This window comes from Falco biarmicus, chromosome Z (assembly GCF_023638135.1).
Source record: "Falco biarmicus isolate bFalBia1 chromosome Z, bFalBia1.pri, whole genome shotgun sequence".
NCBI classification, from domain to species: Eukaryota; Metazoa; Chordata; class Aves; order Falconiformes; family Falconidae; genus Falco; species Falco biarmicus.
Genome location: NC_079311.1, coordinates 23145322 through 23289500, shown reverse-complemented (window position 1 = coordinate 23289500; position 144179 = coordinate 23145322). Strand labels below are relative to the sequence as shown.

Here is a 144179-nt window from a genome sequence, read left to right as displayed (position 1 = left end):
TCTCACTTTGGGCAATAACATCTTAAACCATTGCAGCAATTGCTTCAGTGACCATCAGTCTCTGGTTCCCATCCTGTTTTGATGGAAGTATATGAGGCAAGGCTGAAAGATGTTGTTTACAACCTGTTATTCTGATATTAATTTTGATATATTGGTAAATTATTTTCTAACAACCTTAATTTACTCTCTACATGCAGTAATAGCAAATGAACAAACAATAAAATTCGATTTATTTTGCTTGGAGTAGGAAGGTGTTAGCAGTTCTTAATAATTCCCATATTTTGACAATTTTCCCTCAGAAATTTTTGTAAGAACTTTCCCATTTGTGGGAAACATCAACATTTTGTGATCTGATTTGGGACAGATAGATTTAGAAATGTCAGTAAAGTAGGGTGATTTCCTGCTAGCTCTGCTGAATATGTAGGTTGTATGAAATATAACATGTATTAATTCATTCAAAACTAAAGTTTTGAACTGAAGTCTCAAAATGCTGTGATATAACATTTCTGACTTTTCTTAGTGGAAGTATGTTTAGGTTATTTTCATGAGTCTTATTCTAATAAACCAGAAAGATTTATCTCATGCTTTTAATGTAGCTATATATATAAGAATTAACACTTCCATTGTCCTGTTGGTAGAAAGAGGTATTTTGGGTTTGGTTTTTTTGGTTATGCTATTCTTTCCCCTTATGTTTCTTGCTCCACTCCTTAAACTTGTTTGAATTAGGTGCAGTTGTTTGTCAGGCCAGATTTCAAACAAAAATATGTATGATATGTAACTAGGTCCCTGTTCATAAGATTCAGATATTGATACTTGTGTTTGATGCAATAAGAGAACTTCCCTGTTTTAAGAACTATAAAAGGTAAAACCCCCAAATACAGACCCCCTAAGTAAATCCTTTTTCTATAGCCTCTGAGAATAAACCCTTCCCCTGGCTTTATTCTTTCTGCAATTTCTTCTCCTACCTGTGTCATTTATTCACTGCTGCTGCTCTCTTCATTTTGCATCATGCATGGACCCTGTTTCAAGTGGCTGTAATGCAAGATGCTTAGATTGCCTGGTGACTGTGACACCATATGATGTTCATGTTTTATATCAAATTGTAAAGTGATAGGGAAGTATCATCAGATTGTTTCCAACAATGAAGGTACATTGCTTGATAGGCTTTTGAATAGGAGACTAATGAGATAGATCTGCTCAGATCTTCTTCTTATAGGGAACTCTCAATGGAAGACCAAATAACTTTTAAGATCAGAAAACCACATTTTTAATTGAAAAAGCTAGAATGTAACTCTTGAAACAAAGAAAAGACAAAACAACAAATTAAGGCAGAACAGAAGTAGAAAGGGTCTGCATAAGACTTACTGTTCACTGCTCTCTTGCCAGCCAAATGATGTTGTTGCTGTAACATCTGCCCCCTGAGATGGCACTTAACCTCGAAGCAGAAGGGCAAAGTCCTCTCCTTTGCTGTGCCTCTAGGGTACTCCGCCTGCCTTAGTCTTCTTGAAAGATAATATCGATCCAAGGCAAGAGCACAATAGATACTCTCTGTCACAAGCAAAATGATCACATGGTTTTCTTGTGTGTTCCCTCTAATTTTGGGGCAGAGAAGGCCTGTGGATGGAGGTGGTTTTTCCACAACAGTAGTAAAAGATCAAGTACTAAGCTCTCATGCAGCAAAGCTGCAAGTGATAATTGGTTTTATACAGATTTCCTTTCATAAGATATGAAGATATACTAGCATTTTAATTCCTACTTTGGTTGCTGACAGATGCATGCAAATAATTAATTAAAATACTCGACTGACTGAAATGATAACTTGGTAAAAAACAAAACAAAAGAAAAAGAAAGAAAGAAAAGAAAAGAAAGAGGCATTATGATCCAAGAACAACAGTGCCTCCTGCTCATAACAAAGAGGAAGTATTTTCAAGGCAGCTGAAATGTCACTCAGGAGTGTTGAAAATAAATGAAGAAAAGTTTTGGCAGAGAGATTTCAATTCTTGCTTTAAACTGCTCAAGAGAGACATTAGTGTACAGGCACCCCAACTGTGAACAAAATTAATGCTCTGCAGCTATGCAAATTTTAAACATCCATAGAAGGATAATCATATGATAACTTAGATACCATGCATTGAGATACTGACAGTGACTGTTGGATCAAAGAAAATGTAAAAATTTGGTTATGTGTATCACGTTATGATAATGAATCTATTAATTAGCACATACTTTTGTGTGCCAACATGTTCATAGATTATGCAGCTCACAGGAGTGACACAAGAGGTCTGGAACACTGATGTATGTTCAGAATTTGGTTTTGAATTACTGAATGAGTGGTTATCCAGAGTGTTAATCTCTATTAAGAAAATTCTATAACATCTGTCACCTAAACAATATCCTAGCAAACTGGATTTGCAGGTCAAGAATGTCTGGTGGACTGAAAGGAGCTTTAGTCTTTATTCCATGCTTGTACAGAAGAATCTACCTGAGGGAGATTGCGTAGCATATGGCTTTTTCTTTCCCCTTCCATGGTTATGGTCAGGAGAACTTCTACAGGGAACATTCTGCAATGTGGAAGAGTGAAGTTGCCACTTGCAAGAATTCAATCCATGAGGGCCTCAAAGAGAAGCGTTATTCTCTCAGCTTCTCACTTGCTTCTCTTGTGGCCTTTGCCTTGCTTCAGAGGAGCACAGCAATTTTAGAGGACTCCTGGAGAGGGATGTACCTCTGGAGTAACCATGTCTTTGAAAATCTGCAGTGAAAACAAACTAGAGCCTCCCATAGACAAGCTGAGATAGACTTTGGCATGTCACATGATAACCAAACTATTTCTACATTTTTATTCATTCTTAGATGCATATGCTTTTCATATAAAATGTTTACCACAGTCCTGGATAGAGAAGATAGGTAGCAAGATCACTGCAGCCAGGTTCTCGTCTTTCAGGAGGGGCAGTTTCTAGTGAGCTGGAGATACAAAGGGGCAGTTGTGCCGTTAGTACCAACCCACCACCTTGATTTAGTGATCTGTTAAGTTTCACTCCACTTTGGTAAATCAAGAGGATTTGAGATGTGCATGTAAGATTGTATTCCAGTCAGGGTTTTTAGGTAATCTGTCTTCTGATATATATTACTCCAGGCTTGCCTGGTATCTGCAAGCTGAAGGCTGATTTCAGATGTCTGAATTTAGTTTTCATTACTTTTTGAATGCCTTGCTGAAGAAGTGAGGTTGAAGATTCAACAGTAACTGGAGAAATTTCTGTATCTAGTATTGCTGTGAAAATCAGAGGATGACAAGCCTGAGATTTGAAAGAAGTTTGCCAGCAGTGGACACTGTCATTCCCTAAGCCAAAGTATAGAACATTCTCGTAAATTAGGACCAGAACTTGTTCTCAGCAATATTATGCAATTTCCCATGGAGGGGGAAAAAGCCTGTGTTATTGCAGATAATTCTGCGATGACAGCAGGGAGAGGAGGAGGATTTAAGTGTTTTTTCATCAGACAGATTACCTACACCATATTTAAAGTATTTGCATCTTAAAGCTGTTTTTTTGCAGCAAAAACAGAGAAGAAAGGGTGAACACACAGCTTTGTTTTCTGTGGGTATCAGTCCAACTCTATTACCAGAACTATAGTTGAAATAAATAAAAATCATTTGTTACTCTAAATTAGAAACAAGGAAAAAAAAAAAAGAAATCTATTGTTCTGATACATTGATGCATTTAGCTCAAGGGGTTACTGCCATCAGCAGACAAAAGCTGACACATGGCATTGTGCTGCACTGCGCATTGTGCTCCAACAGGCATGTGAACACAGTGTTGCTCACATTTGCATCGTACAGCATTGGCATAATAGCAGAGTGCTGAAACGTTCAGTAAGGAGAACTATCTGTATTTGTGTGCCAATAAATGGAACATGAAATTGTGTCACCACCACAGAGCCACTGATTAAAAAAAAAACAACGAAAAAAAACCCCAAAAAACACAGCTGGAGCATTACTGGAAGTTTTTATTAAATAAATGTTGATCAAAAGCCAAACAGCTATGGGTTTGGAAAAAGAATCCACTCTCCAGTAATGTGTGAGAGAGACAAACACAAGGTAGGTCAGGAAATAAGGCTTTAGATGGTGGTCCTGGAGAGCTGAGTGAGAGAGAGCAGTATTGACTGTGGTAAGAATGGTATGCATTGTGTAGATGAGCTCCTCAGCAGGAAATTCATGACCTAAGCTGGTGAGCCATTATATACGTTGGGCCAAGAATATGTCATGATGTTTTCTAAAACTAGCTGAGAACAGCAGCTGGATGCTAAGCTCTTATAGATAGAACAAAGAATATGGCTAGAAGGGACTTTTAAGATTATCTAGTTCATTCCCAGCCTCAGGAACTCTGCCTGAAAGTTTCGTAACAAAAGATTTTTTTCTAGAAGATGCTATAATGTTTCCTAAATAATCCATGCTTTTAACCACCCACACAACCAAAGACATCTAATCTATGCAGTCCAGGATTATTGCTTCTCCTCCTACATCCAGAAGACACAGGGAAATATTTATTAATTTTCTCACTGCAGTGCAGGCTGTAATCTAAATAATCTAAATAAACTAAATATCCTTGTCATTCTGACCCCCTCACCCATGCCACCCCTTATGTTTCTAGTTGTCAAGTCTCCATTAGAAGCTTTCCACTAATACAGTAGTTTCTAAACTGTGTTACTTAGAGCAGAGTATCCTTGTTAGTAAAGGTTTTACTCATGGGTGTTCCTTAGTCGGTCTTGACTACTGATAGTCTTATTAATACCTCAGGTGATGCCATATTGCAAAAGTGAGTTGGTAAAGCCTCTCTGGTCTGTGAGTCATCACATCCCCAGCTCCCTTCCTGCAAAGTTGCTGCATAGATGTTCTCCAAGTTGAACTTCCGTAGCTGATTTTTGCCACAGAAACACAATACTGTGCACAGATTATTTCGTTGACTTGTCAAGATAATTTTAAATGCTCTATCTGCCAAAGTGAGTGCAATCTTTTCCACTTCATACACACATGAACTTATTAAGTACACTGTCTACTCAAGGATTTGGATCATTAATGTGAAAAGCCATTTGATATATTTTTACAGTTTGATGGTGCAACATTAAGAATTACTCTGATTTTTCTAATCAATTCTATGTTTGTTTCACAGTAGCTCCCACCTGGACTGTATTTCTGCAGCACACTTACTCTGTGTGTGTGTGAAAGATCATGATAGACACTCAACACCTCCCTAAAGTAGAAGATACTGCATCTACTGTCTTTTGTCTGTCTACAAAGCTTGCTAAGATTTTTTAGCCTTTGAGGAGATTGCCTTGGAGGGCAATGTATTTTTCCTTACTTGTGGGTTTTAGGTTAGACAAACTGGTGTCAGGAATGCCAGAAAGGAATTGCCTAAGGGAACTGACTGGATGACATCTTGAGGTCTATTTCATTCCAGCTTTCTGTGATGGAAAGGCAGTCCTAGCTAGATGTTTCTTTGGCACTCTGCTAGCTTTATATAAGCCTGATGAATACAGCCTACAGAGAGTTATCACATAAAACTCAATTATATGTGCTCCAGGAAAGAGCTGGAGCAAAGAGATATTCTAGGTTATTAGGAAAAAAATATTTCGGAAGATGGAAAGAGGTTATTCAGTAATATATCTAATCCTTAAGTAAGGATTGATCCCATAGTTAAATATTAGTGGAGCCTCTGCTTTCATATCTTCTTGATAGTTGTATATTTTATGCTCTACCAATATGAATAACTTCCAGTTTGCACTGGACTCCCCTAGCTCCCGTCTGCTCTGCTGTCATTTTCTACTGGCAAAGCCACCAAGTTTCAAGGGCTTTGACAATGAAGTTTTGAAACCAATACACTTTAAAGCAGCCTCCATGGAGTTACAGGACTTACTCGCACATCTTTGGCTCAAACCCAAGTTTGTGTCCACCTCTCTTTTTGCAGAGCTGAGGTGTGATATAATTCTGTGTGTTGTTTCAGAAAGAACAATCAGCTGAAAAGGAAGACCCGTGAGCCATGTTTTGAAGACAAGTGCTTTGAGATGCATTGAAAAGAGATATAATGACTGTTTCTGTTCATCGCTGTCAGGGTAAAGAAATGCTGGGAAAGGAGTATAAAGGGTATAAACAGGTTTTGTTTTCCATTTTACCTGCTTATGATAACCTTCTGTTGATGTCAGAGTTGTCTCCAGCCCCAGCCATGATTTGTATTCATCTAGCCCTATTGTGATTACTATGCTGCCAGTACAACAGCTTAGTACTACTTAATACATGCAGTTTAGAAGCTGGAATTTTCAAAAATTCAGTTTTCCATCAAGCAAGAATTACATAACAATGCTTTTAGTGTTTCTGTTTGTTTGATTGTTTGTTTGTCTGGCCCTGCTATAGCACAGGTAGTGATGGCTAACATCTTATTTCCCTGTTTCCCATTCCACAAACACATTAAACATGCATATAAAACCTACACGACAGTTATCTTAATATTTCCATGAAGCTCAGGCAGTAAGACTGGGTTGCACAGAAGGTGGGCAGAGGCAGAACTGTTGTTCTGGGTGTGCCATTTCTGAAAGCTGAGTATTTTTTTAACCATGTACTTGTCAAACCTGGTTTCTTCTTTCAGTGAATTTGAATGAATACATGATTTGTATCTCTCTTGTAGAAGGAAAATGGCAATTCTTATGTTTTAGTAAATGTGAATTGTAGAATTTGTTACACTATTTTGTAATCAACAAACAAACCAGCCATTTTGTTTTGACTTGGTGAATTTTCTGGCATAATCTTAAGAAGATGGCTTTTTTGGTTGTTTCTAATGTTTCTTTGTTGCCCAAATGGTCTCTTAAGTTTTTCTAACTTCCTCAAGAACTTTTGTCTTAAGAGAAAGGTATTCTGGATTCTGTCTGGAATATTAAAAATAGGCTGAGATTTGATTTGTAAACACTTTGTAAACTCTCATCCATTATTCTGCAGATACAAACAAATGTACTGAAAACATTTGGGCTACAGATGTGAGTGTTCAAACACTTGTAATTAACAACACAAGTACGGGCAAATAAGTAAACTCATTGTGGATAATCTTACACTGATTTTTTATAAAAAGCTGCATTTCTGCCCTTTTCTCCTTTTCCTTCTTTTTTCACCCACTCCTTCCAAATACAAAAAATGTGCAAATCCTTGCTGCATCTAAATGAAAAAGTTTCTTTAATGAGGTAAGGAATAACATGATTTTATTAATAATTTTTAAATAAATACATTAGGGTTTTCACCACTCTCATGTAGACAGTCACTTACCCTGGAGCTATGCAGCTGGCTTGTTTGACTTCTAGGAAGAAATCAGGTCAAGTGACCTCAAAACTGAGTGATGCCTTTCTTGCTACTATTCCCAGGTCTAGGCTGCTGTGCTTCTAGTCTGACCTCTGGCCACAAGGAAGCCAATTTGCAAGAAGAGCCTGAGATACTGTACTAATAAAAATACTTAGGGTTAGACCTTGGCCTGAATTTTTTTTCCACCTATGGCCTTATTCAAATCACAGTATAATAAGAACGCTTAAATACAGCTGACTGAAACTCCTGCTCACTGAAGTATTTCTGCTGTGTTCCGTTTTTGAGCTAGAGACACAGCCTGTTTTCCAGTCTGTTGTTCAATTTAAATAATATGGTGCATCTCTTGGAAGAGTACTAGGGAATGCCACACACCTTTTGTTCACTGAGTTACAGGGTTCTCCGGCAGCAAAAGCCCTTTGTGAAGGCTAGACTCTTCTGTGAGTTCCCAGCTCTGAAAAGACTGCACTATCTGCATGAAACAACACCTTTAACAATAAACAGAACCTGTCCCAGGCCTTTACTTGTTTTCTAAAATATTTGGCAGCCACATTGCAACATTCTTAAAACTGAATGATCATCTTTAGGAATCTTACATGAAGTGAGAACATTTTTCTGTTCTTAACTTGTGTGAAATGAGGTAATGTTATAGAACATGCAGAAATGCTTCTGAGTCAAAGCAACATGGTAGTCTCTTTAGCTTAAAGTTTCATGAATGCAAAATTGCTCAAGGACTACATTAGATCAACTCTAGAAAAAAATGCAAATCTAACAGTGTCAGAGCCAGCTTCAGGTGTCAAATCCCTCTCAAGTCTAGTGCCAATTGGAGTATCTTGTTTAAAAGCGCTGGGGGAGAAAGGTAAAGTGTGTGCAGGTGGAGACATGAATATTCAGAATGTTCAGTCTGGCCCAACATTAAATGCAAATCCTAATCCACTTCCTATAGTCATGTGGTGTGAGATGTGACTATCCCCAGAACCTTACAAGGGCAAGTATGTATTGGGTTTTCCTGTTTGGATGAGGGCTTCCAGTATGATGTATTATGACAAGCTTGACTTTGATGTATAACAGCTGTGTTTTGGGGCTTTTTTAAAAAATAAAAAATATTTTTTTAAGAAAAAGAATCAAGCATAGTACCTATACGTTGTATCAGACACTGTTTTAGTGTTCACCGACTTAAGAAATTTCTCAGAATATCATTAAAGGGCAGTGCCTGTGTAATGATTTGAATCTTCCTGCTAGGATGGCTACCATGCTTTCAATTATGCTAATAGTTCCATTCTATGTTAATATTATGTCACTTATCTATCAACAGGTAATATGAAGATTTCCGTAGCTTCATGTGTGCTTGCATTTAATGCTTTGTATGGTTGAATATGAAGTGACAGGGTGACTAATGTTACAGTAATAAATAATGAAAGCTGAGACCCATACCATTTAAATGCACAGATATCTGAGAAAACAGAATGATGCCTCTTAAAAATGAAATCTTTAATTGTAAAAAATGCACCCAGAAGCTCAGGGAAGTTCTGGAAGCTTGGCAGGATGTGACCTGCCTGCAGAAGGGAGCTTGCTATGTTTTGAATTTCAGCTTTGCTATGTGTTGCAAGTTTTGACTTTTTGCTTCTGATCAGGCACAGCCTCGTTATATTGAATGGCAAAGGAATGACAGTTGTAGAGCCCTGTGTTTGTCTATTTGGAAATATTTATTCTTTTCACTGTTATAAGATTAAATTCCAAACCATTTCCTTTTCACCTCAGAAGGGTACCAAAAACTAACTGAGGGGTAAGAGTGTTTCATTTTTATTACTTCACAGTGGTTTAGGGGAATGGTTGACAACAATTACAATTCACATCTTAAATATTTATCTGTCTTGGGGTCTACAACTTGGATGATACTGAGTTTAATCTATTTACAATTTAGTTTATTTTAAAAGGCAAATATTTAGGGTCAAACCCAGCCTTACTCATGGAAGTTACTGAACTCCATAGCTTAAATCAACGTGAACTATGAATACTGACTGTATCAAGACGTAATGAATTATTATTTCACGTGTTTAGTCCTTCTCAAGGTTTAGCTCATAATGTGATTAATGACATAGGTAGGACAGGCAGGATTTCAACCATAACATCCTCACTGATATCTAAGTATGTGCAAATAAGGATCTTTGCAGGCTGAAAAGTGGCTTCCTAACCTTCAGTAACTTCTATTCTAGTCAATTTACTGTAGATGGTAAAGAGGGAGTAGACCAGGGGTCCTCACACTGTTTAACCAGGGGCCGGCGCGGATGCAGTGGCAGGCAGCCATCTGCGGCTGCTTGGTTTCCCCCCCCCCAACCCCCGGCGGGGGGGGGGGGGGCGGGGGGTCTGTAAATACCGGGGGCCGGATTGAGGACCCTGGGGGGCCGTATCCAGCCCGTGGGCCGTAGTTTGAGGACCTCTGGAGTAGACTGTCTACATACTGGCGTAGCTGAACTCTGCTTTCTGATGTGCTAGGCCTGTATGTTGCTCTAGGAACAAGCCACCAAGTCTCGAGACATAAGCAATGTAATCGCACTGCTTTTGCAGCTTACAGATTGTAAACCATGATGTTACTTGGAGTGGGACGGGACTGGTTCACATATGGAAAGATGCCTGGCTGTGCTAATGTAGCTAAAGGAAAAATGGAAACTACAACGCTCTTAAGCACAATGTAAAAACATCCCCATTTTCACAAATCAAAGGGGAACATAGCTCAGAAGAAAGTATTCCTGTGTGAATAACAGGTGAAGGTCCACGGTTATGGCACATACAGCACACGTCTTGTTCTGGCTGTTTATCCAAGAGTTTATCTAAGAGACTTGGTACAGAGAGGAGTGCTGAGAAATCACAGAATAAGGAAGCACAGGAAAGCATAGTTCTTAATAAATTCATTCTTCCCTTTGAGCTTGTCTAGGGCATGCCAGAAAATGCAGAAAATATAAACAGAAAGATAACAAAGTTACCCTTGAGCAGTCAAAGGTGTATACAGAAGAAGAGAAATTTCACCTCATCAGTGTCTGTCTTAATGTCTAGCAAAATTTCTTTTGCTAAATCACTCCACTGAGATGCACATCTCTGCTGTGGCAACTGCTACACTACCATCCTCCGCACATTGTAAATGCCTGCATTTCTAGCCTTTGTTTTGCAGCTCTGTTAACCTGTATCACCAGTGCTTCTTGCAAAGAACTGCACAGATAAAATATCCAGCTGATGCTCCAATTTTTTACATACTTCTGTCAGTTCCTAAAGCTTTATTAAGTAAACATTTTCTTTGGCTTCCTCGTTATTTTTAATGACACATATCTGCCTGTGGTAGTGGCACCCCTGTGACTACACAGCAGAAGTCACGAAAACTATACAGAATAGGAAACAGGAAACACTTTGTCAGGTTGGTGATGATGATAAGGTTCAACTCTTTTAACAACAGGAAGTAAGTGATATCTACAGCTGATAATATATACTGCATGTAGTCAATTTCAGTAACTGCTAATATGTGTATTTGAGCTGGTATTCTTCATCTACTGAAAATTTTAAATGCATTTGCTGTAATTGCTTATATAACAAAGCTCAAGGAAATCTTAACTCATTCTGGTCCAGTGAATTTTGCTTTTCTTACAAACTGTGGCCTAACTTCAGGAGGAAGGCCTGAGGGTGACACCTGTCCCAAAGACCAGCGTGGAGCAGGGTGACCTGGCTTCTCCCTGAGAATTACCTTAAGCAGAGGAGGCATTGAATTCAAGTTCTGGAAAAAAATGTTCCAAGCTGCATTTTCATATCTATTCTTATCAGCTCTATTTGGTTTTGGGTGGTTTGGTTGTTTTGTTTTGTTTTGGTTTTGTTTTTTTTTTCTCCAAAAGAAGACAGGCAACTCCAAACCATGAATCACAAATGACTGGAGGATGATGCTTGATTAAGATAGGAGCCTTGGTGAGCAGTGAGACTTCAGGCATTTTTACACTAATGGTAGGCTTGCTTCCTTCTACAGCTCACCTTGTGACCGTAAGTCCAAGGAACAAAGCTGTGGGACATACCTGATTTGGTGGGACAAGAAGTTTGTGCTTCCTAGCTCAAGGTAATGTGCTCTCAATAGTTTTGCTTATTCAATTTGTATCTATTGCATTAACAGATCTACAACTTTCATGAGGAACAAACAAACAAACAAACAAAAAAAGCAGTTAGAAGGATGGATATAGTCAAATACACATAAACACTTCAAGTTCAACCCTGAGGGTATTACACCAGCAAAGACAGAATCATAGAATCATTTAGGTCAGAACAGACCTTTAAGATCATCAAGCCCAATCGTAAACCTAACACTGCCAAATCCACCACCATTAAACCAAATCCCTAGGTGCCACATCCATGCCTCTTTTCAAAACCTCCAGGAATGGTGACTCAACACTTCCCTAGACAGCCTGTTCCAATGCTTGACAAAGTTTCTGGTGAAGAACTTTTTCCCAATATTTAATGAAAACCTCCCCTGGCACAACTTCCTTTTGTCCTATCACTTGTTACTCAGGACAAGAGACCAACTCCCACCTCTCTACAGCCTCCTCTCAGGTAGTTGTAGTGTGTGATAAGGTCTCCTTTTCTCCGGGCTGAACAGCCCCAGTTCCCTCAGCTGCTTCTCATAAGGCTTGTGCTCCAAACCCTTCACCAGCTTCATTGACCTTCTCTAGACATGTTCCAGCACCTCAATGTCTTTCTTGAAGTGAGAGGCCCAAACCCGAACACATTATTTGAGGTGCGGCCTCACCAGTACCGAGTACAGGGGGCTGAATGATCACTTCCCTTGCCTTGCTGGCTTAGCCATCTTGCTTGAGTTCAACAAAGTTATTTTCACAAAATCCTAAAGCTTTTGCAAATGAATCACAAATAACAGACCTCAAATGAACCACGGATATTTTGTCTTTTCTTTCTTATTAGGGACCAGTCACATGGGAAATATAAGTAGACTCTGAATCACTGGAGCATTGCAGGCGTGCCGAGAAATGGTAACAAAAGAGAGCTCAAGACTGCAGCTGTGCTTTGATGCTGTGTTGATACATAGATACATAAGATGAGAGGCTTTTTTATACCCTCTCTTTGTCCACTTGAAAGCAACCAGCAAAATATGATAAGTATTCACAAAGACTACCTTTCATCTGGAAGGTCTCCAGGTGTCTGTTCAGTGGTAATCCACAGGACCTAATCCACAATCATTTTAGCTTCTTCTGCCTTTAAATATCTCCTATACCAAGAAGCATTGTCTTATCTTTGCTGAACACTTAACACATAATCTCACTTTGGCACAGAAATTAGATGTCACTACATCAGTCTTTCATACATCATCAGGCTTTCATACAGCACACATTGTGCAAAATCTAGAGGACTGTACTTTTCATGAAATACAACCACATGAAATATAACCACAGACGTTGCATTCTTTAAAACATAGCTAGAAAAGGAGGTGGAAGTCAAGCTTTGGACTGGTATAGGACAAGTATCAGCATCTTGAACATCAGGAATCCTGGTCTCACTGAATGATGGAGCCTGTAGGCTCCTTTTCTTTTTCTTCCTAAAATACTTTGTTCGATGCTTTGGCAGGAGAGAGATACAAACAGTAAAATATTAGTCTGGCAGAGTTTCCAGAAGGTAGGATATGAGTTTGCATTCCCGAAACTATGATGTAGGAGGGAAGATGCTGCTGGATTGCTTTTATACTGATGTGTGTTAGGAGATGTTTCAGGCTCTGAATTCAAAGGGGAGAAAGGTGCTCACGTCTAATGCTTACTGACCTGGGGAACAGGCCACATATAAAGTACATTTTTACACTTGTGTTTGCCTATTAGCTAGCTAGGTCTTGCGGATGCTGTTTGGAAACCCCTCTTCCCTCTGCACAGGGAGTCTAGGTACTTGAGGCTGGCTCCACTACCTGGAAGTTAGGTTTTTGCAATGCTCAGCACTTGACACCACAGCAGCTTCGCGATGTAGTGTGCTAAATGTGACAGATAAAGAGAGGGTAGAGTGGAGGATATTACTGTACATAGAGGTTTGATCCAGCATCTATTGAAATCAATATCTTTTCACTTACTCTCATAGGCATTTGATCCTACTTCCTACTAAATATTTGATTTTGAGGTGAGGAATTTGGCTTACATACTTGAGAAAACAGAGGACTAAAAAGTAGGCTCGAACACAATTCTCCTAGGGGTTTATACAGGGATTGATACTTCTCCTTGCATCAGCTGCAGTCACATAGGGCAGGTAGTAAGACCAAGACTTTCACAAGCCTGCAATGACATTGGAACCACTGCTTTCAGTGCCCAGCCTCATATATTTACAAGGCCTGATACTTGAGACTGACTCAGTAACTTCTGAAGCTCAGGCCTTTTTAAAGTGGCAATTATATCTATAAAGAATTAAGACAGCCAAATTTTAAAGCCATTTTGGGGGGTGGGTGGGGGCTGGGTGGGAAAGAGGTTTAAAAGATACAAAAAGATTATGTTCTTTAGCAAAGCACTTATCAGGAACCAGACCAATGAATTAAGCGAATGAATGTAAGGTATGGTTAGACGTATTACGGGATAACAACCCATACTGTGTCATACAGATCTCAACTCAATTTATTAAGAGATCTAGAAGGATTATCCAGTTCTCTGATGCCTCAGTAATTTTCAATTTCTTTCCCCCAAATTAAAATCAAAGCTTTTGTAACTCATCTACAAAGTATAAATATTATGCAAAGCAGTTTTGAAGTAGAAAGCTGTGTTTCTTGCAATACTGAGTACTGCAAAACCTGTAACTAAAATAGATCCTTTTTTTGCACTTGGCTTAGCCATGTGAGGGAGTACAATAAAACAAAAGGGGTACAAAAAAAGTCCTATATATTTATAGATTGGATATAAATAGTCCAGCTACCAATGTTGAAGCTCAATTTTTTAATTTCTCCTTTATTTTTCTTACATTTACAAGGTTACAAGCATGATTATTTCTGCATAGAATTGCTAATGCTATTCCAACTAGATGAAAGACAGAGAATTCAAAGAAGAAATTAATATACAAAGAGGATTTGGCTCATCCTTCATTAACCAAGTATCTCTACTACAGCAGGACTTCTGTTTTAGTAAGATCAGGATTTCTCAACACCGTTACTCTTTTCCTTTTTCTCTTTCAATAATTCTATATCTTCCCTTTTCATGTAATTGAAATCAATATTGTCAACTAAAACTGCTTCCAAAACCCAGTTTACTGAAGGAGATAGATAGATAGATAGATAGATAGATAGACAGATAGATAGATAGAGTGCAATGGAAAAAGAATAAGATCCTAAAACTTGAAACTTCTTTTTTCTCCCCATGACAAACAAATGTTAGGCATAAGATTCCCTTTAAGAAGGTGAAGAAAAATGTTGTATGAAAAGTACTGAGCAGCTGTCAGTTTAAAAGTGACTTAAGGACCCTACTTCCCACCCCACCCACCTTGTTTGTTTTGTTTTAATTAAATCAGTCTGCAATTTTATATAGTTATGTAAAAAAGTCAGTCTATGGCCAGTATAGGCACACAGGGTGGCAGTAAAAGGGAGAAAAAAACCACACAGTACAGAGGAGGAGGGGAAATCCTTCTGTACATCATCTTTGATGAAACTATCACTTTTGATAAAAGACAATTTATGTTTCACTTTAAAATCTAATTGTTCTGATCATCCAGCCAACTCAGTCATGTGAATAGTCTTCCTCTAAAATGAGAGCAAAAAAGCTTTTTCTGGATTTAGCTCCCTGAATGGCTTGCTGATGGAGTCTCTTTCTTTGCCCACTGACCAGTACCTAGCCAACTGAGCAGGGGTATTCCTGCCACATGGCTCACACCTTCACAAGAGGTAAAATAAAGGTATGCTGTATTTTAATGCAAAGTTTATTCATATTCAGCTGTCATTTTCCATTGTTTTATTTATTTTCAGTAGGGCCTTGGTGGAAGAGCAGTAAGATTGTCAGGGCTGCTATGCAATCCTCTTGGTACTTACAAATATAATCTTAAAGTGTGTATGCAGAAAGGAAAAAAACAACTCACTGTTAGAATTAATGGGTTTGAAATGTTTTGATGAAGTGCCTTGCTATTCTGCCTCAGTAAATGAAAAGACTTAGTAAATTTCAGTGGTGTGGCCTTGCCACATAACTGCCTATTTTAATATTTAACAAAGATTATACAAGGGGTGAGGGGTGGGGTGGGGTGGGAATCAATGATTATTTACTGCAAATACAACTTCATTTCAGGGTCCTACTAAACTGCCTTTTGAAAATCCAAGTGTATTAAATGGTTCTCCATTGTTAACACAACTATGTTGAGTTCTTCAAGGAAATACATCAAATTTTCAGATAGGGCCCTTCCTAAAGAGGAAGAAAAACAATCTGCTTCTTTCCCAAAATTGTATTGATTCATGTGTGTATTAGTTTTATCTTTTTTACAGTTCTTACTCAGTTTAGCACTCCTGACATCAGGTTTACTGGTTTGTAGTATCATGTATATTACCAGGAACCTTGGCACCATACTGGCCATTTGCCAGCTGTCTGCTCTTGATGTAGTCTTAAACAAGAGGTTATATATTCTGCAGTTAGTAATTGAACTATTCCGTGTTGAATCACCAAATTCCAGTACTCCCTTCTTTATTTGTTTGTCCCATATCCTCTTTTACTGAAAAATCAACATAGAATAGGTATTCAAATAATTCATCTGGATCTCTTCTTTGTGGGGGACTTGTTGAAAGATTTAAGATCAGGACTTGAGACTTTGAAGCCTTCATCACATCTGCCACTTAATTATACAGATATTTTCCCTTCTATTAGTCAAATTCTCAAGTTACTTAGTTTTATGGATGCCCAGGACTAAAATCTTGCATGTAATGATCAGCTAATCGCCCAGCCCACGTCTATGTCTGCCCAGAATCTCAAGTATTTCTTCTATATCTCTCACCACCACAGCCAGCTCCAGAAGGCTTTTTTGCAACTGGCTATATAGTTCCTTTCCTTCTCTCACCACCCTTTCCAAAACAGAGGTGCAGCCACCTGTTCCCACAAATTCACTTATCAAATTAGGGACTGTCCCCTAGCATGTGAGAGACCATGCTGTATATCCTGTGTAATAAACTCTTAAATCCCCCTGAGCTGGATTCTCCAATTGCCAGAATATAGGGTAGGGTTTTCTCAATTACTCTCACTGTTGAACAGAATAATTAAATAGCCATTGCAAAGCTCTACAGATTAATGGCTGAGGAAGTCATCTGGGACTTGGAAACCTGGATTCCAGTCCCTGTGCTAATGAGTGTTTAAAGTGTATTCTATTGAGAGTCTCATTTCAGAAAACCTTCTAGGTTAGTGGCTAAAGCATTGAGCTAAGAGATGTACATTAAAGCTCATCAAACAGAGGAAGATATTGACCCTATTTGTTCTCCATCTTGGGCATCTGCTGAGCAAGTGAAACATGGCACAGGCACCACTGCATCCTCTTATTCCTTATTCCATCTCTCCATTTTGCAGGGGGCGGTGACAAATACTGTGCCCCAAGAAACAGTTTGGATCTGGGAGTCTTATGTTGTGTACTGTATGGTAGCATCTTACTTCCACGAAGTGCCATCCTCCCTCAGATGGCAGTTGTCTACTGGCTAGATCAGGTTCATATGTTGCTTCCTAATTCCATAATTAGACGACTAACTCTTCCCATGAACTGTGTAAGGTTTCAAGCTGTAATTGCCAAGTAAATGTTCTGGATTATATTAGTGGCTAGATACCCAAGAACTGTTGCAGTGCTGAGAAATACAGCACTTATTACTACTGCTGATGTGGTGCAGAGCTTTTGAACCTCTAGTTCTTGTCACAGAGGTTAAGTGATGCTCTGTGAAGCTGAGTTGGTATTCAGTAGTGAGGAGTTTCACTGGCTAAATGCTTTAAAGTTATGTCATTTATGTTCTGGTGTAATAGAGTTCATCATTGTTGTAAAGATATGCTTGCCTGAGAGATAGTTAATATAAACAAACCATGATTAAGAAATCCATCTACTAGGAAATTTTCTGGAATGAAGAACTGAAAATATGCAAGTTACTGAGCAGCTCTTCAAAACAAGTGAATCTTGAAATGAGAGAGGTTGTTCTAGAATACATAATATTTATATACTTTAAATGATCACCTTTCCAAATTAATTTCTAAAATTAAGAAAATACAGTTTCAAAGATAAGGTTGTCAGCTACTGCCAGGATCTTAATCTGGATACTTTTCTAATAATTTCTTCTTTTGCCAATGGCCTTCTGTACTTCACTAACCCTGTATCATTTCCCAAGTACCAGGATTATGAAACATCTTCATCCCGGTTTGGTCATGTACTTAGTGCTCAACTGGATCACTGGAAAAAGCTGTGGCCAAACATTACCCGCTGAAAAGTTCACTCTTGAGATGCTCAGGGAATGCAGGTATTCAGAGAAAATTAAGACAATGCAAAAGGATTTTTTTAAGAGAAGTTACAAAAATGCTGATATTCCCCTTGCCAAAGGAGAAAAATTTTACTTAGTTTACTTAGGAAGAAGTGGATGTTTACATCCATGATGGACTAGAAATGGTGCAGAGTTGTGGTGAAAGAAATGCTAGTGAGCAATTCATGTTTATTCATTATTAGTAACTATTTGGAGTTAAATGCCTATTGTTGTTAAACATCTTAAAATGCATCAGCGACCTTATCCTTTCATTTTTCTTCAGTTAGCCAAAGTAAGAGGGATTCTCTTTAGTAAAATAGATGTAAAAGGATGACTGTTTGCATAGGAAACTTACAGAATTATACAAAATGCTTATCGAGTAATTCTATTTTTGGAGATTCTTAAGAGGCTGTATTATGCCAGGCAACTATATAAACGTAAATTAAGGCTTTGCTTTCTGGTAAAAAGTGGAGACAGTGATCTGCTTTGAATCTTCTTGCCTGTTTCATTCATTCATATATAGATGAATAACATATACAAGAATATGTTCATGAAATATTCATATAGTTCCCTCCTCCCTGAATTAGCATATTTCCAGTAATCTACTTTTACTATGATGTCTATATTTATTTAATACTCTATAGCTTCAAAAGAATGAATGCCTTGATGAAAAATAGCTGTCCTAAATCAAAACTACTGATTAGCCTAATATTTTCTTCTCAGATGGTTCACTAAGCTCATATTCAGTACCCATTTTCTCTATAACCTTATGAAAGACCCTGTATTGTTTATATTATTTTAGAAGAAGTCTTTACATCTAAGGAAATCACCTGTGTTTTCACTGTGCCACTGTTTTCTTTAGGCCTGGAATACTTGCACCCTTCTTGAACTGCCTAGTATTTAAAAGTAAACGCTTGTACTAGAATTAAGAATTAGTACTAAATCTGTTAGTATCATGGCAATTGGCTTAATTTTCAGAATTGGTAAGCACCTGATCTATTTGTCAGTTTTGCAAAATACATCAGCTAAGAAGTTCCAAAAGATCTGCTCAAGATTTTGATATAACTTGCTGGGTGCCTGAGCCACGCTCTTCACAGGTATAGCAGAGACAAATCTGTCCCCTTGTCTGCACTGCTCTGTTACATGAACATTTAGAAAAACTTGAACATTTATAAGTTACTGAACAGTAACCTGGGTTAATCTTTGCACACGTCTTAACAGGATAAAGGATGTTAGGGTGGGCTGGTCATTACTACTCGTGCGTTCTTTGCTTGGACTGTGTAGATAAGCTTTCCTTCAACAAATGAGAGCTGGGAACCTTAGGAAACTACTGCTTTAATGTCGCAATAAATGAACAATTTTTAGCCTTCTTTTACAAAGTCACCTGAGGTAGGAATATTACTTGTCACTGCAGGTAGCTCACTGAAAAGCTTCAGTATGCAGTCACAGCCACAGATGCATACACAAGTAATAGGATGCAGAATAACAAGAATAGCTTAATAACTTTGAAGGCAATGTGGTAGCTGCCTTCTCTAAAGTGCTGTACTGGACATTCCCTTTCAAGAAGGGCACCTCTGTGCTAGAGAAGGCTGAGAAAGTGACCATTGCATTGGCAACGCATAGAAAACACCTGTTGAAAAAACGTACTACATGCACTCCTCACTTCCTAGCTTTTTTGAGTGGTCTTCTAAACACCTGTGCTCCAAAAAGTAATAAGAACAGTGTTTTAAATAAAAGGGCCTAAAAGTAATATTCATATTACAGAAAAACAGAACAGGACCTGTGTCTTCGCTCTCTTATCAGAAAAGTTAGCAGCAAGTAAATGAACTACTAGAAACGGGAATATTCAAAATTTATAATAGGATTCTTTTTTCATAAAGTGTGAACCTTTGCAAATTACTGTTCTTGGTAAGAGCTCAGAGAGATTAGAAGGCAGCTGGGGTATCAATTTAGATTTATGTCTAGATTTTCAAATAAGAGTCCTTGGAAGACAGACCCAACCTGCTATCCCATAGCTATCACTGCCAAAACTGCTACAGGGCAAAGCTGAGACCAGACAGGCATGACCACCCTGACAGCCCGCTGAATGATGGAGATGCCCTGGAAAAGGTCTCCTACCAGCAGCAGAGCTATGCTTGTCCCTTCCTCCACATGGGCTGATCTTTCCACTCCAGTCACCAGGCTTCTGTCATCCACGTCATTTAAAGTCAACCTGAATGCGCCCCCGTTCTCCTGCCCTTGTAAACACTAGCAACAGGAATGGATTTTCACCATATCTACTTCAAAGTCCTCAGTTGTCTCTGCCTAACAAATCTCTGATGAGCTCCAATCAGGGACAGGATACTCACCTAAACTTGGAGCCTGGACACTGCCTTCTCCCCACAGATTAGAAAGAAGGGCAGTCCTGGTGCCTGTGGGCCTTATCTGCCCTCTACAGCTGAGCATGAAGGGAGGGACATGTCAGCCATCTCCTCCATCTGCTAAGGACCTAGATCAAGTTTGTAAAGATGACAAGAGCTTTTCACTGGTAGAAATGTTCTTAAAAGAGCACGTGTCTTACATCAGCAAGCCAACTTCCATTGTTCAGGACTTAGGTCAAAATGATATTTGTATTCTACATGCACGAAATGTGTTCCCAGAATTTATCACTGGCATTTAATTACTGACATTCTTGCATTTTAAGAAATTCAGTGCTGATGACACATCAAATTTAGACAATTTCTTTTATATGTATATTGTATTTCAGGCCAAAACATCACATCTCACTTTTGTAATTATACTTTCCAATCCCCATGTCTCAGATTATTTTTTTTAAACATCTGCTGTCACATCTATTTTGGAATTGCAGCTTTTTGTTACCCCTCATTATCCTTCTTTCCACCTCACATAGTTCATCTCTACAGTTCCAGTATTCCTTTATAGTGACTGCTGTCTTTTCATTTCTAGCTCTGCTGCCATGAGTTACTTTTATATGACAGATCAGAGACCAATAACCAATACTGATCCACTTGAATGGCTTTCATCCACTTACAAAGGAATTGCTTATGAGCATACCAGGGGGCATTTTCATGCAGGTTCATGCTTTGCCTCATAATAAGCAGAAGTACCACTCTTCCCTCCAGTGTGGGAACTGTGCATCCATTTCCAGTGCTTTAGCACCTAACTTCCCAGTCTGCTTGCAGCCCTGAAGTTGTACAGGTACATCTGTAGATGTAAATGTATTGACAGAGTTTGTGCCTACCATACAGTGGCGACATTTCTGCAGATGTAAGCCATTACATGTCATTAGAAAATGACACCTATAATTGTATGGCTTTTTATTAATGCTTCCTTTATCTCACTTACTGTAGATTTATCATCCTGACCTGGATTCCACAATTACATCTGCCACTATCTTCTAGGACAGTTTTCAAAAGCAAACATTCAGACTATGTCTACAAAATATACATTTACATCTGCAAAGGATACTTTTGTAGAAAGACATGAGCAAACATCCACTGGCACACACATTTGGTCTGTGTAAATACTTGCCTGTAGAAATGAAAGCACTACACTTGAAAAAGAGTACAAAGTTATAAGGAGTAAAACTGTGAGTAATTTATCGCTCAGCAGGGTTATTAGGAAGTTTAGATTCACATAAAATGAAATTTAGGGGTTCTTTTTCAACCCTGATGAAACCAGAAACTTTCAACATGTAGCAACATGTAATTAAAAAAAAAAAAGGGGTGGGTGGGTGGGTAGTTGTTGCAATAAAAAGAAAATACATGAACACATAATTTGTAATTTCACAGTAGGTGGCATTGGCATTATTTGGCATTATTATTTCCCTTATTCAGTAGTCCTATTGTCAGACTAAGCCACCCAGGACACTGCAGACTCCCAATCCTCTTCAGTGGCTTTGCCTGGAGGATCCAGCCTCACAGGACAGCACAAGGTGTTCTAATCAGAGACGTTCTTTTGTCACCCTTTTGGTACTTTTCTGTATTGGATAGATAGCTATTCATTGGTGCAGGAGCAGAAATGCTGGTGTTCACCTTCAAGTCTTAGCTGCCAGACTTCAAAGGCATGACGTCATTCTGTGACTTTTTTTGTTTAACATTAAATGTAACACCCTCAGAAGGAGAAATACAAAAACTTCTGTTCTAATCTCCTCATGCACAGAAGGGAACATGAAAAGGGTGTGAACAGGGATCATTGAGTAATAGCTGATTATTTAAAAAAGCAGAGGTAGGCTTTACAGATGTATTTTTACCAACAAAATTTCAGATTAGTTACTTCTGTCACGTAACAGCTTGGGAACAGGCACCCTTTTTTTGTAGAAAATGTTCTATCTGTCGGGGGGGTGTGTGTGTGTGTGTGTGGAATTACAAATGATCATCCAGCTCTGGGGGAACTTAAGTTTCAACCAGATATGTGAAATGGTGATTTCATTCTAACTTGCATTGCATACGTGTTTAGCAGTATGTCATTTTTATTCTTCACCATAACTACTTCTAGACTTTACGGAATTGTCACAGCACATAGTTTTGCAATCTTGCGTACTTTTCTTGATACTGCTTTTGTTTGCATGGTAGCACTGACTAATTTAATAGGCAAATACAACCGTACTTTCTGCAAAGTCATGCCATTTAATAGTAAATTAGATATTCTGTCTGTGTTCATGGCAGTCAAAAAATAAAACAAAGTAGAACCAAACTCCTATATTCTGTAAAACTGGCCACTAGGTATGGAAGACAGGAATACTTCAGAGGGACAGTTGTGGTGTTTCCTTTTAGCTACCACTGAATACTGATTTGGTAAGTTTTCTTCAGGAGTTTAAAAAGTAAATTTCTGGTAGATCAGAGTAAAAACAGTCTAGGCTATTTTTGTGAATAAACGTAGCCAAACCTTTCATTAATGTTACATTTCACATATTATAAATAAAATTGTGGTTATTTTATGTAAAAGATGAAGTATTTTTTTCTATTTTTTGTTATGCAAAACACGATTATAAAGCATAAATCATAAAAAACTTTGGTGAAGTTGAAAATTAAATTGCCAAAGCTGAGGTGGCTCTCCAGAGCTAGTAAAGAGCACATGCAGACACTTAAAATCACTTTAAACTAGCAGTCATGTAGCAGCTTCACCTCTTGGAATGACAATCCTGTCAGTTACGTACCATATGCATGGGAAGGGCAGCAGGACAAAAATCTACCCAAACTGACAAGTGTATGTTAACTAAGTGACATTACCTTGTCTTTTCCCTACATATTTAACAGGAGAGATGAAACACTGAATTTCACACTCAAGAACAGCAATGACTGCAGTTTGGGATATTGTAAAGTGTGATTCTTGAATGTCAGAATAAACACAGATTGTTAGAAATTCCTAGCACACGCCCCTAGAAGCCTCGAGACTTCAGGCTTATCCTGAAAGCAGCTTTAGGATCTGGGGTTCAAGGTGCTGCATGTTCCCCTGAGCATTCAACACTGTTACTGCACTGAAATGGATGTAGAAGCCTGATCATGAGAAAGTCTGGAGGTGGCCAGCCAGCTCCTGCGGCTTCTCCAAAGGGAACAGCGGTAGATGTTGTGGCAGCTTTGTGGGTATTTGTGTGCTGCTCTTGGAGACGAGTCTGCAAAAGGATGTCTTTTCATGTCTTAAGAGTGGTATTCCTGTTACTACTCCAAAGACAGTGACTGTTTTTTTGCTAGATCCATGTGTCTTGGGTACTCCCATTCTGTCTGACCCCAACGAATCATCTCACATTTCATGAGTACACAACTGTAAGGGGGGGGACTGGTTGTTCCCTCCTTCAGCTATAATACAGCTTGATTCTCAGGACCTGCTCTCTGAGATGGAGTATGTGTGTGAGTCCATTCAGACTGGCAGAAAGGAAACCAATTTTTTCTTCCCCACTGTGTTTTTTGTGGAGAAGAAACACCCAGACCCATCTAGCTTACATTTAACCAACATAAGCCATTTTGTTCTCCTCTTAAAAGACAATGCTTAGGCTCCTACCCCATCAGGAGAGCATTCTCCAGAACAGCAGAGTCATCGGTTAAGTGTTGGTCTTGAGGTTGAGTCCCTGTCCTCAGTTCATACTCCTGACTAGCTCAAGCTCTGCACACTGTGTTGCTAACCCCTCTAATCCATGTGCTTGAGCTCTGCAATGCAGATCAGGTGCCTAGAAATGAAGTGCATGGAGATGCAGGTGGATGGTGCACCTACACTCTTCCGAGAACATGGTTGGCTGAATATTATAGTACTCTGGCCTAAAAAAGAAATTGCATTATCTCTCAGCACTGCCTGACATCTGCATTGGTGTCTTCTGAGGCGGTGTGGGAAGATCTCTTACCTAGGTGCCTTGTTAGTTCTGCTGTAATGACTGCAAAGGGGAAATGGATTCCTACCATGCCCTATGGGTGGCTTTTTTCTCCAGAGGATAGGCTTCTGTGAGACAGAAAAACTAGTTTTATTCAGACCAGCTTGAACACTGATACATTTTTAATATTGGGAAAATTACTCTGAGAAAGAACTTCTAGGACATACTTCATAATAGTTACAGCAGAGATTTCATAAAGCTGTAAGATCTTTTCCATTTCACACTTGGTTTTGATCTTCTCAAAAGGTCAAGAACCTAAAACGCTGGTCAGGAGTGAAGAAACCTTACAGTCCATATATTTCCCATTTCTGCATCAGACTAATGTGAAATATATTTTGAATGTATGAAGTTGTAGACAGAATAATAATTAAAAAATATACTTTTCCTCTGAGAAATAGCCTGGTTATCCTAACTTTTTAAAGCAGTCTACAGTGTTATATGTATTTTTAAATTGTATTTGCTAATACAAGAGCTACTAACCTGATATATTGGGCTGCAGAGATGGCTTTTACCCAGCTGGAAGGAATTAATTTTAATTCTATAGAAATTCTATAGAAATGTTTTCTGAAAGGAATACAATTTTATGGGCTATGCGAAAAGGCTTAAGCCCTTTCTCCTTAAACTTAGTTTCAACAATTAAAACAGCCTAGTCCTTCCCTCAAAAACACAGTCAATTTTTGGTTGAGTAGTATGAAAACAAGAGGGATAAAGGAGAGAGGTGAGAGGAATTGTACTTCAGAGAATGAAAATTTTATAAAATTTCCCAACACTTTCTGGAATATTGTTTCAAATAGTTGCTCAGTTGCTGAGCTTATCAAGCCAGAGCCAGCTTGAACACAGATCACTTGAGAAACTCCCTGCTTTGAAAAAAGCTGAGCCACAGAACTCTTCCCTGTCTTCCACCACCTGACCCAGAGGTGCTTTCAGGTACCAGAAGAGTAAGTGTCCTGTCTCCTCTGCAGTAGGGAAGGTTGAGAAGGAGGGGTAATGTGAACAGGAGGCGAGTGGAGAAAAGAAGGTGCTGCTCACAGATCTATCTAGGAAGGAAGAAGTGAGATGCTCTTCTCTCAGTGACTGCCCCATTCCTCTGTCCCAAACTCCTTTCTCAAGTTAGCCATCTCATAAAGTAGAAAAACAAATTCACAAATACAGTTAAGTGTGTATCAAGTAGAAAGTGGGACTGCAGGTAACATAAAACGACATTGGCTTTCATCTTTTCCCTGCTTCAATTTGTTCTGCAAATGTATAAATTTTCAAGATTTGTTACAGATGATTTCTGCAAACAGGTCCACAACATACACTGACATTTGTGTGTGTTATGAATGTACCCAAAAGGCTTTAGGTATGATCATGACAGCAAGAAACAAACAGAATTCCATGACATGGGATTCGAATGTGCTGTGGAAGTTGTAGAGTCTTTCAGGGTATCAGGACTGCAGAAACAAATCAAAAAGCCCCAGTAAACTCAACCAACGAAGCAACCTCACAATTTATACATGTTTTGAGTTAGGCAGGCTACCGACTGGGAGAGCCTACAATGCATTTAACATTTGAAAGCCATCATACACACCTCGTATTTGTTACCTGATAAAAGCACAGCCCATCTTTCAAGTTTTACAGCCTAGTAAGGGACCATGTTATTAAGAAACTTAGAATGAATTGTTCAAATACAGAAATGCCAGTGAAAATCTATAGTAACTATGTTCGGATGGTAAAATGGAAGCGCTGATGGTAAAGTACCAGTGGAAAAAAGTACTTATTTTTCAAACACTGGCAAATGGAATTTTATTACTTAGAATCAATTGCTACATGAATCAGAAATGCCATATTTTATGGAGAGGAAAAGTGCTGCTAACATTTGTTTGTGCACTGCCAACTTTGCAGGTATGATCTTACATTTAGATGTAAACACTATCTCACTGGACTCAGCAGATCAAAATTCTTCACATACTACATTCTACAAAGTTAAAAGTAAGGTGTCACACTTGATAACCCCACACACACTCAAAGTCACTCTGTGCTTTTGCCTAAGCTGAAATAGAAATAAGGCATGATGTTATTGTTTCAGTAGCTGTACTGAGTTACAGTTCTTAACTAAACTGCACCAGTTTGTGAGAACAATTAAAAGCTAGTCTGACTGAACATGATGTAACAGTCACCTGCTGAGCACCCACATTGGCTGGGCAAAATAGTATTAATTCTAAAGCAATTAGCTAGCCAAGAAATTCCTTGTAGGTGGCAGTATCCTTTGATAATGATAAAAAAGTAGTGGCAAGAAAGGAAGTCATTAAGTTTCTGTGATCCCTGATTCATATAAAGATATACATCAAAGATGGAAAAGTGAATTAAAGGAAAAAATTTATTTCCCAGCTGTTTTGTGGACCCCATTCAATATTTTCAACATGCTTCATAGTAATAAAAATGGTCATTAGCAAAAAAATTGAAAAAAACTCCACCCCTTGAGAAGGCCCATCGACTGGAGGAAAAGCGTGCAGCAATTCTAGGTATTTCTTAAGATGCCACCCCATGTCTCATGACATTCCCAATTTTGAAATCTTTGGTTACTGTTTTAGAGCTGTCAGTCCAGTGTCCTTATCTTTTGTACCCTACATGTCCCAGATAATAGATGAAGTTTTTGAACCGGAGTGAATCTGCATTTTCATTGGTGATATGCTGGAGAAGTAGAAGAAAGTACAGATTAGTGGAACAGTATAAAATCAAACATAGAAACAGTTAAGTATGTCTCCTTTTAATATGTAGCTACACTATCTGCACAGAGTTGTTACCTGGTATTTATTCTTCTTCCCCCACTGCGGCGAATGAAGAGACGGGACGCAGCTTGATGCAAGCAAGTTGTCCCTTTATTAGTGACTTTCTTACAATTATATACGTTTCTATCTTCTGCATATTACACACTGATTGGCTAAATCTTAAGCGTAAAAAACACTGATTGGTTGACATTTAAGGCACACCGTTAAAACAATAGGAACTGATTAGTTTACCTTGTCATAGCAACAATTTCTATTCTAAGATTAGGGGGTTTCTTCCTACTTGACTTTCTTAATAAATAAAGTTCCTTATCGGCACTATCCGTTCCCTTATCTGGCTACTTGTTCCTCTTTGTCCGTCTGGTTGCCGTCTCAACTGCAACGGCTCAAGAGTCTGCAGTTAGCTTGCTCCTTTGTTCCCAGGGCTTGTGCCCTACAAGTTCTAACATGTCTCTATTCATCAGGCTAACAGTACTTGGACTCTTGTCCTTGAGGCCTTGTCCTGCATCTCCCCCTTCCCGTTGCACAAAAAGAACCCTTGAAATGGAACGAGTTGTTAATTTTCGTAAGCATTGTAAAAGACAAGGTATAAGTAATAGAACAAACAAAAAAGCAACTAAAGCATATATAATCATCTTCACTAAACTTCTTAACCATCCTGAAATAACCCAACCACTAAACGGTTTATCTAACCAATCCCAAGTATCACTTTGTTGAAGATGAGAAACTCCATCCTTCAATCTTTGGATGCTAGCATGAATTGATTCCGAATGATCTGAAAGGTTCAGGCAACACATCCCTTCAAACTCTTCACAACCATGACCTTGTGCCAGAAGCAAAAAATCTATTGCAGCTCTATTTTGTAATGTCGCGTGGCGAACACTATCAACATCTAATAAAAGACCAGACAGGGCACTGCTTGTGGCATTAGTTTGTTTGGCAAGCCAACAGCCAAGCTTATCTAATGTTGCCAGAGCATTTCCTGCAGCAGCTCCAGGCAACAAAAGAGATGCAGTAAAGCGTTGGCCAAAGGACCAAAATTGCATGTTATCATCACAATCGGAGGCAAATGCATGAGTGCCACGCTTTGTCCTTCGAGAGTAGCAATGTTGTAAAATCATAGATGTGTTAGGAGTCAGGACGGAAAGTCGCCCTAAACTACACGGACCTCCTTTTATATGAGAAGGAATGACAGGCCATGCTCGATCCCCACAAATAAAAAATACTCCACCAGGTAGTGAGAGCAGAGCATTGCTAGATTTAGACAAGTTGTTAGCAGTGTAATTACACCAGATACTTGCATTTCTAAAAACAGGATGAATAGGGGAAACATCCCATGCCCTAGATTGATTCTTTCCCGTGTAGTTAAATTTTACACAAAAATCCATTTTTACAGAACCAAGGAGTTCAATTTCCTGTGGTTCCAAAGTGGCCAGTGGGAGATGGGGTGTCCATACATCCCAATTGTCTGTCACATTTTTTGATACGTTTTTGGGTGGAAAAAGACTTTGAAGGTCCCTAGGTATAGGCCATTCATCTAATGGTAAGCCCACAAGACATGTGGAAAAAGGCTGATCCGGAGCGGCCGTAGCAAGACACAGAGTATCCTGTCCAGTCAAGCTCGCCAACGTAACCCAAACATTTACCTTTGGTAGAAAAGGGGGATAAGAGCTACCTCCAATAGGCCAAGGTCCAGATGTGAACATCATTATCCATATTAATGACAACGCTTGTTTCTTCTTTTCTTTTTCCATCGTCATTTTACAACCAGCCATTCTTCTGGTCATACTGTCCGTGACCGAGGCACTGCAATTGATTCTCCACACTCTAATCCTATAATAATGTTCTTGTTAATAATATAAATTCTGCTTGCTAATATAATATATTGAAACAATAACCATGCAATAGCCCGTACTTCTAGGCTTTCAATCAATGATAAAAAATTTACAAAAACTAAGTTTGGCAAAATCTCAGAACCTAACCCTATAACTCCCTCTATTTCCAAAAGAGGTTTTCCCATAAAACATTCAGCCCACTGTATCTGATTAAACCTTAATATTTGATTGTTACACCCAGAACACATCCAATGACCCCATCTGTCCCTTAGTCTTACAACTCGCCAGCGATCCTGATCACAGAGTTCACAATGAATCTTGATCCACAGTCGACAGAATGGTCCATGTTCATAGCAACATAACTGTAGAACTGAGACGCTGTCCAACCTGGTTTGTGACAGTATCGTTGAAAGTCGATGTAAGGGAAGATAATATCTGCTAGCGGTGCCGTCAGTGCGCTGGGGATCTGGTCTGGTCCAAACGTATTACCTTTGTTAAGTGGTTTGATCCAGGGTGATAGTGTTCGTTCTAGGCGCTGTAAAAAGAGAAATCTATATGTCCTGATTTTGGGTATCTGACGTTAATGCAAAACAGAAATCCTCACGCAGTTTTTATTTCATTCTGTAGGGTCGGTGTCGGTATCAGTTGTCTGCGGTAAAGGTTCACGGAAAGGTCTTACATTCTTCGCTGGGATCCATCTGGGTCCTTTTTCTGTGGAGACACAAGCATAACCTTTTCCCCATGTAACAAGAGCATATGGTCCCATAATTTTACCTGTTTCTGGATCTCGGACCAATACTGGGGCTTTAACCCGTGCCTCGAAGGAGGTATTTGCAGTAAAATGTCGAACTATCGGTGGGTTGTTATCTATTAAAGAGCAATTTAAAAAATTAAAAACATACAATGCTTTCTGTAATCGTTCCTCCGGAATAGCCATTCCCATTCCCCCTTTTTGTTGTTGTAATAGACGTTTTAGAGACTGATGAGACCGTTCAATGAGAGATTGACCGGTGGGGGAATGAGGAATGCCAGCAATATGAGTTATACCCCATAGGGCAAAAAAGGTTTTTATAGTTGTTGAAACATAAGCTGGACCATTATCTGTCTTCATCTTTGAGGGAATACCCAAAGTAGCAAAAGCACACATTAAATATCTACGAACATCTCGTGCCTTTTCTCCTGTGTGACAAGAGGCAAACAAGGCACCTGAAAAGGTATCAATAGAAGAGTGGATATATTTAAGGTTACCAAATTCAGAATAATGTGTAACATCTGTTTGCCATAACTGTAGGCTTTGTAATCCTCTAGGGTTAACTCCTGCAGCAATTGATGGGAAAGAATGTTTTTGACAATCAGGACAGACAGCAATAATATTTGACGCTTGTTGAGAAGTAAGGTCAAACTGTCGCTTAAGAGCTCCAGCATTTTGATGGAAAAAAGAGTGACTTAGTTTAGCTTGTGCGATACGGTCTGGCAGTACTTGAACTGGTAACATCAATAGATCAGCTCGTCAATTGCCTTCTGCAAGAAAACCAGGTAGTGAGGTGTGAGACCTAATATGCATAACAAAATAAGGCGCAGATCGAGAGTCCAAAAGGAAAATAAGTTCCTGTAACAGGGTAAAAAGTTGTGAATGTGAAACATTCCGCAGCACAGAAGCTTCGGCTCGTGTAACAATACCTGCAACATAAGCGGAATCAGTAACAAGGTTGAGTGGTACATTCCATTTTCGGAAAACGCAAACAACTGCATTCAGTTCTACTATTTGAGGTGAACCGAAGACTGTCTCTATGCCTGAGTCCCATCGTCTCCGTTGATCATCCCACCACAGAAGAACAGATTTATGTGATTTGCCTGATCCATCTGTAAACACAGTAAGTGCCTGTAAGGGTTGTTTGCTTCTTTTGGGTTTTAACATCAGACGAAAGTCAATGTTAAACAGTTTGTGTGAAGGTGGATGGGAAGTTATTTGACCTGTATAGTTGGCAAGTGCCATAACAAAGGTGTCTGATTGCTGATAAAGCCATTGTACGTATACTGTTGTTATTGGTAGACAAATACAGACAAAATCCTTCCCTGATAAGGTTAACAGGCGTGATCTAGCTTTAACAATCAGAGAGGCAAACATTTCATGTTGTGTCAAAATAGTTTTTGTAGACTGGTTAGGTAAAAAGATCCATTCAATAATTAACAAGGGGTCTGAGTTCTGAAGGTCCCATTGAAATATCAGGGCATGAGGCTGTCGTGCAGGGTTTAAAATAATCAAGTAAAAAGGTAGTTCAGGGGCCCACCGGTGGGCCTGTCGAGAAGCAATAGCTGAGGCAACCTTTTGTAAAGATGTATCTGCTTCAGAGTTAAGATTACGTGGAGAGCAAAGATTAGTGTCCCGTTTTAGTAGTTCAAACAGAGGACCCAAGTCTGTATTAGAAATTCCCAATAGTGGTCAAACCCAATTTATTGTTCCCAGTAATTTTTGTGCATCATGCAGGTTTCTTACATTGGTATTGATCTGCAATGGTTGAGGAACAATAGTTTGTGCTTTTATTCGCCAGCCCAGATATTTCCAAGGGGGAAACTTTTGGACCTTTTCTGGTGCTATACAGAGACCTGCCGAATTCACGGCATCTGTGACAAGGGCTACAGCTTTCTCCATGACTTCGTGATGTTGTGCTGCCACTAAAAGGTCATCCATATAATGATACAATAACACAGTAGGCATAGCATTTCGGACAGGACTGAGTATTTTCACAACATACCATTGACACATTGTAGGGCTATTTTTCATACCTTGTGGCAGTACAACCCACTGATATCTCTGCAACGGAGCTTGCATGTTGATGCTTGGAATTGAAAAAGCAAATTTTTGGGCATCATCTGGATGCAACGGGATACTGAAAAAACAATCTTTAAGATCTATGACAGTTAGATGCCAGTGTCGAGGGATCATAGTTGGGGATGGGAGCCCGGGTTGGAGGGCTCCCATATCTTCCACAGCATCATTAATTTTTCTGAGATCATGGTGCAAGCACCACTTGCCAGTTTGTTTTTAATAACAAAACCAGGTGAATTCCATGGGCTAGTAGAAGGTACAATGTGTCCTTTGGACAGTTGTTCTGAGACTAAGTTTTGAAGTGCGCGAAGTTTTTCCAAAGGAAGGGGCCATTGATCCACCCAAATAGGAACACCAGTTTTCCAGGTTATTTTTAGGGTGTCGTGCACTTCAATGGCCCCATCTAAAAATGTGTACGGATAGACATTCCCCATTGTGACAATACATCACGTAACCACAAGACCATAGGGACAGGTAGCACAAAAGGTTTAACAGAAGCCACATGTCCCTCTGGTCCTTGAATTCGAATTAGTTCCAAGCTCTGACGACTGTTACCGGTCCCCCCTATCCCAGCCACTGTCTGAGAGACATTAGTCAGTGGCCATTGCGGAGGCCATTTAGCTTGAGAAATTACTGTGACATCAGCTCCAGTGTCAATGACTCCATTTAGTGCTATTTGTTGGTCATTGTAAATAAGGGTACACTGATACATAGGTCGCTGTGGAGAAATGGATTGTACCCACAAAATATGAGGTAACCCTGTGGATCCAAAACCTCCTCTCCTCTGCGGAGGGTGATCGGTGGTAAGAGAGCTTACCCTTGCCGGAATCAGAATCAATTGCGCTATTCGACTACCCTGAGGTATCGTACAAGGTGGAAATGGAGTCCATGCCATAATTTTGATTTCGTCCACACTGTCAGAGTCAATAACACCTGGTAAAACAAATAGATCAGACAATGTTGTGGAAGATCTACCAACTAATAGAGCTTGTGTATCAGGGGGTAATGGTCCTTTGACATTTGTTGATAATAAATGAACCGAGGAATTGAGCAACGTTACTGTGTGTGAGGTTGCCAGGTCCAATCCGGCGCTGCCTGAGGTTGCTGGACAGGGACTTGAGGTGTCGGTACTTCTCTCCAAGCTTTTTGAAAAATGTCAGTTGTGGCACTTGTGTCTGCGCGCGTCACTGCCCCGCGCTCCGTGGTCGGGTTTCCCTGTATCGGTTGTCCCTGGAAGTCATACTTAGATTGACATTGATTAGCATAATGGCGTTCTTTCCGACTTTTCGGACAAACTCCAGGCCCAGGAGGTTGTTGTATATTCCCCGCAGCCCGCGCAAGACAATTTCTCTTTAGATGACCAGGCTTACCACAACCATAGCAATTTCCCACACCACGCATCAATGCAAAAGCAGCGGCCATAGCTTCAAACTTGTGGTCAACCATACCAATTCGGTTACAAGCTTCCACCATTTCCACCAGAGTTGGGTTTGGGTTGGGAAGAGACTTCAATAGCCTTTTACAATCAGCATTAGCATTTTCAACAGCTAGTTTTGTTAGCAATATATCCCGAGCTTCCGCATTATCTACTTGACGTTCCAAAGCCTGTTTTAGTCTATCAATAAACTGCATATAAGGTTCTCGAGACTCCTGAGTGATGTTAGTAAAAGCCTTTTGTGGCTTTTGTAAGTCAGGGACCTGGAAAAAAGCCTTTTTCGCCTCTTCTCTAATTGCCTCGAGAGCCGCACAGGGGCAGTTTTGAGCCTGCACTACAGGATCAGCGTGTGCACCGATGCCCGTAAGACGTTCTATTGTTAGTGCAGCTAATGCAGCATCATTATGATTAACATACATGAGTAGGAGTGCTTGCAGTCCTCCTCTCCAATGTGATTCCCATAACGTGTACTGAGTCGGGGTTAGTAACAATCGTGCTAAAGATTTCAAATCACGAGGAGTCATGATATAAGGGTCAAACACAGAAGATAACAGGGTTATAAAATAGGGAGAAGAAATACCATGTTCTGTAACTGTGCGGTGCGGTTCTTTAATGACCGAAAAAGAAAGAGCCTCCCATCGTGCTCCTCCTGCCCGACCCTGAGTATACAAGACCGGAGCAACTATAGTTTTAGCCATTTCCAAATCCCCCTCCATTAAGGCTTGTTTCTTTATTTTTGTCCAACATCACGTAGATCAGGAGGGTATACAGGAGGGTATAAATCAGGTACTTTTTCAGGGTCTATCAGTCCTGGGTCAAAGGGATCTTCTTCTGGCGGATACTCCACTGCATTGACACTCAGGGGTCTATAGCACTGTGACTTAGAGGCTGGTAAGGAAAGAGCTATAGGAGCTTGCGATTCCTCCTCCTCTCCTTCCTCTGGCTTTTCTTCCTGTGCTTTCTTAGTCTCAAAAATAACTCTCCATGAAGAGAGCAGACAGTGGGACTCAGTATTGCCTTTTGTCGCAGAATCCCACAATTTCACCCCTGTGTCATCCCAAAGTTCCCGCGTAAAAACTGTAGATGCAGTCACTGCGGGCATATTTACTTGCACACATTTGAGCATTGCTTTAAGGTCTTGCCCAGAAATACTTTTCTTATGTTTATTAAGAAGACCTTTCATAAGCTCATAGATGTCTCTTTCTGGGGACAAAGTCCGATTCCCCATGACGGATTTCCCACAGCTCACCTCTCAGCTCTGGAGGGATTTCAGGCCGGCCGGCTCCCGCTCCCTTTCAGCGCTCCATTCAAAGTTCTGTGGGACTCGCTGCAAGTCGCTCAGATAGGCGATTCGAGATCCCCTCCATGTCAACTCCTTCACCGGATCACGTCGGGGTCACCAATTTGCGGCGAATGAAAAGATGGGATGCAGCTTCATGCAAGCAAGTTGTCCCTTTATTAGTGATTTTCTTACAATTATATACGTTTCTATCTTCTGCATATTACACACTGATTGGCTAAATCTTAAGCGTAAAAAACACTGATTGGTTGACATTTAAGGCACACCGTTAAAACAATAGGAACTGATTAGTTTACCTTGTCATAGCAACAATTTCTATTCTAAGATTAGGGGGTTTCTTCCTACTTGACTTTCTTAATAAATAAAGTTCCTTATCGGCACTATCCGTTCCCTTATCTGGCTACTTGTTCCTCTTTGTCCGTCTGGTTGCCGTCTCAACTGCAACGGCTCAAGAGTCTGCAGTTAGCTTGCTCCTTTGTTCCCAGGGCTTGTGCCCTACAAGTTCTAACATGTCTCTATTCATCAGGCTAACAGTACTTGGACTCTTGTCCTTGAGGCCTTGTCCTGCACCCCACTACTGTGGAACATTATCAAAAGGTCTTTGAAAAAAGCACAGGTCCAGCAGAGGTGGGATTCCAGTTAGGGCATACAAATACTCGGCAACAGAAGCTGCTGGGGTGAACATCAGACATCTGGTGTGTAAAAGCCCTGCCAGATGGTATGTAAAAGGTGATTTGCACATGTGGCTCATATGGTTAGTTTCCATGCCATCGTCTTGGCAGCTGTACTGCCATCATTTGGTGTTGTCTCACAAAGTTTTATTGCTGCAAGGATATCCCTGAATGATCTCGTGACACCCTATTGCTGCTGGTGTTACCTCTGTTCTTATTAATGTGACTCTGCTTTCCCTGAATGGCATCCTTCTGTGTATACACTGAGCTGTGTACCTGGTTGCATTTTTTTATTTTTTTTTTAACTGAACAAGGCTGTTTCCTTTAGTGCTTTCTAGAAACTCCTAGGTCTTGTGCAGATTAAGCTTTGACTTCAAACTACGGTTACAGAATGGAATTTCCTAGGCTTCCCCCCCATTCCTTTTGTTTCCTTTTTGTTACTATCCTTCTGAATTTTTAGACATTTTTATGAACGCAGGGTTTCCAGCGATTTTAACAGGAGTCTGGCATGAGTAGAGGCAATAGGGTAACAGCCAACAGAGCTTTCTAGTAACTTTTATTGTAACCTGTAGGTTGCATCTCCATTGGAGGCTGTTATGTGATTTTTCCAAATGGCTAGCTATTAGCTGTCACTTCAAATATTTCTTAATGTTTTTTTCCTCTCAGAAATCTAATTTTTCCTGTGTCTGTTGAGCTTCCTGTCCTGCTCTTGGTACAGTTTTGCTCAACAGTATTTATCTTGTTCTTGCAATTCGTGGGTTTAGCAAAAGAAAAATCTGTTTTCCAAACATCTCCAGTAATCATAATTGTCAAATGAGACCTGCAGTAACCAACCGTCTCTCTCTGACTTTCTGCAAAGGTGTGCATGCAAAAGTGTGTACACACACACATGCACATACGTGTATGTGTGTGTCAAAACAGCCTCTTTGGCAAAGCAGCAGCAGGACTTCTGACAATTAGTAAGAGCAGTTCCATCCAGTATATAATGAAAGGGTAGGGGAAAAAAAAAGCTCCTGATCCTAAACAGATGTTTGTTTCATAGGGGTTCACTGTTACCAGTTTAGTATGATTTAGCAGTTCTGAGCTGCCGTTGCTAATTATTTGTGATATAAAAGAACATAACAATTCAATTCATGTAAAGAATATATTTTATTTCTGAAAACAAATACACTCATTTTTAAAAGTGAACTTCAAAATTATTATAAAAGGGAAGTCATTAGAATAAATAGCATCTTTTTATTTCAGCTTATTAATCAGTGTCATGGTGAGGAAGGTTGATCTCTTTAGCTGTGTAAATGCAAACTCTCAACATTCTTATTTTAGACCTTGAAACTGTGATGAGATATTCCAGGCTGCACAATGGAACTGAAATAAAACCCTAGCTGATTAGTTTTACAACTTGCTGTGTGATTAGTGTGACCTCTTGTGTTAAACACGGGAATATTCATTTGTTTATTTGCATAATGAAACAATCCAGCAAGTAAATGAAACATCCAAAACAGTAACAGCACTGTCCTTGCCATTTCTACAAATAAACAGGATAGCAGCAGTAAAGGTATTAAAATTGGGACATGTTAATTTTTATATATGAAACAGAAAAATTAACACAATCGTTTTCCCATATAGAATACAGCTATGATACATTTTAGTCTACCAAGACTCTAAAAAGATGAATTTTTTCTTCACAATTCTAACAGAACCTTGCCTGACCGAAGTAGATGAAATTACAGGACAGAGCCTTGGTGACTTCTAAATAAAACATGAAGATTTACAAATTTCTTAAAAAGCCTTTCATGGTAAAGTAGGAAATTTATCTTCTGTTAAGGAGAACACTTAAAAAGAAAGTATCTTTAAGCAAACATTAAGGATACAGCATGAGCCGAAAAAGAAAGATGAAACCTAGGCCTATCTAAATCTTTAACTAGTTCACAAAACATTCATTTGGACCGCATGCTTGTGCAGGACATTTATTTACATAGGGATAAAAGCCTGGGTTCCCTCAGGTTTTCATTTTCTAAGATCCATATGATTCACATCTGTTTGAAAACACAGGTAGAATAGGACCAGTGACAAAGAATTATGGTACTGTGCTTTTCAAACAAACAATGGAAGATCTGAAACTGTGTTAAACAGCCTGTTCATTCTTAAAAATAAAAGCAGCTTTTTTTTCTTGGTCTTTGGTGCTTAGGGGAATTGAGTTCAATGGGAAGCATCCAAATACACTTTAGCATAATTTAAAAACACAGAGTGATCTATTTGGAAAGTGCTTTATCTTGCTTCATGCAAGAATGTGTGTATGGATTTTTATTCAAAACTTGGTTGTTAAATTGTGAATTATCACAAGGCATGATGATATATATCACATATACTCCTATTTACGGGTGCTTTTTCCAAAATAACCTATGCTGTGTAGACGTACTCAGGAATTTTTAATTTTTGGTCACTGTCTAAATCTCTCTCTATTGGACAACTATGATGTTTACTGCATTAGTGAGGGTTGTTTGATTGTGCATACACAATCCCAGTTTGCTTTAAAAGGTACACCTCGGTTAGAAATGAAGGCATTGAAATTTCATAGCAGAGGATATTTAAAAACTTTGCTGATGACAGTGCCTCACTCATATATCTAAAATGCAAGCCACGCAAGGGTGTAGACTTTCAAAGGAAACTGAATGTCGTGAGACACAGAAATTATAAGGAGGTGGCTTTTGTCCTAGAAAGGCTTGGTGAATTTTCTCTTTTAACATTAGTGAGAAGCTGAAGATGTAAGGAAACCTCTCAAACACTCAGATTCAGCAGTTGATTTTTCAAGCGGCAAAGACGGTGCTGCCTGACTTGGGGTTGGGGGGGGGCATAAAAAAAAAATAAACCTCTCTTATAATCTCACCTAGGTGACAAGAACGGCACAGCTGTAACAAGGTAAAACACTTACCATTTTCACGATTATTCGCTATAAAGAATTTCCCCTTAAATATGCGGCAGAAAAGAGACTTTACCTGGAGCAGACGTTACTCTGCCAAAGGCAGCGGTGGGAATGAATTATTCAGCGAGAGTTTGGGAGGGAAAGGAAGGGGAAGAGGCCAAATGGTAGCAGGCGACCAGCTGAAGGACTGGGCTGGCGCTGTGTGCCAGGGAGCCGGCGCCGGAGGGGCGCGCAGCTGCTCGGCGACACGGATCCCCTCGCACGGTAACGCTCCCGCCGACCCCCCGGCGAGGGCCTCCAGCCCCGGAACCGCCGCCGCGGGGCGGCCTCCCACCGCGGCGGCCGGCTGACCGCGCTCCCGCCGAGGGAAGCAGCGGCCGACAGAAGCCGTCGTGTGTCCCCCCACCCCCGTTCGCGACAGGCCCGGGATGGGCCGGGGAGGGCCCCCCGCCAACCGGCCGCGGCCTCCGCCGCTCGCCCCCGGCGGCCCGCAGCGGGCAGGGCCCCAGGCGGCGGCGCGGGCCCGCCGGGGCGGCGGAGGGGAGCGGGCGCGACGCTGTGTTTTGCAGGGCGGCGACGGCGGGCGGGAGGCGCTGCTGGACAGCTCCGGAGCGCGGCGCGGCGCCCATGTTCCGGAGACGGCGCAGATGTGAGCGGCGGCGGGGAGCCGGGGGGCGGGGGAGCCGGGGATTCCCGCCGCGGAGGCCCCTTCCCGGCGGGGGCGATCCCGGCAGCGGGGGCGATCCCGGCAGCGGGCGCGCTCCCCGTCCCCGGGAAGCCCCGGGTTTCCGCGGCGCGGGGCTCCCCGCGGCGGGCGGGGCGGGCGCGGGGGCGCAGGGCGAGGGCAGCCCTTACCTGCGGGCGCGGCGCGGCACGGGCGGGAGGCGGGATCCCCGGGCGGGGCCGGGGCGGGGCGGGGCGGCGGGGGGACCCTGCGCCTCACGCCGCGGCCGGTCCGCCCCCCTCAGGTGACGTGATGCCCGTTGTTTTGGTCCGCCCGACCAATCGGACGCGGCGGCTGGATTCTACGGGAGCCGGGATGGGCCCTTCGTGGCGGCAGCAGGACTCTCCCCTGCCGACCATAACGCATTGCGCAGGGTGCACCACCGCCCGGTCCTCCTGCGGCTTTAACGGCCCCGGCATGGACGCGCCGCGGCAGTTCCCGGCGGGCTTCGGCCCCGAGCAGCAGCAACAGCAGCAGCGGCCGCCGCCGCACTGCCAGCAGCAGCAGCACGGCCAAGACAAGCAGAGCCTCCAGCAGCAGCAGCAGCAGCAGCAGAGCCCATGCCTCCAGTGCAACAACTGCGCCTACTACGGGGCTGCTGCGGCAGCCGCGGGGGATAACCTGCCCCTGCTGCTCCGCGCCTCCTCGCCCCTCTCGGGCGCCTTCCGGACTCACTCCTCCCCACTTTCCTCCGCCGCCTCCTCCCGGCAGGGCAGCCAGCTGAACGTCAGCGAGCTCACCCCCTCCAGCCATGCCGGCGCGTCCAGGCAGCCTCACCAGTACCCTCAGTACCACCAGTGCCACAGCCTGCAGCAGCAGCAGGCAGCGAGCCCCAGCAGCAGTGTCAGCAGCGGCAGCACCCACCACCACCACCACCACCATCACCACCACCACCATCACCAGCAGCAGCAGCAGCGCCGGGAGAGCAACCCCTTCACCGAAATAGCCATGAGCAGCTGCAGGTACAACGGCGGCGTCATGCGGCCGCTCAGCAACCTGAGCTCGTCCCGCAGGAACCTGCACGAGCTGGAGCCCGAGTCGCAGCCGCTCCAGCCGCCGCTCGCCAGCCCCGCCGCCGCCGGCACCCCCGCCGCCCCGGAGATCGTGGTCTCCAAGCCCGAGCACAACAACTCCAACAACCTGGCGCTCTATGGCCCCGCCGGCACCGGCACCGGCCCCGGCCCGGGCAGCGCCAACAACGGCGGGGGCAAGTCCACCAAGAAGAAGAACCAGAACATCGGCTACAAGCTGGGGCACCGCCGGGCGCTCTTCGAGAAGCGCAAGCGCCTCAGCGACTACGCGCTCATCTTCGGCATGTTCGGCATCGTCGTCATGGTCATCGAGACCGAGCTCTCCTGGGGCGCCTACACCAAGGTACCCGCCGCCTCTCGCCTGGCCCGGCCCGGCAGCCGGTCTGATCGTCCCGCGGCCCCGCGGAGCGGCAGTCCCGGCCCCTCGGAGAGCCCAGCGCGGCGGGGCTGCTTGTCCGTCCCGTCGCGTCCCGTCGCGCCCGCGTCCCGAGGAGCGCGTTCCCGCCACGACCTGCGGCGGGGTGCCGCCGGCCCCGAGATGCCGCCGGCCCGTGCCCGGACGGGGCCCTGCCCGGGGCCGGGGCGGTGGGGCGGGAGCGGCCCCTGCGCGCCGGTCCCTGAGCGGCGCCGGTGTCTTTCTCTTGCAGGAGTCGCTGTATTCCCTCGCTCTGAAATGCCTTATTAGCCTCTCCACTATCATCCTGCTCGGGCTCATCATCGTGTACCATGCAAGGGAGATCCAGGTAACGCTTCCTGCTGCGGGTCGGTGAGGGTTGCAGGCACAGCTGGGGGGCGAGGTGCGGGGCGGTCTGCCCCGGGGCGCGGCGGCGGTGAGTGCTTGGCGCTTCCCCTGGTCGGGAAGCAGAAGCGCTGCCTGCATGCCTGCTGAAGTTGGTGAACGGACCGCAGCCCCGGAGAGAAACACGGTGCGCATCGACGTGCCGGGAAGCGCTGCCTGCTAGGGAGTGTTGCCTGCGGTTATTACGCTATAGGATGGCTTAGCCCTGAGGTTGGAACGTGCGTTCCTGGTGACATGCCTGCTGTCTTCTGTAGCAGATGTCCTGCAACTGTCTTTTATTTCCCAATGACTAAATTTCATGCTGTGCACTTTTTCTTAATGGCAAGGTTAATTGTCTTCACTGTGCCAGTGTCTCAGATATGAGTGTACTCTGGGAGAATGCTTAAGAGGAGGGGTAAGACTCATCTTCTGCTGACTTGTTTTATTTAATGCTGCACAGCCATTGGTAATATAACAGAGGAAAACTGTCAAGAAAGGTAGGGCTAAAGGTAGGAGGACTGTAGTGATCAAAGCTGTAGAGTAAGTCTCACAAATACTGTCACAGGTTCTGTTCGAGGGACTTAGTTCTAATTTCAGTTGTATTTTTTTTGACCAAGAAATTAAAATTTCAGCTCAGCTGAAATCTACAAAAGGTAGAATTCAAAGTTTTGAAAAGAAAAATACGTTACTCTTAGGTACGTTGGTGCTTTTGCTTTTTCAAATTAATTAGAGATACCTTGAGCTAAAAGCTGAAAAGTCTGCTTTCAAGGGCAAAGAAGGCTTTTCCAGTCTTCCAGAAGAGTAGTACCAACCATTAAAAAAAATAAATGTAAGAATCGTGTAGTACCCTGCTTCTGTGCCAATGAGTGCTGTAGTTCCAATGTGAAATGGTACCATAGTCTCCTACTTAGAGTAATGTTAGAGAAGTATTATGTTACTGAAGACTCTTTGCCAAATTGGATCCTGTTGTGCAAGTCCCTGCACATGCAAAACTCCTATTCCTGGCTCAGAACCCAGTTTCTCTGCATTAATATCAAAGATATTGAAAGCTATTTAGTGATATTGTACTCAATAAACAAGTGTTCTGGTGAAAGAGCATCTCTGTAAGCTACTGGAGTACTGATGAAGAGGTTTCTTGATCTGTACAAAAATAGATAAGTGGCACTGCAGCAATGTGGGAGCCTTCTTCGCTGGTGTATCTTCCCACAAGTTGTGCTTTGGGCATGAAGAGGAAAGCTGGAAAAAAAATCTCTGTAGAAATTGGAAATTACTCTGTGCATTTTCTAGAAACTTTAAATGGAAAATTTTATTCAAGGTAACCAAATAATTGTATGTCCCTGTATGCATCAGCTTATACTTAGTAGTTACTCCAAGATTCGGCTGGGTTTTTTTCATGCAAAGAGTTACAAATTTTCATTCCTATAGAAGTGTGTTATAAGAAAAAAAATCTTAAAAACCTACAGGTTTAAGTCATTTTGGTTGGGTTTTTATTGATTGTTTTAAACAACTTCCTCATGCATGCAACTACATATGCATACTAATAGGAAGGGTTATGCAATCATGTGACTTAATCAAGGTTAATGTAGTTTTCAGTGCTGCTTGACAGTACAGACAGACACAGGTATACCTGCCTGTAAAACAGCAATACCCTATGCTATAGTCTGGGAGATGCTGAAAACTGCAGTAGTCATGGCAGGGCCTGGAGTGAGCTGCAGCTTCAAGGGGCTCTGTCATTCATCTTGCAAATTAAAAGGAAGTTCTCTTTTTCAAGGAGCTTGTTAGAAGGAAAGGGGCATAGTACCACCCTTAGCTATTAGATATCTGATAGCTTTTTAATTTAGGCATAGTCTGTTTCTGTACAGACACTTGACTTTTAAAAAAATAAGAACACGCAGAGCAAAAATGGTGTCCATCTATGATCATAAATTTATGTTAGATGGCATCTGACAACAAGAAGTACCTTTAAAATACTTTGGTTTAGGAATGTACGGGATCTTCTCCCAGCAAAAGAAAATACTGCATAACCCTGTTAATGTAATGATTTTCCTATAGTCTTTAAAGCTGAGTGTTTTCTGGAGGCACATGCGCCTTTAATTCAAGCAAATAATCTGCTATGTGCAGTAGAATGAATCACATTCTGTAAAATCGTGCCCACAGATGGGTGGTTGTGTGCTGGAGGACTGTTTGCACCAGCTATTTGTCAGTCCTCTTCAAGTTTGAACGTTCCTTTCTGATTCTTATCTGAAGCATACTTAGATTTGAACAGTGGGTATAGTGTAGCAGGTTTCATTGAGAGAAGAAACGCTTTTCTATAGAACAGAACAAGGTTAATGTATTCTGCTTGTTGTGTGGTATCTTTCTTATTCTGGTGGAAGCAAAACAGCCTAAACCTCAACAGATTCTTCTACAAAGCATGAGAGAAAACATGTTGGGAAATACAAAAGCTGACAGTTTAGTAATTGTTGCTGATGCCAGACTTAATAGTTAGAAACTCCTGGTGACTTAGAATACTGGCAAATGGTAATCAGCTTCTTGGTTCTTTTCGGTAGCTGTGACCTTGGTTTATTGGTAGGAATTCCAAACAGCCGTGCTGCTAGCAAGTCTATGGGGCAGTGCCTAGCAGCATAGCAGGTGACTCTGGTCTTTCCATTAAAATGACCTTGCCCGTATGTTTTGCTTTGAGAACAGTCAGGCGGTCAGTAAAACCAAACTCTGTAGAGTTTCCCAACCCCAGACCTGCTGAACTTTGTCAGGGAGTTGGAAGGGAAGTTTTTAAAGACTTGTAGGGATTCTTCCCAAGAGCAGGGAGTCAATATGTCGACGTGAGACAAAGGAGTTTTCTTCTTTTGCCTTTTGGCCCGGGTCAGGCCGTGGCCGATGCGGGCTGGAGGAGGTGGCGCACGCTCGGGGCCGGGGGGGGCGGTGGCGCCTCCGCCGCGCCTGTTCAGCACCGCAGACAGCTCCGCACGTTGCGCCCTGCGGGGCGGCCCGGCGGCACGCGCACCCCGCTGGGCACGTGCTCAGCCGCGCGTTCAAAACCTGGTAGCAACTGTGAATTTGTGTGTGAATTCCCTGGAACTTGCCCAGAGCTCCCTGCATCTGACGGGCCAAAGTCTCCGGATGGGTGTAGCAGCAGTGTGTAGACAAGAATAACAGAATGGATCTGCGTAGTCTTGTGAAATGCTGGAAATGTTAAATAGGTTTTCGGTGATTGCACTGTCTTAATTATTCTGTATAACTCTTAAGCGTGAGCTGTTACTAAACTTAATAAATGTGAGTTAGTGTTAAGACTATAATAAAAGTCACGTGAAACCAGCTGGGTTTAGATGATAATTCATAGCTTACCATATCATTTCAAGAAAAAGAGGATAAAAATTACACCTAAGTTTCTTTCACATCCCTCCTCCTTCTAGGAAAAAAAAAATATGTTAATGAACAATGGTAACAATGTGGGAGTTGAGGATAGTGACAACCCCAAACCTGTGTGTTCTCTTTCTGTCCATTGTTGTGATGCCTATAATGCTGTTAAAATCATCACACTTGGGAGATAATGAAATATGTGTTGCTCTCATCCTGAGGCTGTGTGGTTGTTGATTCAGTTATTCAGAGCAATTGCCGTGTGTTTGGAAGATCGATGGGGAAAATATAATTCATTGTTACCCCAGCCCAGAACAGGTACTTCTCTGACTGTTACTTAGCTGAGCATTTGAAGAGGTGGCAGAGGGAAGAGCTAAGAACATAGCATGATCCAATTATGATAATTATTTTTGATATATAAATTATCCACTTAATGCATGAAGAGTTTGTTACTGTTACTGTTTGTTACACAGTCAAAATTGCAGTTCCTAGATAACTTATTGTTCCATTCCACATTTCTCTAGTGGAATTTGCTGTTAGTTCAATAAATAAAGTGGAATTTAAGAAAGTTTGGTGGCAGTTCACATGATAAAGCTGCAGTTTTTCTGCTTCTATTGAAAAATAGACCTCTCTATCTCTCTTTAGTACTGCTGGAGATAGAAATGCTTTTTAAGTATGCACTCCTGAAGTTCTACTGGAACTTCCTTCTATTACTCAGAGCAAAGGATTAAAATAAAAATTCTCTGAGGTTGCCAGTAGGAGGTCTTCAATGTTTCTTTTTGGGTGTTCCACCACAGCCTGGTATTTCTTGAGAGATGGTGGTCATTGGAGGAATATATTGACTAGGACACTCCTCCTTTGATGTTGGACTGCTTAGTGTATTCATTCTGTAAATAAACATGGTCCTTATATTGCTTGTCCCGAGTAATAGTAACCTGAGTAATACTAACCTGTGCTCTTGTGGACAGAATCTGAACCTCTTTTCCTTCTCCCCAATACAGATGATCTCACTCCTGCAGAAACATGAAAGGTATTTGATAGAAGTGAATAGAAATCTTTTTTTTTCTTGTTTGTGTTTTTTGTTGTGTTTTTTTTTTTCAATGTGAGTTGAGATTTCTAACCACTTCCAAACTGTATTGCTAGTTCATACTTAGGTTAAACACCTGTGGAAAGTCTTGCAAACTCCAAGGTTAAGGTTAAGCCATTACTTTCACAGCAAAGCCTCCCAGGGCTCCAGGGAGAAAGCACCTTCAATCCCTGGTGTTTCTGAAGTGGTGGGAAAACAATATGCTACTGATGGATTTGGAGTTAAACTCATTCCGTTTTCATTAACTTCATTGGAAGTTATCACAGTTGGGAGCCCCCATACCTTGCTGAAGATTCAAGAAACTTTTATTTTCCCTGTTCCTGAAAACTTGAAGAAATGGAACAGGCAGTTTCAGGAAACTGCTAAGAATGGCAATAAATACATATCTTGACCTGTTTATTGTGTAAAGAAATTCCATAATGCATGCTAGTAATAAACAGTATTCACAGAAGTTTCATTATCTTATTGGCATCAGTTGAAAGTTCCGCAGTAAAAATGTTGCACTAATAACAAATAGGAAGTTGAACTCCCTTACAGTTTTCTGTCCTAAGAAACAGGTAAAATAGGTATTCTGCAGGCCAAATTATTTATTTGTTTTTATCTATGTTACTGTTTTGCCTTCACTGGGGTGGTAGGTGTACATCTTACTGGGTGTCTTGGCAATCTGTGACTGTGTTGAGTCTAACTCGCCCTTGCTTAGGTATATTGAAATACCAGTGATTGCCCACACAGACTTAAAACTCCTGCAGAAAAAAAAAAAAAACTAGTTAGATTAAGAGCACAGAGAGCAAATCTGTTGAATAACAAGTGAAAATCTAGAAATAAATGTTGAGTGATAATTTTATTCTGATCTAAAGCCTGTTGAGAATTCATCATTTTTTTTCCTATTTATTTCAACAGGCCTTGGATCAGCCAACAGCAAACTCATTGTATAGCAGTTTTCATCAGGATAAAGTAACTCTCGTTTTTTTATCCTGATTATAAATTAATAATTTACTCCCTTCTACCAGTCAAGTTTAATACACATTCCATGTGTATTGAACAACAGAAAATCATGTAAGGATCCAAGGACACCATATCTATCAAATGAACACCCTATCTGTTGAAGTAACTCTTTAGAGTATTGTGAAATTATTTAGGTTTAATTCCATTCAGTACATTTTTCAATAGATTATATCAGTAGAACCTGTTGCCCTGGGAAAAGTTACAGGTGCCCAGAGTCTCTGAAATACAGTGCTGTTATACATAGGGCATGGAAGGCAGGTTAGAAAATCCTTTAATATTGTATAGCATCCAAAAGGATCTGAGGCCTTTTACATTGAAGTTACACATAGAAGATGCCTTTTTTCCAACAGGCTCCATTAGAACATAGGAGGAGGTTGTACCTGACGGTCAGGGCACTGATGGCTGGCGTGGCCATACCTAGGATTATCTATTCATATGCACCATTGTTCTGAAGCATTTTTTAATGAGGCTATTAGAAGTTTATCAAGACAGAGTAGTGAATAATGAAGTGTGAGAAGGTATGGTTTTGTCCCTGTTGGAGGAGAACATTTGTAACCAGGGTTAGATTCTGGGTTTCTGTAAGTTGTGTAGTTCAGCTGAAATCAACAGAGGTGCTGTTGTCTACGATCTTAGAGGCATTCTGTAGGCACGTCTTAATGTGAAATTATTTTACATGTCAGATCCTTCAGCTGTGGGGCCTTCAGAAAATTCTGTCAGGTACTTGACTACAGCTCTGGTTTGCCTGAGGTTAAGTGAAAGACTGACAAGTGTAGATTAACACTCTTGTGACTCTGGTTCTGGTTTGTATGTGATCTACTAAATGTAGTATTCTGCACTTAGAATTTGATTTGAGACATATTTGTGGTCCATTTTGAGTAAAGATCAGAACAGGAACAGCTGCTGCTTACAACTTGGGCGAACTTTAATTTATAATTAAATAAAAGCTTCATGGAAGCTTCTGTGCAACTTCAATCAGCTGTCTTCACCCTTGATTTTTATGATGGAAGATGTTGTCACACTCCCTTACTAGAGGTAGTATTACTGCTCTGAGCTGTGGAACTCCTTTTAAGACATAAATTACCCCTAAGAGAAGAGGCTGTAATTGATTTTGTAATTAGCTTTCCGGTAAGCTGGATATGTTGGTCATTGTACAGCTTCTTTTTTTTAACTGAAAATAAACTGTAAAGTATGCAGAAAACCAAGTAATTTCATGAGGAAGTTTCCGCAGCTCTATCCTCTGGAAGAGAGAAAAGTCACACATGATGACAACACACAAAAAAAATAGAATTTAAAATAATTTTTCATTCTTTTTATTCATTTTAATAATGTAAACTATATTACACTGGAAAATGTGAGTAGAAAAGCTTCCATTCAAGAATGTGATACGTGAAATACCTGTGTATCAGTGTATTTTTAATGAAGTTTTATAAATTGCTTTGTTCCATTATTATAATAAAAGATAAAATAATTAAATTCTTCTTATAGCTGTCAGAATATCAGAAGAGATTGTCATCAGAAGATGTTTTACAGCTTAGAAAAAGTTCTTAAGTAAAGGGAGTGGTAAAATATGAACATTTTTTGCTGTAAGCTAGTGTTTATGAACCCAGGCCTTTGCAACCAAAAATGTTTAGTTAATATCATACGTAAGTATTTTATATAATACTTTTTTAATGTAGTTGCTGGGTATCATACATTTGTGACTTACTGATTCATTCATCTTTTCCCTCTTGAACAGTCCTTGCAATTGCGCTTCTTCATCTATGTGAAAACAGTTCTTAATAAACATAGTCTTACACTGACATTTTAAACGCAAAAGGATATGAGTGTTAGATATTCCATGAAGGAGTGGAGAAGGATGAATTCTGAAGAGGGATATGTCTATCTTCTAAGGTACTTCCTTCGTTCATTCATTTTGGTGGAGACCAACAGACCTTTCTGAATTAAATTCCTTTTAAGGAAATACTAAAACTTTTCATTACAGGTAGAATACCCCTGTGAATTCCATATAAAGTAAAACCAAAGGGTTGACCTTAAATATCTTTGTGTTTTAGAATTGCTACTCTTAGTCTTTTTAAGAGTAATTTGCTCTGGGTTGGTTTTTTCTGTAAAGAGACATACTTATTAAAAGAAAAACTGCTCTGTCAAAGTGACACTTTCTGAACTTTTATGCATACGAATACTGTAGAGCTAGCCTGATGAATAGGGAAGAGCCGCGTTCTGTGTTTGGTGATTGACCAACAGAATCGTTTCTTGAATTCTAATTGAACACATATCACGGAATTACTGAAGACGGCAGGAGCCATGAGGGTCAAAAATAGAGCGTTAAAAGGCTGTACTGGTGTTAACTCTGAAGTATAGTTTGTCTTGCAAAACCACCACTGCTGGTAAGGATACATCTGTGGTAAGGGACCTAGCTTGATACTGGGTGTGGGTATTCAGAAGAAGATAGAGGAGGCAAAGGAAAAGTTTTTGCTTGTACAAAATATATTTTTGGAATATATTTTATTTGAAATAAAAAATAATTGAGAAATAAATATATGTGGGCTCATATCCACAGACTTTGTCACCTGGGTGAAGAGCTTTCTGGGCTTTCTTACCTGTAGTCTGCAGTAAATACTGCTGCGTCTAGTATTTTAGAGTGTAGCTGTGTCTTCCATAAACAGTTATACATCAGTTCTGTAGTTTGATGAATACGTGTAAGATAAGAAGGAAATGCATGTAAAATAAGCATTTATATGGTAGTTTTCATTGTCAAAGGGAATTACCTGAATGAATCCTCAGTTTTTTCTGTCATTTAGATGACTTTTTTACAGAAGGGAACACTGACATCAGGAATTCAAGTGCTGTGGAAGTAATCTGAGGAAGGCTTCATAACTACATTTAAAGCTCAAGCTTGTCTACCTTGTAGTCTTATGCTCAGATCTGTCATTTGTCATGTAAACAAGACGTTGTTGCCATTCAGCTATGCCTATAATTTTCAAGAATTATTTGCATGCTTTAGCGGATATCCCAAACACGGCAATGTAAAATGAATGCAGTACTCCACGGTATGTTCTAATGGGAATCTGTTGGGAATCTTTATGAAGCATTTTATTCCTATTACAATTTACAGTTTATTCCAGCTTCCATAGCACTGTAGCTTCTGTAGCATTACTACAGGTGTATGCAGACATACATAGCTGGCCTACCCCTGACCTCTGACAGTGGTGTCTTCCACTAATATAATGCATTATGAAGCATTCTTAATTAAATAAAGACTCATCCCAGCTGGTGAGTGGTGTTTCTTGTTTTGTGTTAAGAATAAGATCTGTTGTAGCCAGTGAATAAGCCATGTCTGTAATTAAAAATAAAAATTGCATAGTAGCTTTGATTCAGTCTGTACCATTGCATCCATAAAATTCATATACATAGAACTCTGATTTCAGTCCGGGAAACTAGAGAAAAACTAAATGTTCAGGTGTGGCTACACAGCACAAAATAAATCATTTCCTACCTGAAACAAATAATAAATACAACTAGCAAAAACAATCACTGAGCACTCACTGATAGCACCTAGGTTTAATGGAGTTTTCTTCAACAGTATTCTTGCTGCATTTCTGATAAAACATTAGTTACCATTTTTACACCAGTCATACACATTAGAGGTGTATTTTAACTTCAGAGGGGAATCAGTATTTCTGAGTATCTAAATTAGTGGGATCTTTAGAGCCTTTCAAGTTAGAGCATTCTCATTATATGCTAAGGATTTTATCCTTAACACCTTTGTCATTATTAAAATATCTTTTCAAGAAAACTTGAAAACTCTAGAACAGATTTTGATTCATGAATGAACTAAAGATGCTTTTTACCCACTTTTCCTTTGCCCACAGAGCTGCTGTCTACAACAGTTGTAAAATTCAGTTTTAGACATGCAGCTACTATACCCATATTGTAGTGTTTTCCTTTGGTTATAGATTCCTTTGCAGGGTACTGCCCAAGAGTTGTTCATGGGCTCTGCATAAGTAATGGTCTATGCAACAGAAATTCTTGCCCATCCAGATTCCAGTATAGCTGAAAAGGCACCCCGTGACCACTGGTACTGAGCACAGCCATCATCTGAGTGGTGTCATGAGTAAAGTGACTTCACACTAAGCCCACCTTCTCCTTTTGGTCTCGTTTAGGTTTGGGCTTGTCTCATGGTGAAAGCCAATAATTTGCATTCTGTTGTGATTTCTGCAGTCCGAGAGTTTAAAATAACTAAATCTTTATGTGGTAGGATAGACCAGTGCTGGGCCTGATGTATTGCCAGATTAGCTTCCACATGGTTTTAAGGTAGTTTAATGGCAAAATATGTTTAAGGAAAAAAAATAATAAAGACTACCCATGGCCGGTCTGCTTTCCAAATTTTTCCAAATAGGAAAATGTTTGGTTTTCCATCTTTATGTGCAGCCATGCATGAGCAGACGTTTGCCTACCTTCCAGCAACAGAACGGGATGCAGGAGAGCCAGATGAGAAGTTTACCAGTGTGGCTGTACACTAGCAGATGATTCTTTTCCCCTGCCATTTGGCACTGGAAGGGAAAATAAAAAAAGGTGAACAGGTTTTTTATATATCCAGGCTGTGATCAGAGATGCCAGCTCATCCAAAATTAATAATTCTTGCATTTCACCTGTGACTTTTTATGTATGTTGGGGATGGTATCATCCTGTGTTAACTACTACACATCAGAATTTTTTCTGCCAGGGACTGTCCCACTGAACATAATGGTTTTGAAAATAAAGCTTTCTAAAACATTTTGAATAGCAGTTTTAAGTTTAAACTGTGGAAGATAAGGGGATTGGCAGCACTCAGTGCAAACTTGTTTCTTGTATTTGGTGTGCTTCTTAAAAAAACCACAAAAAACAACTTTGAGGACAGATCATCTTTTAATTGAGAGAGCTGCTATGAACTAGACAGATTTCATGAAGATATAGCATTCAAGTAATTAGTGGGGCAGCCACAAGAACTGTGCTAAGAGGTGTTTGACAGAATGTGCTGGGATTTGGTTTTGGGGGAGGTTTTGTATTAGGTTGTTTTTTTTTCTGATGAAGCAGCTGAAGTCATAATCGGTAGTGATAAGTAAAACAGTATTTTACCTATAAAGAAATACAGTTAAATACCTGTAAAGAAACTGGTGTGTATGTTTAACCTGATGTTGAAAGTTGACCTTCTTAAAAATACTTTAGCTTAATCTTTGAGGCAATTTGAAGACTTTAAATGCCATGTGGTTTAGACAGAAGCCCAGTTTAGGCCTTCAGGAGTAACAGGTGCTAACTAAATAGCTGCTTGATTGCTGCTGCCTCCTAGATTTACTTGCCAGGGTGATTTACAGAGGCGGTTCTTGCAGGAATGCCTCTGTACACTTAGGATTAGTGCATGACTGTTTATTAGAATTCGTAAGTACACAAGTACGTCTAACTCCACTCTGCTTCTTCTGTGGTCCAGTTCTTAGTTTCCTCTACTGAAGTGGTCTTGCTTCAGGACAATGCTTCAGTACTTAGATTTTGCATTTCTGTATTTGGAGTTATATTAAACATATCCTTAAATGAAGTTCCCAGTTCAACTGTGTTTCTGAGACAGTAAAAACACTACAGGGACTTCTTACAATTCCTGTGGTGCTGATGTGTATTCACACATTGTCAGTTAAATAAAAATTTAGCCAGTTTAAAAACAAACATGCAAACTTTCTCATACTTGAAGAATTTGTGTCATAAATAAACACTAAAGGAGGAACTTGGAAGATCGATTCTTGTGCATATGATGTGTTGGTACCAAATACCCCTTAAAAGTTCCTAAGTTTAGAGTCACTGGTGTACTCCTTTGGCAGAATGAATGAATGAGCTCATTTTATCTAGCTTCGGGTTTGGTATTTCTTCCCTTAACTTCTGTTTCTCCTATTCACTTGCAAAAATATTGGCAATTTCTAAAGAAAATTCAGTTTTCCTAGGAGTAATGAAGCTGATCATCTCTGAAGAGAGTGAGGCTTCTCTCACATGGGGAGCAGAGGCAGACGGCAGCCATTGTGGGAGATGGCATTTCTTTGTGCAGTGATCTGTAGAACAAATTATTTTTAGTACTGAAATTTTGAAGAAAAGCAAATCCTAAATGAAGAATTGTAAAATAATAGTTTAGAATTAAAAACGTAAAAAATATTGAAATGTAGGTAGGTCTCCCCAGTGAGTTTTGCTTCTGCAAGAAGAGTGTAAAATCATAGTTACTTTATTTCTGAAGTACTTTAATTGTGGGAAAATATAACCCAGACCACTAGGTTTCTTAAAAAATGCATTCTAAAAATTAGTTCCTTAAAACATCAGTTAGTTTGTGGGAAGATGTGCTGCGTTCTTCTTAGATGAAGTTTTGGAACTGCTGCTTCAGTACAAAACTAAATTCATCCCTGACTTTGAAATGAGTGTTTCCATCCCTGTGCTGACAAGATCAGTGTAGTAGTTGTAGCAGACCTAAAAGACCAGAGGTTTTTAAATATTATTGTTATTGTTATTGTTGTTTTGGGATTATTTAATTTGCATAGTGATTTATTCAGTGTGGTTGTTTGTTTATATTTGTGAAAGTGCAAAAGGAACCTGAGTAATTAATTCAGTATTTCTTTGCAGCTTTCCCTTTTAGATGTAATAAAGCTGGCATAGCTTCTGTCCTGCTGTACTCTCTTAGCAAGTAGAGTGAGCCAGAACAGGCCAGCAGAAGCAAGGGGTGGTGTGGAGTGGTGGCTCATGGAAGCTGAGTTCTGAGTAAGTTGTGATGTGGTTAGGTTAGGTTAGGTTAAGTGCTGAAATGTTTCCCAAGGGCTGGCTACGTCCAGATAACCTTGCTCAGTCCTTGGCTTCTTGGAGAGAAAAGCTCTGGTTGAAACCTATGTGTTTTTTCCATTCCATCTCTGTCAACTGCATGAAGCCACTCTTCTGGATTGCCCTGGGTCACCCAGTATATTGTCTAGTAAATTCATGTTAGGCAGTAATATGCTTATTCTTTTTATTTTCTTTGTTATTTCTTTCCTGCTTTTTAAATAACAAAATTAAAAATTGTATAAAAGAAGACTAATGCTGTTTCAGTGAACTGGTCCCATTTTCCAATTTTGCATGCAGGAGACCTATCTCAACTGTTCCTTCTCTGTTACTCTTCTTTCCCTTAAGCAATATTCAGAGCTTTATTAAGTCACGCTCCTTCTGTATCTGCCTGGAGAACATTTTTGACTGTGAACCCCAGTCACAGGAGCTTTTGGGAGCTGCTGGTGCTGGATTAAGCTGCTTACATGTGGTAACTTAAGGAACTTACTGTGTTTTAAGCAGCTGGAGAGGGGGAAAAATGTAAACTGAAACTCTGGTATAATGAAATAGCTGCTAAAATATGAAGACTGTTAAAATGAAGAAATACCTGTCAACGCACATCGACTTCATAAAAACTCCTGATTCAGTCAGTTTAATTTAGTGACTTACTGGTGGATCTACTGAGTATCTCAAATGAATGTAGTAACCCTGAGTGATGGACTTTTATTTCTGGACCTCTGATTTGGTTCAAAGGCTCATAAAAAATTATATAACTAAATATCTCCTGGTTGATAACAGATCGGAGGAAGCTCAGCTATGATTGTTCCCGCAAGAGTCCAAACTAGATTTAATAGGACATTGCCTTGTGATACATCTTTTTAGTAATGAAAGTGAAAAATCTTTTGTCCTGATATTAATATTTTAATCAGCTCTTTCTACTAATAATAATAAGTTAATTGCCTAATTCTTTGGGGTTTGTTTTAGTTTTACAAGCTTGTGATGATTTCTTAGTTTGACGCTTTCCTGAGGTGGTCCTTCTCCATAGCATTGAGAAAGAAAACCTGATTATCTTGGAATGTACTTTTTTTTTTTTTTTTCTTTGTTGTCCTTGAATTTCAGTTCTTAGCAATCATACCTGCATAGAAAGCTACTGGGTAAAAAGAATGCCATTTTTGGGAGCATCTCACCTTCTTTGTGCCCCTGGAGCACATACATTTATATGGATAACCCTATATGAAAAGAAATTACGTATATCCTAGCAATTGCTGAGTACTATAATGGATTTTTGTTGTTTTAGGCTGTCAGGGGGTTAAGCTATTTCACAGTTGTTTGAGATGAATGATGAAGCTGAAAGTTTGACCAGTAGCATTACAAAATTTTGAATGAGACCTTTGAATATCTTTGCAGAAAGCTAAAAAGAATACTGTCAGTATGTGATTTAAAACAGAAGGGAAATATGGATGGGCAGAATTTAACTGTGTGCTTAGGCAGAATTTAACTCTGTTAGTTTCTGTGATCATAAATGTCCTTTCTGTGTAAAAAATCTCATCGACTATTTGGGGTAGGTTTTTTGTAATGATCTGAGAGACAGAAGTCACAAAAATACATAGACAAATCTGATAAAAGCATTGTTTAACACATCTGTTTTTTTGAAATGGTTGTGGTTATGTGTGGCCTGTCAGAGTAACTAAGATGTATTTTAATGTGAACTTACTGATGCTGCACTTCTGAAAATATGGTTCACAAAGACTGTAAATGGTCTGAGCCTCTTCTGCACATCCCTTCCTAAGATGCTAAGATATAAATGCAGTCTTTGAGAGAAGAGTTTTGAGCTTGCTTAGCTACCAGCATACACTAAGCTTTATTTACATGTATTGACATGCACAATGTTTATAGCAAAACATCAATAACTATGAAAAACTCATTTTGCATGGAGATGCAAAATTTAAATATAATATACTATGCAAATAATCAATTTTGTGCTGAACCTGAGTACCAGACTTTTGAAGTCATCTGTTTAAATTACCATTTTTGTAACTGAGTGTGTGTGTATGCATGTATACATGTACGAGTGATAGAGCAGTCTAGCTTCCCCATTTGGATGAGCTAAGCATGTTTCATTCAGTAGATAGCTATATCCACAACACCTTGTGGATAAATTTCTAAGGACTTACTAGGAACTCTGGATGTGGGAAACATTCTGGATAATGTAAGATAGTCAATCCTTCATGTAGTTTTGTGAAAAACATATTCTTTGCCTTCTGTGCTTTGCATGCAGAAGGTATTTGATGCCTCATGACTTTACTTACAACTTAAACTCACTAAAGTCTCTGCTTTGTGGCGTTGTATTTAGGATGAGGAGTACAGCAGCCCACAGGAACTCCTGCAGGCTCTCCAAGGTCAAGGACAGGGCCTTACATAACTCACAGACCATTTTATTACATGCCTTCTGATGATGGAAAAAAGTCTTTTTCATTCCCCAGTTAGGGGAAACTATGTTAAAAGCTTGAGATATCTATCTCTTACCACCACGTGGTTTAAAATCATTTGTACTTAATGGGGTGCTGTGGGACAACAACTTGGCTGTCTGGAGTACTGTGACAAAAACAGTATAGTCTTCCTCTCTGAGTACCATAATGGTCTTTTTGGTTGTATAAATTATATTCTGGGGACTACAAACTACAGAAAATTGTCTGATGAAAAATTTTAGTAAATCAGCAGCCCCAAAGGTTATATTTTGCTGCTCTGAATCATAGTACCATCCATTCAGTGTAAGGTTTAAGTGACTCCAGTATTTAACAATTTTAAACTTGGATTTTTAAATTAAGCAATTGCACAATATGTTTGTGAGTACAGCTGATTCCCCCTCTGCAAGGAATGCTTCCAGGAGTACAGCTGATGCTACTTTATCACTGTTTATTTTTTCCTTTTTACTCCTGTATTAATGTATCCCCACAGTATCACAGCAAGGTAGTGTGATACAGTTTTCAGATTTATTCTTTTATCTGGATTGTATTTTTAGAAAAGAGCTAGTTTTCTCGTTCTTTGTGTTCACCAACATCCACTGACAGCCTGATATGAACCTGTTTTGATATACTGATGATATACAAAATTAACTTCTCTACTTTTGTTTTAAGTAGTTTCAGGGAGACTCTGATCTGATTTGTCATTGTGTGCAATCTTCTACTTTGAATCTGTTTCTCTTTTTCTCATCTGGTGTTATATAAATTTAACAAAGCATTATGTAAATATACACATACCTATAAATATCTATGGTATATTTATTTTTATGTCTTCAACTGTGTAGCATTACAAATATTATTTGAAGTTAAAGATTTATTTATGTCTTACATTTACATACAATATGCTGGAAATATATTACATAATTGCAGGTGAAAATAACTTCCAAATTTTTCTGAGAGTGCAGACTTAGTAAAGGTATATGAGAGGACTGTATTTGAAGAATGTTGCAGAACACTGATAAAGTACTTGCATTAGATTTCAACGCTGAATAATTATAAGAAATTTGAAAGCTAAGAACAGGCATAACATCTTTGACCTTGGCTGGAATTTGGCTTTCTTTGCAGGACTCAATTCTACATGAAGAGTTTGAACACTGTTTTGTTATGTTCCCTTTTTGTTAGCATCATTCTCCTTTCAAACAGGGAGTAGTATCTTGAAATCAATGCATCAATATTATAATGGGATTGACTGAAAGCAGCAAAGAGGATTATGTGTACCCTTTAAATTATGCTGTTCAGCTGTTCTTTCTGTTCTTCATTCATTTACCTTCCTCACTTTCCAAATAGGAAATGTATCTAGCCAAGCATGCAGGCACACACCTGTGTATTTTCCAAATTTCCAAATTAAAATAGAAAATTGCATTTAGTAGGTTGCATAATTGCAGGTATATAAAATGTACATGAAATCCTGTACTACTTTCTGTGTCATTTCAGTATGTCCCAATTTAATTGTTATTCACAGCCTGTTTTAGAGGCCCATATTTGTTCCAGAGTGTTTGATACCCATCGGTTTGAATTTAGAGACTCAGATTGTAAGGAAGTCTTCCTCATAAATATGATTTTGAAATGTTAATGTTTTTATGAAATAGAAATTTTGTACTGGATCTGTGGTCATTTGTGGCTTCTGGTGTTTTCTACCTTCTGTGTTTTCACCTCCTAAATCTTATTATATGACAGTTGAAGATCTTATTACTTTAAAATATTATTTTCCTTAAAAGAAACTGGCACAGCTGAGGTCAAGGAGAGTTGGTAGGGATCTGTGTCTGCAAACGTAACTATTCCACTGAGCACTACTGAGAAACTTCTTTCTTTTGTAGCATATTAGGATTCCTTCTGCTGACAAATATGTTATCAAGTATGTATTCCATAATGACATCTTAAAGTTTTTTAAAAACTCAGTTATTAAAAAAAAAGCCTTCTATGAAAATCAAAAGATCAAATTTTAATGACTAAGTTTAACATTATTCTATTCTCATCTTTTAAATTTAATCAGTACTTAAGGTATCATTTTTCTTGAATTGCCTTTCTGCATGTAGAATTTTAGAAATCTGTGAAGATGGTAGGTAAAAAGGTAGGACAAAAGACCAGTGTTTTTTTCAGCAGAGTTTGAAACTTTAAAAGGCATTTTAAACTGCTGCCAGTTTGACACCTATTTGCTACTTATCTGAGAACTGAAATATTTAATTCTGTTGTTAATTAATTCTTTTCTTCGGAAACCCACACAGCATTTGAGAGATTTGATATTATCTATCTCTTTTTCAGTTAAGCTGGTTACTATCCATCTGTATTCTGAGTGTTCTGAATACCTCTTCATAACTGTTGTAGCACTTCTGTGATCTGACCAACAGCATTTACAGGCTAGTCACAAGAAGCGAATGCCCTTGAGCCTTACTCTACTTTGAAAGTTTGGCCCTTCATACTGAATAGCATTTGCTAAGTGGAAACCAGCACTTTTTGGTAATACATACATGCGTACATTCATACATAAATTGGCCTTGTAGTATCAATTCACATATTTAACATAAAAAGTTTGCAGAGTGACCACAGGTAAGAGAAAGTTTATGTGCTTATGTTGCATTGACATTGAATTTACTGAGTGTTTTTAGCTTAATTCAGCACTGGGTTTCTTTGGCTTTAATGGTGTCGCAGCAGAGGTAAAAGCTACATGCAAGTGTAGTGGTGGCTTGACCTTGACCAGCAGCCAGACCCCCCACCCAGCTGCTCTCTCACTCTCCCTCCTCAACAGGACAAGGAAAGAAAATAAGATAAAAAAGTTCATGAGTTTGAGATAAAGATGGGCAGATCCCTTACAATTACAAATGGCAAAACAGGCCTAGCTTGGGGAAAATTAATTTAAATCTATTGCCAGCTAAAACTAGAGTAAGATGGTGAGAAACAAAGACAAAAACTAGAACCCCTTGCCCTACTGACCTCTTCCCAGGTTCAACATCTCTCCTTCATTCCTAGCTGCTCTGTCTTCTCCCCTGCGAGTGGCGCGGGGGGTATGGTGGAGGGGAACCTGTCCACAGCGGCTCCTCTCTGCTGCTCCTTCCCCTGCCCGCCTTTCCCCTGTGCCAGTGTGGGCCCTCTCCATGGTCTGCAGCCCTTCAGGCTAAAACTGCTCCGGCATGAATTCTCCGTGGGCATTAGTTCTTGTAAGGAGAATCTGCTCGAGTGTGGGCTGTCTGTAGGTGGCAGTTTCTTCAGGAAATATCCACCTTGCTCTGCTGTGAGGTCCTCCCTGGGCTGTAGTGTAGATATCTGCTCCAGTGTGGTCCTCTCCACGGGCTTAAGGGAAATGCCTCCTTCACCATGGTCCTCTCCATGGGCTGCAGCAAAACCTCTGTTCCAACGCCTGGAGCACCTCCTCCCTGTTCTCTGACCTTAGCATTTCCTGGGTTGTTTCTCACACTTTTTTTCTCTCACTCTTCACTGCTTGGGCAGCATTTTGCCCTTTCTTAAATATGCTTTCACAGAAGCACCGCCATCTTCACTGAAGACCTCAGGTATGCCTTGCAGCGGGTCGATCGCAGAGCAGCCCATGACCTCTTGCAGACACCACCTGTACAGCCCCTCCAGTACCAAAACCTTGTCACAGTCACCCAATACACTAAGATGGAGGGAAGCAACATAAAGGGTTGGAAAACAGTTCTACAAATACAGAAAATTGTCTTGTTTTGTTGTGTTTCTTACTATGGTTAATTTCTCTATTTCTTTTAGCATCAGTTCAGCTACAATAAAGTTTATTTGTGGTTATCACTTTTCTAAACAAAAGACTGGAGCAATGTTCTGAAGAGACAAACAGTGTATTGGGAGGAGGTCTTCAATCTCTAAGAAACATATGCGGAGAAATCGGGCTTGTATTTCTAAATTCTTGAAAGACAGAGAGAGGCAAAGAGCAGTGCACATCAGTAATTGGTTTTTTTGGCTGTGTATATGGTGTGTAGTGTATATGGTGTGTAGTGTGCTGAAAATACTTTTTTTACATGAAAGAGTGCATTCTTTGTGCACATTTCCTTTTCAGCCTTTTTTTTGAATAATCTAATTTTAAAAATCCTGCAAAAGTATTTTTATTTCCTCTTTACGTATATACTGAACAGCCTTGTTTAGCTTTGGACTATAGTTGAGTTGATGAGGAGGTCTTCTGTCCGATGTTGTATCTTCATTGTCATTACAGGTTATGTTCCTTTTAGAAGAGTTGCCTGTTTGCAACTACTGTCTACTAGTGACAAATTAATTAGTCTACTAGTGACTGGTTAATTAAGGTTTTATTTAGTAAAACACCAGGATCAACATTTACTATGAAATGTTTCAGTTCTTTGGTGGCAAACTGAAGGCCTTGCTTGTAAAAGAACCAACGCCTGCATTTAATTTTCAGCTACTAGTAGACATCACCTGTCTGTCTGGGCTACTCTGATATTTGCCAGCCTTTGCTTTTCAATGTTTCACCATGAGAGATCTTGCTGAGTCTTTGTGCAATTTCTCATGTAGTTTTTCATCCTATATTGATCTGTATTGGTGCCTGAAGCTTGAAGAAAGCTTAGATAGTTCTACAGAAGCTGTAATAGCACCCTGGGTGAAGCATCGATATGCTCTAGGGCAGGCTTACATTGCATCTTAGTATTTATAAGTTGTAATTTAGATATCCATTCTGACCACACTTTCTTAGATTTTTTCTCAATTTTATTAACTTAGTGTAAGCAATTGATTTTGAAGGGACAAGGCTTAATTGGTCTGGCATTTTGTTTTATCAGTAATGACAATTAAAGGATATATGAGAAATTCTTAGTAAATAATACACAAAAATTCAGTTCAATGTAAAGTTTTAAAAATAGTGCATGAAAAAATTCTTTTTTTTTGCCTTAACCAGAGATATGTTTCACTTCATAGTGATGTAGTAATGTCATTTTCTGAAATGGCATATTTATTTTCTTTTTGGTGGTCAATGGCAGCTCTGAAAAATATAGCATTTTTAAATGAACTTATAACAAAGTTTGCTAATGACATACTAAAGTTAACCTTATATTTTATTATTTCAGTTGTTCATGGTGGACAATGGAGCAGATGACTGGAGAATAGCCATGACTTATGAGCGTATTTTCTTTATCTGCTTGGAAATACTGGTGTGTGCTATCCATCCCATACCTGGGAACTATACGTTCACATGGACAGCCCGGCTCGCCTTTTCTTATGCTCCATCCACAACAACAGCTGATGTGGATATTATTTTATCTATACCAATGTTCTTAAGACTATATCTTATTGCCAGAGTTATGCTTTTGCATAGCAAACTTTTCACTGATGCCTCATCTAGAAGCATTGGAGCATTAAATAAGATAAACTTCAATACTCGTTTTGTTATGAAGACTCTAATGACAATATGTCCAGGAACTGTACTGTTGGTTTTTAGTATCTCATTATGGATAATTGCTGCATGGACTGTCCGAGCTTGTGAAAGGTAAGGTTGTTTGCTTGTTTAGTTCTTTCTGTCTTTCTATTTTTCTCTCTTGTTTTGCCTCTTAAATTTTGGATTTAGGGGACCTAAATATTTAATGGAATGGGGTTTCCAGTTCCTTGATATTTTGAGTGTTGGTTGGATTGTATTCTGTGCTACAGATTGTCAGAAATGCTTTGCCTTTTATTCTGAAGGAGTTCTGCAGAGGTTTATGCCGTGCTGTTTACTGTGGCATTGTGATTTGATTTCAGTGTCTCGATACAAATTTAGGTATTTTTGCTAAAACACAGTGGACAGATACCATAAAATATCTTTAAGAGTAGTTGTTGATATTCTGCATTGATATCGGCTCTCATTGTTGTAAATTAAATTTATTGAGGATAAGATAGATAAAATAGCCATGTAAAATTCCATTGGAAAATGTTTGGAGTTTTTTTAATTTGAGTTTTATTATGCTGTAAAAGAAAAGGGAGTACAAAGTATTGTTAGGGAGTTGACAAAATCAAAAAGGAGGAACAAGCAGAAAAATTACAGTAATATAACTTTTCTTTCTTCCCCTAAAAATCAGAAAAAGTGCATTTTAGAGGCAGACTTTCATTCATTTCAGCTCGCTTTCCAACCTCCCCCTCCCACAGACTTCAGTGTAGGTGCAGAATAAATGGCTATCAGTGCTGACAGCTTGAAATTCTCTCAAACACAGCTTTAACAGAAAATAACTTAGCTTCTTATTGGATAGGATTGCTTAGGAATATGAGCTAGGTTAACTCCTGAGGAGACAATGAGGATGATTCTCTATGAAACTTTAATGCCTAGGACAGCTCTTTGATCCTGGAAGGAATTTCTCCTTACTTAAACTGGAAGACCTTCAACACAATTAAGGCACTTCTGCTGCAGGTTATTGACCCTTTTATTTTTCCTCTTCCTTTCCATGTCTGCCCATTTTAGAAGGAGTTTAGTGGAGTTATTTGTAACAGCTAGCCGATTTAAATCAGCAGTTAAATTGCACATCAACTGTTATGGTTATGTTACTTTTGGAAGTTAACTCCCTGCATCACTTCTCAATTTGTTACAAAATAAAATAGCTGATCTTATAAAATGAGTGTAGAGATCATGTTGATGTTGTAGGTTTTATTGATAAAATTGCCAGAATCTTAGAATGTAGTTTGTTACAGTAGATGCTTTGTGTCAGTTGTTTCCTCGTGTTACGGCAAAACTAATCATTAAGTGTTCTGAAAATGCCATGTTAACAGTGACATATTATAGTTTCAATATATTCCCCATAGGTGAAGCAGACAGAGCATCCTAGATTCTGACTCGATCTATAATAGTTGTATTTTAATAAGCATGTTCTTGTTTCAGATTTAACTGACTTGTGCAAAGCCTCTGTGTGTCACATTCTTCACCTGTGTTCCCACCAGGTTTTTTTTCCAACAGAATTACTGCTCAGGAATTCCTGAGTGTCTGCATCAGGCATTTCCCAAATTGTCACCTGTGAAGTGGCTCCAAATAACGTCATCATCCATTGTTGTCACTCCATTACATATCACTAGTTAATAATGATATTTTTATGATGTTGTTGTTGTTGTTGTTATTATTATAAAGTAGAATTAGTCATTATTTTATTAACTTTTTAATAGATGCACATTCAAAATAAGCTTATAAAACTTGTGCCTCAGTAAAAATTACTGAAAAATATTAACTACTGTCTGATACACATGTTTGTAAAACATGTATTTGGGTTTTTTATTATTTATAAAAGTTTATTTGTTAGTGTAAAGAAGGCAGGACAAGAGGCTGTAGTGTAGAAGTAATACTAAAGTAAAAGAAACAGACTTCACCTATTTTCCAATCAGGGAGAGTGAAGACAACACTATCATAAGATTTTTATTTTGTGAGTTTGTTTATTTCTACTTAGAAATGGAGGCACTTCTGCTGTGATCCTGGGGGGAAGCTTTTTTGTTTGGTCAGGTACGCTGAACTCAGGATTGCAAAAAAGCACTGAATTTTCTTCAGCTTGCTGCTAAACTAGTCATGGATTTTCCACATTTTAATTTGCAGTTGCTGTCCTTGAAGTGATTGTAATGGTTTGGACAGTAACATGGATAGCCGCTAGGGCCTTCTAAAACCGAAACCAAACACAACTAAAAGCAAGTTAAATATAAGAGTGAACATTAGATTAATATGTCTCTAGCATAATGACCTTCTGTCAGTGGAGTCCAGTCCAAGATTATGTTCCTTCACATTTAACAAAATTGTTAATTTTATAGGTGTTCAAAACAGGGACATATGAAAGAGATATATGGGTGGCAGAGCGCTGGCACAGGCTGCCCGGAGAGGTTGTGGCATCTCCTTCTCTGGAGATGTTAAAAACCCACCTGGGCATGACTCTGTGCAACCTGCTGTAGGTGAACCTGCTTTAGCAGTGGGTTGGATTAGGTGATCTCCAGAGGTCATTTCCAACCACGACCGTTCTGTGATTCTGTGATTTTGGCTTTGGGAATTAGGTATTTATGTCATCCATGCTAGTTGCACAGCCAGTTTTGTGTGTTTTGCCTCAGATTTTCCCTTGAGGGAATATGTAAGTATTTTGCCAAAGGAATGATACTTTGGCTTTGGATTCCAGTTACTAATTAGTCCACCAAAAACCTATAGATCCATAGCCCATAGAGTACAATTTTTTTAAAAAGCTCCTAAAAGAAAATGCCAAACCCCCACACATCAGAATGCTCTGAACACTGCTATCTGAAGCTAGGTATCCCTTTTTGTATAGCTGGAGGCAGATGCAATAACCACTGGTCATGGGAAGGGACAGGTGTGGTGGCTGAATCCATTCTGTGCTGTGTAGTAGTCATAGTCCTCAAAAGATGTCTCCTGAGGTGTTAATGGCTTTGATTTGCTCAGTAGTTAAAAGTTTAGTTAACGCAAATAAAATACATTTCGTTCATCTGCTCTTAAGTTGATTTTTTCCCCCCTCAGTTTTAACTAGAGGGAAACTATTTGTTGGAATAGAGTATTTTATGTACACAAAACAATCCTGAAAATGTATTTTATCTTTAGAAGCATTTTATTCCACCTGATGCTATACATGAAACCCTAATTTAGCAGGAATCAGGATTTAAGGCAGCAGTCAAGTGGGTTTGTTTTGATGAGGGGGGGGTTACATGAATAACATTCGAGGTGTTAAATGGTTCGCAGCATCACTCCAACACCAAGCTCTTTAATTTTTGTTATGTTGTAGTTTTACATAAAACTTCGTACTAGCGGTTTTAGAATTTCTTCAGTGTCTTATTAACTCAGCTGGCCATCCAAATTAGAACAAGATGATGGTGATAAGATTTAATAGATTAAAACATTAAAATTTTGGAATGGAGATGAAACATTCTTATGCTATTCCATGTCCTCAGTGAGGGGGAAAGACACAGGAGACAGCATCCTTACTGTGAAGCTGTGTGTGCTCACCAAAAGCTGTTGCTGGTGAATCACAGCCTGATTTGGAGACTGTTGTTCTGTGTGAAGTCAGATTTTTCTCATTGAAGGCTGGCCTGGGGATGGGAAGAGAGATTTGGAAGCACTGCATTTCATAGCAAGGAAGGTAACATGAAAGAGCATCGTTATCCACATAAGGAAAACCCTATAGAGATAAGTTATGGATTGAAGCAGGTGAGTTGACTGTCTGAATAAAGACTTCACTGCTTTAATGGTCATCTGACTGATCACTTGATATAAACTGAACTAAGGCAGGACATGTGGCTTTCTCAGTGCCTTAATGGCTGTATTGTTAGCTCTTAGAATGCTAATTATAGCAAGTGACACTTCGCATTGGTGAGCAAGGTATTTTCCAGGATTGCAGTTTAAGGTCGTCCATAAGGGCAGAATGTGGTACAGATAATGATGGTGGGCAGCCAGCTGAGTATAAATGGGTTTCTAGGGCTGCAGAGTAATCTGACTGGGGGAGTTTGAGAGCAAAAGATGGGGAAAGTACGAAGTGTTGCTACATACACGATGCCGGAAATTCTTGCTTTTTTATTGCTCAGGTTTTTACATCTGTTTTGAGAGGGAAATTACATTACATAGGTTTTAATATCTGCCTTTTCATTGCCAGCATCAGTGTATTGCTATCTGTCATATGTGGGCTTCATAATGAAAATCTAAATTTTTTATTATGTCTAAGTCAATAGATGTTTGTGTTTATAACGTCTCTGAGGCACACATCTGGAACACTTATGAATACATTATTTTGTATATGAATTATGAGCCCTGTGAGCAGATTACTTTTCTCAGTCTCCCATATTGATCTTGTTACTGAAATAGCTCTCTGCGTGGTCGTCAGTTGCTTATAGCAGTTAAAATAGAAATATTTGGTTTCTCAAAACAAAGTTGGTATGTGTAGTGCTGTGTCATTGAAAAGTCTGACAAACTTGCTTTGCTCTTCTGGAGAAGATCTGCCTCTGCAGTGAGAAGTGTGCTGCTTTTCTGGGTTATGTAGAAGGTAATTACTCCTGGTGATCTTCAGTTTTTTCTGTGCAAAGGGAGAACCTTGTCTTCTGAATGCACACATGGCTATAACGTGCCTGTGTATCAGGGCAACATGAGCCACATGTGCCCATGTTACACTGTTGTACGTCCAGAACAGCTCATATCACATGCCTGGAGTTACTGTGGATTTACAACAGCGGAACTAAGAACAGAAGTGGATTTTCTGGTTCCCCAGAGAACACATTTTTGGCACCATTTTTGGTTCTGTTTGTACCTCTCTAGCTTCTGGCAATGAAGACAGTTCAGACTGAGTGTTTAGTCATCGTTTCTTCCTCCCATCAGCTTCTGCTCTATATACTTTCCTTGCTTTAACAAAAAAACCCCAAACAAACAAAAAACACCAAAAAACCCCACCTCATATGTGAAGGTGAAACCCTTTTCAGCTCTCTGTTCATTCTTGTTTTCTACAGATGAATACCTATCTGTCTTACTTCTTGGAAATACCATGCCATCACAAGGCTTCCAGTAAGCAGCTCATACATGACACTGCTAGACAAATGTGAAGGAGTCATTTGATACAAGCAGGTGGATGCACAGAGACTTTCAGTTGTAATTCATGCAGGAAAAAGATGTTTCTTAGCTATCTAATTTCCTCGCAGTATGTGACTTCTTTGATTGGCTCGAGGACCTTATCTGAGGTTGTACAGTGCATGGGTAATCCCAAGGCCATACTCCACTGGAAACTGCCTTTAGCAGTGTCCGCAGTGCCAGTGTAAAGATTCTTGCTAGTAGTTTAACAGTGATCAAAGATGACATGTCATCATCTTGACTTGAGTCTGTGCTATGAATGAATGATTCTCTTGCCTTCTAGTCTTCATTTCTGGTTTTGCCAACTGAATGCAGATGAACTGCAAACGTTAGGTTACTCTTTTGTAATATTTACATCTCAAAGCAACTAACTCATAACTAAAACCATACGTAACTGGCTGCATTTTTGTTGCAAATGTTTCCAACAGACACCAGGTCTATTGTTTTATCAAACAGTGAAGGCAACAAGGGAGTCCATCACAGAAGTACACCCGTGAATGTCTGATATACATAATTGAGATCCAAAAAAGAGCACGTTATCCAAATAAAAAAATTGGTTTGCTAGGTGTATCCAGAAGGATTAACGGCTAAATGATGTATTCTTTAGCTTCTTGAAAACAAAACTGTTTATGTACATTTAATGGAGGATGCAGAGGCATATTTCTAATGCCTATAGAGTTTGATCACTGTTCTTTTAAATCCATATTTTCCTTCCCTCTGGAACAATGCTGTTTGTGTATTCTCAGCAAAAGAATTTTGAGACTACAAGTAAGAACATATTTATCAGTTTGTTTGGATTTACAGAATTAGCCTTATAGCTATGGAAAGTAACAATAATTGGTGCAGTAACTGAGTGTGTATATTCATTCTTTCACAAAAATGTAGCAAGCCAAGATAGATCAGTGTTTCTCTAGGCCAAAAATAGCAGACCCAACTTGGGGGAATGGAGTGCAAAAGACGAAAAGTTAAATAACAAGCACCAAAAAAATCTCCTTGCTAACTTAAAAAAGGTCTTACATCTCTTTTTTAAGGTCATCTAACTAGAGCAGGAAAACTTTTTTTTTTTAGGTTAAATTCCCTTTTATTTACAAAGGATTTATATGTACAACATGGTATGAGAACAGAATGAAGTGGAAAAGCTCATGTATAGTTCCAAGGTCTCATAAGAATGGTGAGCCAAGAAAACTGTTTCTATAAATGCAAAAGTCTGAAGAGAATGAGAATACTTACAAAGGAGTACTTACCTGCTTCCAAGGACAAATTGTCTTTTCTTTTTTTCCCCCCCATTAATCTTGAATGTGTAAAACTAATTCAGGGAATGATCTTTCTCCTGTTGAGCAAGGATGGTTATACACGCTCCAAATTCTTTCAGATAAGAGGGCACTTTATGGGATTATTTTTTTTTCATTATTTCATCACTGGATCCAAAGATGCATCCTGTGGTTCTTGCATTTTTAAATGTGGTCATTCATTTTTTTTCCTTCCCATTTTAACTAACACCTTAAACTATTCAGAATATTTTACTTCAAAGGGAGTCAAGCCTATTTGTCATAATACCTTAAAAGCAGTCCTTAGAAATTACAATCATAACTGAAGCAGAAATCAATTTCTTATAATTTCAGAATATAATGTTTTGCTCCAATAGCTTAATGTATTTGAAAAATACACCCTGAAATTGGGATTTAGCCTTTACTACTGTTTTATTTTGCTCCTTGAGCTGGATATCAGGCCACAGTGCGGAGTTTGCATCATGATTGTCACTTCAGTGCTAATAAATGCATGATAGGCTGACTATACTCTGACATTAGACATTAAAGAGTTCCTTTTATTTATTTTTTACAATTGAGTCCTAAAATTATAAGTCTAGAAGGTCAATTACAGGAAACAGTTATTGTGTGGGGAATTGCACAGTTTAAAGAAATTAGTGGTTATATGGATGGAAACATCAGAAGGTGCTTTTAAAACATTGTGTGTTCCTTGTTTTCTTTTTCTGTGCTCCTCCCTCTTTTAAATTGTTTTCTCAATACATTTTTTTGCTTGGGTAGTTTTTTGTCTTGAAAAGTTCAAAATCAACTATAGTTTTTGCTACAGCTGTTCTGTAGCTGAGATGGTAAGTGATTTGCAGCAAATCACTCATACATATTGCACAGATATCATGCTAGTGTCCAGCCTATGCTTAGAACTTCTGCTGTGCTATATCCCCATATAGTTAACATATATATGGGGAGTACAGCTCCCCAGGCAAATCTTTACTGCTGGTAGGTCTCATAGCTTTGCATAATTTACAGGTAATTCGGTACTGTTTTGTTTTCAGAGGAGCTGAAAAAGCCTTACATTAAAATGACTTATTCAAAGGATCCCCAACAGTGTACAGCTCTGTGATGTACACAAGCCCCTAATTCCTATGGAAACATTGGATATTTAAACCCTCAACAAAGTTTAACAGCACTTAAAGAGAACCCTAATACTGTGTCATGCTGCAAACCAGTGCCCAGTGAGTGGAAAGGTCCCATCAGCAGCCCTTCTGGAATATTATTGAAATACTACATCAGTCTTAAGTTCAGAAACAGCAGCTTCCTTCTCTTAGCAGGAGTCTGACTTGATCTGTATTGCTGACTGCAGGAAATAAGTGCTGCAGGAAACACACCAAACTGGAGTGATGCTTACAGCGGGGACTAGGGAGATACACCTTGATACGACACCCCTTGGCTCAATCTGTGAGATGGGTGCACTTGTCACACGCAGTTCTCCCCAAAGAGTCAGACCGAAGGCTGCATGTGTTCACCTGCCTTCTGTTCTGAGCAACTCACTCTTAGTATTACTTCTTGAAATGATTTTATGTATTAAAAAAAAAAAAAAGTTAGTCGAAGAAAAAGTAACAGAGTTCTAAAGGGAATGAAATTTTGCCTTCTAAATTCATTGCAAGTGACAAGGCTTTTCCCCATTGTGGCCCCAAACACAGGAATTCTCAAATCCTGATGCTAGTTTTCTGTAAAGCTTCCATGGTATTTCTGGACTGAAATACAGACACCTTTTTCACTTTTATTTATATTGATTTATTTAAAATATTTTTCTAAAAATACCCTACATTCTAACATTTGTAGTATGTTGTAGACATTTGTATTTGGGTGACTGAATCAGAGGGAATACATCATGATTTTTTAAAAAAGAAGCTTGTTCTCCTTTTTCCTCCATCATTGTTGCTGGGGTGTGTTCCTGGGATCTCGGTCTTCTCAGATGTGCAGTGCTCACGAACAATGCATTTGGAGTCAGGGCCATGATACATGACTGACTTTGTTAATTTTTTAACTGTGCAAGTGTTGGTGTATGTTATCATCTACACTCATGCTTCCAAAAACGGTGATGTTAAACTTGTTCAGAGCTTGTAGGCTGATCAATCAAGAACATTCCTGAATTAGAAAATAGAACATGAATCTACTTGCAGTTATTTTTCTCTAAACCAGAGTGATATGCAATTATTTTTTTTAAGCCTTGTTCCGTGTTAAGTGAAATCCATTGGCAAAATTCCTATGGGTTTTCAGAAGACTGGTTCACTGAATTTAAATATGTTAATGGCAAAGTGAAGCTATTAATGCAATGTGAATTGGACAAGTATCTCAGATTATTTAAGCTGCAAGCTTCTGGATCGGGGCTGACTTTGTTCTGTGTTTGTACACTGCTTAGCACAGCCATGTCTGAGAATAACACTTACATACATGATGTTGCAGTACTAATAAAAGCAATTATTTCCAGGTAGAAGAAAAGGGAGCTAAACACTTCTGAAAACCGGTGATGTTCAGATGAAGGTGAATGCTTTCACGTGTTGATACAGCAGTTTAAGACAAACTGTTCAGTTGTGATTGATGCCACCTGTGCTGACAGCTTGCGTGGGGAACGCTGCCTAGGCAGGAGTAACACCCTGCTAGCTGGCTTGTTTTCCCTGCAGAGACTGGCTTCCCAAAGAGGAGAAGGCTGAGGAGAGAGTCTCTGTAGCCTCACTTGAAGAGGGCAAGCTATGTTCATGCCAGTCCTGCAGTGGGACCTTAAAAGCTAGTCAGGTTGGTCAACTGTACTCCTATTACGTGGGTGCAAGCACTGTGTGTAGCAGTGTGCTGCAAACATACGTCAGGTTGTTTTGGAATGGCCCGGCACTAAACCGGGCTATACTTTCATTTATGGCATCTGTGGCACAGTGCTTAACTGTATCTTCTGGTGCCAAGCTTAACAGCAAAAGACACCAGTCCCTGATTGCTGAGAAGGTGCAATGAAGGTAGAAAATACTCCACATGTCCTAGAGTAGCAGCTACCTGAATAGGATAAGAGCAGAAACAGTATCATCACCTCGGAATAACTGTCTCAGTGCGTGTTTGTGTGAGACAGAAATGGAAAGGGAGAAGGACATCTAGCAATAACTATGAATAAAACAGTTGTTTGGGTTTTTTTGTTGTTGTTGTTTCTAAAAGATTTATTTATTCCATTCATTTATTAAATACTTACAAATAACACTGACTTGCAGAAGAGTCAAAAACATATATGTCAAAAATAGCAGTAAAAACCTGTGTATGCTGTCTTTTAAAGAATAAAAACATTGTAATAAAATGTATTATAATACATATACAAGATATATACATATACATTATAATACAAGAAATGACAGAATGAGTAAAGATGTGGCTGCAGGGCAGAAGATTTTTATTAATATTAATGTTAATGTAGTTTTCTGTGGTAATCTTGATCACCTAGAAGTGTAAACAAATGATTCACTTAATATAAACTAATAAAATTCACATTGTGGGTATGCCAGGACTGCAAGGTCCTGTTCCAGTTTTGAGTGCAATGGTGTATTGTTCACCAGTTTTATTTTGTTATGATGGCATAAAAAAGCAGAATGGGATAATGTTAAAGAGTATTGTCAATATTTGTACACTGGCGTAGATACCAGTGTGGTTACATAGCAGTTGTTACGTCTCGTTGGACAGACTGTGTTAAAAACACTTCAAGTTGTAGGCAACTTTGGAGTACAAAGCAGAAAGGTTTTAAAAACCTAGGAGTTGCGAGTTGTGTGGGCTGAACAAATGAACATATTCTGTCAAAGATCAGGATTTTGTATAAGATTAGTATACTAAAAACTAGCTTTTCTGGAGCCATCTCTGCAGTCCAGGTGTTTTCGCTTACTACAGCTGTGCTTTCATTTCCTTGCCTATAATGCTGTGACTCTTCTTTTGGGACATATTTGGGCATCTTCAGCAGGTGCAAAGAGCCTCTGCTAGCAGGGTATGCACAGCTGGAAAGTGCAAGGCAATTATTACTTTCTAAGGCACCCAAAAGCTAGTTGGAATTTCATGAGCTACTAGACTAAACATTAGGACACTCACCAGCACAGTAAGACACCAAAAGACCCTTTCCTGGCCAGGCAGTTGTGAGGGAGGTGGTGAAGGTCTGGCCTCCACAGCTCCCAGAGACAGTCATTTGTGCTGCTGCATTACCACCTCTTGCCAAGCTGCTCGCATTGATGGATGGATGATCCTCCCTGGCTCCAACCAGACCAACCAGTCTGACTTGCCTTCTGTTTTTTTGTTTTAGGACTTTATACCTTTCCATGTTGGGGTTTTGCCTCTTAATCCTTGAGCTACCAACTGTCCTTGTCAAGCAGAGGAGGTGGTGTTTTTTCAAATTAGAGGAAAAATCAGTGATTATGTCCTAAGGCTTATGTATATCCACTTTGGAACACATTCTTCATTTGTAGAAAAACATTTGCATCCTGCTGCTGGAGCAGAGTAGCTGAACTTCATTGTATCTTTTGTTGGGTGTTTCTTTCTTAGGATCAATAGCAGACCCAACAAAGTTATAAAGGACACAGTTTCAAAATAATGTTCTTCTGGTCATTGCACAGTAGAGCAAACAGGTAAGTAGAGATGTGACTAAAAATCTTTAAAAGTTTGGGACTGAGCTGTCAAAGCCTTTGCAGATTCAATCTGTAATCTGGTGATCTCATGCTCTCATAAACTAAGTCAGCTTAAGCCATGAAAATCTGTGTTCAGGAACAGGTACTGATTAAATAACTCGTTCTAAGTTATCTAGGAGTTAACAGTTCTGTAATATGGAAGTGTCATTTTTTTATAAGACTTAAAGCAGTCCCTAATTATTATCTTTAAAGTCCATGATCTTTTTCACAAACATGAGAGACAGTAATATAAAAAAACCTAGTAGAAGCACCTTGTCTTTTTTTGCAAAAACAACTACAAGCCAGTAATGCTTTTCTGCTGTTAGTTTACTGCCTATTAGCTGTCTCATGTTGTCTGGATGTTTCTGAAATGAAACAAAGAAAGAAGGAGTCAAAAGACACTGTTGCCCTAGCTGTTGTTTAAATTTTAAATGGAAGAATTTAATGTAAAAGGAAGAAAAAATATTTTAGTCTCATTACAGCTTGATGCTGTTTGAAGGGAGAGGAGAATTTTGGCTGTGTATTTTTCTTTTTGCCTTGTTTTCTACTGCTGCCACCTCTGGTAGGTATGGGATATATACAGGACATGAGATCTAAAGGGGAAAAGCTGCTCCCTTGATCCAGCTCTAGAGGAGAATATGGAAGACCATGGAAGGTATTTTGGTTAATAATCAGTCATGTCAGAAGGGTCAATGGCTTTGTTTTGGATTAAGTATTTGGCTATGGTACATCTGAGAGGGAAAATTAAACACAGGTTTATAAAACATTGCACACCAACTGCTGGGTTTGCAGTGGCGTGGTGGTAGGAGGATGCTGAGGTTACTCTGAGGCGGGTGCTATTTGGCAAGTGCACCATCAATTCATTGCTTCAGGCTTGCTTTTGGTAGTTGCAGAGGGATGCAGTTAATCTTTGTCACATCTCCTTCAGCCACCGAGTTCATTGTTGTTACTGAATAGCCTAGATTTATCAGTTGTGTAGACAATTTAATTGGTTTGACCTGAGAATTGTCCAGAATGTTTTCCTTTATGACCTTAGTGTCAATCCAGCGAATGGACTGCACATTTCCAGGCATGCAATAGCGTATGTGGAAAACAACTTTGCAAATGGTAATAGTCTTCTAATAAAAATTATTTATCTCTTCATTGAGTTTCAGACAGAATATACTTGATGTTCTAATTCCTTGAGTTAAAGGTGGTCTATTATTTTATACTTTAAAGAATGCGATAGATGCAACCTGAAAACCTTCCCACAATCTGAAATCACAGAGATGCAACATTGCCTGAAATGGAACAGTGAGATTTCAGAACCAGTATTCATGCCCAAATGTCTTTTCCTTTGACTTTGTTTTTAATCATTCATCTTTTCAGAGGATCGTCATACACCTTCAGAGTAATGAGCTTCTAAAATTGAAACCTCAACTGTTTAAACTTTGGTGTTAAATTGCAGTCTTTCACAGTATTTCCAAGGTATTCAAAAGCAAATTATATGTTAATTTAATTATGTTATTTAGTTAATGTAACACCAAAGATGTTTGTCAGCTCTCAGTGATACTTGCAGCACTAATTTTCTTTCTTTTCCAAGCCTACCAGCATTTAACAGAAGTTGTGTGTGATAGTTCTTACTAATACGGCTTTTAGAGTGGCATTTGCTCAAACAGTTGAATCTCCTTGCAAGCAGATCACATCAGTTGCCTTCCTTGCTCTTTGTGTGCTGGGAGGCAGAAAACCAGCTGACGCAATCAGTGTGCCACAGCAGGACACTGTTGTGCTTCAGTGGTTATATTTCTGATGGCAAGCAGTATGATTTCTCTTGATTTTTGGAAAATGAGATCTTAGATCTAGCACAGATAATCAGCCAAGAAGCAGATGCTATGGCCTGATGTTCTGCTGGAAGTGCAACAATATGCACCAGGAGCTACACATTCTATCAGTTAATTTTCTCTTTCTTTCAAAGGAAAATAAAAATTTAGACTAAAATAATGTTAGCATGGTTTTAATAGGATCAGCCCTAAGGCTTTGCTGTTATTCAGGTAACCGGCAGTAGTGTTGTTGGTAGTATAGAACCTTGAAGGAAGGGTTTCAGTATACCAACAAAAATACGCTAAATGTATACAAATAATCTATAAATTCACAAAAGTCTTTAAAAGTGGACAATTTTAGTAAAAAATGCTATTGTTTAATGATACAGAAGATGTTCTGTTTGTTAAAGCACGAAATAGAGAATCCATCCTGCAGCTCTGGTGTGACCTTGAACAAAGTCAGTTAAGCTCATTGTGTCTATTCCATGCAGAGAATTATGTTTACTGTTATTGTTTGGTGTGGTGTCCTTATACTGAATAACAAAATGGTTTGAACTTACTCAGCAAGAAGTCCTATTAAACTGTGATTGCAGTGCTAATGCTTTTACATTTTTTAAAATTACTGTACAGGTAGAGATGCAGTCTAGCTATACCCATTCTGAGGAGCAAGGAGGGTGTGTGTGTGTGTGTGTGTGTGTGAAAGCAGAGGAAATGCTGTTAATTCTGTATGCTTACATTTTGCTTTCTCATGCTTTGAGGAAAGAGATGGAGAAAACATATGCTACCCCCAGCAGAATGCTCTGTGTCTGTACTGCAGCTCCACACCTACTTCTATTCAGTCACAACTCCTGAACCTAAAGGAGAGATTGACTGAAGCTAAGTGGCACAGAGAAGCAGGACTGTAGATCTCATGTATTTTCTAGGGATTTTTAATCCATATAGTTGGACATCTTTGTCCTCTGCCTCTTGGAAGGATTCATGACTAAATTTCTTGAACTCAAAAGTTGCAATCCAGAGAAACCCAAGATTTTTTTTATCTTCTAAAGATTGAAGTTTTACATTTAGTCACATCTTTTCTTGAGCTCTATAAAAGGTAACGCTCAAATGTAGTTAACTCTTATAGGAAGAGTTTTCAGTCTATGTTAAATATGCGTTGTTTATAAATTTTTACAATTAATGTTTTTTAACTGCAGAAATATAGCTTAGATATAAAGTGGTCCCAGCTCTAGCAGAATGACACATGCTTCTTCACTTCAGCGTATAGTCCTCTTCTTCTTCTTCCAAACCAAACATCTTCTGTTGAGTATCTGTGACTTGTTTATTCCTTAATGTCATGGACTTTTGCTAATAGAATATGGTGTCTTTGACCTGTAAGCTGATGGTCATTACTCAATCAAAATGAGGGGCAACACACACCCTCCCCAAAAGAAAAAAAAAAGAAGTCTTTTTTGATTGTCCTTTATGGTGCTTTCAAATTAAAATCTCAGATACTTTTCATGAAGCAGGACAGCTGAAACAGTTAAGATACCAGAAAAATTGTAGCTCTGCAGTCAAGTTTGGAGCTCTACAATACCTGCAACTTTTTAATTTTTTTCAATTGGATTCAGTTTCTGTTGTATATGTAAAATCTTGCAAAGGGTCAGTTCTGCCAAGCAAGTGAAAGGAGAAGGATTAATATCTCCCTAGGGGCAGTATTCTTCTTGCAAGAACTAGAGCTGCTCATGCGTATACACTTCCCTGTGTTTGTCCCATTTATAGGATCAAGAAAGCACGGCAAATTAGATTTCAAGTCTGTTTAACATTTCATCTTCCTGCTTGTACCCTTTGTTGCAATTTAATATGTATTATCTTGACAGCCTTTATGAACCATTCCAGAGTCTGAAAAAGGGAAAATTAAATCTAGTTTTTGTATCAAGCCAGTAGTGACTTGATAACTGACAGCATGGCCAAATTCACATGTTCCCATCCTGTATGTACATCCTTAGGTAAGCATTTTGTGCTTGCCTGCCTAAATCCTGACCAAAGAGTTTAGTATGAAAGTCACATAGATACTCCACACAGCTACTGTATGATTTGCATAGAAGTTACCAACAGAGCAATCAATAGGCATTAGATATTTTCTGTTTTATTAAAGGATTTTTCCATGTTCAACATCAAAACTGCAAGACAAATGCTTTATGCATATATAGTGCAAAAAGTAAGCTCATTTGCTACTCCATCCAGACTTCTCCCCTCCAGCACAACACAGAATGACAATATGTGACTGCTCTTTCTTGCTGAAAAAGTCATGGGCTGAAGTTCCTCCAGAGCATAGAATTTCATTCCTTTCTTCAGTTCTTCACTGAAATCAACACAAATGAAAAGTCTTGAATGAAGGTCAAGACATCAGGCAACAACATGGTCTTGTTAAAAAGAATTTGGCAGCATAAAAAACTGTCATGTGCATGGTTTTTACAGAAAGTACTGCAAGGTCTTTTTTTTTCTTCTTCTTTTCTTTTTTTTGGTAAATGTTGTCATTAAAATGAGGATGGATCCCTTCAGAAGTTGATTCTGTCCTGAAAGCAAACAACACATGAACTTGAAAGTGCAAAATTAGCTGAACAAAAAAGCCTTTTTTTTTTTTTTATTTTTTTTTAATAACAAAGTAGGGAAGACGGTAGAAGGATCAGACTTCTTATAATCTCACACCTCCAGTATAACAGAATTTAGCAGCAACATGCCAAGGCGTAAAACAGAGCGAAGACAACCATAACTGCATCTGGCATTTTTAACATACTATGGTGAAGGTCTGTTAGGCATTTTTTTGTTGGGTGCATTTAGCTGAGCAATACTTCTGTCTTCAAATCTGGCACTGCAGAGGTCTGTATAAGCAAATGAGGATGGTGTTCCTTTATTATCATCACCAGAATTAAACACTGTGTACAGCTGTATTACATATCTGATAGCCTGACTGAAACAATGGTATTCTCTCAACGTGCATTTGCCTTGAGAGGCTTGTGGCAGAAATCCATCCCAAAGCTGATCCACACATGCACTCACTCCACTCACTCCATATGGCACCAGACAGACACAAAAATTTGTCTTCTGTGTAGATACCCTTTCTTGATTCCTAGTAAATGAACGTCTCTAATGACAAAAATTTGCCCTGAAGTATTTTCATAGCTTCTGATCAGTTTGATGAAAAGAACAGAATTAAAAAAGGCAGACCACTTTTTTTAAAAATATTGATGACCTCATGCTGAAGTTTCATACTTAAAAATATAAGTGGGAAATATTTAGGTTACAAGTGCTTTCCTTGTTTTGTTTGCATATAGCAATATATAGTTATGTTTTTATACTCCTTTATGTTTCATAACATTAAAAGTACTAAATGTCCCCAGTACATCACTAACGAACTGCTAGTGAAGTCTGGCACAGCTTTCAGATGACTCTCAAAAGTACACAGACTTTGGGTTTGGAATTGTCTTTATAAATACTCGGTAAAATCTGTGCAGTTTCAAGCAGTGTGACTTACAGGAGCTAAACTCAATATAGCCTTCCCTTTTCATAAAGAAAATTAAAATATATTCAAGGAGTAAGTCAATTTTTGCTTGATTTACGTTAAGCGTATGGGTCCACTAGTGTTCGTGATACAGGGTGTGAACCTAGTCCCAAATCTGAGACAGTCAATGAAATTTTTTGCACTGACCACAGGCTTCCACACTGATCCAAAGTTAGTTGAAAAAAACTTCTGCCTTGATTTTGTAACATGGTTACTTGTCAGGTGCTGTGCTATTTAAAACAGTTTTATTCTCCAGTTTATCTGGAACATATATTTTGATGAATCTGTAAGTTATTTTGTTTCTTACTTCTAAGGAAAATGAAATTGGCTTCCCCGCCCGCCCCCCCCCCCCCCCCCCTTTTTTTTTTTTGTTGACTTTCCAGTGTTCATTACATTAGAGAAAAAGCAGTTTTTGGTAAAATTGTTGATATTCTCATGAAGTTTGGACCAAAACAAAACAGACCTTATGACTGTGAACTTGTACTTCCTTTTTATGGAAGGCAATGCATTCAGCTTCTGCTGTAGAAAACCAAGCCTTTAAAAACCAGTCATTTCCATGATGATAAATTTATTCCATGAGAGAAAAATACCTTCAGAGTGTTTAGTTTATCAGAAGGTCTTCCCTGACAATTCAGCATCGTCTTTGCTGTGTAATTTCCCCTCCTCCTCTTTTCTCCCTCCTGTTCCCACATGCAGCAGCAAAGAATGGCTAACTTTTATCTAGTTCTGCTGGTTTATGTCAGGAAAAAATGGTGGGCTTAACCTTAAGAGCATAATGATTAATTCCATTTCTAATTTCTAAAACCTCTGTTTCTGAAGTTTTTCTTCAGCAAATTACTTCAGATTCTTTAGACATCAGTTGACTCTGATGAACTCAAAATAAGAATAAAATACCAACCTTTCCTCCTTCTGAGGGGGGCTTGTGCGCAAAATGGTAGCAGCGTGTCTCCAGAGAAAATGCAAAACACAAGATAAAGGAAAATTTTAGAAGGAAATTGGTTGCTAGTGCATATAATGAGTTATTCACAGTAGAGCTCATTAAGAAACTCTTGATTTTGAATGATTCATATTTCTAACACAGCTTTAACCAATGCTGTTTTACAGACTTTGAAGATTCAGTCTTACTATATTGTAAATTTCAAACATTATGCTGTGTAAAAAAAATGGCTGTGGACAGTAAATACACATGCGCATATATATTTTAAAACAAGGTATAATAATAAAATATTTTTCCCCTCAAACTTGCTTATGTCACTTCAGTGTGTTTCTATTGTATTAACATGTTATAATATTTTTAAACTGTGCATTTATAGTAGCTTCTTTTACTAATCTTCATTTGGTAAAGGTGATCCACAGAACTGCAGAAAGAGCAGCTCTTGGGATGTTTTGGGGTTTATTTTTATTAGTCAATGTGTTTGTGGTCTCAGTACTTTCCAGATTACTTGTTGAATTTTGCTTTGAAAGCAGAGCTATTTTTTACTCAAAAGAGTGATTTCTTGGGGATTGGAATGGACATGTTCCCTTCTCCAGCTCCTGTCCTAAACCTTGTAGGCAATACTTGTCTCCACTAGATTAAAGAACCATGCTTTCTCCATCCTGAATTCAATTTAAAGTTGAAATAGCTTCAAAAAGATATTCTGAGATACTTTCACAGTCTCTGTCCTAACAGATAGGGCAGTGAGGTGCAGATGTTGATGTGAATCAGGCCTGTGCTTGAGAAGAGACTTAATGCAAGTTTGCTCCCCATCATGAATGGTCTCATCATTAAGCTGCTAAAGTAAAAAAAGGGTATCAACATCTCTTTTTTCCTGTGCCTTGTGGTAAGCTGATCAGTTACTTGTTCCCTAAGAATTTTTTAATCTCTGTTGGTTCATGTATGAATACTGAAGCATTCATTTAAAAGGCTATTTTCCTTCTTTGGGATGTGCCACTCATTTTTGGTAGTGAAGACTTCTAGTGTTATGCAACTTTTGGGTGGCTAATTTAAGAGGTTTATTTTTATATATATGTGCCATTATAGAGGACTTAGAGTTCACTGGGTTTTAGTCAGAGCTTTGACTGTCTGGGCTAATCAAACTGTGAAGTATGGAGCTGAAAGCTCAGGAGGTGAAGACCACCAAAATGATGGTAATATGTAACAAAGATGGCTAACTTCCTGCAGGGAGCCTGTCAGAGAGCTATGAAAAATGAAAACTTGATTTTTTGTTCCCCAAAAATGAGGCAGAAAATTGTATGATAATGAAGTATTTTGTGGTATGGTTGTCCATCCCTGGAGCAGAGCTGTGCTTTGCATTGAAAACTGTACTAGTGTGTTTTTGTGAAAACTAAAAAGTAGCGTATGATTATGAAATTAGGGAGCACATTGTAATACATGCATCAGTGTTCATGAATAAAGATTGTTCCAGACATTACTCTTTCAGTGCCAATTGTTACTCTGGATCCAGCGGCTAACAGCTGTTAGAGCCTGAGTTTGCCTCAGTGCCTGAGTGATATGAGGCATGCTTAGTTTCTCTGCATGGTCTGGGCATGTATATAGGAGTCGGAAAAGGCTAGAGAGCTGAATTTTTAAAATCTGAAGGCAGCCTTGTGAAACTTGAAATCTGTTTTTTGTTGGAGACAGATTAACATCAAATGTAAACAAATTTGAATAGAGCTGGGAAAAGCTGAATCCCTGAGCCTGCTCTACAGCATGAAGAAGCTGAATCTATCCAAAAGATTTTCTAATATAGTAAAATGTATTAGTCCAAATAGTTAACATTGAGCAAAATTTTGCACAAAGGCTAATTAATAAAAATTTTCTGAAACAGGAAGAATCAGGTAACCTTCATGACAGCAGCTGCTGTTAGTCCCAGCTTTCACCTCTGAGAGACAGAAGGGTATTCCTACTGGCCTTAACTTGCTTTTCTATTTCTGTTGTGCATCTTTTTTATTAAAATAAGCCATGTTTAGCCACAATGAGCCTGAATGTTTTTCAAAGCAGTCAGGATATATGTTTAAAAACCCCAGCTGCAGGCAGAGCTCATTCAGGTCTCTATGACTTTGGGTGCAGCTTTCCAAGGTCTTCAGTGTTATTCGTTATTCTACTGAGTCACGGCAACCATGTTGGAAGTAAACATATGCTATGGGTAAATTTAAATCCCCTAAAAAGCATGTAATTTCATTATTATGCTTCTAAATTTTGATGAGGTGAAACATAAATTTTTACATTTTTTTAGTTTAATTAACTTAGCAGTTTTATTAGGCTGTTTCTTGATATAAATAATGATACTCATAGCAACAAAGCTTTATTGGCATCTGAAGTGTGAGTTGAAGACAAAGGCAAAGTAAGAGTTCTGAAATGGAGAAGCATGGAAACACTAAAAGAAGTAATTTTAATGAATGATCAGTGGAAACTAGCAAAAAAAAAAAAAAAGAAATACTGGTCCCACTGAAGTCAATGGGATCTTTGCCACTGACCTCGGTGAAGATAAGGTTTTACTTCATTTATGCCACTGCAGGAACAAAATAGCTTGAAACTGCTGAAAAGAACAGTGGGAGTAAGAATATGATTATATTGGGGGATAAACCCCTATAGTGGGGTTTGGGAGTGGGTGTGTGTGTTTCTTAATCGAGGCAAGAAAAATTTTACCTTGAACGAATGCTCTAAAAACTTTTATAAGTGTTTTATATAGTCTAAGACCTTCTAAAGCCGTAGTTACCACTTTATTCACAGCATTACTTTTTTGTACACTGATACTGAGCACTCCTATCTTTGCCGCTGTTCCTCTTTGCGGATTGCAGTCTGTCACAAATGTAAAGGTTTCCTAATTCCACAGTATTTGCAGAATCGATTCAACAGATTCTCCTTAACACTCCTACAAAATTACTGAATGCAGGTTAAAAAAACAAAACAAAACAACAACCAACCCCCCCAAAAAAGCCTCAAACAACAACAACAACAACAACAACAAAAAAAAAACACAACCAAGGCAGGTAATACTTTCAAGCAGCTTCAGCAACTTTGATACCTTCAGATTATGCTTGTAGCTGAATGTCTTCTCTTGGAAAGTTGGAAAATCCATCTACCATGGCTGCAGACAGGTGTACCGATTTAGCAGATCAGCTCTTCACAGCACAAGGAAAAAAAGACAAGACCTTCACTGGTGGAGGTCAAATAAAAGTTTGGTACCCTTTGAAAAAATGGCAATTTGTTCTTATTTCTCTACTAGCAGGTTACCCGTTGTCCAGGCATTCAAAGGTAGATACCTGACAGCAGCTAGGTGTTGAAATAATTTTATGTCTTCATACTGTTTAACTATGTTATGTTTAAACTGCAATTTATATTCAATGATAATGACAAAATTTCTTAAAACATGCCACCTCACCCTTCTGTTTTTGTGTTGATTTCCCTATCTCCTCTGTCCTCTTGTTTTCTGTTAGGTTATTTTTTCTATCCATCTTAGGTAACATATGCTACTTATGTAACAGTATTTAGCATTTCTCTGTTGAATTTATTAGTTTCCCATAAATAGTCCACACATATTCTTAATAGAAAAATCATGAATGTTTTGATCCCCGTAGAAGCAATCCAGTCTCTACCCCATAGACAGCTTACTGGCATCTATTACTTTTGTTTGAGTTCTGAACTGCTGCTGGTGTGAGACTGTCTATATGAAATCCAGGTGTTTGCTGTGGTGTTTTGCACTTTCATGAAGCAGTTTTTGTGACAGCATTTTTGCTGCTGTTCATAAATACTTGGGGGATGTGAACAGACATGTTAGAAAACAGACAAGGAGCGACATGCACTTTTCGAGGTGCCTTTCTAATCCTGAACCCATCAAAGCAGGCAAAATTTCTTCTGTTGACTTCACAAGACTAGGAACCAGCCCCACCATTCCTTCCAAGTGCTGTTGTGGTTTTCCTTTTTTTCTTCTTTTAAACAGGAGGAAGTGAGAAGGACTAAAAAGACCTGTCTGTTACAGTCACTGTATTAACACATTTAAAGCTGCCAGTAGCTACCATCTAACTAGAGCAAAAAGGCACTTGGCAGCAGAATGGTCTGATACTGTGGGAGAGCTCTAATAGCTGATTAGATCAATCAGTGTCTCAAGCAGAATCTTGATGAGTTTCTGATTTAATAGGCTGAGGCATTTTCCAGCTGTTATTAGTCTAAAAGTTTTTAAGATTTGACAAGACTAAACTCAGCCTGGATTACCATTGTACTGCAGGCCAGGAATTTCTCGGTGATTATAGTAAAAGCAGTCCATTTTCTTCCCTACAAAAGGGTCATGTTTGCAACCGTTTTTTAGTTATTTCATTGACTTGCTCAAGAAAGTAAAACCAAAGATGGCAAAGTTATCAGAGGCTGTCCATGGACGCAAGGTAAACTGAAATGAAGCTGCTAAGTGTAAGTTAATCTGCCAGTGGTCAGACTTAATGTTATACTTTATTTCTTCTTATTCATGACTTTTTAAGATGAATGTGCTTTAGGTGTTAAGATGTCAATGTGTGATAACCTTGTGCAGCTAAAAAGCAGATGTTTTGCCAATTAAATGAAATGTCATCAAATATGAACATAGTTCTGAAGGAAAGAAGTACTGAAAATCACAATATCAGTGCTGAAACCAGAAGAAAAGGAGTGCTGTTTGATAAAGAATCCAGAATATTACTTTGACAATGCAAGCCACTGTATTATTATCAGCTGAGGAATATATTTATGTCTTCCCGAGATGAATGATAAAACTTTCACTCAGTTTGGCTTGGGAAGGAATTGAGCCATGCTATTTTTGCACAAATCTAATTGTTCAGCTTTTTTTGTTTTAAATTATATTCTCAGGATGTATATGTGCTGGTTGGTGAGAACTGGAGAGTGGTATTTCGTGGCATGAGGATTGCCTTGTGGGTAGCATGTTCCAGCTGCAGCACTGCCTGCCTGCTAGCACGTTCCTTATTAGAGGAGAGGAAAAGTGATAAATAATACTTATGCCTGTGTGACTTCAGCCAAGGACTTTCCTACCTCATTGGAATACACAGCTATTCTAAATGACCCTTTATTCTGCTGCCGTGTGGGTCTGGATGTGATTCAGAAAATCAGCCTGTTTATAGCTGCAGTTTTAATACAATTAGATACTAGCTCTTCAAGTGGCTCACTGTGGTTTTAGGGCAAGTTTTTATTGACTAACAGTAGTGGGCTTTAAACATTCAAATAAATATTTGTGTAGGGATTAAAATTTTAAAAATAAAAATATTTATAAAAATAAAAAGCTTTATCAAGCTAAAGATTAATGAAAAAGAGCTTGTGTTTTTTAATTTGGTTTGTAATGACTGGATTTTGCTTTGTGTGGAACTTACTGCTGAAAGGAGATCTATGTTTCTTTTTCTTCCTGAGCTTTTGGGTTTCTGAGCTGTTCATGGTACAATATTATACCATGTATAGATATGGTACATATGTGAAATTCAGATTTCAGACCTCTCAGATACAGAGTGAAAGGACAGTTTAGGAAAACTGCAGTTGAATTCTGGAGTGTGTTACATCCAAGCCATCTCTCTCAGTCCAGCGGGAATGAGGAGATGTTTGTAGTGGCTGGTGATGACTGACAATGTGGGAGACAGCTTTGCTCCAGCTGTTGGTGTGGATGACTTCTCCTCACTATAATGTCCGTTTCAATTGAGTCTGCTGGAGATAATCTCAATAGCGATGTGAAAAATGATGGAAATGGCTTTTCTCATGTTTTCTAGTGACTTCAGTGCAACACGTTAGAGGTGTGCTGATGGAAAAACATGGGAAAGTTTAACTTCTGCTGTGTTCGTTTTACTGTTCCCTGCATAAATGGTGAAGTTCAGTCTTTAGGGCTGTGGTAACTCTGAAAGCAAATCAAAAAGGCAATGAGTAGATTTCTTTCCCCCTCCTCAAAACAAAGCAATTTAAATGCCTCCAGTGCTCATTTGCAGCATTCCCATGGCTGTACAAATAAGATGTTGCAATTCCTACTTTTTTAAGAAATTGCTTTTCCTGTTTTGATAGAGATGTAGTAATTTGCTACCTGCTTGTGGGCACAGGGTAGCCAGAGACTCCTCTGGCTTTGCTTGTGCAGGCATGAATTCCAAATCATGGTGGTGCTTAATGGCATAGCAGAGCACTTGGAAGCGTATGCTGGCGCAACTCTAATCTCATGAAAATCAGAACGGTGTAGGCATGTACTGGACTTACTAACCACAGAGATTCAAAAATCATGAGTGATGTTGCAAAAAAACAAGACAAAACCAATCTACCTTCCTATAAACCTGGCACAGAAATGATGGGATTACCAAGACAGTGACCCCTGCTTTGAGATTGTCTGTGTTTTACTTAACAGATTCTTAATTTGAGAAGTCAATCCTGCAACTTTCCTTGTACAGTTGCGAGAGAAAGAATTTTTTGGTTTTGTCGAAAGATGAAATTAGCTTGTAATTTGTGTGCTTTGCCATGCTTGAGCAGCTGAGCCCATAGAGAGGGTACAAAGTGTCCTTTGTTTCTCACAGTAAAGTCGTAAGTATTGATGATGATTTTTAAATTAAGTGTGCACCATTTGGTTGCTGAACTATAACCTTAAAATCACAACCAAGTGAAATATTAAGAGCAGGAAGTCCAAGAGGGCTGAGCTAACAAGTTAAAAACACTTGAACAGGTCCTTGAAGTGTGCTACTAAATATGGATGCAAATGGCTTTAATGAATATTTCATCTAGGGGACCTTACTAATTAAAATCCACGTCTCCAATGAAAGCTGAAAACCTACTGTTGTGGGTTTTAAAGTTTAACTCTATGTCACCTTTATTAAATGATCAATGGGTGGATTGTTTTTTGTGTTTCCTGGAATGGGTGAAGGAGGATAAATGGATAAAGGCAGCATTAACATTTCCCTGTATCACTCAAGGTTTAAGAGAGAGGTTTTGACATTCTTTATGTGAAACTGGTGTTTCAGGGACTTACTGGGTTGTATTTGAATGTTCTGTTTTCAGTCATATCAAGATTTCTATAATTATCACCATGTAGGGCTGAAATTTTGTAAGGATGTAACCATTTGGATAAAATGTAGAAAAAACCCAAAAACATTGCATTGCATTTTCGTCTTCATTGGAAAACTTTTTTCTGTGTGAAGTAGAGAAATGGCCAGGTTCAAAACCCAAAGAGAGGCATTAAAGAAATGTATTATAAAGATGTATGTGAACATTTACTGGTATTTAACTAAGTTGCTGGCCTTAGAATATGTGTTGTGGCTTTAGCACACTTCTGTGAACCTCATTCAAAGGTTATGGGTCATATCACTTACATATACTGTGTAGGGACTTGCATGATCACGTAGGCTTTCTTCTTACCTCCTGAATGGGATGAATATGTCTCTCCCTGCATCCATATATTTCACAGCTGTTACTTGCAAAGTTTGGTAAGTGGAGACTAAAATCCATCATATTTACGGCAGACTGGCAAAAAAGCAATGTCAGATCTCTTTTTTTGTTGTGCAGAGCTCTGTGGTCTTGAGTTAAATCAAGTTTGCTGTTTACTTTTTTTACTGCTGTTGTTGCTGTTCTGGTTATTTTTTGTGTCACTGTCATCCTTAGGACCTCCAAATGTGGGCTTTTACTGCATTGTGCTAGGTGCAGAACAAAAAACCTTCAAAAGCTTGTATGAAGTATGTGAGAAAGACAATGCTGACAACAGGAGAGAGTACAGGTGGAATGTGGAACAGACATGTTTGGAGTGGTTGCTGTAGTCTCTGGCTGTCAGAGAGTTTTTAGGTTGTTGTAACCATCAGGGCATAGGTGGGACTTTGAAGAAGACATTTTGCAATTATTTATAGTGGATATCTTGCAAGTGAGAAAATAGGGAATTTTCCAAGAGTGCCTTTGTGCTCACTCTGCATTCCTGCTTTGTCATGGAGACTGCGGTCCACAATGGAAGAAAACTAAAGCAATTAATTTCAGTTGTGGAAAGCAGGCAGCTTACAGATTTGTAAACTAATTTCCTAATGGCCCTCTGTGACCCACTGTGAGACATGGATTTAGGCACTGTCTAAAATAATACCCTTGAGGATCCAGCAGCATAGATAGCTCACCTGAGGCTTCACAGCAGCTGCAGGGGTTATTGCAACCTTGAGGCTGCAGTGGCTGCTACAGAGAGTAGAGTGTTGCAGAATTACGCTGTTTGAGGAGCAGAATTCCAACTATGTTAGACTATTAGGAATTTTGCCCCTCCAAAGTGAGTTGTGACAACAGGTCGTAGTCCTAAAAGGTGTTTTTATGGCTTCCCAGTTGATTAGGGATGCATGTCATGTGAAAATGGGATTATTCACCTCAACTTGTTTGATTTGAAGGAGAAAATGAACATATTCTACTAGAATATTAAAACTAAGACAACAAATTTAAGGTAAAGATGTTTTGATAGAAAGAAATACAATGTAATACTTTTCTATTTATCTTGAATATGTAGAAGGAGAGATGTTAGGTTGTCCAGGTCAGCATTTACATGGTAGTTCACGCTTAATTTTCTGATCACGGACTTGCCTGTAGGCCAAGGAGATGGAGATGTGCTCTGCTGTCTGCTTGCCCTTTCCTGACTTTTGTATTTGCCTCAGACAACAGCAACTGTAGTGAACTAGTGCCTTATTCCACTGCAGAGGATTGGCAGGACTTGTACTCCTGATGACGAGAATCTATTAAAAAACAAAAGGTTTCTGCTATTTTAATAGTAATAACAGAATACTGAGTTATAAACCATCCTGAGTATCTCTACTACTGGTGCTATTGTTGTATCTTCTGTTTCTTTACTGCTGATGTATTTGAGTTTTATTTAATTCCTTATAGCTACTTTTAAAAAGGAAGTAACTGTAGAGTACAAGAATGGTTGTATGACTAGTGAATGTGATTTCTTTCTGACAGCACAAAAGTCTAACAAAAGTTTTAATGATAAAGAAATTGTTTTCTTTTTCTTTTCAGGTACCATGATCAACAGGATGTTACTAGCAACTTCCTCGGAGCAATGTGGTTGATTTCAATAACCTTTCTATCCATTGGGTATGGTGACATGGTACCTAATACATACTGTGGGAAAGGAGTCTGTTTACTCACTGGAATCATGGTGAGTGTTTCTGAATTTATTCATTGGGTAGGAGATTCCGTTTGCTGCAGTTAATCCCAAAACCTGTGGCAGTCATAAAGAGATATTTATTTGCTGGCTTGCATAGTGTATATATATTTACTTGCGCCATCCCTATGGCCTTTCAGTCCTGGTGATGGAATGGAGGGTTTTCTTCTTCTTTAGGTAAAATCAACAGCAGTGTGATGAAATACAGAGAAGCAAATCCCAATCTGACATAATCTCAATACAGTCTTTCATTACATGTTAAGGTATCATATAATCTTTATTATCTTCAGACATATGTAATTGGAGCAGTACTAATAACGAATCTTGAGTTCTGACTTTGTTTCTTATATTTAAGTTACTCACAATGAAATGTGATGGTGGCTAACCTTCTAAAACATTTTGCTTGAACATAGTTTTCTACTCTTATTTTTTTATAAGTCTACCCATAGCATTCCATGGCTTTAATTGAATTTAGGTAGTGCAGTTTTCACTGTTAACAGTTTTTGTTACTGTTGATACAATGCAGCAATTGTTAGTCCATGCATATTCAGTATATATTTATTAACTGTACTTATGTCTGGTTTTCATTTTTCTGTGTTGCACCATTTGGTCAAAGTTAGGCAGGGAGTAAGGCAATGTATGGGAAATTTACATGTATCTACAGTAAATTAGAAGTAAAAGCTTTCCAGACTCTGCCACCTTTACTTGTATCAACTCCTATGTAGAAGTCTCTGTGAATGAGAAAGGTAGAATGAGCATTATATATATATAGTATATAACAGTAAGATACATACTTGCTTCTGAATTTTTGCCATTGATTATAAGTAATGCATCTCCAATATCTTCCTCTGTTAAAACAGGTATGTTGGAATTATGGCTGAAACCAAATGGTATCAAATGGTTGCCCCTTTTGAACAGGTGTTTTGGTAAAATTTTCCATTATAAGGGTGCATTTTATGTTCAAAGAGTAAAATAGATCAGTCCATTTTTGTAATGTTTAAGAATTTTTGCAAAATGCTTAAAACAAAACAAAAAAAACCCAAAACAAAACAAAACAAAAAAAAAAAAAGGAAACCATCTGAATGGGTTGAGGTCGTTGATCTCCAGATTAACTGGAAGAAAGACTTCCAGCACATTTTGCTGGTGATGGCAAATGCATGTCTCCTTAAAAGCAGAGTTTGCGATGTAGTTGGAAGGTACAGGCTGAAAGCAGAGGAATGCCTCAGAAGGCTTTTTTAAAGGCTGTTGGCTAAGCTCAAATCTGCCATCTTCTGGGGTATTTGCCTTTGCGCCTCTTTCTGAGCTGGATTTTGATGCCAGAGAGAATAAAATGTGGTCATAAATTCATTAGGGGAAAAGGAGGGCAAGCAGTAGATATTGCCATGTGGATATGCAGAATAGGGACAGAACCCTGTTATAACACTTTTATTCTTCCCAGGCACTGTTTATAAATAAGAAGCAAATACTTGAAGATGCAGGTATCAGATCATTTTGTTCACTCAAATTCTTCAACACTTTTCAGCATTTCATTACAAAAAAACTTATTCTAACAGAAATCTAAGAACTTAAAAGCCCTGCAGAAGTGCAGTGAGAATACTAGTATCAATACTAATAATCTACGGACTTCACACTGATGTTGCATTTATGCTAGTGCAAAGGATAGTAGCATCTATCCTTGGTGGCTAATCTCCTAAAGCATTTTGCTTGAGCAGGATTTTCTACTCTATTTTTTATAAGTCTAATAGCATAGCTGTATAAAGAAAACAATTTCTTCATCATGAAAACTTTTGTTAGATTTTTGTGCTGTCAGAAAGAAATCACATTCACTAATAACATGGACTTATTTTGAATAGCTGTGGGTAGGCTTATGATTTTGTTATGATTAAAAAAAGGTAAAAATAATATCAGAAAAACGGAGTCCAGATTATTGCAAATGTTATTCTATACAGCTGTGAATGAACCACACAGAAGCTGAAATTATGAGACATTTGTCATTTTGCTTATGAAAGCACTGTTTGGATTAAGATGTAAAATTATTTATTGCAATTTTTTCCATTGCTTTGGTGAAAAACTAAAGTACTTTATGATATAAATATATAAATTATATAAAATATATATCATTTGCACACATAGCATTTTTTTTTCACAACTAGGACAAGATTACATTGAAAATTAGACTTATGAAATGTATGGATGATACTCACCTTCATGTCTTTGATTGTTTTTTTATGATTAAAAATTCTGCAGCTGCTTTGGAAGCACAAAGGCTTCAATCAGAATCTCATGGTAATAAGTTTGGCATAAATACCTCCAGAGACAGAAAGCATTCTTAACCAAAAAACAAGCCAGGTGGCTAGTGTGTGATGACAGGTAAAACAATACTTAAAGTCTGACTTCCAGTTACATTTTTAAGGACATCATCAATATGACTTTGACAAATGTTAACTTTTAGAAAAAAATTAGATAGCAATGGGAGAAAGTCAAATGTTGAAATTACTCTTTTATTTCTTTTCTTTTTTTTTTTTTTAATGAAGGGCCTGAAAGATACAAAGTATGAAATACTGGACATAATAATGACCTATCTTCCAGCCTGACCTGCAATACCAAAAAACTATAGGTCTTGAATAAAAATCTTTAAAACCAGCTACTCTTCTGAAACTTGTACAGTAACTAATTAGTGTTTGTTGTGCTAAAGATAAGATTGAGATCCTAAAAGAACAGACTTACTGATTTTTATTTCAATAGAGGTGATGGTCTAATTAGAAGATACACCAGGATAATTTTTGATTGAGTGTAACAAATGAAATGAAACCATGTATGTGACTTTAAAAGGGAAAATGTAATTACTTAGCATCTGAAGTAGCAAATACATTGTTGGATTAGTGTGACCAATACCAAATACCACTGAGGTTTTGCTTTTGAATAAGGTCCCTGTTAAAAGGAGTGGAAGGGAGAATAAACAGAAATACTTGTGAATACAAGAGTAGTTACACAGACCACGGAAGAGTTGGTATTGGCTTTGCATAACTGGCAGCCTGTGGAGGGCTCCTTTGGTGTCTTGACCCCAATGAAGGGAGAGCACAGGTGCCCTGGCTGTCCTCCCACTTCTTCTTCAGGAATTGGTTTTTGTGCGGTGGAAATTGGACAGCTCAGGCTGAAGCCTGTGCTGTGCTCCAGCCTGGGAAGTAAACTTCGTGCAGTCTACTGGTGGCACCGAGTTATGCTGGCTGTTGAAACTGCACATTTGAGGTACTGGCTCAAGCAACGTCTTTTAAATTGTGCATATTCACACTGCTGGAAAATAGGAATATTTTTACATTTATTCACGTTATACCAAAAAGGAAAAATGCCTTGAGAATCGTTAAGAGTAAGCCAGCAAGGAAATCTGATTCATGTATTAAAAAATAAAGTAAGAAACAAAGTGAACAAAGAAGGAAAATAGTGAAAAAATGTGTACTGTCATATTGAAAAATTTACTTTTTGATCCTGGAAAGCACTTAAATATGTGCAACTTTAATGAAAATACTGACACAGCATGGTATAGTTCATGCCAAGTAAGTGCATCTGAACCTGGTATCTCAATTACCTATCAATCTTTTTCCAATGAGAGTTCACTGGGCAGCAGCAGCAGACTGTGGGCCAGGTGGATATGTATGTGTGTGTGTGTGTGTGTGTATCGGTGTGTGTATATATATATATATGAATTTGATAGCAAGTGTGTCCTCTGCCCTCGGTATACATCAGGTAGGTCTGCAAGAGCACGATGGGTGGATAGAAATATGAGTGCTGTCACTGTTATCAGAAGAGGATATAGAGGAGATGGGGAGGCCTGTGGTATCTTCACCATGCCACGCGGTTTGTCTGCCCACTGAAGGTGCCATCCATGGTTTTCAGTGCACACCCCCGCAGATCTCTCAGATCCTGGTCAGCAGGCTGAGCCCAGCTGCAGGTGGAGCACTTTTGTTTCTGTGGTGCTAACTGGAACTGCATACACAGGCAGCAATTTCACCTCCTTAATGGCTTTTTGGAGTTAGGGCCTTGGAGTCATTTGCCAAATTTTCCTTGCTTTATGAGGAGTATAATAAAGTTAGCAATAATTTAAAGAAGAGAAGTAGAAATTAGTGGAAGTAGAAGGAGGGGACAGGTGTGAGGAAGATACGGAAGATGCATAATTACTGACTGTGGGGTAGATAACTTTTACAGATCTTTATAAGCTTGTGTACCTATGCAAGACAAAATAATGGCAATCCATTCTTCCAATTCCAAATGCAAGGTTCTGTTGCAAGGTTTGAGGAGTCTTTTCCTTTTACATCCAGCATTATGTGATGAACTAGTGCATTTATTATATGATGCAAAGCTGAGGATGCAGAATCTTCTGCAGAACCAACTGCCAACAGTTAGAAGCAGACATGCAGAACTAGCAGGTCAAACCTATGTTGCTACAATAAAATGGATGATTGTAGTTGTCCTGTCATGTGATGCACAGGATGGTTGCCTATAGCTTGTATGAAAATTGCTTTAAATTAAATAGCTGTTATTTCAGTGTCTGCCTCTAATGCTGAAAGTGCTGCTTAAATGCTTCTGTTATTGAAATGAACTCCAAAGAGATCATTAAGCCGATGGAAGAACCAAATAAATTAGGGAAGTTTTCTTAAATTTACATCATAAAGGTGGACAAGATTAGATGTTGCTCTTGGAAATGTTTTAAGTAGCACCTTTTAACTACAGGATTTGAACACCACTCATGTAGCTGAATTTTTGGCGTGGTCACGATGCAGTCAATGGGTACAATATGGCCTTAGGGATAGTAGTTTTCTTAGTTCTAAATCATGAATCAAAAATGAATCAGATCTGATTTTAAAGCTTGTCATGCTGCCGCTTTTAATGTCCTTGTGGAAGTCTGCACATAGTTACTACATTGTAAGAAAAAGTAAAGAGTTGCAGAAACATGTAATTGTTTATGAAACACAGAAATGTATTTTGAATTACACTCGAAGAGCTGAAAAGGTGTGTTTAATAGGCTGCTTTGTGGGCAGATAGGTATGGTTGACTGGCAGAAGCAACTCATTTTTTTGTAATAACAGTAAAAGAATAATAGATTGTATTCCTGTTTAAAGGTTTACCTAGAACATTTTGCATATTGATCAAGAATCTATAATATTTCTATCATTTCTAATATCTGGCGGTAAAAGGTCAGAGCAATGTGGTAAATAGTTTTCTGAATAAGAAGCTTACCAGAGGAATTTCACAAATCTAGAACACAGCGCAATTTTTACTTCCCTGAGGGTACAGGAAAATCTGAAAAGCTTTTCATGCAAATTGGCAGCATTTGGGTCCATGTCTCAGATATATGGTAGAATTTAATTCAGCTGGTTCTGAGAATTCAATAATAAGTGGCATCAGGATTCATAACAGATTGTGTTTATTCCTTCTACCACAATACAATGTAACTGGACAGTGTATCAAGCAGAGATGTAGTATGAAGAAGGCAGTTAATGATGCTTGAATTATTAAGAGTTGAAACTGTTAGAAGCTGGGCTTCTCAGAAATTCTTCAGCTCCTCTACTATTGTTGTTCCAGCACACCAGATTGCCAAAATGGAAACTTTCAGAAGGAGCACATTTTGGGATTATTTTATGGCGGTCGCTTGTTGGGGTGAAATTTCTAATGTAAAGACAAATAAATTATCAAAATCAAGTTGGGAAGCTCCAGAGAATGGTCCATGAAGTAGTGGTGCTTAGGGCAGCGATCTGAAATGTGAGAGAATGGCAGAGGCTCTACCTCAATTTGAGTAACTGGAATCTCCTGGCAGGTGTAACCCTCTTTTTAGCATTAGAAAAATTAAGAAAAAAGCCTCCCTTGGGAAGGTCTTCAGTTCATACCAGTAGAGCAGGGAAGTTTTTGAAGCATCAGAGGACAGGGGAACTGTTTCCCACTTAGGTCTAGCTGGGAGTTACAGATGCATTTCAGCAAGTTGAAGGGCAGTTACTGGCTGGAATGAACAGCAATAGTCGTGTGATAACTTTTTTGACAGAGATATGACCATTACTGACAACTGTTACAGCAAAACTTCTGCTTTTTTTAAAAAAACAAAAAACCCCAAAAAAACCAGATGTAATAACTTTAGATTGAATACAGCAATTTTAATACACTTTTACACATATTCTCATGGAACTTTTGTATTTACAACACAAGTGTTGGACAAGAACATCATCGGTAGCTTTCATCTTGAATTACTAAAGTAACATTTCCCCTCAGCCTTGTAGGCTTGGACCTCCTTGGTTAGTGAAATCAGATCTCACCTCCTCTCACAGCAAAAGTTTTTTTGCACATTGGCAGAAACTGTTGATCTCCAGGGGGGTTCTAGCTGTTACAACCACTGATAGTTTTCCAGAAGCCCAGCCACCAAGGTGCATTAAATTCTTGGGCTTCTCTGAGTTAACACTACTATCATTTATAGGTTCCCCTGTAGAAGAGAGATTGTCTTCATTTGTAAATCGTTTTCTGTGCTCTCCCAGAAGCCTTCCCTAGTACCCAGCTTGCATTACTCAAGAATTAAGTTTACTTCACCTCCACTACAACTACCTATTACTGTGCCTGAGAGTATATAACCAATTTCATATTTGTATATTACATTCAGTGCTCTTAGTAATTTTCATTTTTGCAACATTGCTAAAAACCTTATGGACTAATTAGAAGTAAAGGAATCTTCTCATCTGCTGTTGTATAGATTAGAAGCAATATAGATAGATAGATAGATAGATTAGAAGCAATATATATACATATATATATATATATGCAATAAAATTCTAACTGTGGTACAGACACAGTACTCCACTGAAGACTCCACTGAACTCCACTGAAGACAACCGTAGCCAAGCATATATTGAATATATGAAAGTATAAATAATGCAAAACTATTTTAGGGTAGCTTTTTGCCTGAGATGGCATAGTTGTTGTCCTGTTACTCACCCTGTTTTGTTTCAGTGTTGCGAGGTTACACATCTCTCCCAGTAAGCAATGACAAATGCAAAGCCACATTGACACACCACCATTTCCCCAGCCTCTGTTTGTCTCGTGGATGGATTCCTCCCTCAACTTTTGCATTGCTTGTTTTGGTGAGGGTTTTTTTTACTTCAAGCAAGATTTATTTTTTTTCCTCCCCCTCCCCTGGTGGTCCTGTAAGTCCACCTTCTAGAGAGCCTAATGAACAAAATACCTGTTTAAATTCTTACAGGATTTTCATTTTATGCAGAGCAGCAGGAGGAATGCTGTGCCCTTCTGGTGCAGAGCTAAATTTCCCACCAGAACCATATGTCTGCAAAGCGGACCTTCTCTCTCCCTCAGTGGATCCCAAGGGAAGTGAGCAAGAAATGTGGCAACAGCCTTCTTTCAGCTACAGGCAAGTATAGCAGGACATTTTTGTGACAACTACAGCACTAAAGACTGCATTTCACTTCCAGTCCAGTAAACCAAAGCTGCCAGGCGACTTTCAGCTGAGACACTGATACACAGTGTTGCTTCCTTTGTCACCAGTAGTACCCCCCCAGGTACATGTATGACCTCCAGGCAGGTGCAGAAATAGCTTAATTCATTGTTGACCTTTAAAGGTGTTTTGGAACCTTGCCGAAGAAAGAACCAAGTGGAAATGCCAGAGCTGTTTACTTAGAGGAGTACAGGACTTCTCTGCGGACCTAGTGCTGATTACAGTGCAGCGTATCAGCCAGGGCTAACCATTCTTTGCCTTAGATAACTTTAGTTAAAGAGTTGCAAGCACCTCTATTTGATTATCATTGAAACTGGACCTTTACCAGAATGATGGAGCTAAATGCCAGGCTTCACTGAAGCCTGACCCTGCAGTTTTGCAGTCAGTGTGTGTTGCACCAGTGGGAACCCTCAGCCTTAGCATTTAGTAGGAAAGGCATGGTCTTGATTCAAACTTCATAGCCTCACCCTCATCAGATACGCTGGGCAACACCAGCTTTCTTACCTAGCTACCATGGCTATATCTGCTGTGGTTTACCATTATGTAAAATTCTCTGTGGTAGCTTTATGTTAGTCGGATTTCTTCTGGTGATTCTGGTGATAACAGCAGAAGGCTCAGGGTGGGCTGCATTGGTGAAGAGGACAGAGGGCTGGGATTAGACTGTTAAAGGCATCTCAGCGGGTATTAGTATGTAGTAAGTATAATTGATGCGTAGCCACAGGAAGGGTTGGAGGAGAAAAAAGGCAGAGTCGGGTCTAGTACTGTGATCTGCACAGTATCATTGGTTAGTACAGACCTACCATCTATATTTATTGTTACTTATATTCCTGTAGCACTTCAGGACTCTTAACACCTGATCCTATTGATACTAGTGCTGTATAAAGAGAGTAGAAATATATAGTGTGACATTCCTGAAGAGTTGGCCATCTACATATAGCTCAGAGAGTGGGGAACAAGGAGGCATTAGGTAGGATCAAAACAAGTGATCTTGGCACACCAGAATCTTAAGTACCTTCACTGGTTTTGCTATGCTTTGTAGTAAGTAATATCCTAAAGGGGAAGAATTTGAAAGAAAACTATAAATTAGTTTAGTACATGTTTCCAGAGAGCTTTTCCTCAGTCAAGAGAAGATGCAAAGGAATCACCATCCCTGGAGGTGTTTAAAAAACATGTAGATGTGGCACTTAGGGACATGGTTTAGTGATGGACTTGTCAGTCCAGGCTTAATGGTTGGACTTGATCTTAAAGGTCTTATCCAACCTAAATGCTTCTGTGATTCTGTAGTTCTATGATACTTTTTTGGCATAGAAGAGCTTGAACCCATGAGATGGAAGAGCCTGAAGTCATAAAATACTGCAACTGAGAGAAAATATTCTATATGTAATGCCACAAAGAAGGGAATAGATGGATGCAAAGCAGAGTGACATAGTAAAAATGACAGGCAAAGAAAATCACCTTTGCACCAATCTCTGATACCGCTAAAAGCTTTCATTGCTTTGTTAAAGTCGATGAAAGGAAGCTTGCAATAGTGCAGAACTAAGTGCCAAGAAGAGACACTGTGCAGACAGGTAGGGAAAGTTGCAGTTTATGGTGCCTAAGGGTAAAGGGAAAGATAACACCAAGTAATAGTTATTTTGTTCTGGAGTGTATGTTTAAACATTTTGTTTGGTTGCTAACTTTAAAGTATAACTTAAAATACAATGAATTTAACCTTTCTTCTCTGGCTGTTTTTAAATAGTGTGGCTTTGATGTCAAAAAGCCGTTTTATCTTTTCACTCAACTTAGTCCATTCATCCATTCATTTTTCTAATATCGGTCATTGTTTAGGCTTGTATAACAGAGAAAATAATTAGCCTACTAGTGTTTAACAAGTACCCACATACATGTGTGATTCAAATACCCACATACACTTATATCTACCAGGGAAACTCAGAGACTACATCAAAGAGGGTACCGAAGGAAGGCTTCCATGGACTATTGCTTACATGCGTGAGCATTTGCACTTAAGGTGTGATTCTTTGTCCTGAACAGGAGCAGCATGTTTAGAATTAAAGATATGAGGAATGTCCTAAAGTTGTTTGCAGATACATCAGAGTGTTTTCATACAGGACAGCAGCTAAACAGTTAAGGGAAGTTCTGTCCAGTGTAAATGGCTGTAAACCTTACACTTCAAGACTGTACTGCTCACAAATGCAAGTTTTACCTCACCATCAGAGATCTGATGCCACTGTACAGTCCAGTGTTTGTTGCTTTGCCCATTTAAAAGACTGAGGATGTGTCATATGTTTGTTTGCAGACTTTTTACTTTTACTGCAGACTAATACACACATCATATCAAGCAAGAAATACTGTGCATTCAGGATAAGATTTATGTGCTTCATCTTCACGTCTTTGCAAATAGGAAATAGGCATTGCTGAGCTAATCAGCAGAGTCCTTGTCTTGTTTTAGAGAAGCCTATTTTTAAATCTCTGATCTTTAAGGGCTTCTCCCGGTTTAGTAGGTAAGTTTGTTCAGCCTGTACATGCTTTCTGGAAAACAGAAAAATTGAAGTAGGTCAGCTTTTTTGCGTCTGAACTGTCCGCAGAGCTTATAACTGTTTAATGCTTCATTTCATGTGAACACACCAAACTTTTCTGGATAGAAAAAGAATTATGTAACCTTGAGAAACTGTGAAAGCAGAATTGTCTGTTTTCCCAGTTTACCTGAAATCAACTGAAAATCTGAATAGTCAGCATAAATTAATTAAATTCATTAGCCACTTTTCCCCTTTCTTGTGAAACCTTTAGGTTCTGATGTACATAGTTATGAACATTTGCTAACTAGCACAAACTGGTAATTTTTTAATTCATTGAAATATGACATTTGCTTTTCCATCTTTGACTGTATCCACACCTTGAATGGACTATTCAATAGGGTGGAGGTTGGTGGCTTTCATACCTGTCTTTCTCTCTCTCTAGCTAAAGCTGCAGTGGACTGATGAGGGAACGTTGTGAATACTCTTTCATTCTCTTTTTTTCCTCAAATTTTGACATACTGGAAGTCATAAGTGCCTTTAAAATCAGGCTGCTTTCCAAGCCAAAATACACTACAATAACTCTGTAATGCAAGAGGTGGACAGGGGGCTGACCGAGGAGTGCAAATTCCAAATAGAATTAATTACTGCCTTGATACTTGAAAACATATACATTCCTGCCTTTTTCATTTTCTTTGCATTATATTGTCGTGTTTTAACCCCAGCTGGCAACTAAGTACCACACAACTACTTGCTCATTTCCCGCTCCACCCTCCAGTGGCATGGGGAGGAGAACTGGAAGAAGTTAAAAGCTGTGGGTTGAGATAAGAACAGTTTAATAATTGAAATAACAATAATAATTGTAATGAAGAGTGGAGGGAGAGAGAGAGATAAAACCCAAGGTAAAAAGAAAAAAAAGGTGGTGCACAATACAATTGCTCACCACGCACTGACAGATGCCCAGCCTGCCCCTGAGCAGTGATTAGCAGCTTCTGGCCAACTCCCCCCAGTTTATATACTGAACATGACATTCTATGGTATGGAATATCCCCTTGGCTAGTTCAGGCAGCTGTCCTGGCTCTGCTCCCTCCTGGCTTCTTGTGCACCTGCTCACTGGCAGAGCACGGGAAACTGAAAAGTCCTTGATTTAGAGTAAGCACAACTTAGCAACAACTCAAACATCAGTGTGTTACCAACATTATTCTCATACCAAGTCCAAAACACAGCACTGTACCAGCTACTAAAAAGAAAATTAACTCTATCCCAGCCAAAACCAGGATGTAGATATCATTACCCTGGCAGTTAAGCAAGAACTTGAAGTAGTGATTTAGTTTATTATTTACTTCAAAATAGGATAAAAAGAATAATGCTGGAAATTATAAAATGCGGTAATGAAATACAAGAGGGTTTAGAATTTCATTCTCAAAAGGGCCCATCATGCAGTTGAAATAATTATGGTGCTTTTGCTTAGTGTAAGTCTTTTTAATAAAGAAGTGGCTGCTGCATTATGCAGTATTGATATAAGAAAAAAACCTGACCTACCGATTTTCATGTGAATCAGGATATGCATGGCATAATATGATGCTTACAATGTTACCATTTTAAAGTAACTGTATTGCCTCTATTTCATTTCTGCAGTTTGCATAATTCTCACTTTGTTAGTATTCTTACGGATGCTGAGATCTTTAGGGGAGCCATATAATAGTGCAGAGCACTGTAACATAAAATATTAATTATCATCATGTACTTCAAGTGGAATTTCAGTCTCATTTCTGTAAGCTGTTAGTTGTTTAAGGAATGAGCGTAATTTGTTTTCCTTCAAGGTACTGTGAAATGTAAACATGCAGATAGTATAATACTTCCTTCTTTTGCAGAAACGCTAAAAGACCTCATTTTTTGTATCTGGAGATCCCATCAGATCCCACAACTGGAGATCCCATCAGATCCCACAAAGCCAACAGGGATAACCTGAATCTAGAACACATTGCTGTTGCAGTAAGCTGGCCTGGAGATAAGGAAGACAGGAGTGCATATACACCATAGAGGTGGTTGTCATAGCTTGCCAGTGACAGTCCTCTGCTGCTGCAGGCAGCGTCTGTTGTGTGAGATAAAAGCTACTGGTTTTGACAGCGTTTGGCCCTCATAACTGCTGTGCCACTCTGAAAAAAAGCATGGAAGTTAATTGCAAAGACTGGAATAATTTCAGCTCAAACCAACTCCTTTTGTCTGTCAGCATTTATTTAGCCTTTTCTGTGAGGGCATGGAAGGGGATCTATATTTCTCCCCCCTGGTAACTTGGCTTATGTATCAGTTTTGCGCCACTGTGCCAGTGGTGTCTGTATTAATAATCTCATTACGTTTTAGCGTTCTTGCTGTAAGCGGGCAGAACTCAAGGTATGTCATTAAATCAATGTCTGACCCCAGCTATGCTGACATACTGAGCCAAAAGCTGTCTGCTTTTCTCTTCGTGTTCTTGTTATTGTATGGGGTCATCATTTCTTTGTTTATTTGCCCTCAGAGAAGTCTTCTGCCTATTAGCACTTCCCTCCTTCCCTCCTTCGCAGGAAGGAGACCAAAGGAAAGCTGTCTGTTTTCAGGGGAGGTAGGGCATATGGTAGAGCATCTCCTTCGTAGCAGTCCTCAGAAGGCTTGGAGGATATCTGAAGTGCTTAGCCTTAGGCTGCATTGGCTGTCTTCTTCCCTTTTAACTCTCAGCAGGATCTGGAGAAGCAAAGGAACTTGTAGCCCCATTTTGATTCATGTTATGGAGAGTGCAAGGCTTTAAGTAAATTTCCACAAACTTCTATCAACACAGGGCTGGAGAGCAGAGGGAGAAAGAACAGCAAAACTGGAAAGCTTTAGTATTGAGGACAGGAGAGAAGAGGAAGTGCAGCAAAATTACAGTGGACTCATGCAAAGGAATGTTGAGGGCTGTTGGGGATAGGACCTTTGATAGGTGAGAACTAACTGTAGAGAATTAGATGTTTTGTGAGGGACCAGGTGTATTTTTTTGAACAATATACCAGGGAAATGGAGAATTAATTTATGTGAGACACTTCCAAAATTCATTGGGTCTCTCAGTAGGTAAGCAGAGAGAGCAGATTCATCTTTTTGAGAACACTATGTGAATAAGAGTTTTCAATGAGTGAATTTATTTTGCAGTCTTTATGTGTTTATTGATGGAATTTGTATTTTGGAAGCTAGATTCAGAGATTTGTTCTGGATTTTTCTGAAGAGAGTAAGGCAATTGAAGGTGGGGGGTGGAGAGAGAATTAATTAATGGGAGAAATACAGAAAGAGTGGAAGAAAGCCTTGCAAATGTAAATTAAATGTAAGCTTCAGTGTGCAACAGGAGATTGCTTTATACTGGAGGGTAACTGACAGGTGCAATTTGGGTGAAATTGCAAGAAACACAGCCTCATATAATGTTTTTAATGTTACTTTTTATTTAATGGGGGTTTTTTAGATTTTATGTTATTTTTGTTATTTAATGGGTTTTTTTAGAAAGGACTTGTAAAGATTTGGGCTTTTTTTTGAAAAAGACTAAGGTAACATAATTTATAAATAGTGTAAACTAAGCTATACCTCTAGATGTGCATAATAGACACTCCTGCTCATTACGTGGTTTTCTTTCCTCCCCGCCACTAAGAGTCTCAATTTGTGATGCTGATAAAGGCAGTGTTGTTTCAGAGGGACAGGCACATACTGGCTTTGGCCTGATGTGAACACGCGTGTCTGTATATGTACATGCATATGCATACATACACACAGCACAGATGAGAAAATTGGTATTTTCTCCATCCACGTTTTGAAGAAATGTTCTTGTGTATGTGTGCTGTTTTAAAAGGTAATAAGACAAGAAGAAATACTATAGGAAAAGATCATTGAAGGACTTGGAGAACAACAGGGAAGTATACTAAAGTGATTAAATACTAAACTTATTATTATTTTTAGGCCCTACAGAAACTCCTAAGATTTTTTTTCTTTTTTTTCTGTATGCTAAATACTAATCTAATCTTATTTCCTCTTTAGCACTTGCTGTAACCTTGAGACACTAGTTAAGAACAGGTACTCTGCATTTATTTGCTAATATTCTGGAGTTTAAAAGTTGTTTTGATCACCCCCTTTGTTTATGCACTAGAAATGGGATGTGTTCAAATTTTCAGCCCCTGCAGAAAAAAAGCAGAACTTTTAAATGTTGCTGCTCACTAATTATTTTGACGCCTTGACAGTTTACCAGCCTGTAATTACTAACTTTTCCTATTACTCTGAACTGAAATAGCTGTAACGTGTTCACTCTATTTACCAGGGATGAATCACCTGATGCCTGTCAGACTTCTACAGCAAAGGAGAAACTTCCGCTAAAAACTCTGCAAAGTGCAGCAGTAACATCTTGAGGGTTTATTTTATTGTTTTCAGGGTGCTGGGTGCACTGCACTGGTGGTAGCTGTGGTGGCAAGGAAGTTAGAACTTACCAAAGCTGAAAAACATGTGCATAATTTCATGATGGACACCCAGCTAACTAAAAGAGTAAGTCACACTTTATATTTGCAACTGAAAAGGAAATGTGTGTTAATTTATTTCTGTATTTGTTTTAAATAGTCTCTTGCTCTGATCTACTGAACATTTTCCACGGGTGTGATTTTGCAAGGAGAAGGAGTCGAATGCCTTGAGCTTTTCTCTGAATTGAGGCAACCATGAATTCTCAACAGATTTGGAGGATTGGAATATTCTTCTATGAGGGGCCCTTACAGCTGGAAGATAATTGATATAACCAACAGCTAAATGCTGTGAAACTAAAGACTATTATATTAAACTACAAAAACTTTCATGCAGCACGTGAGAAGAACATATGACATTTTTGTACCTAAATTGTTGAAATGCCTGTTATACACAAGAATTTAAAGCTATGAAGGACATTCTTAAGAAAAAGACTTTCATAGTTTCTGAGTGAGACAGGTTTTTTAATTGCTTTGTGTACTCAACACGAGGATCACTTAGTGGCACACAGTACTGAAGTGCCTTGGAAGATCTATGTAGATAATATTTTTAGAAGAGATTATTTCAAAACCTTTTTATAAATCATTGGAATTCATAAAATGTATTTTTTAAAAGTCCATATGAAATATAATTTAAATTGTAATAACATCTTGGAAAATGAAATAATGCAGCAAACAAGGCAATAAAAATCCTTTATTGAAATAAACAGGTCAGTGTTGAGGGAACAAGCAAATGAGTAGGAGCTACACAATCCTCTCAACTTCTTCACTCTTCGATATTGAGAAGAGCCAGTATGGGGGGGAAGGTCCTTACACAGGACCTCAGCAGAGCCTGTCCTTGCTGACACGAGGAGAGGGATGTTGATGCCTGAGCTGGAAGCCATGGTTCTGCTCCAGAAGGAAGGAGGTTGGCTGCCTCGGTACAGCTCTGCGCAGTGGTGTGCTGCCACAGGTCCTCTGCTGTGGAAAGCCATGTCACGTCTCTATGCGCTGGTGTCCAGGACACATCAGTACACCGCTATGGTTGTGCTGGCTCCCTCGTCTCTGTGCTGGTCACCACTAACAGGTTGTACCTCCCCTAAGCAGTCAGAGTGGGGAAAGACTAAGGATGAGTGGGAAGGCAGTTCTTATAAAGCTATAAAAGGTGACTTGAGATGTCTATCTAAGCTTGTATATCTACACTCCTATTATAGTCAGTTAAGGTCTTGTTGATAGTAGACCGTAGACAACAATTTGTTCCTTCCTAACACAGGCACTTTTCTAGTTTAATCTGACAGCTGAGCTCAGAATGTCTTTCAGGATCGAAAAAAGTTTTGTAAACATTGGCCAGGTTTTGAGTCTAGTGTACATTTGTGTCTTTTAAAGGTTACTTTATTTAGTTATCCTTCATCTAAATCTAAATATCAGTCTAATACTGTATCCAAGTGCTGCTTTGGTAGGTTCAAAGCCATGAAACTCAAATCACATGAAGAGCAAACAAGCAAACAAATCTGAGATGCATGTTAGGTCACAAATTAGTTACACAGATACTAGAGAGGTTTCCCACAGCTTGATGATAGCCATACCTTGCGGAAATGCAAGCACTGGGTAGAGATTGTGTGGAGGTCTCTAAAATGCGATTGTGCTTCCACTGAAGTCAGAACCAACGTTCTCCAACAATTCTACAGGTACAAGGTGGGGACCGCTTTCTGGGAAGAGCTACTGCATGACATTCCTGCGATGCCTTTACCTAGACATTGACTTAGCTCCGACACTACAGTGACTGGCATGATATAAAGTCAGAGAGAGAGAAAATAAAGACGAATAATAAGGACAGTTTTCCTTTGCAAGTAACCTAGTTGTTCTGTCATTAATCAACCTTGCATTGAAATTCTTTGTCAGTTGTTTTCAAGCATTCTTGAAAATTTTAGAGGGCCTAAGAAGGAACTGTAGGTACTCTAACCTTTAACAATGTAGGGAAAACCTCATTTCAAAAAAAAAATTCAAAGCAGTTACGAAATAGAACACAGGCCACATTAATTGACAATTTTTTTTTTATCTTCTCAGAGAACGGTAAAAAATAAACAAGAATAAAAATTCAAAGAAAAATGAAAGTATGTTCGAACAGCTCTGGAAATTTAAAGTCTGTTAAATGGCTAAGAGAAGAGGTACCAATCATCAAACAAGAATGAAAGAAATGTTATGATCCTATTAAATACATATAATTAATTATCATACAGATAATGCACTGGTGTTTCCTAACTGTAATTTATATTGCCATAAACACCAAATGGTGCTAACTGTTTAAAGAGGGACAAATTATTCCCCAATGCAAAGAGAGCTGGTCCCAGTGTCACATTTATAAGTAACACAGAAATTGCTCAGCAGTCCCCTTGGTCCATTTATTGCTTTCTGCCCTCAGTGCCGCAGGTTCCTGATGTACCCAATTCCCACAGTTACGCAAGGCTGTTAAGTGCTTCAGCAAGAGTTTATACCAGAAAAGAGAAAACATGGCACAATGGTACTTTTGTCAGCCTGGTGTTTTTCTTTCATTAAACAGGTGAAAAATGCAGCGGCCAATGTACTCAGGGAAACATGGTTAATTTATAAAAACACAAAGCTGGTTAAAAAGATAGACCATGCGAAAGTAAGGAAACATCAACGCAAATTCTTGCAAGCTATTCATCAGTAAGTACTATTTTGCTGTGGTTTTCCTCTCCAGGTGTTTTCTCTCTCTTAGTTTCCCTCTCCCGCATAGTTACTCTTAGTCCCTGTGTTGCATCCTGCCCTCTCCCTTGTCCCCCCACCTCCCCTGCTTCATAGAACATTGCTCTGGAGGTTGATTTTTCTCTAAGGCAAAGCTGTAGTTTTACTCTGTTACCTGTTTGTGGAAAAATAAAGAAGTGTACTGGCTGTGTATGTCCAGTATGGGGTAAATAAAACTTTTTTTGTCTTTTTTTTTAGAAGTTTCCCACACTTCTTGAATTATGTAAGACTATTCTTGTCTTTTGCCACTGAGACTGTCCTTTGTTGTTACAGGTAGTAAGTTACAAGCTACAACAGACAGAAGAAAATGAAAAAGTTTCATTTGTAGTAGTTGTTTTAATAAATTAATTTATACATTTTTATATAATTTGTATAAGCATTAATAGATTTATTTTAATACTTTAAATTAATTAAATAAAATAATTATGTGATATAAGAGAGCCTATGAGTATGTATGTAGTGTTTAATGAAAAGAATATGCATCAAGTGTGATTGTACAGGCCAACAGCCATTGGTTGCCTCTCTCTACCACATATTCTCAGTGCATAAAATTGAATGTTGGTTTTGACCCCTGGCATCCATCCTAGAAAATGAGAGTATATGCCAACAGTCTGTGTGTGACCTTTGAGCACCTCTAGCGTGATTGAGATGGGTTCTTCCCATCTACTGAAACCTTAAGGAATTGAAAACAAGCCAGATAACTGTAACCAGTGTTAGGATTAAGTTGAATTACAGTACTGCCAGACAATAAGTATTTATCTAAAATTCATAATACATATTTGCCATAAAGTACATCAAAACCAGCAGAGTTGCACAATGATTCAGTTACCCTTCTTTAGACTACATGGAGAAAAAAAGAGACTTCTGTTCCCAGGAACCACAAATTCTTCTTGAAGAATAGTCAGGACCCATGCCACTATTTGTCTGCTATATTCGATGTCCCCATCCAGCCTGAGGCAGCTGTTTGTGCAGTCTATGAAATTAGTTCCCACGAGATGCTGGGGAGATGTAGATAAACTGAGTAAGTTTAATTTCAAACTGATGTCTTGATAGCTTTTGAGTGTGGGTCTGTGTCTGATCCAACCTGTGGGAGATGCAAGGGAAGCATCCATCATGAAAAAAGAAACCTATGTGTCATCTTGAAGGAAAAATGGGAAGGAAAGGTCAGGTTATCATGTTTCCTATTAATAAATCTAGGCTAACAGTCATTGTTTCTCTGTTTCATAGCAATGTTTTAAAGCAATGGGCAGCTAAGTTTAAGATATGAAGTAGTCTATAAACCTTTATCACTATATTGTATTTAGCAAAATTGCAGGATTAAATGTTACTGTGATATTGCAGAAATACTTGAAGGAATATAAAGATGACAAAAGTTAAGGCATTTTTATGTGATTATATGAAGTATGTTTTCCCAGTTTGGTCATCCTGCTTAGATTAAAACATTGGGAGGCAGAGAGGAGTGGCAGGGGTTCTGGGATAGAGGATGGCACGTCCTGTGCATCCTTTGCTGGACTTGAATCCTTGATTGCAAAGGTTATTCCTTAATATTTTAACTTTGCTATTTATTTTGTGTGTCTGTGTGTGTTTGTGTGCGTGCACATGTTCAGAGAAGAATCTAAAAAGCACAGCAGGCTCGATCTGCAGCTTTATATATCAGTCAAGACCAGAAGAGCTTCACGGGATAGGAAGTGTTACTCTGCACCTGCCTTAAAAATTCACTAATGAGCAGGGGTGAAGAAGGTGGCAGCAGTAATTTTTTCCTAGCTGTGCCAGCCAAAATTTGAACAGCTATGTTAATAATGCATTTCCCTCTGTTCTTTAGCACTTTGCATCCCATTCCCAAAACTTTTGTGTGTAATAAAAAGAAGAAAAGAAAAAAAAAGGATAATTTTCTCAATATGCTGAAGAATGTGCCATGGGTGAAAACATTGCTCTAGCAGTTTGCTTTCTCCTGGCTGTAGTGGAGTAGATGAGTGCAAATGATTTTCTTCTCCCTTTACATCTTCGAACTTTACTCAAGTGACTCATGGTAGTATACAGCTCATTTCTATCCTTCTGGATTCTTAGGTTTTTATTGTTTCCCCTCCTTTCACCTTTCCAACTATTTCACTAAAGACCGAAATAAAAAGAGTGAAGTTTCAGGGACAGTTTCATACAAGAAGCCAGAGCAGATCATGGTAGCACTCTCAAACTCACGGTCACAGCTCTAAACTGCCTTCAGCTGGTCTGGGTCTTTTTTGTTTCTCATGCACACCAAGTAAGATGAAGGTGAAATCATCACTCTGAATGATACTATTAAAAGGCCTTTTGTGTATTGTATGAATAAGAAAATCTACAGATAATAGTTAATGGAAAGGTTTGCAGCTATTACAGGTTTCTTCATCATGAATGCGAGTTAGACTCCACCTCAAAGAAGTAGCAATTCCCTAGGACTTTCCACTTGCTGAATCGAGCCCACTGTGCTCATTTGGTTGTTTTAGTATATTTTACAGTTTCTTTTCTTTTGTTTTGTCTTTTTATTTCAACAAAATGAAAATAGAGCTCGGAAGTAAGTTGTATAAGCTGTTCCTTTCTAAATTTGCAGAATTTACCACTGTCTGCATGCAATAAATAGTCTTTATTTGTGAACTTCAGTGGTCTGATTGCTGCCATGGAAACACGATCCAGAATCATGATCTTTTGCTGTGATAAGTGAAGTTCATAAAATCAAGATGTTTCATATTTTCTCTTAATGAATTTAGGAATGAAAGTCTGACAGCTTTTGTTAAATCTGGCTGCTGCAGCTAAAGACTTGCCATTACCTAGAGATACATTTTTACAGTCTGTGATAGGTATTGGGTTGATTAACATGGGGCATTATCATGTTGATGTCACTGGTACTTGTGTTGCTACAATAACAATGGATTTCTTGAAATTTTAAAATTCAAATACTAACTGGCAAACAGATGAGTCAGTGAATCTTCAGAAAAGCAGAAAACACATATTCTGCAAATTACTTGAGAGTTGCGCACCAAAACACTAGGGTTATCATTCCTCAGTCAAATTATTTCATGCTTACCTTTGAGTAATTATTCTGTTCTGAGACTGTAATGATATAGCTCCATACCTGGGAGACACCTCCATACTTTTTACTTCAGAATAGCTGCAGCTCATAGCCCCTGAAAGCACCATTCTTGCAGTCCGCATTTATGTTGTGGTTTGAAGGAAGTCTCTAGGGGAAGAAGAGCATATGACGCTCCAGTAACAAGCCACCAGCATGTCATTTTTATGTGAACAATTGATTTCTACCTTAACAGAGTTAATTCCATGTGTGTTAAAAGCTATTTCACTCTTCACAATTTACTTTCTCATGGTGTTTAGACTAGATACAAAAGGAAATGCTTGGTATCTAAAGGCAGGAACAAAAACTTCCTGATTTTGGAATATCTTCAAGAAGACTTTCTTTAAACTAGTTTTCTAAGTAACACCATCCCTGAAAAACAGGCAGTGTATGCATTCGCAATCCACCTGCCACAAAATGCTGCCAAACTTATTTTCATTTGACTGCTAACCAAATGGTTGGTTTGGTTGGCCCTACATGCTAGTAGGCTGCATGGCATCTCATCACACATAGCTTAAAACTGATATGTTGGTTTTGAAAAATGCTATTTCCTGCTTAGAACAGCCACAGGAAAAGTCATTGGAATTCCAAGTATTCCTCTGTTGGGAAATGTTGAACAAATAACTTGCACTTAAGGGAGAAATCGCTTGTTTGTGAACATTGCATCTACAAACCACCCCTTTAGTAGTTAACCTGAAAAACATGGGCTTTGTTTCAGGGAACATGTAAGAAGGGTCATGTATATATCTTTCAAAGAATGCACATAACTAATAATGATGCAGACAGATAGGCTTGAAAGAGAAAAACATACCCTTGTTGCTGCTTCATAGTTTTTCAATGTTGTAATTTAAATCATGCATTGAAAAGGAATGTCTAATGTAAGTTTAAAATGTAATCATATTTAGATTCACGATTATGTAAGAAAATCAAATGTATTGGCAAGTAAGTTGGTTATTTAGCTGCTGGTCAGATGGAAGTTCTATTTAAAATAATGAGAAACTCACTTATCACTGTATTTCCATCAGGTTCAAACACCTGCTAACCCAGTCCATTTCCGACAGAACAGGGCTAATACCTGTATCTAGTCATGTAGGCATGGGAAGATTCTTGATTGATACAACATTAATGACAAAAATCAGTTGTTCTATGTTTCTTCCTATATCTACTTGTCACGATACTGAGGCTTTGAGGAATGTTTTGGCTTTCTTTCATATAGCCTGGATAAATTGTTACCTCCCTTTTTGAATTCAACTTTGACCACGGCAAGTGGTATTCTCAAGGACATCACATTTCCTTGCTCTTTCTTTATTGCGGTGTTGAAGAAGCATGCTTCTCATTGTAGCAGGCACATAACCAATTCTGACTTTACACAAAGTACTCAAGGCATTGTCCATGCAGTATTTGCTCTTATAAGTTTTGTGCATGCTTTTTAGAAATGCTAAGATGACACATACACCAAAAAAATCTGACTTAAAATTGCACTTTTTAGATTAAGAAGTGTAAAAATGGAACAAAGGAAACTGAACGATCAAGCCAACACTTTGGTGGACCTGGCAAAGGTTAGTAGAAAATTACTGTTACTTTTAACATGCATCCTTTCAAAATGAAGAGTTTGTAAGTGAAGTTGTTATGCATTATACATGCAAATATTGTTAACGAGTTTGTTATTTGTAGAAAATGAAAAGATGTGTGTGTTTTGTGGTAAAACCTACTAAATAAACCATCTTGTTTATGGCTCTGGCCAGAGTTTGAATGCACTGTATTTTGGGGGTTTGTTTGGTGGGGTTTTTTTGTACAACTGAAGAATTCAGAGGCTGATTCTGAGAGCTCCTGAAGTGACTGCAGTGGTGTTGGTAAATGCTGAACTGCGAGTGGGCTGTAGTAGTGTAGTGCTGCATAGTGAAGAGATTTCCCGTCCGGCGTCAGTGACTGTGCCATGAGGGACCATAGTACACAGGCTCTCATGCAGACTGGAATTAGAGGTTCTGGTTTTCTATTCCTGTTGTCTTATGTAGCAGTGACTTTGAACAAGTAGGTTTAGGTCTGCATTTGTTTAAATTTTTTAAATGAACAATAGCTGCCTACTTTGCCAGTACATAATAAGACTTTATGGATCTTTTTTAAGACAATTGAGATGAGGTAAGAGGCTGTTCAGTTGCAAACGGCTTGTCTGTTGTTGCTGGGATTTTTTATTAATATAAAAGAGTAACTAGAGAGTTAGAGGGCTGAGCTGATAGCATTCCAGGTTTCACATTAGACCTCAGTATATGACAGTTACTTTGATTAGCATTCTTACTACATTAGAGGCATTAATGGACTTTTCCTAAGGGTTTCTTGTACACCTCTTCATGTACCTAAAACCCCTCCTCAATTAAAAGTGTATCAAGGCAAAGATTAAATTATTCAGTGTTCATTCCCCTTTTGCTTTAAAGAACCACCTGACAACCACAGTTGCTGAAAATACATTTCAGTCTAATGCTCCTGGCAACTGGTAAGGACTTTTCAGATACTATTAAATGTAGACTGCTTTGCTATCAAGGGCTATGCTAGCATCTTGAAACAGTGGGCAGAGAAATGGGTTATCGACACTCATCTGATGCTGAAGTGCTTGACACTGCAGGCAGTCAGTCATTCAATTAATTTTCATTGCCTTTGGATAGTTTATAAACTTCAACCAGTTATTCTACTGATTTACATCCAGTTTTAATTTGTTTGTCTAATCTGAAGTCTCAGTCTATCAGAGGAAGAAATTGAGTCATTATTTGTAACCAGTTTCAAGTCGCAACGGAATAACACGTTTCGGATTACATTTTTACTGACCACTATGGCATTTTAAAGTACACCCTATATACTTGCTGTAGCCAAATACTGTTTTATGGAGGGCAGACAGACTGGGGAATGCAGAAGCAGAGAAGCACACAACTGAGCTTTTACTCTTTGCACTACATTTCAAAAACAATCCACCCAACTACTCTTAATACAGCCAGTTTAAGAAAACCTAGTCAGTTTAAGGAGAAAGCAAATGAACATTTGTGTTCTGCTTAGAAGAATGAAGGTATTTAAAACCAGAGGAAATACAGGGGAGTCAAGGCTGTCATGGCTTTGGAGGCTTTGGTCTGCTGGTGGCTTACACAACTGACTGTTCACAAAGTGCATTTCTAAGCACCTTGACTTCTAGAAGAGGTCTTGTCTTTTGTCTAATCCATTTAGACCTTGACAGCTAAGGTGCTACTCAAAATATATTACATTTCTGCTCAACAAATTTAGTAGAAAGTTTATTCTGAGTCTACAATGAAAACTAGTTCACAAGACTAGATATTGTTATAATATTCATATTCTTGGGGATTTTTGCGAAGCACAAAACCATTTACAAACCTTTGTAGAGTTATGCTGCTTGTTACAATATTTGTAAGATCTCTCTAAACCTTTGTTTACATCCTTCTACTTTCAGACTCAAAACATCATGTATGACATGATTTCTGACTTAAATGAAAGAAGCGAAGATTTTGAGAAGAGAATTGTCACTCTAGAAACTAAACTGGAAACGTTAATCGGTAGCATTCAAGCTCTCCCTGGACTGATTAGCCAGACAATCAGCCAGCAACAGAGGGATTTCCTTGAGGCTCAGATACAAAATTATGATAAGCATGTTGCCTACAGTGCTGAACGATCACGATCTTTGTCAAGAAGAAGGAGATCATCCTCCACAGCACCACCAACTTCATCAGAGAGTAGCTAGAAGAGAATAAGTTAACCACAAAATAAAAACTTTTTGCCATCATATGGTCAATATTTTAGCTTTTATTGTAAAGCCCTATCGTTCTAACCAGTGTTATCTGGGTTCTGATGTCAGAATCCTGGAAACCTGATCACATTTTAGGCCAAAATGGTGAAAAAGTTCTTTTTTTCCCCCTCCTCCTCTCAGATGCACAGTGAATGCACCTATTATTGCTACATTAGATTGTTCCTCCTGTAATTTCACTAACTTTTTATTCATGCACTTCAAACAAACTTTACTACTGCAGTATATAATATAATAAAAAGGTTAATTTCTGCACATAGTTGCTCGGTTACTTGGACTTAACTAAAAAAAAAAGCTCACAATCAAAAGGCCTAATTATAAACTTTTAGGAAACAAAATTGAAGCTTAATTATTTCTCACTATGAAAACTAATTCTCTAAACTTTGCTTGCAGTGGAGGGGGAAAAAAATCAATGTTCATCTAACAGTGTGCTGTATATGTATAGTCATTTTAAAAGGTCACTGACAGCTTCAATTTCTAAAGTGAATAATTAAAAATATAGTTTATCCTAGAAAACAAGTTATAAAGTATGATACGGGTTTTTTAAATCTTCTTGGGGCTTTTGTTTAACATGTGTTTGTATACACATACATAGATAACATATATACATATATACCTATGTATATAAAATTATTTATGCAGTGCCCATGGCAAAGATCTTTTAAACTGACTATTTGTAAAGCTACTGGCATGCCCAAAGCACAGGTAAAGTCCCGTTCATTTATTCAGAGTCTCAAAGTTATGCCAGGTAAGGATGTCCAGATGGAAGCATCACTTTCAAGCTGGAAGTCTCCCATTAATGATGATTGGGTTTTGAAAGTCTTGGGTTGCTACTCTTTCTCCAGTCCCTTTTTGGTGTTTCGTGTTTCTGGAGTGAATGACTGGCACACAGGGTTGTGGTGTACACAATTGTGTGATGGCAGCAGTGTTCTGTATATACTACGTTTGGGTATTCCCCATGATTTCTGCTATGCAGTCGAGCGTAGCAAGACACTTTTAGCAATATTTCCCAAAACTGTTGTAAAAAAACCTGCTGTAGATTACAATTATGGCAGTGGGGTATCTCTGGTACTTTCATGCACAAATAATGTCTCCTGCTTTCTTAAAAAAAAAACAAAAAAACCACAAAGCATAGTGTACACATTTGTGAAAAAGTTCTGGCTGACTTTTCTCCTGGTTTATATTCCAGAGTAGCAAAACTAAGTAAGCTTCAATGCTCAGCACACACAACTTGCATTCACAATTCCTAATTATAAACAGGAAATTATTTGACTTTATGAAATATCTTACAGTACTTGCTATTTATGAAACATACCAGTCACCCCCTCCAATTTCCAGACAAGGGTGAAACTTTAGCTAAGTTTAACAAGCTGACTGTTTTGGAGGAATACTAATATGTACTAAATACATATTGAAAGAAATGTCAATTGCTCCATGAGACACTGTGAGTTCTGATCAGTAGTGGCAGGCAGGGAAGATACTAGTCCTAGTATCTAATACTATGTAATACTAAAGTCAGGGATGAGCCATGCTGGACAAAACAGAAGAGCTGTTCTCCCCAGCACCCAAAATTCCCCAAACCAAAAACCAAATACATAATCTGAAAAACAGCAGACACTTCAGGTCTACTTAAAATAAAGCATCTGCCTTTTTTGGGGATACAAAATGTGTAACTGATTAATATCAGTTACATTTAGAGGCATTGCTTGTTTATGAAAAGGTCAGGAGTGTCTCTAACAATTTTCACCTCCTTGAGACAGGTGGTGAGTTTGCAGTATTTTTCCCCCTAGGTGAGCAGGAGAGTTGCATGCCTTTGGAGTGCCTTGTTTACAGACTGTGGTATTTTGTGACTGGAAATAATGAGCACTATGTATATGCGGTTCTGCTTTTGTTTTTGTGAATTTCATTTTGTAAGGAAAGCATGGATATTGTACAATGCTAATACTGTGCTGGTCCAGTCCTAAGCTAGACGAGATTTTGAGTGGTCATGAGGACACGCACTTTACATTATTTGCAGGATTAGAAGTAGTGATTAATAATATTGGAATTTAATAGTCAACTTTCAGAATTCTTTTTTTGAAGCTTTTTTTTTGTTCATTCTCCCATTTTTTGTGTTGAATTTAGAATATTTTTCTTATCATTGTGTGTGAAATACACTTGCTGTAGCATGAATACATTCCTTTTTGTCCCGTCAGCTTGAACAAGCACTTTCACGCTTTACAATACCTTTTTTTTTATTTGTAAGAGCCTTTTTTTAGCTCCACATTGAAAATCCTTGCCAGTCTGTCTGTTTGGATTAAGATCTGTCTGGTTTGAATTCTGATGTGAAAGAGCAACTGTCATCCTTAACCTCTCAATTTCTTGTATACAGTAGGACTCAGGAGCCTGAAACTGCTGAATTCTTGCAGCAGCTTTGTGCAAGCAGGGTTGTGAGCACTATCCCTGTCAGTAGGGTTCTGTCACAAGCTGGTAAATTCTTCTGAATTCCTTTCTTTGATTTTAAAGCAAACAACCAATAATGACACCATGGAATACTCCAGTTCAATTTCTTAATTCACTTTAAAGCTCACTACAAATATTTATCTGCATTTTTTGTAGTAATGATCCTTTTCTTCTAATACCTGGTTTTGAAAAGCAGTTAAGCACAACACATGAATCCAGTCGAAGACAAATACAAACTTCTATTCAGGAGAGCACAAAGCAACATGGCTTTGATTTTCTTACTCCTGATGCAAAATTCCTTTTAATCTTTCCTTGTTTGAGTTTTGTAGTACCACAAATTCCATTACTGATTTTTTATTTCCAAAACTTAAACTTCTTCACTGTTCTCAGCATATGTGCTCACCAAAAGGAAAAAGTAGCATTATAGCAAATCTCTGAAACTGCTTGTGTAGTTGAACGTAGATTTTTCTTTGAAAGATTGTTTACAAATGAAAAGGAATCTTTCTGATAGCATACAGTATAGTTCCCATGTTACAGTTTAAAAGCTTCATGTGCTTCTTGCTTTAGTCTCACTGATAGGAAAATTCAGCTTTCAGTTGCTATTGAATTTCTCCTTTTCACTGCATTCCAGACGCCGATTCTGTTTATCAGTTACTTTGGAGTCTTGTTGCTAATCCCTGCATTTTTAATGACATTTAGCAAAGATCCCCTGCCTGAAATGTAAGATCACAAATAGGCCTATTCACTATGCTTAAAACTAAGTACATTGATTTAAATAGTAATTTTTAGTTGCATTGAAGTTTTTGCAGGATCAGAATAATACATTCACAGATATTGTACTTGCAAACGCTCTAGCTCCGCAAATCATTATCTGCTGTAAGCCTGCAGATCTACCCAGACAGACTTCTGCAACTCAGCCTTTCTTTACCTCCTGCTGCTGCATAAGGATGGATCTGATATGGAAAGAGCTTCACTATCTGAAAGTTAAGCATCCGGCTTAGGAGCTCTAAATGCCTTTTGGAAATCCATACCTTTCCTTCTGAGCTATTTAAAAAACATGGCTCCCCAGACTGAGTCTGAATCACTGTCGTCATTACAAGTCAAAGATAAGTAATAGGCATACAGTTTTCCTGCCACTTAGTTTGTAAGACTCCTTCCATGTCAGATCATATGTGGACAGTCAAATTGATAGACTGCACACTTAAAAGCGTATCTAAGCATAAAAGAATAAATGGTTTAAATATGAATGTCTAATATTCAGAATAAAACCTATTACCCATATCAGTACTACAAATGGATATTGTCTGAAAGCTCTTTTCCCCTAACCGAAAGTAATGAAAAATTCTTAGTTTTATCTGTGGAAGAAAAATTTTCTGATTAGTAAGTCTGTTCTCTTGTGAGCTCTATCTACGGAAGGAAGATTTTCTGATTAGTATGTCTCTTCTCTTCATCTGCCAAATTTTTTTGTGGCTCATATTGTTTCTTTAAAAGGAAGTCCTTAAAGTCCTTTTGCCTTTTTGGTCCACGCCTCTCAAAATTATTAATTGGTGAGAAGCAGTCAAATAAAGAGGGGAAGGGAGGAAAGAGCTAACAGCGCTGTCTCACTTTCAGCAGCTTACCCCTGCATCAGCATGTTTTATGTGCTCTGATAGGAACTGTCACAAATTTCCTCCAACATCACTCCTGGCTACCTAGGTACAAGCCAGCTGTAGCCCAGGAAGAGCACTGCCCTATCAGTACAGTCCCGAGGTGGATCTTACCCACACTCAGAGCCAACCATTTATGATGTGGAACTTTATGTATGCATAATGAAACTAACCTACCTCTGTCAATCAGGGTTTATGTTTCTGATCCTATACCTGTTAGCACAGGTGCAGAGAAGACTGAGCTGTAACATCTGTTTGCCTTTCTTCTCCAAACCGTGTATCTATAAGGATCTTTGCCCCCTCCATGACTGAGAGAATAAAGAAAAAGAGATGCTTAGGAGACACTGTGGTCCGGTGTGCACACGTGTAGCTCTGACCCACCTGAGTGCCTCACCATCTGCATGTCAACCCTGGCCCAGAAACCACAAGTGTCACTCACTATAGAGTGAGTTTGCACAGCACTGAGCAAATAAGCCATGTCTCTCAGGAACATCCTGATGCACAGGATGATTGCAATAAACAGGAGAGTTCTGTTAATTTATGCAACTGCTCCAGACTTGTGGCTTAGTGTAGCACTGAGCCTAATGCAGACACTTGACTCCCCGCCAAGAATGGCTTGCAGCTGGGCAGTGCAACACAGAGATGGAGCAGGTGCAGCATAGTCTGGGCTAGGGTGTGTAGACATGCCTTGAGAAAGCTAAAATGGAGGCAGTTGCCAGAATTAGCATGACCATATTGCTGTATGTTAGACTTTATTATAGTGATACAGTTGAAGGTCCATAAGGTCAATAATTTTCAGGGTTTTATTTGAAGCAGATTCTGCTGCAGAGGACTGCAAAGCCTTTCTGCATAATGGAGGGTATGGAACACACCTGCAGTGCAAGAAAATCTCTGATCCACAAACACGAACATGTTGCAATCTAGTGTGGCAAGTGACCAAATCTGATGGAGAAGTGAAGCACAACATATTTTATGCTGACTTTCCTTGTACTCAGATTCACTTAAACCCATTAATATCTTCAAATATTTAGGACCGTCTAGACGATTTTCAGTTATACATGAAACAAGCAACAAGCTTTTAGTTAGAATAAAACATTCTAGTTTAATGTGATGCCTATTCTAACCTCTTGTTGCCTTCCAAACCTGCATTTCCAAGTATCTTGAGTCTAAAGAGGAGCCACATGTTCTGCAGTGTGGTGACAATAAAGCAGGTCTGTGAGTGGAAAAGCATCTGCAGTCCAGATAAATGGTCAAGCATCATGTGACACCAGGAATAATAATGAAGCTAAAACTTTCAAGTAGGTGAACTGACCAGCTACTAGCCTCAGAGCTTAGAAAAATTTTAAGTGAAGCCTCACTCCATGTGTGAAAGTCATGGGTACCAGTGAACTGTAAGAGACAGTGCAATTACATTTCCTGACAATGAACAGTAGGGACACACTATTACAGAGTATGAGGGTGGCTTATCACACAGAAATAAAAGAAGATATCTTTTATTAAAGAACTCCAAACTCTGTAACAGAAAGGAGAAAACCTGAAAGAGCTTGTGCTAGATTATTGTCTCAAAAGACAGGCATCTAGCCTCCAGAAAATTTGCGAGAGATGAGGTTTCAACCTCAGAAGCAGTTTTGCACACTCAGAATTGCCCTTAAAAAAAATTAAAAAAAATTACAATGTGCTGAGTAGCCCAAATCTGTGCAAAATGAGGTGTGGGAGTGCTCTGCCTCTCCAAAGTGACTGAGTCTAGATTCCTGTTGGAGAGGTTAGAAATGTCCAGTGTTCAGCACATGAACCTGACATGCGTGTAGGAGAACAAGAAATCTACCTTAAGACTCACTTCTAAACTTAACCTCCAGGTTCAAATAGTTGTGGCAAATTCATTAACATTGCAGTAATGATCAGAGCTCCAATATTTTATTTTCGCAAACATCACTTACAGCGCACATGCACATGCGCGCTTTGGTTAAAAGGTGTCTCAACAGTCTGTGCCACCCGCACTCTGTCCATCACTCCTGCCCACCTCAGCCCTTTGCTCTATGCGTTTTCCTCCAGCATCTGCTGAGCACTGGGGGCCATAGCTGCTGCTGTCAGCACCCCTGGAATGGAGCCACCAGTACTGATCTGGAAGGCAAGGTGGCCCCGAGGCACTTCAGAGGCCACTGGCCCAGTGCAGGTCACTGGAGAGAGCAGACAGCAAGACCAGCCTAAAGGCAGTCACAGCCCCTCATCAGGGCATGCAGCTGCTGTTCTCCCTACCACATCACTGCATTCTTCTATTTCTTAAATGGTCTTATGGACCAAAAAATGTTTTTCCTGTCACATCTCAGGTGTGATAAGATCTCGCTCATTTTGACAGGCTGTACTGCTGCTGTGAGGAAGGCACAAGGTCACTGCTCCACTGTGAGCAGCTCTCCATGGTGGAGATGGAAACAGGCAGCACTCCACCAGCACCAGCTACCAAGAGCCAAGGGGAACAAACCTCAGGAAGATGTTCTGTCTGGGCATTGAGATTCAGGAGCTTAGCTTCTAAGTGGTTAAAGTCTACTTCCAAAAAAAATGAGGGGGGGGGGGGGGGGGGGGAATGGTGCAAGGAGAGATGTCAGTTAGCCTTTCTTGATGTCTGCGTTGGCTGGAATTCAGTCTCACTTGTGCTGTGTGACAGTGTGACAAAAGACCTGCAGATTCACTCCTGAGCGTGCTAGTTCAGAAAACAGTCCCAAGGCTGAAATGTGCTAGCAAGACACCTAGCTTCGTTAACTCCCTTTGAAACAGAGCCTTCAGTCCATTTGGCTGGTAACAGTTGATCATACACATTGCATTATCTGTGGTTTCAACACGCTTCGAAAGTGCCTCCTGCTGCTAGTCCTCAGGACCCTCTGAGGAGTGTATTGACTTCAAGCAGCGCAGCTGGAACCACTGCTGGGCCATTTCCACAGGCATGCTGGGAAGTGTCTATGCCCACTGAATTCACCTGGTCAGCAGGTGCTGTAGCACCTTTTACTGGCTGCTCAGCACATCACCTGTGATTAGGTCTGGAGAGAAGAAGCTTTCCCATAATTTCCCAAGGTACTTCGGAAGATAATGCAGGAATAGCTGGAAGGGTTTCTGTTCTTTGAGGCTCTTTAGTTACAATCTACATACAGAGGAAGCTAATCAGGGACCAAAAGTGCAGCGGTAGGAAATTAGGCCATACTTATTTCAGTTATCAAGTGCATGAAAAGAAACATAAAAATGGTACATAAGAAATAGACTGCTTTTCCAGAACTCCCGTATTCAGGGTTGCATTTCCAGCCTTGCTACCCTGTTTTCTTCAGCCTGTAAAATGTATTTAGTGGTCCAGCTATATTTATTTGCAATTTGAAGCAACTGCTGTAATACCGCAGTTGACATATGTGCATTTCCGGAATTACAGACACTCTTTTCAGCAGAAGGGAAACAGAATAGAGATGGGTAAGTAGCAGGTAAGGTTTCCAAATAAGTGTTGCAACAAATTTCAGAGAGGTAGAAATGGGACAGAGAAAGGGTTTGATCTCCAGCTGGCACAGCCTGCAGCCTCTGTTGGTGGTCAATGAATAGTTCTGAATTGTGCTTTGGAGGCCGTGTCCACATCTGCCATGGAGAAGATAATGGGTGATCTCTACAGACAACGTAGACATGGTCTAGTGCCTGGTGGCAGCACAAAAGCATCTGTAGCCCATATGAACGTCTACTTCCCCTGCCAGCTTTCTGCTCAAAGATGTCCAAAGGCAGCATACAATATTCAAACAGGACTAGCCACAAAACAAAACAAAACAAAAAACCCCCAGGCAGCTAGACTGCTACCACAGAAAATACTTGCTTTTAACTGTTTAACATTTGCTTTCTTTTTCTTCTGCATTAAAAAGATTAAAAAGGAAGAAATGTGAAGAACAGTATTGGTTTTATTCGGTCGAAACAGCTTGTTTCCATGACATTTATACATTAAGCTTTTTCTAAATGACAAGCAGATTGGCAAAGTCTCCCTCCTTTTTATTTTAAAAGTTGTCTTCCCCCGCCCCCCCCTTTCATCTTTGGTTAATGGATATTAAAAAGACATTGTCAGGTGCCGAGGCCTTTTGTAATCTTCTAAATTGGGGGAAAAAATGTCTCTTACGTGTGTATGAAATAGCCAGACATTAGCTGGTGGCACTTGTTTGCACGATTCAGGGTATGAAGTTCCACTTGCGCTGACTGACACTGCTCTGCAAGGGGCTGCAGCATAGCACACCTCACACCACTTCACAAGATGTTTCACAATTGTTTGAACAGTTCTGGCTCAGTTCAGCTGAGTGCATGATAAATTGGCTGTGCACCAAGGCTAGGTGCAAGGCAAGTGCGCAAAGGAGCCCAGCAGAGGATATGGCAATTTCTGTTTTGTGAATGAAGAAGCACTGTCCTACCGCTCTGCTTAGTTCACTTAAATAGACCCACAAGCTTCCCTGAAGCTGCATGTGTATTATTGCTCCAAGCAATCTGCAAGATGACTGTGAGAAAATCTTGATGGCAAATAAATTAATTTCTGTTGCAAGACCTGACATTTCCGCTAGATAACTTTCCCATGGAAGGGAAGTCACTGAGAAAAACAAAGTTATCTATCCAAAGTGATGTATAGGAAATAGCACTCCTTTCCCTGAGACTTGATTTCTAACCGCTCAGGGATGGATGTACATCACCCAGACCTGTAAATATTCTTGGAGTTCGGTGCTTCTGAAAAAAAAAAAAAAAAAAAAAAAAGATTTCCTTTGCTTTTATTTCTTTTTTTTTTAATTTTTTTTAGGAAAATCATTTAAGTTAATCCAAAGGCAGAGTAGAAATGACACTCATAGGCAAAAAAATATTTTTCATTTCTGCAAAGTGCATTTTCTGAACCACAGATTTCAGCTGTCTAATTTTCTGTACATGCTCAGATGACTTAAATGTAACGATACTTATTAGAGCAAGAATTGGCACTCAGATTTCTTCTTCTGCTCCTTCCCAGGTGCATGCTGTGATGACTATCCATCAGCTTCATTCTCCCTGTGACAGGATATTCTCCCCTAGAAAGCTGGAAGGATGGGCTCAGATTACCATAGCAAGTACAAAGTACTTATTTTCTTTTTCTTGTCGTGTTGGCTGGGAGGAAGCCCTGGCTTTGCTCCTTCCTCTTTGGAATCAGAGGCAATCTGAAGTTTTACATCAGGCAACACTGTGCAAGTGTAATATGAAAAATAATGAAGCTGTTTCTGGTATGATTTGGAAGCAAAACAGACAGGTAGCAGCTCAATGATGCAAATGCCAGAAACACTCTGAGAACTAATGCTGTGGTTAAATGCCTTTTGTGAAGTTAGCCCTAGGCTTTTTCTATTCCCAACTCGGTTTTGTGAGGAAGATTTTAAAAAAATGGACCAAAAAAACCCCACCAACCTACAGCATTTTTAAAAACCAAAGCAGAAAGATAATTCTCATCATAAGTTCTTCTAAAACAGAATGAATGAAGACTTTTTTATTTTTTTTTTATTTTTTTCCCAGAAATAAATGATTCTGCACTTTGGAGACTAATCCCATAGGGAGCCAGCAGTGACGACAGGCAGATTCACAGGTTGCCCTATCAAATTCAGTGCTTTTGCTTTCTAATAGCTGCATTACCCTGTTAGCATTCAGAAACACTTATAGCACCTCCAGCGCAGTAGGTTACCAATACTTTTGGCTTTATGAGGAAAATAGGAGCCAACACCCAGTTAGATTGCTGTTTACCTGTCCAAGCACTATATTTGAGCACAGCAATATTGCGCAAATGAACGCTAACAAATGTAACTCACCAGCCAGGCGATCATCGGAGCAGAAACTTCTGCCTGGCTGGCGTTTGTATGACGCTTGGACACACAATGCTGCTCCCTAACTGTAGCTGGCAGTACCTGGCCAGCCTGCTGCCCTGCCTGCTTGCGCTTCCTATAGCATTCTTGCAGCCTTGAGAGGCACCAGGCATGTCCTATCTTAGAATCAGGCTCATCAGCCATTTTTCTATTACAGTCTTAGATAATGAGTGAAGATTGTGTTAACACAAGCAGACGCCTAAACTCCAGATTTCTGTACTGTAATCATAAACTTTTTTTATGAAACACTCCCACAGTAAAGAAATACAGGTATTTATATGAATCAGCAAGGAGAATGTGCCATGCGGTACATTTTGCTGCTTTAGGAAAACAGATTATATTAAAAGGTCCCAGAGCTGCTTAAAATTCTACTAAAGAGTGTTGACTTTAATAATAAAGGATATGTTTATATTTTTATTGAATGTTGTTCCATATATGGCAATAAGTGAACGGGAAGACAATGTTAAAAGTTTTTTACTATTCTATTGATGCCACGTGGGCCAAACCTAGCAAGCTGGTTAAAGTAAGACCATATGCTATTTGAGTCATGGTTATAGAAAAGCTTAGTCTGATCAAGGTTAAAATTGCTTAGACATGAAAATGTACAGAGCAGTACAGCAACTGAGTTATTAAACTCAGAGATTAAGGGCATTAATTACCATTTTAGTGCTGATTTCTTATAGAAGGATTTGAGTACCTGTTGTCCTATAAGTGTTTTCTCTTCAGCTATGATTTAAGAGAGCAGCTGAATGTAACAAGAGAAAGCTTAACTCCAAGAGTTGAGTGATACACCCAATTAAGGAGAAGTACTTCCTGGAAAATGTCTACATTCTTTCCCCTCACCCCAATTCCCCTCACTCCAATTCACCTGCTCATCTTAGTGTATCACGACATTTTAATTCTAACCATCTTTCCTAGGTAACCCCCAGAACAAGCTGACCCACTACATCTTTTTACGATGACTTAGTTCTCCCTGTTATATTCCAAGATGCTTTGGATGCCAAATCCAGGTCTGAGTATTCCACTAGACAGCTTGACTATCTTGGGAGGAGGTATGTGAAATACAAGTTGAGCAGCACCCAAACTCTTTTGAAAGCCCTGGTTATAAAATATTATTTAAAATATTTTTTAAATCTTATTTCCCCTTAGTTAAATGGGATCTCTCTAAATTCCTAGAGTATAACATAGAGGCATAATATAGGAATTTCTGTAGTAGACACACAAACAATAGTGCTAGAATACTTGGTTATGCATTAAATGAAAGGGGAAAGCTAAACCAGCAGTGTTATTGCTGATATTTTTCACTTAAAACATTGCAAGAATTTAATGCTTTGTAAAATGCTCTAAGTGATTTCTTTTACAAGAGGTTCAATGGTTTCAGAGGTAATTTGTAACATGCAACAATTTGGGTGTTAACAAGTCACTGAAAAACAATCACATCAGGTTTTGCTGATGAAATATTTATGCAGCATCCCTGTTTTCAACTATGCTAGACTATAAAAGAAGTACATGGGATAAATTGACATGTTCAAGGGCTTTTCCCTTCTTTCAGTTTTGCATTATTTCAGTATTCCTTGAATTACTGACAAGAGATGAGTGCTGTGGTTTGAAGAAAAAAGCCCATGCTGCGTTTTAAGGTTTCTTTTAAAACATGGGTGCTCTTTTCAAACCTTATGCAAAAAATGGCTGTTGCTTCATTGTTGATGACCTGCTTTCCTTTGGACTTCCACACACTTTTCGTTTGTCTTTTCTTTAATGACAAACACACAGAAGTCTAGCATGGGTACCTGTGGCACACCAACTGACCTGGAGTCATGTTTTTGTTACTCAACACCTCACTCCTCCTCCCAGGCAACAAAGTTCAAAATTCATTGGACTACAGAAAATTTACATTCATCTAACTTCAGCCAGTTCCTATCAGTTCTATAACAAAGACAACCAGAGGAAAAATATCCATTATGCTAATAACAGGGAATGGATAGGGAAAAAAAAAAAAACAAACCCATAGAAGTATTTTGGAAACACAGTCAGTCTAGATTAATGATGGCCTTTTAAACAGGTTTCAACAGGCTTTAGACAAAGCCTTTAGTGGTTTAATAGGATCAGAAAGAATAAATACTACATCTCACCTCTTGGTCAGATGCTGAGACCCAGTGCTGTTCTACCCGTAGCAGCTTCAGCCTTTCAACTCTGAATATATTTTCTAGGTTCTGTGAAATAGTCTGTTCAATTCTTAATGAACAACAGCATCTGCTCTCAGTTCTGCTGGGAGTTCTGTTCACACAACTATTGTCAGCGCTCTACAACTGAAGTCCTCCTTCGCTCCTCTTTCGAAGGGACTCTCTTGTTTCCACAAGTTGTAAAGGGTTAACTTTAGCAGCAGCTGCCACTTGCTAGTTAGAAATCCTCCCGATGGATTCTCAACTGGTTGTAACTAACTTCTGAGGAAGCGAGATAATGCCAGGAGAAAACTAGAACATCAAATAACTGGCACCCTATATAACTGTGGTTAATTGTGAGCTTTATCATATTACAGGCAAAGAGAATGTAACCATTCCCTGACACTAGTGGAGAGAAAACAAGTTAAAATTAATGGAGTATGGCGCACCCAAACCTCAATTTTTATATAATTTTATATATACACACACACACACACACACAGTCATATATAAATCAGTCAAGAATTAATATGTCAAGGAATAAATAATTCTAATTTAAGATTTAACTTTCTCAGGCACCTGTAATTGACGTAAGATTAATACACCTCCATTACTACATAAATTCATCTTCTTGGCTAGCATTAACAATTTCTTCCTGTAAAAATTTTACGTATTTGCACAGTAGATCTTCATGACCTGTTAAATCTTCCAAAAGAAAGAAGGTATTTTGCTGCAGTTTGTTTCCCATGAGTACAGAAGGAAGTCCACTACTATGGCAGCTTCTAGCAAGCAACAGCCATCAAGGAAAAGCAATTCAAAGCAGTGGCTGTTGTGTGGTTCCCCAGCAGCAGGGGATGGCTCAGAGCCCCTTCCACCTTGCTGCTGCAGTCCCTGGGAGCTGTGAAGCCATCTAACTGCAGAGGTCTTGAGGACAGTGAAAAATAGTTCAGCACCACGTCAGCTTTTAACACTTGGGTTTGTTCTGTATGGGAACCAAGACAAAACAAAAAATGAATGAAGCCTTTCAAAAGTATTCATGGTAAATAAAATGGTTCTACAGTACACTGGATACACAGGATTGGGGTATTCCTGGAGATGATGGCTGAGTCCCTGCTTTGCAGCACTCATAAGACTAACATTTTCCTGCACATCAAATAATGGTAGTTTATACTTTCATTGGACATGTCAGCCACATACTCATTTGCAGTTCAGCAAAAGGCTCCCTCAATTTATTTAAGTCATGAATGAGAACAACACTTCTGCATTAAATAATTCACCCTCAATGAAAAAACTAATTTCTCTGAAAACACATTTGACCAGCTTCCCCCTAGAGAGCATGTGCCTCTTCCCACACCAGTTTGGTCAACAGAATCTGTGTGGAGCAATATTTACTTCTAGGTAGGCTAAATTAGAAAGGTAGGACACTATAGACTCCTAGCATTTGTAGATAAAGTCAGACCCATCATACAAACTTCCAAGTATGATTAATTTGCTCCTAGCTATAGATTAGTTGTGACACTCATTAAACTCGGTTTTTTGTTTTTTGGGTTTTTTTGAGAAAAGGAAGTAAATGGCAGTACTAATCATACCAGCAGGTTTTGTTAGTGAGGAGATGGGAATATAGTTCATAGGGCAAAAAGGTGCTCAGCATTTTTTTCCTCACCCCCCTAGAAAAGTTACCACCTTACTCTGTCAGTTATGTTGTTTAAAAGCCCAGAGCCTTTCAATCTAATAATGCATCTTTTTACAGTTAAGTACAGCTTAGAGTATTTTTTCCCTTAAGGTATAATTCTTTTTTCACTTAATGGAGGTGCCTATACATTATTCATTTGTTTTCCTTCACTTCAGCAACAGGAGAGTACTTCCTTGGCTTTTATTCGAGGTTCACATAATTGTATTTGTTTATACAAATCTGTTCATCTTCACAGTTAACTTACTTTTCTCCAGGCTGTTGGACATCTACCAGAGCACTAAACAGAAAGCAGCGTAGTAAAGCAACAGGTTCCTGAAATGGATAGGTGTGATCATCAGATACAATCCAACCTCACGTCCTTGAAAGTATGTGCTACCTTCTGTTTCATTTTTTTTAAATACTAGGATTTTGGATTATTTATATTGACAATAGGGCAGGGTAAGTTTGTTCTGGTTAGCAGCAAGTGGGTTTGTTTTGTGTTTTCGGTGTCACTTTAGGCAGTGAGGTTACCCCTACCCTCTCCCAAAGGCATCTAAATCTATTCAGGTTTAAAAGCATGAGGGAAACTCATCCACCAAGTTTGCCCTGTGAAACCATGGCAGAATTTGGAGGTTTCAATCAAGACTGGACCCCTAAGCTCATAAGGCCATCTGCTGCTCTACCAGCGTTTCCACCAGCAAGCTGTTGGCAGCTCTCTGGAATTTGCATATCATGTTTCAAAAGACATAACCTTTCAGATACACAGCCTGCAAATCCTTGACACCTAACTTTGGCAGTCAGGGTCACACAGGATAAACAAGGAAACGCACAGCTCTCACAAGACAGAGGCTTTCATTATGCCAGATCCTGATATTTTTTTAAAGGGCTGATATTGTCAGTGTATCCATTTGCTTAGTACCACTTTTACCCTATATTGAGATGGCCCAAGGAATCTTTTGTCCGAAGTAACCTTTTAGACCCTAGCTAGTGATAGTGCAGAAAATCTAAACCCTTTTGGTAAGGCTTTGGATTTTTGTGCTGCTGTTTATGTAGTTTCCCTTTCAGTTTTCATTTTACGTTGGTTTCAGGGTTTGAAGTCTGCCTACAAATGCACTGCAACTTCCTTGGTTATGGCAACTAACTTGGAAGGTTACCAAATGCCATAAGCATTTGGAGACTGCTGTCTATCCAAAATTAAGAAAGCTAAATAAAAAGGTAAGATTTTAGACAACCCAGCTGCAAGAATTAAGATGAAAAAACATGTTTCTAAAATGAATGTACTAGCATATTTCATCTTTGGTATTTTCTTTCTGTTCCTTATTTCCTGTCAATTTCTGCAGTTTCTCTCTTTGATTTGAAACTCTTGCCCATGAACTTCAGCCCTTACAGCCTTGCACAGCTGTTTCCCCCTGAGGGAAGGTAGCCAGAGACCAAACAAGCTGCAAGCCTCCCTGGGGAATTCAACAAAGCCCAAACCAAAAATGCTTGTAGCAACAGATGAAGCTGTGAAAGGAAAGACGGAGGTCCACGCTAATTAAAAGAGTGTTGCCAGTTAGACAAGAATAACACTGGGAAACCCTTTCACGATCTCTGGGCTTTCCTTACAAAAACTTGCAAGTTTTAATACAGCTGTAAGAGCAGAAAGAGGGTCCCTGACCATAGTTGAGTCTTTCGGATGAACAGGCACAATCATATGACAGGAGACAGCAGACAGCTGAATGTCAACTTAATCAAACTGGAGCTGTCATGGATGATTGTAAACCTCGATACCTTTTCTGCTCATGTGTGGTGGATCTACACAGCTATTAACTTTGCTATCAAACTCCAGAGAGGTGGTTTTAACATGGTTGTCACAAACTGGTCTAGAAGAGATGACTGAAATGTGTCTGCTGTTGCAAAAAAGACAGTGTAGGATTCCAGACCAGTCAGGTTGATATCATCACTTCCTTAGAAAAAAAAAAGCGAACTACCAACAACAAAAAGAACCCTCCTTCCTTCTCCAAACCCATCACTCAATACCCTCAATACCCTCTATGTAATTCACAAAGACTCACAGGTAAGCAGTTCCATGAGTGGAGGTACCATGGCTAAGGGTCCAGCTCTTGTATGGATACTGCCATGCCACAGCCCTTCCACCAGCAGTACAGTAATAGATCTTCTCCTCCCCAAGATGCTAAGGTCCTAGAAGTTTTGTAAAAAATGTTTGGGCTTACTCTTCTACTCCACTGTTATTTTTTACTGAAATTAGCCAACTGTTTCAAGAGGAATGAAGGGACTAATTGGTTGCACAATCCTGCATGCCTTGCTACTTTAGGAAGCCAGGTCAAAGTACTTTATATACTCCCACAGAAGTACTAAGCTCTACCAAAACTAGATAGATAGATAGCTATTGCACAGTCATTGGTAACTCAGAACTAACTTGGAATCACTGCCTGAGTCACAAAATCTCATCCCTCTACAGCTGCAGAGAATCCTGAAATGGATGTCTAGCTCAGACATCTCCACAAGACTCCTTTCATACACAGGTATTTGTTAATTAAATCTCCTGGCTGAGCCGTGGCAATGACATGCATGTCACCTTTCAGAGACAGCTAGGGGGTGGAGGTGTAGGAGGTGCAGAAGAAAAGAAATTTTTGCTTATAGGCTCCTAACATACACTTCATACACTAACTACAGGACTACTCAGAAAGCATTGGCAATTTCTAGGAGCTGAAGTTCATATTTGAATACCTCAAGCCCTCAGTACCTTACAACACAGCTTTTTAGGCCAGAACAATCTAGCCGTGTATATATTAAAGCACACCAATGTTTGCTCATATACACGTAAAGAAATCTACCTTCTGGTCTGAGCCCATATTTACCACTGACGTTTTCTATTTCTCCTCAACATAACATTATATTAGCTATCAGTTCTATTTTTCAGTGTTCTTATGTTCACTGTTATGGCAGGACACCTCATCCCACCTGAGCTAAAGATCTTAAGATGTGAAGGCTAGGTAGTGAAAGGGAAATAAGTTGTGCAGTTGTCTTTAGCCCGTCAACAAAGCTGAAGATTTTCATTCCCTCCTTCCTCATCTCCCCTCTACCAGATACCCCAGACTTGTGCTTTCATGGGAGAAGAAAGCCCACCACCACAGCGGTGCCTTCCTAAACACACATACAATAAACTCCTCTTCATCTTTGGGATGTGTTCCACTACACATGCAAAACTAGCAAAAATTTACAGGTATTCCTACCAATTCTGAACTTTTTGTGCACATCTTGGCAGTCATGTCCAAGACTGACACCTTTTCAGTGTAAGCCTATAGTTCTGAAGATACTAATCATGTGTAACTCCAGTGCACAGGATGTACATTGCATTCATACATGCAAGAACTAAACTAGACCAAAATTATTCTCCCAAGAAACAATTAACATTAACTCATCACTGGGAATAAACGTCTTTCAAATACCACTTTGGCACATCAATTACCAAGTTTCCTTTTTAGGACACTTTTTCCTCATGAGTTTTAACTAAGTGCCCAGTTTATTAAATCTGAACATCTGTCTAGCTTCTATTTGCTCCATACATGACAGCACAACGCTATGTGAAAAATAACTGTAGAGAAAAAAGATGTCAAGAAATAAACCAAATGCTTGGTGTACTACAAGGTAAAGCTTGATTTTCCTAAACAAAGTAAATAAACTTCAAAGTTTTAATGCTGTTAGCAGGACTTAATATGAGCCTTTACACAGTTACATGGTCACGCATTTCTGGGTGAACAAGTTTGTGCAGAAATACTGATTTCTTCATGTTGGCCTTAAAATGGTCTACATATAGCCCCTAAATATATGTGACAGTACATAAATAACCAGCTTAATTTTAGAGCTTGGAGAATGGATTAGCTTCTATCAAATTTCCTGATGCCTCACATATTGTAATACTTGGATAGTAGTTTGCATCCCTAAACAACAGCATACGCTCCTAAATTTTGAAAATCTTGTCCTTTTAAAGTAGTCTTTTTATGTATTCTGTGAATAAATGAAACTGCTGCCTGCAATGTAAACAAAAACACATTGTCTAATTTGATCCGCCAAGTACATCTTTGACTGCACCCTTCAAACTACTGAATTTTAACTGTATTTGAATCATCTGCTGCTGTTGCTGCAGATACTGTCCCCATTCTCTCATTTAAGTTGATTTTTAGTTGAGACCCTCTATCCAGCTCAAGGAGTTTTTCTGAATCTTTCAAATTTCAGTAGAGATTTAGTGAAGAAAACAGAAAAGGCTAGGGAGGATATTGCATTTTTTTCTTTTCCAAAGCAAATCTAGCAATGTAGGACAAAGGGTTTCTTAGCACAAGAGCACATAAAGAAAATGTGTCCTCCTGCACAACCTCTTGAAATGGAAGGTTTCTGTTGTCTACTAACCAAATTAGTTGCAGAAAGAACAAAGATTGGCTGTCCTTCCAGTCACTTCAATGAATCATGGAGGTAAATGGCTGACCGGACAGTAACAGAAAATGGAAAGAAAAACCAAGACCTTAGCAATAAAATGAAAAGAAATAGTTCTGCCTTAATTACTGTATTCTCTGACAGAGAAATGGAGTTTCTCTCAAACATGTGTTTGAAAGCCAAAATGATATAATCAAATCTACTGCAGTTGCTGCACAACTGTTTTCTTGAAGCTAATACTAAAAGGAAAAATTGAATTTAATATTAAGTACATATTAAGTAAGAATGTTAAGTATCATGTTGCAAAATAAGTTTAAGTATCATATTGCAAAATAAATCTTAACTGCAGTCTCGTCTGTAGACAGCAGCCCTCTACTTCTTCTCATATGAAGCATTTCCTTGGCAGCTGGAGAGTAAGATACAATGCTGACTACAAGCAAGAATTAAAGTGAGGATGCGGTGGGGCAAACGTAACAGGGAACAACTGCACTTATTTCTCCTGTGGCCTCTCGTTCCCTAATACATAATTGGCAAAGGCAGCCTTAGCAAGCACTGCGTATATCCAAAGATACTCCACCTAAGCTCCTTAGCGTCTGATACCAACAGGGAATGCGGTATCACAGACAGATTTCTTTGAAAATTTTATGAACTCACACAAAAACTTCACTTACATTTAGGGAAATCCCATTTAGGGTGAAAAGCAGTGTTGAGTTCCTAAACAGTCTGCTTCAGAAGAGACGTGGACCAAGAGCTTTACACAGGTCTTCCTTTTCTTTTGTGCTTCCTATGTAAGACAAAGAAGGAAAAGGTAGCTGAGTGCTTTCAGGTGTGTGACCTTTGTGAGAGGGAGGGAGGGAACAGGAAGAGGGCAGAACTAGAGCAGGTTCATCTTAGCACTGCACTTCCAGAATTGCACCTCGAGAACTGTAGGTCAGAGAAACTACATTTCTTGAGAAGGTTCTAAAATCACAGTTTTAAAAGATATCATCATTACTGAATGATGTTGTATCTTCCTGAGCAAATAACTACCCAAGTCTAAACTTGTCTAGGCAATGGTATTTCTGACCATGATTACACTAGAATAATAATTGATTCCTTGCTACACTGGAAGTAAATTCCTTTGTGGATTTTCTTCTAGCATAAAATAGACTTCGTATTTTTCCAGGACCACTCAATAGTGGAGGGTGTCTGTGCAGAAGTGAGCCTTACACACTCACACTGGCTCTGTCCATCCTTAGCACAGAGCAGTAAAAAAGAAAGAGGCTTTCAGCCCTATGCAATGTTGTCTTGCTGCTTTGCAGTCCCGGCCAGAGGCTGATGCAACTAATACCTTTGGCTTAGGCTTACTGCAGTCACTAAAAAAGACAAGGTTCAGGACTCTGCAAGAGTACTGCATGTGAATGCATACATGCATACGGACATGTCTGTCCAACAGCAACTGGAAATATGGCAGGGACAAGTTAAGTATATAACTGGGTTTTGTTACCCTGTTTCTGGCCTGGACTGCATCTTCACAGGAAGACGTGGAAGCTCTCTACAGATGTGAGACTTTGGTGGTTACCTGTGCCAAGCACTGCATCTGCTGGCGCTGGAGATGCCTAACAAATACAGCTTCCACACAGGTAAGCCACCTCATGGCATGAATCCTAGCCAAAACCCAGAAGTTTTGTTTCAGCTGCAGCACTCAGCATTATTTCTCCCATAAGCCACAGAATCAGAATTAAGGACCACTTGACTGGATAGTTAAAGGAAAATTTCTAAAGAGGATCAAGAGTTTGGCGACTACCGTTGAATCATTGACAATGGCCACTTCACTCTCCTTTAAGAATGTAAAAGCACTCGAGAAAATGGAATAAAAGAGCATGACTGCTGTTTTAGGACAGATAACACTGAACAGCTGTAAAGAATTTTTTTTATTATTTAATAAAAACCTGTCTCTTTTCACCCAAAATACTGAACAATCTGGAATTTTTTTGTTTTCCCACCTCAAAAGTTCTTTTATAACTTTGTGAAGAGTCTGTGAAAATTTCCTGCTTTATGACTAAGATCATCCAGCATCAACAGGACTTATTTTTCTGAAACTACGCTTGCAGCTAGAAGGTAACCAGTCGTTGAAAAGGCATGGTGTGGCATGAGCTAATGAAGAGACTCATTAACAAGATGCAGATGATGACACTGTGACCAGCTTCTGAACTGTCTTCAATCATTGACAGGGAATCCTGTTGACCAAGTATCACTTCAGCTTTTCTTTTACCTACTGGCAAGTGTTGGCTACAATCAAAAAGATGAGAGCACAAGCATGATATCTCAAATCAGCATGTATATCAAAGAAAAATAATTTTTAAAGAGGTTACGGGAGAAGGTAGGTGGAGATGGGTAGTGAGGGGATGCTTATAATCATGAGGTGCAAAAACTTGCCCTGCTGCTCACAGCTCCCAAGAGAAGAAACCTGTCATTTAAATATTATAACAACTAAAAATTGCTTTTGAACTTCACAAATCCATAGACCTATAGCACATATTAATTTCTGCCAACAGACTGAAGATCAGAGCAGTTAAACATAAGCAAATTGATTAGTAAAGGAGAAAAGCAAACACTACTGCCAGTTCACCAACTGAACTGTGGGCAGCACAAGGCTGTCTTCCAGCAGCTGGCTAAATACCACCTGCAATAGCCTTCTAGACCAGAAAACTGAGCCTGCTGGGAGATCCAAGTACTTCTTTAAACTTAATATTAACAACATATCCATTTGGGGAAGTGAAAACTTAAATTAGGTTGCTATAAATACTGTCAATCCCAGTGTCATAAGAGGGAAGCTCAATTAGCTCAGACTGGTCCCAAAAATCATATTCTGAAAATGAGATCATGATGAAACACCATGTGTGTGGGTTTTTGGTTGGTTGGTTTTTTTTTTAAATTAGCTGTTCTGTCAGTAGCTCAGAGGGAAAGATAGGCCATGTCAGAAACCAGGAGTCTTTTCCATTAAAATGCAGCAGCTGTTTGTAAGGGCTTGTCGAAAATCACCATGAAACTCGAACTGTACTGGAGGCAAGACTGAAACAAAATACCCTGTGAAGAGCAGCTGTGTCTGAGGAGTTCAGCTTCAGTGCTTTTAAACTGTGAGCTCCTTACAGAAAGCTTTTTCCAGCCTTAGGAAAAAAATTCTTTTGATACCAGGGTCAGAGGAACTTAAAACCTCCCTGGGTCAGAAAGCACATTTATCTGTTTTGATTTCTTGCTAATACCAACACACCAGACTTACAAGAACACATACTTATCCTTTCACTGGTAAATGACTGAAGCAGCCAACTCACTACCAGGGAGACAACACTTGACCTTGTGTATTTAAAAAACAAAAATAAAAAATCTATTATTATTTAGTGTGCAAATGAAACCACCTTATATTCCCTCTCCTCTGCTACAGAAAACAGAGTGTGGTAAGCTCCTAAATGTTGCTTTTCCCCTAATGAGGTAAAAAATAGATGACTATAAGCATTGTAAAGGGATTTCCAAATCCAAAACCTCTGAGCCATTTTTCTGAGCATCTATATATTTAAAAAGAATCGCAGCACACATTACAGAAGTTTCCAGATACACAATTAATATGAACAGGAGGCTTTGTTATACACAGACCATAGCATCAGCTTTGTAATACTAGCAGGCAAAATTCACTTCTATAAAACCTTGTGCAAAACCTAAACCAGAGGGAATGAGGAAAGGAGGTGAGAACTCCTTGATGAGATATCTTCAGAGACACAACACACCCAGATTCCAGGAAGAGACACTGGAGAGCAGCAGTTGCACTCTGCACAGTATCTAGCCCATCTGCCACAGCTTCCCTCTGCAACTGCTGGCATGCATAGGGCAGGAGTAGATGCATACCCAGTTAAAAAAACACCTGGAGAGTATAAAGCCATTCAGAGTACAAACAACAGTTCTTTGCACAGATACCAGAAACCACATGGGTGTATAAAGGCTGCACAAATTTTGCAATATTTGCAATAAGCGAGGTTTGTTTTGAATGGATAAGGCAAACTGCCAGTCTGGGGCCCAACCCTGATTCAGGGTGTTCGAGAAGCATAGCACTTGCCTCCAGGGCTCTAGCATTAGCCTTCTCTCTACCTTTATCCAGCTCTGAGCTCAAAACAACAGCTTGCGGATGGAATAAGGGAGCAAAGAAACACTGTGAGGGTGCTTAGCTATCTCTCTTCATTAGACCCCAAGCTTCCCAGCCCTCTCATCCCATTGTCCAGAAAAGGGGCACTCAACTGGATTAGCAGTGCTCATCAAAGAAGAGGTTGGCTTGCCATCTGCAGCCCTGTTTGCAGTCTCATGCCTGTCGTTTGCCACAAAATGAGACAGGACAAGGGCTGGCTCCCTAACACGAGGGTTGCATCTGCTCCTGGGTGGATTTATAGGAAGAAAGCATTTAGACAGGTCTTTCAGAAACCAGCCTTAGTTTGTAACAGCACCCAAAGCTGAAAATAGTCAACATCAAATAATAATAGGTGGCATGTTTACACAGTAAAAGAAGAGGAACATTTTTTTCCTGACCAATTCAAATCAAACCTGATTTCACTCTCACAAATACAGAGCTGTCAGTGTAGTATGCCCCCAGAATCTGACCTTACTAGGTTCTTGGTGATTTTGGTACTACTACAGGTCAAAAGGGGAGAAGAGGAGAGAGGAAACTGAAGGATAAGAATTTGTTCTAGGAACTGTCAAGCTCATGTGAGTATAAGCAGTCCTTGCCCCCGTAACTTAAGTGATATTTTCCCCATTTATAACATGCTCCCTCTGAACACTTCACAGCATTTCACACTCGGTTCTCACAACATTGCACATATCTGCCAATGTGGGCATCTCAGACTCACATAGTAACAGAGGTAGCACAACAGCACAGTATTAGGGTCAAGGCTGAGCAAAGGCTTGCCTCTTTCACACGCCCACACAAAGCCTCCATACTCATTACTGCAGCTGCTCTGTCACATCCTTTTCTGCCACTTGGTTTGCTAGAAGAAGTAATGCTAGAAGAAAGTTTGGAATGAAGGGTTCAGAGGAGGCTGTGTGGCTGCCACTTTCATTTGTGGAACTGGAGAGCAGACTCAGCAGGAATGGGAGCAGGGAATCACAGATCTCTGTTGGCATGTTCTGCAAGCAAGGCAGTCAGCTAAGACAAGGCTAAGAGTTTTCCATTTCTAATACTAGCTGCAGTTGCAACCTCCTGTGGAGGGGAGCAAGGCAGAAGAATATAATTTCATAATACATGTTAATTCTGCTTACTGGCAAATGGCGTTTGAAGGAAACCAAGTTTATTAGCATGCCTGATACGTTGCTATTTGCAGTATGTTTTCCAGGTCCATAATCTGCAGTGCAATGGCTTGAAAGATGAGTATTAACAGAGAATCCATGAAATATCATACTACCATGAGGATGGAGCTGTTCAAATTTAAAAATTAAGTGAAGTGAGAGGAAGGTCTTAAAAATGCTGCAGCATAGCAGGACCCTAAGTGAGAAGGGGAGACTCTGCAGTCATGCTGTCCTGCTCCTCAGGGTTTAGCTGCCTGTGTTGAGGGTTGACTTTGCCACAATGCGTCCATGCAACCTTGGATGAAATTAATTGCCATCATGGAAACACAGTGGGATAAGTTTCATGACTGGGGTGTTGCAATGGGTGGTTACAAACTCGTTGGAAGGGATAGGCAAGGAAGGAGAGATGGTGGGGTAGCTCTTGTATGTCAGGTGTTTTTCTGACTGCCAGGAGCCGAATGATGGTGACAACAGGGTTGCATGTTTATGGGTAAGAATCAGAGGGAGGACCAGCAGCGCAGATATCCTGGTGGGAGTCTGTTACAGACCACCCAACCAGGATAAAGGCAGATGAAACATTCTGCAAGCAGCTGGGGAAGTCTCAAGGTCGCTAGCCTTGTTCTCAGGAGAAACTTCAGCCTACTGGATGTCTGCTGGAAATGCAACACAGTGGAGAGAAAACAGTCCAGGAGGTCTCTGGAGTGTGTGGAAGACAGCTTCCCGACACAGCTGGTCAGTGCCCAGCCAGGGGAGATGCCCCACTGGGCCTGGTGTTTACAAACAGGGAAGGACTGCTGGGTGATGTGGTGGTTGGAGGAGATCTTGGGCACAGCGATCACGAGGTGACAGAGTTTTTATTCCCAGAGAAGTAAAGGGAGGGGTCAGCAGTACCATTACCTTGGACTTCTGGAGGGCTGATTTTGGCCTGTTTAGGAGCCTGGTTGACAGAGCCCCTTGGCAGACAGCCCTGAAGGGCCAAGGGTCCAGGAAGGCTGGACACTGCTCAAGAAGGCAGTCTTAAGGTGCAGGAGCAGGCTGTCCCCATGTGCCAAAAGATGAGCCAGTGGGGGAGAAGACTGGCCTGGCTGAACAGAGAGCTTTGGCTGGACCTCAGGGGGAAAAGGAGAGTTTCCCACCTTTGGAAGAAGGGGCAGGCAGCTCTGGGGGACTAAGGAAGTTGTCAGGTTATGCAGGGTAAAGATTAGAGAGGTGAAAGTCCAGTTATAGCTCAGACTGGCCATTGCCATGTTTTTACAAATATATTAGAAGCAAAAGGAGGTCCAAGGAGAATCTCCATCCTTTACTGGATGCAGCAGGGAACATTGTCACAAAGGATGAGGAAAAGGCTGAGGTACTTAATGTTTTCTTTGCCTCAGTCGTTAATAGTAAGACCATTTGTTCTCTGGATACTCAGCCCCCTGAGCTGGAAGGCGAGTATGAGGAGGAGCAGAAAGAACTCACCACAGTCCAGGAGGAAACAGTTAGTCACCTGCTGCTCTAATTAGATGTCCACAGGTCTATGGAGCAGGATGGGATCCACCCAAGTGTGCTGAGGGAGCTGGTGGAGGAACTCGCCATACCACTCTCCATCATTTATCAAGAGTCTTGGCACACTGGGGAGATCCCAGTTAACTGGAGGTTATCCAGTGTGATGCCCATCTACAAGAAGGGCAGGAAGGAGGATGTGGGGAACTACAGGCCTGTCAGCCTGACCTCAGTGCCAAGGAAAATTATGGAGCAGATCATCCTGAGTGCCATCATGCAGCATGTGCAGGACAACCAGGGGATCAGGTCCAGCCAGCAGGGGGTTATGACAGGCAGGTCCTGCTTGACAGACCTGATCTCCTTCTATGACAAGATGACCTGCCTAGTGGATGAGGGAAAGGCTGTGGGTGTTGTCTACCTGGACCTTAGTAAAGTCTTTGACACCATCTCCTACAGCATTCTCCTGGAGAAACTGGCTGCTTATGGCTTGGATGGGTGTACTATACACTGGGTAAAAAGCTGGCTGGACAGCCGAGCCCAAAGGGTGGCAGTAAATGGAGTTACATCCAGCTGGTGGCCTGTAACAAGTGGTGTCCCCCAGGGTTCAGTACTGGGGCCAGTCCTGTTTAATATCTTTGATGATCTGGATGAGGGCATCCAGTGCACCCTCAGTAGGTTTACATATGACACCAAGCTGGGTGGGAGTGCTGACCTGCCTGAGGGCAGGAGGCTCTGCAGAGGGACCTGGTCAGGCTGGAGTGATGGGCCCAGGCCAGTTGTATGAGGTTCAGCAGGGCTCAGTGCCGGGTCCTGCCCTTGGGTCACACCAGCCCCACGCAGCGCTACAGGCTGGGGCAGAGCGGCTGGAAAGGGCCTGGTGGGAAAGGGCCTGGGGGTGCTGGGTGACGGCCGGCTGGGCAGGAGCCAGCAGTGTGCCCAGGGGGCCCAGGCGGCCAGCAGCACCCTGGCCTGTGTCCCCAGCAGTGTGGCCAGCAGGACCAGGGCAGTGACCGTCCCCCTGCCCTGGGCACTGCTGAGGCCGCCCCTCGAACCCTGTGTTCAGGTCTGGGCCCCTCACTGCAAGGGGGACATTGAGGGGCTGCAGCGTGTCCAGAGACGGGCAGCGGGGCTGGGGAAGGGGCTGGAGCACAAGTTGTATGAGCAGTGGCTGAGGGAACTGGGGTTCTTCAGTCTTGAGAAGAGGAGGAGCCTCAGAGGGAACTTATTGCTTTCTACAGCTCCCTGACAGGAGGCTGTAGGTAGGTGGGGGTTGGTCTTTTCTCCCAGGTAGCAAGTGGTAGGACAAGAGGAAACAGCCTCAAGTTACACCAGGGGAGGTTTAGATTGGGTATTGGGAAAAAAATTCTTCACTGAAAGGGCAATCAAGCATTGGAACAGGCTGCCCAGGGAGGTGGTGGAATCACCATCCATGGAGCTGTTTAAAAACTAGGGACAGGGTTTAGTGATGGACTTAGCAGTCCTAGATTAATGGTTGGACTTGATCTTTCAGATCTTTTCCCTCCTAAATGATTCTATAATTCTATGAAACCGCTTTGAAAACCGCTATGTTGTGAGAAAGAGCTGTGAGATGTGTCATGGAGCACCTCTTCTTCCTTGCCTCAGGAGCTGCATTTAAGCTCAGGCTCTTGCTTCTTGGTCCTTGCCTGAACCATCTTGCAGATATGCACTTCCTGGTCTTGCACCTTGCTGACCCTGGTCTTCTGACTCAGGTCCCTGGCTTGAACTCCTACTAGCTTCGTTGGTGGGGCTAGTGCAGTGGCCATAGGTTTTGGCTGCCTATCCTCACTGTCTCAGCCTTTTGCAGGTCTCCTTGTTGGGGTGCTGTCGTCTGGTATTCTTGTCAGTGAGGGCATGGGTCTGCCTGCCTCTCTGTCACCTTTGGCTCCCAGCACTTGTTGAGCAGCAGGTTCCTGGCAAAGGGTGTCTTAAAAATAAAAGAACTTTGAACCGAAGAGAGACATCATGTATCGGCATCACAAACTTACCTGGAGGATGTATCAGGCTATCACTTCCTCGGATGCCCTCCCTGGAGTGTTCTGAGCAGCTGCTATCCTGCCCTCCCCTGCCTACTTTCTTTCACCAGGCTAACAAGCAGCCACCCTGCCAGGGGCAGAAAGCAGGACAGACTGGTGGATTCCTTCAGAATTTTTTTATGTGTAAGTGTGGGTGGCAGGTGGTGAAATCCATGAAGAGCAGATCTTCCTTCTCACCCTCCCTGTAAAACTGTATGCCAATCAGCCTGCAGAGCCTGCGTGGGATCCCAGGGGTTCTCCAAAACAGAAATCAGGATGAATTCTCAAATTATTTCTGCTTCAGGGAACGGCTATTCCCTCTCACATATTTGTTCAGCTCCGCTGCACTGCAGCCCCTAGGCATCAAATCAACTAACAATTTTGGTTCTGTTTTCAGAACGTGTCAGAAATCTCTGAAGACACTCACTGAGAACCGGTTGCAATAATTCCAGTGAATTAACTGCCCATTAGGGGACTTCCATTTCTTTAACTTGTGAGGTTTGTGCAGGAGAGTTAGTCTAATCTAAAGCACTTATGAAGTTGATTTTGATCAACTCCAGTACATCAGGCACTTGCTACTTGGCTATTCACTTTCATACAGCAAAACAGAAAAACCTAAGTGCTGTCTGGGTCACCAAATCTTTGCATTTTTTGTGATCCTGAGAAATATTTTTTTACTGAAGAGGAAGAACAGAAAATGGTCTCATTCCTTTTTTCTCACTCAAAAACTGTACTTAGGTGCTGGGAATTGTATCTTTAAACAATTTCCACAAAATCTTTACAAATATATAAGATTGCATTGCCAAGCCATGTGTGGCAGGTCCTTGAGCAAGTTGCCACTTACCTGTTTAGCATGTGAACTATGTAGTTAAAAGGTTGTTATGGTAAACATGTAGGTTTTTTGCTTTTCAAAAAATGCAGGATCATATTCCATAATCACAGAAACTTCTGCGAATTGCTGGCATGCAAACACTGCTAATCTGAGCTATCTCATCTTTCAAATTCAACTTCTTTTCCTTGTTTTATTCTGATTTTCTTCAGGAACAGAAATTTTTACCATGCAACACTAAATTTTCAAACAATACAGCTGTTAATGCATCAGCATCGAGTTGCCGAGACACCACTCACACTTGCTTCCCAAAAGAAAACTGTTTAATATGTTTCAGCCATGCAATTGGTAGGATTATACTTGTTTAATAGTACATGTTACAGTCTTGTTTTGTTGTATGTATCAACTTTTTCCCATGTTTGGGGCAAGAGTCTGTCTTCAGCAACTGCAAAATATTGACAGGAGTGCAGCTGGCAGCAGCGCTGGACCCTATGGCCTGTTAGTACTGCCTCTCATCTCAAGTCACTCACCATTATTAAAAGCAGTTCTTAGTTTGACAGTCTCTCTATTCTTCCCCACCCCATCACATCCATTTTCATTTAACAAAATCGTCTCATCTAGTCTAGCGCTCTACTCCGTCCCAGCTGACCTTCATTGTCAGCAAATTATTTTAGAAAGCAACTACCACTATGCAGAGGGAGAGGAATACATTTCCAGAGCTTTTGAACATGTCCCAAATACTCTTCTATGTCTGAGAACTGCTGTGCTTCCATAGAAGCCTCTGGCAAAATGTAGTTATTCCATTGCATTCTCAGCTTCCTTTGCATACTTACATCATGAACTAGACTGCAAAGAAGCCATTGCTCTGTACTTATTGACATCTCTGTACACATACCAAAGACAGTGGCCTGTAGCTGATGGAGCAATACACTCTGTGTTTGGAAAGGAACACAGTAAACCATGGAAGCACAGAAGCATATCTTTTTTCATTATTTTTTTTCTGTCTTGTGAAAGACTTCACAACTTTTCTTTGTTTTCTTCTGGCAGAACATAAGTTTTCCATTATCAGAATTTGGTTATGCTCATTTGGTGAAAGTCCATTACATAGTGCAACACAAGTTCTAGACTTTACTGTTGACATTACGTCAAGGACTTGAGAAGGTAGTACAAACTCATATGAAGGACACTGAAGTGCTTGTGCTTTGTATGTCTTGACATACCTGACCAGACATTGCTGCTTTTGGAAGAGCAGACAGAGTACAACCCTTCTCCAGTTCATTTACATATTTCATATTTATTCCTTAGCTGGTTCTATTTTGTGTGATCTTTCTGACACAGAGAGTTCCTGTTAATGTTTCAGGTTTGCTGATCTGGAGAACTCAAACCTATCTTTCTCCTGGAACAGAGATGCAACCTATGAATATATATAAACAATTACAGCTTTGAGCATGCCTGAGATTAATTAATCCTGGAAAAGCTTCAAAAAATACCCAAAACTGCCTTTCCTCACCTCTGCTATCAAGTCTTTCATATGCTGTATTGACCACAGACTAGATACCAGATATAATTTTTATTTTCAGATAACCTAGCAGGATAAGCAAGAGTTTTTCTCTGGATGTTTTGAAATCAAGACAGTGATCATATAGCAAGAGAATTTGGCACTGGTCCTGTCCCAGACCTTTGCAGATAAAAAATTTTTATGTTCCTGAATGAGACCTCAAGTCACCATGAGGATTTTGCAACACTGCACATTTCAGCCTCATGCAGATTCAGAGAGGAAAGATCACATGTACTAAAAATATCCGCCAAAATGATTAAGACAGCAATGCCGGCAAATTCTCCTATTTGTTAATATTGCTGAGCACAGCTATTACATAGTCTTCTGAAAATCTTTGTTACAATCTAAGGTCAACCAAGTGACTGCAGAACTAAACCAGATATCCCTCTATTACACTGAAGTGTTGCCTTTTTTCACTATAAGTAGCCCAAAAGCTTTCATAGTGAGACAAGATAAATAATATAAGTAGAACTAAACTGCTGACAAAGTTTATTCAACAAGCAAATAAAGCAGAGTTGAATACAGCATGAAAGGCTTGAGGAAACAAGCATTTAAGAAAGGCTTTTCTCTCCCATTCCTCACCCTACATTTAAAAAAAAAACCCCAAACCAAAAACAAACCAAAAAACAGAACAAACAAACAAACAAAAAAGAAAAAGGAGACAGATCAGAGCCAAGGATATTTTTTGCTAAACTGCTGCACACAGAATATGGTTGCAGAGAGCAATCTACTTCTTGGAGCAACAGTGGGGCAGTTTTTTCCAAAGTTTCTCCAGTTTTCCTGAATTATTTCAGACCCTCAGAACTACTGTGAGTGCTTTCCTGGTCAGACTCCCTGTGGGATACATGCCAAAAGAAGTGAGGCACCTGGAAGCTTAAGACTTGGGAATGATTTTCTACCAGCAAATTAGGAGGACATCTATTCTTTAGCAAACTATTTCTTGAAGATACATCATTTAACTTTGAGATCTGCCACCATCAGGCTTCTTCCCTAGGAGAAAAACGAACAGAACAAAAAACTCAGAAGCATTTTCCTCCACAGCTATATAGTTTCTACTAATTCTTTTAAATACTTGCTACTCTTCTTCTCTGTAATCATACTGTACTTTCATAAATTTCCATCAGAAGTTACTGTTGCCTTTGGAGAACAGAATTCCCAAGGAGACAGGGAACGAGAAAAGGGAAGAGCAATTATCTGACATGGTCACACACTTTAGTATCAAGAACAGAAGGCTGGTTTTATGTTTCAGAAGGTGAAAATATGTGCAACAGTGACTTACTCAGGCACTACTTGTCTCCACTCTCTCTCTAATTCCAGCAGATACCGAATACAATCTTCCTGCCCTTAACATTTATTGTTGAAAAAGGGAACATCTGATTATAAAAGCTGTGGGTTGAGATGAGTAAAGATAACATAATTCTGAAGGTGCCAGAAGCCTGAGGTACATCAGTAGGACTCCACATTCATCTTCTGATTCTGTTAAGCTAGTAGGGTGTTTCGTCTCCTTTCAGCATTACCGAAATTAAAAGAGAGACAGATAAAGGAAGACTGGGAGAGGCTCAGCCAACAAGGGAGGCAAAATAATGATCAGCTGAGGATTTTCACTTCATGTTTTTGTGATCCATATGCCTGTGGTCCTCCACTAAAGTTACAAACAAAGCACCTATGGAGTGGGAAGGCACAGGTAACCCCTTTATGACATTATATAAAGAAAGCATGCAATGTTTTGATATTGTTTGAGCAACTTCCTTAATCTACCTATAAGAAATTTCAACCAAAGCAATTTCCTTCATAAGTTTGATAGCAAGGACCTACTTACTTGCTTGCTACTCACTAGTATATAAGGCTGGTTTAATTTCTGTGTGTGTTTACCTTCAATTACCTTGCTGTGCAACAACAAGTCTGCCTCTGTACTTCAGCACCTGACACCAGTAAGACAGAAGTAACATGTGTACACAGAATTTGATACACAAGCAAATCAGCAATGTTAAGCCAGCTTCGAAGCACAAAACCCTAAGACTATGCATGCACATGGAGTTCCTTTCAGTTTTCTGCTTTTGCGGAGATGTGCAGGCTTATGCCTCAAGGAGGCAATTCTTCCTTAAGGCTTGGTAATAGTAACAACCCCCACGCTGAGTTTCATCAGCTCAGCAAGAAACAACCCCAGGTCTTGGGTCCTTGTCATACACTCCTATACAAACAGTTTCTCAGTGTGCACTGTCTGGTACAAATTCACCCTTTGCAGAGATTAACACTGATATTTTCCCAGTTCAGTTTCTAGTCTGCACTGAAAAACTGTTTAGAATTGTTTATAGCCCCCTAGATGTTAAAACGGAGGTACTTTCATCTTGAAACCTTTATCTTTTCATACAGTTTGAAATATAAATGCCAATACAAAGAACTCAGCATTTCAGGATGTTTCCTGCTTCACACCTTCAGAGGTATGAACATTAACAGGTCTTTTTGCAGCCTGGGCTTCTGCTGTGCTTGAAGGCTACTTAGTTTATAAGTACAGATTTCCACCCCTCTGAACAGCGTCTTTAGTTTTGCATATTACATTGGTTGCAACCTACATAAAATGTGAGAATAGCTCAAATAGAAGGTATTTCTTATGCTGGGATACAGTCATCATTGTGGAGACCACACAGGTTGTTAGGTTCATGGTTTCATGAAAGGATCCTACAGCATCCTTTCAAATTAATGGTTCATAAAAGGTTTGAAATCTCACTAAATTCAGACAAGATAAAAATTTAAAAAAAAAAAAGACATGATTGAAAGGAACATATTCTTTAAAAAACAAATTCATACTAATATACTAGAAGCAGCTCAGTTTCTAACCCCATGAAAGAGCAATATTTCACCTCTGCTCTAAATTTCTAATACATTTCACATTTGCACAAGAGTAACTGCATTATCTCTTTCAAAGCAGGGTGAAGTACATGTGTAAACATCAGGCTTGACTGAGAAGATATAGATGTGATTCTGGTGGCATCAAATCCATGATTAACTATGGGTTTAATGCTGCACTGCTGGGAACACAGTGCCTTTAGCTCTTGGGCTCCCAGTGCTGGACCAGAAGATGCTGCAGACATGTAGTGCACAGCCCTGATGTGGTATGCACCAGCGTGGGTACATTACATTTTCACAGGAAAATCAATCTTGCATAAGCAGGCTTCAAGCTAGTTTTATGCTGGCTAACGAAAGAAAAAACAGATTTTCTCTTATCTGTTTTTCTTTACCGCACTCTTTGTCAAGTTCTACAGAAATATGATCATATGTCATGTCCGATTCAGGTCAGATTTTTATCACTGAGTGGTACTTGGTACTGCACTGATCCAGTTTTATGATTGTGGAAGCAGCAGCTGAAAACAGCAGAGGTTTATAATACAACAAACCTTACACTTCTGAATAAATTAAATTCCATGTGTAACACGTTAAGAGCTACAGGACTTAAACAACTCCATCATCTT

The 144179-nt window shown here is 39.5% G+C and overlaps 1 protein-coding gene across 1 annotated transcript; it reads left to right on the top strand.

The window, feature by feature from the left end:
• Positions 1–33649: 33649 nt before the first annotated feature.
• On the top strand, positions 33650–112342 carry KCNN2 (potassium calcium-activated channel subfamily N member 2). Its single transcript, XM_056325459.1, has 9 exons — positions 33650–38567; positions 38887–40016; positions 40321–40416; positions 60263–60681; positions 86979–87120; positions 101545–101655; positions 104164–104291; positions 108959–109028; positions 110921–112342. The coding sequence occupies exons 1-9, from the start codon at positions 38546–38548 to the stop codon at positions 111206–111208; spliced, it is 2406 nt and encodes an 801-aa protein (XP_056181434.1). The 5' UTR covers positions 33650–38545; the 3' UTR covers positions 111209–112342.
• Positions 112343–144179: the final 31837 nt, after the last annotated feature.

What these genes read in the sequence shown, in the direction of transcription:
- KCNN2 (XM_056325459.1), top strand. Translation starts at nt 38,546, where the DNA reads ATGTTCCGGAGACGGCGCAGAT. An exon ending in ACCATGCAAGGGAGATCCAG is followed by an intron (nt 40,417 to 60,262) that starts GTAACGCTTCCT and finishes TTATTATTTCAG; the next exon opens with TTGTTCATGGTGGACAATGG. An exon ending in CTTTGGTGGACCTGGCAAAG is followed by an intron (nt 109,029 to 110,920) that starts GTTAGTAGAAAA and finishes TTCTACTTTCAG; the next exon opens with ACTCAAAACATCATGTATGA.